Source organism: Mustelus asterias, chromosome 18 (assembly GCF_964213995.1).
Source record: "Mustelus asterias chromosome 18, sMusAst1.hap1.1, whole genome shotgun sequence".
NCBI classification, from domain to species: Eukaryota; Metazoa; Chordata; class Chondrichthyes; order Carcharhiniformes; family Triakidae; genus Mustelus; species Mustelus asterias.
The window spans coordinates 24,136,823-24,258,718 of NC_135818.1; the positions used below are offsets into that span (position 1 = coordinate 24,136,823).

Genomic DNA, 121,896 nt, shown 5'->3' on the forward strand with positions numbered 1-121,896 from the left:
TTGAAGTAGACACACTTCAAACCCCCTTCCTGCCTGCCGGTACACTCCTGCGACCTTGAAACTTTATTCATGACCTCACCACTCACATCCTCCTGTATACTGGAACAACAATTCAGGTTCCCATTCCCCTGCCGAATTAGTTTAAACCCTCCCGAAGAGCATTCGCAAATTTCCCCCCCCAGAATATTGGTACCCCTCTGGTCCAGGTGAAGACCATCCCGTTTGTAGAGGTCCCACCTACCCCAGAATGAGCCCCAATTATCCAGGTATCTGAATCCTTCCCTCCTGCACCATTCTTGTAGCCACGTGTTCAACTGTTCTCTCTCCCTATTCCTCTCCTCGCTTGCATGTAGCACGGGTAACAAACCAGAGATAACTCTATTTGTTCTAGCTCTAAGCTTCCACCCTAACTCCCTGAATTTCTGCCTTACATCTCCATCTCTTTTCCTACCTATGTCATTGGTGCCTATGTGGACCACGACTTGGGGCTGGTCCCCTCCCCCTTTAAGGATCTCAAAAACGTGATCCGAGACATCACGGACCCTGGCACCTGGGAGGCAACACACCAACCGCGAGTCCCTCTCGTTCCCACAGAATCTCCTATCTGTCCCCCTAACTATGGAGTCCCCAATTACTAATGCTCTACTCCTCCCCCCCTTTCCCTTCTGAGCAGCAGGGACAGACTCTGTGCCAGAGACCTGTACCCTATGGCTTTCCCCTGGTAAGTCATCCTCCCCAACAGTATACTTGTTATACAGAGGAACGGCCACAGGGGATCACTGCACTGACTGCTTCTTATCTCTTCTAACAGTCACCCAAGTATCCTCATTCCTAGGAGTATGAACTCTATAGATCAAGACTGCCAAAGGAGGTCAAAGACTGAAATCATGAAAAGTGATGATAGCTGTTCAGTAAACTTGGAGATGTGTGAAGAAATTTTCTCTTTAAAGAAGTACTAAAACAAGAAAAATATTTTCATTGCTTCATGGAAAGAACATCCAAGTTGTCCGCACAATCTGAAAGAAGTTAAACATAAGAATAGAATGATCATCAGAAGAATAGACAGGGTTGGATGATAGATATGCCATGAAGTTCGTTGATGGTGAAAAAACCCATGAGTTGATGAGCAAAATGTCAGAATGAAATATTCATTACACCACAGTGTAAAATTATTTTTATATCTCTTGTTCAGAATGAGTAAAAATTAAGAAAGACACTAATTATTTTCTAACTTCTAAAGAATTTAATCTGAGATGCATAACAGTTGTACCATAAATAAATAGCATCTTTTCATACAACCTTTCCTTTCTTGCAAGTGTGACAAAGAAATGATCAAACCTTTTGTCTCGGAGAAAAAATGATGGTTTTATTCCTTGCTCTGTTGTCATCTGCGGTTCTCCTCAAAAACTTTGTATATTGAGCTGTTTAATATGTTCCCTTTATAAAGTTGCTATTCAAATATCAAATAACGCCTGAACAGTTTGCCCTGCTTCATTCTCTTTGAAATTGTCTGCATTGTTTCTTCTTGTTAACTACTTCAGATATAATATTATGGAGGCTCCTTTTTATTTTATTAGCACATAACAGCTGTGTTCTTTTCTTACAATTAGAACATTTCATTCAAAGTTAATATGTTTAGTCTTTAAAACAAGCATCCAAAATCAAATATTTTTCAACAGAATGAGTTGAAAGAAACTTGAATTCAGAAGTATAATTGGTGGATGATCCTAGTGGCTTACTTGGCCTAGACCCCTGGTAAAACATGCTAACTGGGGCATTGTGGCAGATTTATTTTTAAAATACATTAAACATTAGCATTTCTTGGTTTTAGATTCTGCAATAACAGTGCCCATCAATGCTGTCTATGCTATATTGGACTATCAGCAGCTACACAGTGAAGCAACGAGGGATGTGTTGTCACATCCTCATCCACCATTGCCTGTGGATACAAATGGTGGAGGAGATCCATGTCGTTCAAAGCGCTTCTAACTGGACATCTGGTTTCCTGTTTCAAACTGCTCACTGGCAGACTAAGATTCACGGTGTGAAAACAAAGATGTGAAAAACCAGGCTATTTTTGACAATTTCACCACTGCTGTTGCAATGCAGAAATGGCGTCTGGCCATCTATTGGCAATGGTCTAGTTAGCACTGACACTAGCTATACTAGCATAATGATACTATACTTTTCTACTTTTCTTAAACTAACCTTAATTTATTTTCTTTCAGTGCACTTCCAGCCCTTCTAGACTCAGATGAGGTAATAAGCAGATTCATTCAATTTGTTTGTGAGGGTAGTTATTCTTGTACCTGAGGGTGTTTGCTGGTGTTGGGAGGAAGGATGTGGATATGGTGTACGCTGATGTATGTGAGGTTGTTGTGTTTATGTACACGATCTTCAGCATAGACTTAATTCTCCTTCAAGATGTTTGCAAAAGCCTCAGAAATTTGAATACTGGGAAAGGATTTGATCTTAATGTTTGGTGATTTTAAGTGCGCTTGTGTTCTATATTTCCGTGGCCAGCAGCAGCATGTTTCATTACTAACTGAGGGATTTGTAGCCTTGAGTTCTTTAGTTGGCAGTACACTCATCTCTAAGCCAGGAGGTTCTGAGTTCAAGCTTTACTCCATCATTTAATCTGACTGACAGTGTAGTGTTAGAGGTGACCAATAAATGAAACTTTAAACCACTCAGGTTGATGCCTAAAGAACAAAGTGTCACGCTTTTTTCCAGGCCAATATTCTCTCAATCAAAATGACCAAAAACAGATTGGCTAACTTTAATTGCTGGTTGAAATACCATGCTTTGAACTTCCTTTGCTTGCAAAATTATAGTACTTGCACTAAAAATAAAGTGCTTTGCAATGCCTGAGAAATGTTGAGGCTTGATATAAATGCAAGCTTGTTCTAATAGTTAATTACTATAAATCTGATTAGGCAGGAATATTCACTTGAGATACAATCAAAAGTATGAGTGCAGAGGGGGAAGAGCTACTGAGCCCATGTTAGAAGGGCTAATATCAGTGGGAATGCAGTCATGTAGCACTCTAGCCTGTAGTAACTCCCTCGCATTTTGAATGCTAGCCTGAAGCTTGTCAATTTCCCTCTATGAACATTGAAATGTTTTGAGTTTGGGAACATTATAGTATCTAGAGTCCAGATTTACATGATTGTGTCTGGCCCCACTTTTGGAATCTGACTTGAAAATGTACTGAAAGTCAGTCAGCATCTGAAACAGCAAGGTTAAGTCACATTTCAATTGAAATTATATCCTGAAGTACATCTACACTTTAAATTCGTTCAGGTACCGATTGGTCAGTTGTACATTTCCATTTTTCCAATGTTTGCTGTTCTTCTGGAATCAAACTCTGAGCAGGATGATGTTAAACTCTCAGTACGACTAAATGTTCAACTACACAGAATTTAATTTGAACGATTACTGTTGACCCATCCAGACCTGGAAAGTCCCAAATTCTATTTCTGGTTTATGTTGAGTCATGTGATCTCAGCTCAAGGTTGATATTGGTCTTGGGGTGTCCTGCACCCTCCAGACCCAAGACAAAAGAAAAACAATCAGGGTTTTATCACATTTGACCACTATTCAATAATCCCTGCTGGAATTTACATATTACCTGTGGACATCATGGAGAGAATGACAACAGCTCACAAAGATCAAAAGCTTGTCAAGCTGCCAGAGGGCAAATGAGATCCATATATATCCAACAGGACTTGACACTTTAGGAAATTAAATGGGGACAAAAATAGCTCACTGACTATTAAAAAAAATAACAAACTAAAGAGTTTCAAATACATTATGGGACCCTTGCTGTTTGTCATTTTCATAAATGACTTGGATGAGGAAGTGGAGGGATGGGTTGGTAAGTTTGCTGACGACACCAAGGTAGGTGGTGTTGTGGATAGTTTGGAGGGATGTCAGAAGTTGCAGCGAGACATAGATAGAATGCAAGACTGGGCGGAGAAGTGGCAGATGGACTTCAACCCGGATAAGTGTGCAGTGATCCATTTTGGCAGATCCAATGGGATGAAGCAGCAGTATAATATGAAGGGTACCATTCTTAGCAGTGTAGAGGATCAGAAGGACCTTGGGGTCCGGGTCCATAGGACTCTTAAATCGGCCTCGCAGGTGGAGGATGCGGTCAAGAAGGCGTACGGCGTACTGGCCTTCATTAATCGAGGGATTGAGTTTAGGAGTCGGGAGATAATGCTGCAGCTTTATAGGACCCTGGTTAGACCCCACTTGGAGTACTGCGCGCAGTTCTGGTCACCTCATTACAGGAAAGATGTTGAAGCCATTGAAAGGGTGCAGAGGAGATTTACAAGGATGTTGCCTGGATTGGGGGGCATGCCTTATGAGGATAGGTTGAAGGAGCTTGGTCTCTTCTCCCTGGAGAGACGAAGGATGAGAGGTGACCTGATAGAGGTTTACAAGATGTTGAGAGGTCTGGATAGGGTAGACTCTCAGAGGCTATTTCCAAGGGCTGAAATGGTTGCTACGAGAGGACACAGGTTTAAGGTGCTGGGGGGTAGGTACAGAGGAGATGTCAGGGGTAAGTTTTTCACTCAGAGGGTGGTGGGTGAGTGGAATCGGCTGACGTCGGTGGTGGTGGAGGCAAACTCGTTGGGGTCTTTTAAGAGACTTCTGGATGAGTACATGGGATTTAATGGGATTGAGGGCTATAGATAGGCCTAGAGGTAGGGATATGATCAGCGCAACTTGTGGGCCGAAGGGCCTGTTTGTGCTGTGGCGTTCTATATTATTTCCTGAAGGTGAAAATCAAGTTGGAAAAAGCCATTAGAATTTTGAATCTTTATAGAACCATTGAAAAGTTACAGTACAGAAAGAGACCATTCAACCCACATAGAATGCAACAATGAAGAACTGATTGTGCTTATGCAGAATATTGGCTAGATCACACACAAAGGGCTTCAGTGGCTTTGGGTGCCTAATTAGAGAAAGGGCATTATAGCTATAGGGGGGAATTTTCCCGTCCCACCCGCCATGGAAATCGTAGCAGGCGGGGTCAGACCATGCAAAGGTCGTTAACTTCAGGCGGGATTTTCTGGTTTTGGGGCGAGTGCAGCCGGAAAATCCCGCCCATAGTGTGTAAAAATGTAATTTCACCAGGATAATGCTGGAGATGAGAAACAGTAGTTATGAGAAAAAACTTGTTGCTTACTCCATGGCTATGTTTCAGCTATTTGGTCAACTTGCCAACCTAATCAGCACCCTTTTCTTACATGCATAAATTGTGATCATTTCAAAGTTGGCATTCTTGCATTTGTCCTGATGAGTGCAAGATGAAAAACTTTGGCAACATGTCTCTTCAGCAATATTCAAGTTCTGTACTAATAATTTCCTTATTTTGCAGGAAATTATGACAACAAAATTTGAGATTTCAAAAATGGAGTGAAAATGAAATGATTGGAAAGCATCGCTCTTGTTTTTGAAGTAACAACTGTCCAGGACAAAGTGACTTCAGTCTGCACAATGCACCAAAACTGTATAGTCTCACATGGCTTCACTGGGTTTGGGTGGGCAGGAGTGTTTTATACTTTGCTCAAGTACAATTATGTTTTTTTAAACAGATAAGTTATTTTGCTAGTGCTTGCCATAGATGTCTTGTTTGGGTTAAATTATGCTCTTTGTTCCTGTAAAATAAATGGCTGGTCTGCTGCTATTCCTAAGCAGTGTTACACAAAACAGGCCGCAAGTTAACACGATCCTGCTGGTGTTCTTTCCTCCTTTCCAACCCCACCTTGGCAAATGAAGTGAAAAGCAAGGTTGCCTTTGTATTCCAGCGCCAGGTTTTTCACTGCCTAAAACAAGGGTGCAATATACTGGAGACATAGTTCTGCCACTGGCTAACTGCAATCCCAGAGAATTGTTTCCTCTATCTCCAATATACTTAGTTCAGTTAGTTCCTCCCAAGTTTTATTTGTGTATAATTCCAGAAAAAGGGGTTGTTTTGCAGATTCGAGCCTGTACAGCTGGACTTGAGTTACTGACTGCCAGCAGTGCTGGCACCTGGAGTGGCCATTTGGCTAGAAAATGGAGCCTTGTAAACCTGGTGTTAGAGTTTAATAAAAACTATCAGGGCAGCCTTATTGTGATTATCTTGTTTTCAAATCAAATAAAATTATATGGATGAAATTATACATCTGTTGTGTCATGTTATAATTTTCGATTAATTAGTTAAAGTGAAAATCCTCATACTTTCACTTATTAGTCATTTCTGCTAAATTGAGAACAATAATCTATTGGAATTATTTTCTTTTAATTGTCATAGTTTTTTCGATGTATGTCTTTTCAACTTTTCATATAGTCAGAAGAGACGTATGGTAAAGTGGAAGACATCAACAAAATAATCAGAATAGGAGAGCAAGGATCGAAGTAGTAAGTTTACTTGTCAGGATGTTTTCCTTTGTGTAAAGGCCATGAACTTAGGAACATTTTGTTTCTATTCAGCTGATTTAAACTCTGAGCATTCAGTCCATAGACATCACTGTATCAATTTTCCCTCCCACAAACTCATCATTCAGAAGTTTAGCTCTCAATCTTGGTGATTATTAACAGACCAAGCTATCACATTTGATTGTTTAAACTTATTTCCTAATTATCTCAAAGTCTGGGTTTTTTCTCTCATTTTTTTCCATCCCTTCGAGCCTGACTAGTGTAATTCATTTACAAGCACATTCACAAGAACTTAGATGGAAAATAGTAGCAGATCTTTCAAGCACAGTTTCATGGCTAAGGTTAAACCTGTTCTCAACTGCCATCAAGATTCATGAGATAACGTTAAACAGAGGAGTTCCTGGAAGTCTGCTTTCCCTCTTTGTCGTTCAATAAAAGCAGGAGCATCCAACCATCCTGTGAGCTGAAATCAGCTACTTTAGCTCAGATCAAGCATCCTCTAGTCCATGGGCCTCAGCTAATCAGTCTTAAGCATTTGGTGTAATGAGGGCTCTTTTTCTACTTGTGTCATATGGTAAATTAGTCCTCCTTGTCCATAGCATCATGTAATCTATAATCTTGTGTAAAATTCAAAGGAACCTTTGAAGCTGCACCTCTTTCAACTGTAAGCCATACACTATTTCTTGGCTACCAGTTCCTCTTGCCAGTCTTATCTGTGCCAACGTTTCAGTTCTCCTATATTTGACCTCTGATTTAAGCTCCAAAGATTGTAACTTCCATCTCCCTTTTCCCTACAAACAACTGCAGGCTAAAACTGTCATCTTCCAGTCATGGCAACACAAGCATATCTCCATGATCTAGCATGTACTCATTTAGACTATTTTTACGATTTTGACGTGAGTTTGTGTACTTATCAAAGGTTCCATTTTAGTACCAACTTTCAGAATCAAGGCGTGACAAAAGCAGATGCAGAGCTTCTCTTAGCCCTGATAATTGCCTAATTCCTAATCGCAGATGAACACAAGCATTGCATCAGGGTGGCAATTTTTCTGTTTCCCACATCAAGCAGACTGTTGCCTCAATGTGAGAGTCAAATCAGTGACAAATTAGAGGGTTTTTACTGTGGGTCCATACCCCGCTGAGAACTGGTTTGCAATTCCTCAAACTTCTTTTAGTAAGATTAGTACTCAACATATTCTCTAGTACATTCGAGAGACTTTCAGTCCATCTGTTTGATCAACTTGGAAGTTCCGAATGATACAAAAACTGAGCTTTGTTCTATTATGGTTTGTGAAATCAACTGAACCCTTCAATTACATTGTCATTAAATATGTACAAGAAACAGTATTTGTAATATTAATTGGAATTAATCCAAAAAGCAGTTGGAATGATGAGGGCAAGAGCATTTGGCAGCCAACAAAGGTTGTGGCTTGCAGTTGGAGGAGGTGCAGCTCAATGAGGATGGAAAGTTCCAAGAAGTCTAGCAACAGTATTGTTCGAATTGGACTAATTCCAGATTTGGAGAGACTGAAGACCGTGAAAAAGTCTCCCAGACTTTACAGGTTTGCCCTTTCACACACAGGCAAATGTTCACCAGAGAACAATGTCTGGATTTATCTAATTTTTTGCACTATCCCTGCAGAGTTCAAAATCACAAAGATGTATTTCTCCAAAGCAGACAATTTTGTTCCATTGTATTGTTAATCACTTCAATCACTCTGCCCAAGCATCCTTTCCTGCCCTGGTTTTCCAAATAGTGAGAGTTGGTCGTACTGGGTACAGCAACATGCTAAGATCCCTTAACATTTTTCCCTTATATCTCTGAAGCACCTTGGGACATTTTTCCTCAAACATGCTACATAAGTAAGGGACGTGGCACAGTGGTATTTTAACTCTAATCCATAGCCCTGGGCAATATTCTGGGGATCAAATCCCATCACAGCAGATGGTGAAATTTGAATTCCATAAAGATCTGGAATTAAAAGCCTAATGATGAAACCATTGTCATTAAAAAAACATCTGGTTCATTTACGCCCTTTGGGGAAGGAAATCTGTACTTAGTCTGGCCTACACATGACTCCAGATTCACAGCAATGTGGTTGACTCTTAAATGCCCTCTGAAATGGCCTAGCAAACCATTCAGTTCAAGGGCAATTAGAGATGGGCAATAAATGCTTTGACGGCCACATCCCATGAATTTTTTTTTATATAACCCACCGGTGGCATCTCTTACATTTGTGTTAGGTGGGAAACATTTGACACATGCAATCTTGCACAAAGGAAATAGTTTGTTGCTAAAATATAAAGGTTATTTCAGTGTTCAACCTGTGAATTAGTCTGTGAAGTCATAAAATAGTCCATGGGCATTTTCAATTCCTGACCTGAAGTGAGTTAGTGTCACAATGAGTGGCAGGAAAATATCAGACCGGGATCCTGTAACTGATTGCTGTCTGATAACTCCTGGCTAAGTGTGGATGTTGTTATGATCTTTGGCCAGACCCCAGGTGTGAGCAGGGGGATCTAATTCAGGACCAATAGCTTTTTGATTAAAGTAAATAAAGTTTGAGTTTCAAGACACTTAAAGAAAAATATAATTATACAAATTTAGAAAGATTTTATGATTTGCAACATCTATCTTTTGCTTACCCTGAAGGTTAGAGTATGAAGTACATTTATTAACAGGTGAACTGTGGTCGGACACAGAATAGATGACAGATGCGAACAATCCCAATTACGTGGATTTCTCAACAACCCACCTAGACATTGTGAGCCAACCAACATCACTGAAACTTCATCTTTCTGACAAGGGTATCCAATCTCCACCTTTGAAGATCTTGTGGGTCATCTTCAACCAGGACCCACCTTGCAGGGTTACGATCTCACCGTTCAAGATTCTTTTCCACTGGATCTCTTGAGTACACTCAAACTTGATCTTCTATACATAATCTTAGATCTTCAGCAGTGCCAAGCCAAACATCACTACTCCAAAGGGATACCAATGCTGCAGTGGCCCACAGCATGGAGTCACCAACCCTTGGCTACCTTCTCAAATCTTCAAGGCTACCCTCATGACCACTTCATTCAAAGTCTGCTCTCTACAGCGCATAGACTTTGAGCTTATTACTCTGCTCCTTTCTAATAACTGCTTAGCAGGATCTATTCTTTATTTCCGCTCCCCCCCCCCCCTGGTTTTGGACCTCTCCATGTCCTGCTCCTTGGGACACCTACTAGATCCTGGCACTCAATATCAGGTCCTCTAATCTGCCTTTTCACCATTCTTCTCTGTGCACAGGACCAGTTATTGACCTGAAGAATACAAAACAATTCAACTGCATCTGTACAGACATCTCCTAGCTAGCGCATGCACAATAGGCCCAAAATTCATTGGGAACCAGAGTTCCCAACCTACAAACTAAAGAAGGTAAGTATTTGAGATTCATCACAACATCAGGGACCAGATTTCCATGCCTCCATTCAATTTTGGGATTCCCATCCTATTTCTGGTATTCCTGCCTCTATTCACATTGTGTGGGATTTTTGGGGCCACATGGAGCAATCCCACCCTTACCTACTCCATGACAGGGGTGGGTATTTTACACCCCCCTCCCCACTATTTCCAAAATGCCAGGCCCATTTTAGTAGGAAATATGCTTTATGGTAGCTCAGAAAAATTGTGAACTATGGCAGGAAGCAGAGTCATGAACCTTTTGACAGGCGAGTTCAAATATGTTGACAACTTTATGTCCAGAATTTTACCATCCCGGCCGCCACAGGAATCGGAGCGGGCAAGGGGCAGACCATGGAAAAGTCCATTGATCTGAGGCAGGATTTTACTGTTTCGGGACAAGCGAGACCATAAAATCCCGTCCTGTGTGTCAGATAATGTGTATATGTTAATATGTATTTCATAGTAATGATGGGGAGTTGTTTAGATAAGGTGTGACCATTAAATTGATCAATATTGTGAAAGTGTTCAGATACATTATAGTGTGTTATCCAGTTATGCATTCAACAGTAGAGCTTCAGATTTTAATGTTAATTTCCCCATGATTTAATTTTTTTCACAATGCAGTCATTTGTTCAGCCTTTATAGCAATGCAATAGATTGCCATCTGTTGTACTGCTTCAAAGGTTTGAATGTATTCAGCTCCAGATGTTTTGTTAACACAGCTATGCAATGTGATCTAATATGAATGCTTGGCTATGCTCCAAAGCCCAGTAACGGAATTGGTCAGGGAGGGTCAGTGGTACAGCTGCCAAAGGGACTGAGCTTTGCTTTAACTAAGTTTTATGAGAAGTTAATAGGATTGAGGCTTTTGAGATGCTGTTCATTTTGACAGCCTTGTGAGGGTTTGAGTTCTATCCATCGTGGATACTGGAAGAGGGGTATGGAGGGATCATGGGGAGATTTTAGGGGACATAAGCATGCAGGCTAGGATACCTAACATTCACTTACAGAACTAGGCCAGTGCCCTACTGAACTTTCTAATAGGCTTTCTAACTTGTCCACCTCAGAGGATTACCATTAGTGTTACAATGTGCAGTCATAATATTACTGATTTTAGAAAGTTGTTTTAAAGATTACATTTTTAAACTTTGGACTGAATTAAAGACTGTTTACAAAATGAACTCTTGAGAGTCACCTCAATTCACCTGAGAGTTACCTTGATGGTTCAGTCTGGAACCCCTTAACCAGACAAAGAGGAGACATTAAGATAAAGGCAAAATACTGTGGATGCTGAAATGTGAAACAAAAACAGAAAATGCCTGAACTCAGCAGGTCTGACAGCATCTGTGGAGATAGAGCTCAGATGAAGGGTCTATTCTCCCTCCATGGGTGCTGTCAGACCTGCTGAGTTTTTCCAGCATTTTTGTTGTTGCTGTTGAAGAGGAGACATTCAAAATTCAATGAGTGTTCCAAAAGAGTAAAACAAATTAATTAACTTGATGGCTTTACTTCAAACACAAAGGCTTTAACTGATAATGGTTTTAAGGTGTGTTAAGGAAACTTTGAATTGCAAAATGGAATTACTGCTTGCCTTACTTGGAGTATGATTTGGCATTTTGATGCAGCAGCCACCTTGGCTTTCTTGTAAAAACCATTAAAAAGCAAGATAAGTGCCCTATGAAAGAAAACCATATGAAAAGTTTCATATGGAGACAGGAACAAACAAGCACAGCCAAATTGCTGTAATGAACCAGACTATTGCAGTAGCAACAAAGTCTCCATTAACAGGATGCTGCCAACAAGCCAAAATGCTGTTCTGCCTATCACACAAACAAGTAATGTAGTATATGATGAATATCAGTGCTGGTGTGATGCCAGATATATAGCCCATAAATGTTAACAACTGGCAGATCATATCAAACAGCATGTCCCTTCAGCTGTTTGCAACAGGCAAAGTACTAACTGTACCTAACCAGCCCGTGCTGTAAAACTGAAAACATAGTGTCCAACATTAGATGCAATTCCACGAATAGACAACATGTGCAAAATTATCTTGAGGGCGCAAATAATTATTCTGATAACCAATTTAAGGTTGTCAGTTGTATTCACAGCGTGGCTCACTTATGCATGCTAGAGGCCACATTTATTCACACGCAAGGTCCTATCATTTGCAAAAAGCAAGAAAATGTCCACATATTGCGCCTTTTTCAAATGAACAAAAGCTTGGGGAACAGTCATTCTCTGGTTCATTCCCCAATGCCTTGACCAAGTTCAGCATGCCCAGTTTGAATTAGAATTAAGTTTGGCAGTTAACTGTTCTGTGCTGCATTCTCCATGGTAATGTCGCCATTAAAGTTCACTTGTCAACCAATCAGCAATCTCTTCTCGTGCTGTATAAATTGTTATTCCTTATACTGGTGGTAATTTCTTGCAATTTGTCTTGATGAATACAAAACAAAAAGCTTTTTTTTAATACTTTTCCAATTCAATCAAATCAAATCCAATTCAGAGTCTCAACAAGTTGAGACATTTCCGATCCAGGCTGACAAGACAGGGCAAGCGACCAAACCACCCTGTCCTGGGCGCGATCTACATGAGCCAAGCTGATTGGAGAAGGGGGAGGTTCCTCCTCCAAGACTTGGGCTCATTTGCATCTTAGCCAAAAGGCCGAAATGCCGCTTTTAAAAATTGTTTCATATGAAACATATGAAGCTTCAATGTAACCTAATGACCTCAACCAAGTGCAGCATCCTCTCCATACTACACTTGATCTTAGCCAAAAGGCCGAGAAGCGAGGAATAGCATGTCTTTTTTTTCAGCAATTTTGAATATTGCACTCATTGTATCCCTCTTGGATACACTTGAGGTATTCTTCAACTGTCTAATGATTGAAAACTTGGAAAAGTAATCAATGACTAGACGAAAGTTGTTGCCACGGATAGTGAATAATATGTTGCAATTGAGACCAAGGGTATGATGGAATGAGGGTGTAGAGGTTTTGTATTGCTGTGGTTGATGACTCTGGCATGCTTTGCACATCCCCACTACTGTTTCAATATAATTGTTGATCCTTGGTCAATACAGTTTCCTTGTCAGAGGCGTTGTTCGCTCTACACCCATATACCCCTGGTGTAACTGCGGCTTTGTCAAAGTCAAGAGATTCAGGCATAAGCACCTGTTTTCCTTTGAAAATCAAATGTCTTCTGAAATACCTAGTTAATTTCTGTGGGGCCAAAACAAAAGTGTCTGGCACTTCTGTAACGAATCAGGTCAACCTTCTACAATAACTTTCCATAATAAACTTTCATCATGGATCATTTGCTGCTTCTTCCTAAAGTTGGTTGCTCTTGTGCTGACCAAATCTCACCAGACTGACATTGAGTACATCTTCTACTTCAATGTCTATGCTGTCTACTTGTAGGTCTAGCAGAAAATCTGCAGTCTTTTTTGGATTTGGTAACCTGCTCAGTATGTCTGAAGTAACTATTTTCCTACTCGGTTTGTAACAGATTTCAAAGTCATATCCTTGTATTTTTATCAGATGTCATTGTAGTATGTGTGATACGCTCATCAGTGGCTTGTGCCAAATAATTTCAGATGGTTTGTAATCAGTTTCCACAATGAATCATTTATCAAATAGATGTGTGGAAGCTTGTGCTATCAAATACCAGAGGAGTGTCTTGTACTCTATATTCAAATAATTGGATTGTACTTGCAACACTTTTGAAGCCAAATGCTATTGGTTTGCCATCTTGCATGATGAATGCTCCTAACCCTTTTTAAGAAGTGTTGACCTCTAAGAACGTCTTTTTTCTTGGGTTGCAGTATTGCAGAACACATCTCTCCTCTGACAATGCCTGTTTAAGGGACTCAAACACATGTTGATGTCCCTCCTGCCATACATATGAAACATACTTCCTTAAGAGTGAAGACGTTAAAAAATCCGAGGCATCTCTGAAAGTCCTCTTTGTCCTATGAAGTTCGCCTGGGTCACGATGAATCACAGAATTGGAATAAATAATGCCAACAAAGTTAATCTGAATTCACCTAGCATTTCTTGCTGTTGAAGATGATTCCCTCACAATGAACTGCTGCCATCAGGGATTGTAAATTACAGTTTTGCTCTTCTTTGGATTTGCCCATTACTATAATATCATCAGCAATGCATACACATCCGGCTTGGGTGACTGTGTGTGGAGTTTGCACGTTCTCCCCGTGTCTGCGTGGGTTTCCTCTGGGTGCTCCGGTTTCCTCCCACACTCCAAAGATGTGCAGGTTAGGTTGATAGGCCATGCTAAATTGCAGCTTAGTGTCAGAGCGATCGGCAGGGGTTACAGGAATAGGACCTGGGTGGGATTATTGTCAGTACAGACTCGATGGGACGAATTGCCTCCTTTTGGACTGTAGGGATTCAATGAAAAACTTGCATTAAAAAAAATGTCTTCCATGAAGGCAGGGCAACATAGTGCTGCTTCATAGCATCAGGGACCCGGGTTTATTCCACCCTTGGGTTTCCTATTTGTGCTCCACTTTTCTCCCACAGTCCAAAGATATGCAGGTTAGGTGGATTCGCCATGCTAAATTGCCCCTTAGTGTCCCTAGATGTGTTGGTTAGTTGGATAAGCCATGGTAAATATGTGGGGTTATGGGGATAGGACCGGGACGTGTTGGGTCTGGGTAAGATGACCTGTCAGAGAGTTGGTGCAGACTTGATGGGCCAAAAGGGCCTCCTTCTGCACTGTAGGGATTCTATGATGTCAAGATGTCTTGAAATGCTACATAGTTAATGCAGTACTTTCAAAGTATAGTTACTGTTGTGATTTCATGGTGCGCAATGCAGATTTTGCATTAGCAAGGGAGCAGGTAGAGAGTTCACTCCTCTGCCCTGACTGCTGTTGAGCTTCTTCATGGTTGCTGTGGATGCACTCATCTAGACAAACTCCTGACTTGCGCTTTGTGGATTGTGAAAATACTTTGAAGGGGTCAGAAGGTAAGTCACTTGTTACAAAGACCGCAAGAAACTACAAAAGGTCATGAATGTAGCCCAATCCAACACACAAACCAGCCTCCCATCCATTGACTCTGTCTACACTTCCCGCTGCTTCGGCAAAGCAGCCAGCATAATCAAGGACCCCACGCACCCCGGACATTCTCTCTTCCACCTTCTTGCGTTGAGAAAAAGATGCAAAAGTCTGAGAAAACTTACCAACCGACTCAAGGTCAGCTTCTTCCCTGCTGCCATCAGACTTTTGAATGGACCTACCTTGCATTAAGTTGATTTTTCTTCACATCTTAGCTATGACTGTAACACTACATTCTGCAATCGGTTCCTTCTCTATGAACGGTGTGCTTTTTCTGTATAGCGTGCAAGGAATAATACTTTTCACTGTATACTAATACATGTGGCAATAACAAATCAAATCAGATTCCAGATCTGCCCTGCTGTCCAAGGAAGGTACTGAAGCTTTCAAAGGAATACTTAGTTAAAACATTTCTGATTTTCAAAAAGATCACAATCTTATAAAAGTGATTTTATATATATATAATGTTACCTAAGAAAAATGTGAATGCTATTAAAATTTTACTTTCTTGATTCAAGACTTAATAATTCCCTCCCTTTAATTTGAAAATACTAATTTTGGATACATTGAATTTATACACAAAAGCAATGAACTAATTGTGCAATTCCCCATCTCTCTGCTGCTAAACAACTCACTTCAGCACATTAATCTTCAGACATCAGTTCAAAATCATGCAAAGTTCCTGAAATAATATGAAATTGAAGAGGCCGGTTAGCCTAACATCGGCCATAGGGGTAATGTTATAGTAGGGCACTTGGAAAAAAATCAAGGCAATTAAGCAGAGACAACCGGCCCAATTTTCCCATCCCAGTGCATGTTTTTTGGCATGTCGGGTTGCGAGATGCGCATGTCGACCATTTCGCAGGATTCACGCATGCGTTCCCGACGCATGCACACCTCCCACAGTCGGAGAGCAGGCACAGTCGGGACCGCACTGGAAACCAGCGAGAAGACAGGTAAGTGATTTAAATCTGTTTTTAATCTTATTTAAATGTCATTATCAGGCCCGGCACGGAATTCTCTGGGCCCGATGGCATCTCCCACCCCGTCAGGAGTATTTCACTCAGGCAGGGTTTAGAGTAGCTCCCCATTAGCGGGGGACCCCGCTAGAGTGGAGGGGAGGGCAATCGGGGCACCCACGTGTGCTCCCTGAGCATGGGCACCCTGGCTATGCCAGCCTGTGCCCCCTGGCACTGCCCAAGAGGCAAAGTGCCCATGCCTGGGGCCACCTTGGCACTGCCCACTGGACAGAGTGCCAAGTGGGCAAGACCAAGGTGTGGGGCCTAGGAGCAGGCCAGTTGTGGGCAATCGGTGGGGGGTTCCGTTACCACTCTGCAGATAGAATCAGTTGGGGCTGGAGGGAGGCCAGCAATCGGAGTGTCTGGGGGTGGTCTGCGCTCAGGCTGTGCGGGTATCACAAGGGCAGCAGTGCAGGGTTCCCGGGCCGGCCAGTCATAGTGCTGGCCAGCAAACTACATGCACAGAGTTCAAGAATAGTCAGACTCCGGTGTGAATAAGCCCCACCCCCTGAGCTTTTAATGTGATTCAGGATTGTGACCTCTGTATTGCACAGAGTGGGGGAGATGAGAGTCTGAACTCCCACCGAAAAAGCAATCGTGAATTGCACCAACTTCCTCGCCAATTCAGCACTTAGAATTTTTTTTGGAGAATCGGGCCCAACATGTTTTGTGAACGGAAACTTATGTTTAACCAATTTATTGGAGTTCTTTGAAGGAGTTACATATGCATTGGATAAAGGGGAACCAGTGGATGGACTGCACTTAAATTTCCAGAGGTCATTTGATAAGGTGCACATCAAAGGTTATTGTGTAAAATAAAATCTCATGGTGCAGGGCATGGATTGAAAATTAGCTAAGAAGAAACATTTGGCATAAATGGGTCTTTTTCCAGTTGGCAGGATGTGACGAATGGTGTGCCACAGGGATTAATGCTGAGGCCTCAACCGTTTACGATTTATTTAAATGATTTGGGTGAATTGACTGAAGGTATGGCTACTAAATTTGCTGATGACACAAAGGTAATTGTCAAGAGGATGTAAGGAGGAGACAAAAGGACTTAGGTTAAGTGAGTGAGTCAAAATGGAGTATAATTTGGCAAATGTGAAATTGTCCCATTTTGGCAGGAAGAATTAAAAAAGCTTATTATCTAAATGGTAAGAAATTGCAGGCTCTGTGGTGCAGAGCGATCTGGGTGTCCTAGTTAATGAATCACAAAATGGCTGGTATACAGGTACAGCAAGTAATTAGAAAAGCTAATACGATATTATTTGATTACAAAAGTAGGGGATTATGCTTCAATGAGATGAGACCACATCTGGAGTATTCTGTACATTACTGGTCTCCTTATATTAGAAGCAGTTCAGGGAAGGTTTACTAGACTAATACCAAGAATGGGCAGGTGGTCATACGAGGAAAAGTTGGAGAGGTTAGGTTTGTATCCACTGGAGTTTAGAAGAGTAAGAGGTGCTTTGATCGAAACCTTTAAGATCCGGAGCGGCATTGACAGGGTGGATGCAAGGAGGATTATTTCTCTTGTCAGAGCATCTAGAACCAGGGATCACTTTTACAAAAATAAGCAGTCGCTCATTTAAGACAGAGGTGAGGAGAAATATTTTCTCTGAGGGTCGTGAGTCTCTGGAACCCTCTTCCTCAAAAAGCAACAGAAGCAGATTCTTTGAATATTTTTAAGGCAGAGCTAGATAGATTCTTGATTAACAAGGGGGTGAAAGGTTAGTAGGGTAGGCAGCAATATAGGGTTGAAATTACAAGCAGATCAGCCATGATGTTATTTAAGAAAATAACCAATCCTGAATGACCAGTCAGGAGAACATACAATAAAAAAAATCAAATCACTTAGAAAATGTGATATTTTCTTCAATAACTAAAGTTTCTAGTATACAAAGTAGGATTTGTAACATAAATAGCTCACAATAAGATGACTGAACTTAACTGTAAAGTATTTGCATAACTTCACTAATGCTCTTACTTGAACGTTCAGCCTCTCAGTCTGCTGTTGAGTTTCTTATTTGCATTAGGACCCACATCTGTTAGATGAAGCCAGATGCCATGTTGTGAGTGAGTGGGTGTATGCCACAAGTTTCCCAGGAAGCATCAGTAGCATTTTGTCAGCCCGCATGGCTTTTGACCTCTCAGCAGTATCAATTTGATTGTTCTTTAAAGAAGCTGGACGATGATGAATTTCAAATTAATTCAGGAAGAATTATATGTTAATCAATTGTATTTCAAAGAGAAGCTGTGAATGATGTAGAACTGAAGCAGGCTGAGAGTCACTTTTAAACACAACAGACAGTAATGATAAGAGTTCTGATAAAATGTCACCAACTCACATTAACTCTCATTTCTCTCTCCACAGATACTGCCAGACCTGTTACTTTCAGCATTTTCTATCTTGCTTTCAGATTTTCAGCATACATAATATTTTTCTCTTTAGCGAGGGTAATGACCGCAGCTGCCTATCTTTATCCTTGAATTTTAAACAATCTAATATTTATTAACAGTCGATTTAAATTACAGACATTAACTTCATTTTTAAATTTAGAAAGCATACTGAGTGAGCCAATAGCAGTGGGATAATTAGGAATACCATCTTACTATAAGAAAATTACTGCTTCTCGCAGCTGGAATTGGTGAGATGATAACTCTAATTATGTATAATTGAATAGTAAATCGAGAAAACGGTTTTATTACAATAGTGAAGTTTATTTGATAATTATTTTAAGACTGGATTTTGATTTGTAAGAGTGTTACAGTTTGGGACTGTATTTTTAAATGAGAGGGATCACATGATTTGTGATGGCGTCCACCTGACTGTAAACACTTAAATTAATAAGGACCAAAGCAAAGGTTCAAATTGTATTACTGAAAGGGGGATGACTGATATATACATTTGAGGACAATCACAACTGTTGTTAACTTTCCTGAAACCTATAAAGGTGTTACCGGTATCAATGCTGACCATTCATAAAGATGGGTGGTTGCAAGCCTGCTCTACCATCCACTTTCTAAGAGATGCAGAAATTTCAAGGTAAATGCTGCTAATTGAAAATAAAAAATACATTTCAGGAACAGTTTCAGAGAAGCAAGGGCAGAAACACATAATATAATTTATATATTTATTCATGTAACTGGTTTTTCACAAAATACTGAATTCAAGAGAACTCTTGCAAACCATTTAACCCAAACCTGAGATAATCTTATATAATAATATAATCACTTTATTAGGCGAGATTAGTTTCCGACCCCAGGACTCCAGCATTAAGCAACCACTGGCAGAAGATTAGAATTGCAGCGTGACAAGTTTACAAAGACAGTTTCCAATATAAATGTAGACAAGGAATTTATACGAGGAAGTTCGTGGAGACTTTTAAAATATATTTTTAAAGGGCATTCTGACAAGACACTGGTCTATAGACCAGTGAGCCTAACATCAGTACTGGGGAAGTTGCTAGAGTCCATTATCAAGGATTTTATAGCTCAACATTGGAAAGCAATGGCATAATCAGGTTAGGTCAGCATGGATTTACAAAGGGGAAATCATGCTTGATGAATCTATTGGAATTCTTTGAGGATGTAACTTGACCAAGGAGAACCGGTGGATGTGGTCTATTTAGACTTTCAAAAAGCTTTTAACAAGGTCTCACATAGCAGACTACTGTGTAAAGTTAAAGCGCATGGGATTGCAGGTGGTGTTTTGAGAGCAATAGAAATCTCATTAGCAGACAGGAAGCAAAGAGTTGGCATAAATGGGTCTTTTTCCATTGGCAGACAGTGACTAGTGGGATACCATGGTGATCTGGGCTAGGACCCCAACTGTTCACTTCATATATTAATGATTTGGCAGAGGAAACTAAATGTATTATCTCCTAGTTTGCAGAAGACACAAAGTTGGGTGGGAGGGTGAGCAGTGAGGAGGATACAGAGATGCTTCAGCGTGATTTGCACAGGCTGAGTGAGTGAGCATATGCATGCCAGATGCAGCATAAGATGGATAAATGTGAGGTTATCCACTTCGGTAGCAATAAGAAGAAGGCAGATTATTATTTGAATGGGTATAAATTGAGAGAGGTGGATACTAGCGAGATCTTGGTGTCTATGGGCATCTGTCGCTGAAAGGAAGCGTGCTGGTACAGCAAGCAGTAAGGAAGGCAAATGGTATATTGGCCTTCATAGCTAGAGGCTTTGATGACAGGAATAGAGATGTTTTACTGCAATTGTATATGGCATTGGTGAGGCCACATCTGGAGTATTGTGTGAAGTTTCAGTATCCTTATCTGAGGAAGGATGTCCTTGCTATAAAGAGAGTACAGCAAATGTTTACCAGGCTGATTCCTGGAATGGTAGGTCTGTCATATGAGGAGAGACTAAGTTGGTTAGGATTATATTCACTGGAGTTTACAAGGGTGAGAATGGATCTCATAGAAACTTATAAAATTCTAATAGGGTTAGACTGGGTAGATTCAGAATTAATGTTCCCGATGGTAGGGGAGTCCAGAACGAGGAGTCATAGTTTGAGGATAAGAGATAAGCCTTTTAAGACTAAGGTGAGGAGAAATTTCTTCACCCAGAGAGTGGTGAATCTGTGGAATTCACTGCCACAGAAAGGAGGCGAGGCCAAAATGTTGTGTGATTTCAAGAAAAAAGAGATATAGCTCTGGGGCTAAAGGTATCAAGTGATATGTGGGCAGGGGGGGGGGGGGGATCAGGATATTGAATTTGATGATCTGCCATGATAAAAATAAATGGTGTGGCAGGCTCAAAGGGCTGAATAGCCTACTCATAGAATCCCTACAGTGCAGAAAGAGGTCATCGAATCTGCACCGATCACAATCCCTCCCATAACCCCACTTATCCCCTGACACTAAGGGGCAATTTAGCATAGCCAATCAACTTCACATGTTTGGACTATGGGAGGAAACCGGAGCACCCAGAGGAAACCCACGCAGATACGGAGAGAATGTGCAAACTCCACACAGACAGTCACCCAAGCCGGGAATTGAACCCAGGCCCCTGCCACTGAGACAGCAGTGCTAACCACTGTGCGACCGTGCTACCCTATTCCTGCTTCTAGTTTCTATGTTGGCCATTCACACCTCATCTAGACACATCAAATATTTCTTTACTCTTCCCATTATACTACTGTTGGCTTTGGTCATCGAAATATTTTGTCATTTCATCTCTCCTGTCCTCCACCCTATCACAGACCTTGCCTTTTGTTCTTCGACTCCTCACCTACCTCTCCCCCCCTCTCCCCCCTACAGATTCTGACCTGGTGAGTATTTCCAACATTTGCTGGTTTTATTTCAGATTTCCAACATCTGCAGTATTTTGCATTTGCTCAAAGCCCTGTGACAGCCCAGTTTTTTCACATCAACGTAGTTGCCCAATTGCAACCAAAATGGTGATCCATCAAAAATTATGTCAAGACCTCACAATCAACAAAAGCAGACGCGGAAATGTGAACCACAAGCGAGACAGAACGACAGGGCAGTTTGCTGGAGCCAACAACCAACTAATGGCTAACAGCAATGCTTCTTCCCTGCTGCCATCAGACCTTTGAATGGACGGACCATATATTAAGCTGATCTTTCTCTACACCCTAGACTGTAACACTACATTCTGCACCCTCCTTTCCTTCTCCCCTATGTACTTTATGAACGGTATGTTTTGTCTGTTTAGTGCAGGAAATAATACTTCAAATCAAATCAATGTGGGAAAAGCCTACTCGGAGGCGATATGAAACCACAGCCAACACTAATATCTCACTACTGCGGATGCTGGGATCTGAAACAGAAACAGAAAATGCTGGAAAATCTCAGCAAGTCTGATAGCATCTGTAGAGAGAGAGTGGAGCCAACGTTTCGAGTCTGGATAACCCTTCATCGGAGCTGAGAGCAAAGAAAATCAGAAAAGATTTATGCTATGAGGGTGGGGAGGGGGGGGGGGGGGGGTTGGAATTGGACAAAGGAAAGAAGGCGGCTGAGAAAGATGCTAAAATCATGAATTGTGATCAGAATGTGTGAATGCCAGAACAGAGGTATAGATTGTTAAGGGACTGCCTGACAAATGTGGCTGTTGCCCTGAAGTTTATTTATTAATGTCACAAGTAGGCTTACGTTAACACTGCGATGAAGTTACTGTGAAAATACAGTGAAAGGCGGGGGACCTTACTGACATCTCATTTCCAGCCAGCAAGGAAGAATCATCTTCCACAGGAGGGATTTCCCAGTAGATGAAATGTTAAACTCACAGTTTTTGTTTTCTGTCTTGTCAGCTTGGATCGGGAATGTCTCAACTTGTTGAGACTCTGAATTGGACTTGATTTGATTGAATTGGAATAAAAAATACCAAAGAAAACGGTTAGAGTGTCCCTGGAGAAGCTGATCAGGACTCACATAAACAGACTGGGCAGAACGCGCGCACCGCACGTTGGAGGATGTCACGGGACCAGGCGCACGCGCGGGCGCCGGAGCTCGAGCTGCTGTGAGGAGTTTGTCCGGCTGCTCTGAGGGGCCGTCTCCTTCGCCGGGATGCACGACGCCTACGAGCCGGTGCCAATCTTGGAGAAGCTGCCGCTGCAAATCGATTGTATGGCGGCTTGGGGTAAGCGGTTATTTTAAATATATATATTATATATGCGACGCTCCGGGCAGAGGCGAAGGCTGACAGAGGAACGGTGAGTGGGCCCCTGGTTAATGGAGTCGGAGCCTTTTCGGGTTGCCAGAATGGGGAAGGGAGGGAGACCGTTTAAAAACTGTTAAACTGGGTTTAAATCGCGAGGGGAGGGGCAGGGGTGAAACTTTTGGTCGCCTCTTGATGACCTCACAGTGGCCAGACCGAAGTTAGAGTAACACCCTCAAAACATTGATTGGGATGTTAACTCATCCTTCCTGTTTTCAGGAGTAAATACATTATTTAACCTTGGAAAAAAAAAAGTTGTTTGGTCGTTTTTTCATTTCATATCTTGCATATCTGAACACTAATGTGTACCTCCTTTCCATTTGTAAATTATCTAACTATTCATGATCTCCTGTCACGACAATGTCTGCCAATTGTGAGGAACGGTTGAAAGCATCAGCTGTACCTCTGTAGCAGTCTTGCGGTTATCTTGTATTCCAACAAAGGGACTTTTACTGATGTGGTATCTTGAGTCCTGGAAACATCCCAAAGAGCTTTGCTTGCAGTGAATTGTATTGAGAAGCATCATTGATCTAGGTAAATAAAGCAGTATCTCACAAAAGGGTGACCAATGAATGACCAGTTAATTGGTATTTTTGGGCGTGTTTAATGTTGACTTGGACACCAGAAAACTCCCAACTGCTCTTTAGAGCGGTTGCCAAACTGATTGTTCTGAACACAAGTTTACTTTTACATCTTAAAAAGATCCAAGGATAGTAAATTATTTTACAAGTTTTTTCATGTCCAATGCAGCAACCAATTTGCCCAGAGCAGGATTCCATGTAAAGCAATGAGATGAATATTACCTGTCATTATTAGGTATTGTTTGTGGGGTCATGTTGGTCTGTACCTCAGATGAACTTTTTGTTTATACAAAACTTTGTCCTAACCTGCACCAAATTTGATTCACCCATCACCCCTTTGCTTGCTGACCCATATTGGCTGCTGCTTATTATCATCCTTGTTTTCACATCCTTCCATGGCCTCTCCTTCCCTACCTCTGTAATTTTCTCCAGCTTCACAGCCTTCTTGGATATCCACTGTACTCTAATTCTGGCCTTTTGTACATGCCTGATGACTAACTTTCATAGAAATCATAGAAACCCTACAGTGCAGAAGGAGGCCATTCAGCCCATCGAGTCTGCACCGACCACAATCCCACCCAGGCCCTATCCCCACATATTTTACCCGCTAATCCCTCTAACCTACGCATCTCAGGATTCTAAGGGGCAATTTTTAACCTGGCCAATCAACCTAACCCGCACATCTTTGGACTTTTTTCTTGAAGATAAGAGTATTTTTCTTGAAGATAAGAGTATTTTCTTTGCAGTTTCACAAAGAGCACTTTTGTTTTTAAAAGTACAACTTTTCCAAATATTTGTGTAAGTTTGTGTGTTCATATCCTTTTAAGAACTGTCAAGCAAATCCAGGTGGATTTTCTTTGAGGTTATCTGCTTGATCATTAATGTTTATCAAAGCTATTATTTTAGAAATTCATCATGAGCTCGAGTGTTTTTTCCCTTCTAGGTCTGAATATTTGCTATGTTAAATTGTTACTGTACTTAGAATATACCTTCAACCTGCACAGAGCAGCTGTTTGACATTCTATGACTGTTATCTTATTTTTGCAGCTTTATAAAATCTTGGTGATTCAGAGCAGATATGGGGAGAATAATGGTTTTATTTTTGACTGACAGTTTTAAAAGGAATTTTGTTGGCGAGTCTGGTTTGAACTGTCACTATCTTACCCAAGTGATCGGTTACTTGTATCAGCCTTGGTAATGAGTAAGGCTGTTACAGCATTGCAAGTGAGCCCAAGAAAGAAAGAATAAAGAGTCATCTAACTGGGTTTAATGATGGCAGTGTTAGTTAGCACAGTAAATACTGGAGTTGGGAACAGAGATTTGCAAATAGACATTGATGGATTAAATGAACAGTTAAAACTGTGGCAGAAGGAATTCAGTGTGGGGAAGTGTGAGATTATCCACTTTGGACCCAAGTAAGTTAAGTCAGAGAATATCTCATAAATAGTAAGAAAGTAGGAACAGTGGAGCTGCTGAGAGGTTTAGTGGACTTTGTACAGAATCCAAAACTAATGTACTGATACAAAATATTAGTTGAATGGAATGTTGGCTTTTATCTCAAGGAGGCTTGATACAAAGCAACTGAAGTTATGCTAGTTATTGGTTAGATAGGAGTACTGTGTTCAGTTTTGGGCACTGCAGGCAGCAAGGATATATTGACCTTTGAAGTAGTATTATGCACATTCAATTAGAGCGATTGATACAAAAACAAGAATGGGGATACAGGGGTTAAATTATGAGAGCATGTTACATATACCTGTATTCATTTGACCTTATTGAGGTATTTAAGATGATTATAAGGATTTCATAGCTCCATCTCTAACCACTTCCTCATATCACTCTCCACCCTCGCCCTCTTCATTGCCCCAATTTAATTACCTCCTCTATCTGCCCCAGGATAATAAAACTGTCCCCCTGTTCACTTGCAAGGATATTTTCAGAAACAAAGTATTAATTTGTGAGACACGGGCGTCACTGTCTGACCAGCATTTATTGCCCATCCCTAGTTGCCCTTGAAAAGGTGATGGTGAGCTGCCTTCTTGAATCGCTGCAGTCCACATGCTGTGGGTTGACCCACAATGCTGTTAGGGAGGGAATTCCAGGATCTTGACCCAGCGACTGCGAAGGAACAGCGATATATTTCTAAGTCAGGAAGGTGAGTGGCTTGGTGGGGAACTTGGAGGTGGTGGTGTTCCCATGTATTTGCTGCCCTTGTCCTTCTAGATGGAAGTGGTCATGGGTTTGGAAGGTGCTGTCTTAAGGATCTTTAGTGAATTGCTGCAGTTCATCTTGTAGATCGTACACACTGATGCTATTGAGCGTCAGTGGTGGAGAGATTGAATGTTTGTAAATGTGGTCCCAATCGAGCGGGCTACTTTGCCCTGGATGGTATCAAGCTTCTTGAGTGTTGTTGGAGCTGCACCCATCCAGGCAAGTAGAGAATATTCCATCATACTCCTGACTTGTGTGGATAGGTTTTGGGGAGTCAGGAGGTGAGTTACTCACTGCAGTATTCCTAGCCTCTGACCTGCTCTTGTAGCCACTGTGTTTATGTGGTAAGTCCAGTTGAGTTTCTGGTCAATGGAAGAATTTCTTCAGCCAGAGGGTGATGAATCTATGGAATTTATTGCCACAGAAGGCTGTGGAGGCCAGGTCATCAAGTATATTTTAAGACGGAGATAGATAGGTTATTGATTGGTAAGGGGATCAACATTGCTCCAGCACCCATTGGCACTCTTTTTTAAAGCAATAGTAATCCAATAAAATAGACTAATTGACTAAGGAAGCAGCCCCTTTAAAAGGTCATTGTAACAAAAGACAAAATCTTAGACCATCACACATAAGAGCAGAATTTGGCCATTCGGCCCATCAAGTCTGCTTTGCCATTCAATCATGATTGATAAGTTTCTCTACCACATTCTCCTGCCTTTTTCCCCATAAGCTTTGGATCCCCTCACCAATCAATAACCTATCTATCTCTGTCTTAAATATACTTGATGACCTGGCCTCCACGGCCTTCTGTGGCAATGAATTCCATAGATTCATCACCCTCTAGCTGAAGAAATTCCTCCTCATCTCGGTTCTAATGAGTCATAGAACCTACAGTACAGAAAGAGGCCATTTGGCCCATCGAGTCTGCACCGACCACAATCCCACCCAGGCCCTACCCCCATACCCCTACAGATTTACCCACTAATCCCTCTAACCTACGCATCTCAGGACACTAAGGGCAATTTTTAGCATGGCCAATCAACCTAACCCGCATATCTTTGGACTGTGGGAGGAAACCGAAGCACCCGGAGGAAACCAACGCAAACACGAGGAGAATGTGCAAACTCCACACAGACAGTGACCCGAGCCGGGAATCGAACCCGGGACCCTGGAGCTGTGAAACAGCAGTGCTAACCACTGTGCTACCGTGCCGCCCGAAAATGTCAAAGTCACGAATTGACTGCAAACCTAGCTGCAACATACAAAGACAACTAGAAATTGACAACAAATACAGATTTTACCAGAAACTTCCACATGCTGACATGAATAATAAAAAATGTGGCCAATCAGTTCACTTTAAAAGTGGGATCTTTCACTAATGTCATCCGTTTATTTATTCTGAGGCTGTGCCCTCAGATCCTAGTCTTGAAGGAAATTTAATCAAAATGTTTTGGGGGCTGATGAAACATTCCACTTCCAGTTGAGGACCCCCCGCCCCCCACACACTCAGAGTCCCGGCTATCCCCATTTCTAGATGTACAAATACCCATTGTTTGTTTCATAATGTAAACGTCATTACACCTTAATATAATTGTCATTAAATCTTAATTTAATTAATAAAACATTGGCACTTGCCCCATTTCCAATGTGCTTGTATGAGTTGTTATATAGTGGGAAGACTGAAGTCATTGTTTTCAGATTCCGCCCCCCCCCAACAATATTCAATGGCATTACCATCGCTGAATCTCCTACAATTTCTATTCTGGGAGTTCTGATTGATCAGAAACTTAATTAAACAAGCCACATAAATACTGTGTCTACAAGAGTAGATTAGAGGTTGATATTCTGTGAGTTTTCTGCCTTCCCAAAGTCTTTTGACTATCTAGAAGACACAGCTCTGAAGTGTGGTTATGTGCTCAAATCTCTAGTGTAGGGGGCTTAAACCTGGGGCATTCTGACCAAACAAGAAGTGATAAAACTGAGCCATGAATGACACTAGTGAAAGATCCCACTTCTAAAGTGAACTGAGTGGCCATATTTTTTTATCATTCATGTCAGCATGTGGAAGTTTCTGGTAAAATCTGTATTTGTTGTCAACCTCTAGTTGTCTTTGTATGTTGCAAAATGTTGCAGCTAGGTTTGCAGTCAATTCGTGACTTTGAAATTTTCACACCAATTTTCACTTGCACTTTGAAATAACCAGTAATAAAATTATGGACTCTGTCTTAAACTCTGGACAAAAACCACAAACTCTATTTGCAGTAAAGCACTGGACTGAAGTACTGGGAGCGGCATGGTGGCACAGTGGTTAGCATTGCTGCCTCACAGTGCCAGGGGCCCAATTCCCGGCTTGGATCACTGTCTGTGTGGAGTCTGCACGTTCTCCCCATGTCTGTGTGGGTTTCCTCCAGGTGCTCCGGTTTCCTCCCACAGTCTGAAAGACGTGCTGGTTAGGTGCATTGGCCATGATAAATTCTCCCTCGGTGTACCCGAATAGGCGCCAGAGTGTGTCAACAAGGGGATTTTCATAGTAACTTCATTGTAGTATTAAATGTAAGCCTACTTGTGACACTAATAAATAAATTTTAAAAACACAGGGAGAACATGCATGGGAACCTCTGGGTTGTTGCACACTGTGCAGCTCAGAGGGAGCATTGCTCATTCACTAAAAATGCATGATTATAGCACTGAACCCAAGCAACAGCAGAGCTGTAAGTGAGCACTTCAGGCCTGGACTTCTTTGTAGACTTTTTTTTTCAAATATTTTCTAACTTTGAACACAACAGATAACTCAACCTTGTTATCTTTTATTTTTTTCCCCCTCAGAGGATTGGCTTCTTGTTGGCACCAAACCAGGACACCTGCTTCTCTACAGGATCAAGAAGGAATTAGGCAAGTAGACCATATCAGTCCCAAGTTTGTGTCATTTGAATAATATTTTCATTTAACTGTTTGTGTAGGATTTCCTACTGATTTGTTTCTGAATGAGGAACAATGAATTGCAGGTGTGGGAAAACCTATTGCATCACCTCATTCTTCCACCCAGATCATTCCTTTGCACAATGCTTTTGTGTGTACTTGATTTGAAATCTACGAATACAAAAAAGGCATCAATTAAAATGAATTGTCATTAAAGGATGCACTGGAATAAGACAGTCTGCTCTGGAAAGTGCTGCAAATCACGATCACCGCAACAAGTCCACAGCAGACACCATCCCCCGGCCCTAAACCCAACCCTGGAACACCTAGATAACAAAGACACTTATGTCAGACTAATATTTATTGACTACACCTCAGCCTTCAACACCATTATTCCTACTAAACTCATCTTCAAACTCCGTGGCCTAGAGCTCGGCTCCTCCCTCTGCGACTGGATTCTAGACCTCCTAACCCACAGATCGCAATCAGTAAGGATAGGTAACAATACTTCCTCCATGATTATCCTCAACACTAGTGCCCCACAAGGCTGTGTCCTCAGCCCCTTACTATACTCTTTATACACCTGTGATTGTGTGGCCAAATTCCCCTCCAACTCGATTTTCAAGTTTGCCGATGACACCTCTGTAATGGGTCGAATCTCAAACAATGGCGAGACAGAGTACAGGAAAGAGATAGAGTACCTGGTGAATTGGTGCGACGACAATAATAAGAACAAAGAACAATACAGCACAGGAACAGGCCCTTCGGCCCTCCAAGCCCGCGCCGCTCCCTGGTCCAAACTAGACCATTCTTTTGTATCCCTCCATTCCCACTCCGTTCATATGGCTGTCTAGATAAGTCTTAAACGTTCCCAATGTGTCCGCCTCCACCACCTTGCCTGGCAGCGCATTCCAGGCCCCCACCACCCTCTGTGTAAAATATGTCCGTCTGATATCTGTGTTAAACCTCCCCCCCCTTCACCTTGAACCTATGACCCCTCGTGAACGTCACCACCGACCTGGGGAAAAGTTTCCCACCGTTCACCCTATCTATGCCTTTCATAATTTTATACACCTCTATTAAGTCTCCCCTCATCCTCCGTCTTTCCAGGGAGAACAACCCCAGTTTACCCAATCTCTCCTCATAACTAAGCCCCTCCATACCAGGCAACATCCTGGTAAACCTCCTCTGTACTCTCTCCAAAGCCTCCACGTCCTTCTGGTAGTGCGGCGACCAGAACTGGACGCAGTATTCCAGATGCGGCCGAACCAACGTTCTATACATCTGCAACATCAGACCCCAACTTTTATACTCTATGCCCCATCCTATAAAGGCAAGCATGCCATATGCCTTCTTCACCACCTTCTCCACCTGTGACGTCACTTTCAAGGATCTGTGGACTTGCACACCCAGGTCCCTCTGCGTATCTACACCCTTTATGGTTCTGCCATTTATCGTATCTCTCCCTCACTGTCAGTAAAATGAAGGAGATAGTCATTGACTTCAGGAAGCATAGTGGAGGACATGCCCCTGTCTACATCAACAGGGATGGAATGGAAATGGTCGAGAGCTTCATGTTTCTCGGTGTCCAGACCACCAACAACCTGTCCTGGTCCCTCCATGCCGACGCTATATTTAAGAAAGCCCACCAACGCCTCTACTTTCTCAGGAGGCGAAGGAAATTTGGCATGTCTGCTGTGACTCTTACCAACTTTTATAGATACACCATAGAAAGTATCCTTTCTGGTTGTATCACAGCTTAGTATATCTCCTGCTCTATCCAAGACCACAAGAAACTGTTGTAGGGAAAAATCCCTTGTACCAGTGCATTCAAAGAAGTCGAGTCGCAAGGCAACGTTCAAAGTGTTTTTCTTTATTGTACAATTACTGGGAACCCAGGGAGAACCAACGTAACCAGCTCCGAAACAGTGGCTTGGCCACGTTGATCTCAATCCTTTCACATCAGCTCTGGATCTTTATAGGGATCCAAATTCGAGCGGGAACATTTGATTATGCATTTTTACAATATGTATAAAGTGGTCTGTCGGGTCAGGAAGTTCTCTGGGAGGCTTGTCAATTTGCATTTGTATGGTGTGTGTTTGTGTTAATGGGACTACCTGTTTTTGCCCCGGTGTTTTAATGTGTTTCCCATTATCTGAATTGACCTCATTGTTTTGTGTCTGTGTTCCCTGCTTGCGAGATTAGGTGTTAATGTCATTTTGTCCTGTGTGTAGGGAGATTTAATCTAATCTTTTATTCCTTTTACCCTAGTTTGTTAAGTTTCTTTGCCTGCCTTGGCCATTTTATTCCTGTAATATTTTATTGATAGTCTGGTTATGCCATATAGCCCACTCTCGGTCTTGACTCGCAGATATCCCGATCTTCCTTGGCCAAAGGCCGGTTTAAAATGCAGCTTCGCGCTGTTGCTGGGCAGAATAAGGATCTTTCGTTGGCTTTGAAATTTAAAGGTCTCTCAGCTGTGCAGAGGGGGTTTGAACAAATATCCATCCGAGTGTTCCCCTCTGCATTGTAGGCACGTTATGAATGGTGCCAATATGGCTTTTGGAAAATTGCCTACTTCAAAACTTCAAAAGGTCGTGAATGAAGCCCAGTCCATTATGTAAAACAGCCTCCCATCCATTGACTCTGCCTAAACTTCCCGCTGCCTCGGAAAATCAGTCAGCAAAATCAAGGACCCCACGTACCCAGGACATACCCTCTTCCACCTCCTTCCAGCGGGAAAAAGATACCGAAGTCTGAGGTCACATACCAACAGACACAAGAACAGCTTCTTCGAAATATAGAAACATAGAACCTAGAAGCAGGAGTAGGCCATTCAGCCCTTCAAACCTGCTCCGTTATTCATTTTGATCACGGCTGATCATCGAATTCAATATCCTGATCCCCCCTTCCCTCCATATCACTTGGTCCCTTTAGCCCAAGAGCTATATCTAATTTCTTCTTGAAATCAGACAATGTTTTGGCATCAGTTAGATTCCACACATTCACCACCCTTTGGGTGAAGAAATTTCTCCTCCCCTCAATTCTAAATGGTTTACGCCTTTTCCTCAAACTATGACCCCTAGTTCTGGACTTCCCCACCATTAGGAACATTCTTTCTGAATCTACCCTGTCCAACCCTGTTAGAATTTTATAAGTTTCTGTGAGATCCCTTCTCACTCTTCTAAACTCCAACGAATATAATCCTACCCGACTTGGTCTCTCCTTATATGACAGACCTGCCATCCCAGGAATCAGCCGAGTAAACCTTTGCTGTACTCCCTCTATAGCAAGGAAATCCTTCCTCAGATAAGGACACCAAAACTGCACACAATGCTCCAGGTGTGGCCTCACCATTGCAGCAAAACATCCCTATCCCTTAACTCAAATCCTCTTGCTATGAAGGCCAACATACCATTTGCCTTCTTTACTGCCTGCTGTACCTGTGTGCTTACTTTCAGCGACTGATGCACGAGGACTCCAAGGTCTTGTTGAGTATCCACCTCTCTCGATTTACACACGTTCAAGTAATAATCTGTCTTCCTATTATTGCTACCAAAGTGGATAACCTCTCATTTATCCACATTATACAGCATCTGCCATGCAGATGCCCACACACTCAGTCTGTCCAAATCACGCTGAAGCATCTCTGCATTCTCCTCGCAGCTCACCCTCCCACCCAACTTTGTATCATCTGCAAATTTGGACATAAAACATTTAGTTCCCTTTTCCCTTATATAATGTGAACAGTTGGGGTTCTAGCACAGATCCCTGTGGAACCCCACTAGTCACTGACTGTCGCTCAGAAAAAGACCCATTTATGCCAACTCTTTGCTTCCTATCTGCTAACCAGCTTTCTATCAATCTCAAGGCATTACCTGCAATCCCATGTGCTTTAGTCTGTTATGAGACCTTCTCAAAAGCCTTCTGAAAGTCTAAATGAACCACATCTATCAGTTCTCCTCGATTAACTCTACTAGTTATATCCTCAAAAAATTCCAATAGATTCGTCAAGCATGATTTCCCTTTTGTAAATCCATGTTGACTTTGGTTATACCACTCCTTCCAAATGCCAAGTTATGAAATCCTTGATAATAGACTCTAACAACTTCCCCAGTACCAACGTTAGGCTCACTGGTCTATAGTTACCTGTTTTCTCTCTACCCCCCTTTTTGAATAGTGAGCTTACATTTGCTACCCTCCATTATGTAGGAACTATTCCAGAGTCCAAAGAAGTTTGGAAAATAACCACCAATGGATCTACTATTTCCAGGGCCACTTCCTTAAGTACTCTGGGATGAAGGTTATGAGGACCTGGGGATTTATCCACCTTCAATCCCATACATTTCCCCAAAACCATTTCTCTACTCATACTGATTTCCTTCAGCTCCTCACTAAAACATGTTTCTCTCAGCACTCCTGGTACATTGTTTCAGTCTTCACAAAGGAAGGCATGAATAAAGTACAAATTTAATTCCTCAACCATTTCTTTATTCCCCGGTTTGAATTCTCCCGTTTCTGTCTGTAAGGGGCCTACATTTGTTTTTGTCAATCTTGTTCTCTTTACATATCTGTAGAACCTTTTAAAGTCAATTTTTATGTTCCCTGCTGGCTTACTTTCATCTCTCTTTTTCCCTTCTTCGTCAGGCCTATTGCTATTTCTTGCCAATGTGTATGCTGCTTCCTTGAATCTGATACTATCTCAAATTTCCCTTGTAAGCCATGGTTTCGCCACAATTCCCTTACCACTCTTGCACCAAACAGGAATAGACCAATTCTGGAGTTCACCTATTCGTTCTTTAATTGCCTGCCATTGCCTGTCCCACTCCATCATGGCCAATTCATGCCTCATACCATCATAGTTACCTTTATTCCGATTCAGGACCCTGGTCTCAGAATCAACTACATCATTATCCACCTTGACAAAGAATTCTACCATATTAAGGTCAGTCATCCCCAGTGGTTCTCTCATAACTAGATTGCCAACTAATCCCTTCTCATTGCACGACACCCAGTCCAAGATGGCTTGCTCCCTTGTTGGTTCCTCAACATATTGCTCCAGGAAACCATCCCGTATGCACTCCAGAAATTCCTCCTCTATTGTACTGTGATTAATTTGACTCTCCTCATCTTGTATGCAGATTAAAGTTGCCCATAATCACAAATGTTCCTTTAACACATGCATCTCTGATTTCCTAATACTTTTCCCGACATTACCACTGCAGTTTGGTGGTCTGTATCCCACCCCCACCACCCCACCAATATTTTTGCTCCTTGTTTCTTAACTCAACCCATACAGATTCCACAGCTTCTATGCTAATATCTTTCCTCAATATCATATCAATATCATCTTTAATCAACAATGCAACTCCACCACCTTTTTCTTTCCGTCTATCTTTCCTAAACATTGAATAGCCCTCAATGTTTAGTTACCATCCTTGCTCACCTTGGAGCCAACTATATCATACCCCTTTACATCTATCTATGCAACTAATTCATCCATTTTGTTTCAAATGCTCTGAGCATTCGGGTACAAACCTTAACATGGGCACTTTTAACATTTCTTTTCCATTTCCTACTATTTTGTATTCGCTCCTTATCTGACTCTGGTCCTTGGTTTCTCTGCCTATCACTTCTTCCCTGCTGCCATCAGACTTTTGAATGGACCTACCTTATATTAAGTTGATCTTTCGCTACACCCTAGCTATGACTGTAATACTACATTCTGCACCCTCTCCTTCACTTTGTCTGTATAGCGTGCAAGAAATTGTACTTTTCATTGTATAGAAATACATGGGACAATAATAAATCAAATCATGTTCGTGGCTATTGATTGTTTCCAAAGTATTGTTATGATCTTTGACCAGACCCCTTGTTTTTGGTAAGATTCAGTTAGGGACCAATAGTGTTTTGTTTTAAAGTAGACAAAGTTTGAAATTTAAGACACTTGCTCAGAGAATAAAGCCAAAAGATTCCACAGGTTTTGAACAAACAAAAATAAACGTTGCTACACAAAGTCAGAAAGATAAAACAATTTACAATATCTGGCATTCAGGGTTCATATGAGGTACAAGTGAATCAACAGACAAACTGTGCACAATAAACCACAGAATGGACCAGGGCAGAGACTATGGATTTCTCAACAACCCACCTACACATCAGTAAACATGGAGTCAACCAATCTCACTGAAACTTTGTCTCTCACACAAGGAATTCCAGTCTTTGCACGGTGGCACAGTGGTTAGCACTGCTGCGTCTCTGCGCCAGGGACCCGAGTTTGATTCCTGGCTTAGGTCACTGTGCGGAGTCCACATGTTCTCCCTGTGTCTGTGTGGGTTTCCTCCGGGTGCTCTGGTTTCCTCCCACAGTCTGAAAGGCATGCTGGTTAGGTGCATTAGTCATACTAAATTCTCCCTCAGTGTACCCGAACAGGTGCTGGAGTGTGGCGACTAGGGGATTTTCACAGTAACTTCATTGCAGTGTTAATATAAGCTTACTTGTGACACTAAAAAATAAATAAAGATCTAACCTGGGAATTCTCTTTAAATGTCATTCCAACTCAAACAACATCAACAAAAGTCCTCCTCACAGGGTTTCAGTCTTGTCTTGAGTCTGCTCTCTGCAACTTTCTTCTTGTTTCTCTGCTTTTTTAAAAAACTGAACTGGGACCTTTTCCTGTTCCCGTCCCCTCTCTGTGACTCTTTTGGGATCTCTTCCTGTCCCCATGACATTCCACTCCTAGTCATCTGACTTGGTTTTCGCGCCATTTTCACTTTCTTTATGCATAGGCATGCTGGGCCTGTCCTGGATCTGAAGAACTTTGCAGAACTGCGCATGCACGAAAACCCCAAATTCTGTTGGAGCTGAAGTTCCTGATTTCCCTCTTTCCTACGCCCCCCTCCCCCCCTCTTTCCAATGAGGTAAGTGTAGTTTTCATAACAGTATTAATACCAGTAGAGCAGGAGATTGAAATGTTACGATGGGAGGTTGAATTGAACTTCACTGCCATCTCCTGCCACTGAGTAAAGCTGATCAAGTCATGCCTAATCCCAGAAAGAAAAACATGTTGCCCAAAAAGTATGGAGTAAATTTGTGATCATCTATTCCATTCCAAAGTTGGAATCTACCAATTGAAATGAATGGAGATTCTCCAGGGCACAGAGGGTTTCTGATCCGTGGTATCACTGGAGGGGTAGAGGTCCAAATGGAATGTCACCCATGTAATTTTTACTTTAAACAAAAGAGTTTTTTATAATTGTACCTGTATTTCTCTCATTTACTCTTAATTCTTCATCTTAAATTGTGTCCATTCCCACCACTATGATCTATAGTTACCTATACTTCACACAGATTTTGCATAATTGAAAATATTCTGTCCAAACACACAGTTTACAAAGATAAATCTATAATAACAATGCAATTTAAATAACATAATAAATAATGAGGATCCCATATCCTACTATTTACCAAAATCCTAGTAGCAGTGCTAATTCCGTATTTAAAGGAAAAACACCAGGTGGGATAGAGTTGCTCACTTGGGCACAGTTTGTGCATTTTTGAAAAGTGAAGTTCAGTTGCACTGCACACAATTTGCATTCAGAATTCTGAAATCTTTTGCACTCGGTTATCCCAATATTGGGCAAATTGCACCGATTGAAACCAGGATAAAACAGTGGAAATTCTGGATCTTGCTCATAGATCAGAATCTAATCATTAAGGCAGGGACGTAATTCCAGCAAGGCCTCAAATACTTTAGATACAGCTAGGAAGTTCAGAAATTATTGTTAGTATGTTTGAAATCTGACTTTTGTAAGTCATTTTTTTCCTTTGTTTAACAGGTAGCAACAGGTTTGAAGTCTTACTAGAAAAGTCCAACAAAAACTTTTCAAAGAAAATTCAACAGGTATGTGGAGCATTCCTCATTAGAGCATTTTTGGGGAGCTGGCGGTGATGCCTGTAGTGAATGTTTTCCAATGCATCACTTTAACTCGCTCACGTTTCCTCTTTAATTCTTTACTCTTTCCTCTGAAAACAATAACTGACAGTGGTGTATTTATCTATTGTCAACATGTCATAATTGACATTCCAATACACTGCACACTACCATGATTAAAATGTGCTCTGTACTTGTGATTTCTCTTACTGCATGTCCTATACCTTTCTAAAAGCTGTGTTCTCACAAGAAGAATCTGCCCACAGTCAGGATTCAGAGGTGGACGCTTACCTTGCCTGATTAGCTGAGAAATCCTGCAAGAGGAATGTCGGACAAGAATCATTTTTGAGTTTGTGGTCTGGAACTTACAGACAATTCCTTCTGCCAGTCTGTTAATACTTAAATTTAAAAATTCTTATCCCGTTCAACTTTCTCCAGGGCCTAGCCATCCCTTTCCAAGTATCCTTCTGCAGCCCTTCAAGTGTTTTGTGATCCTGCAATTTTAGCCTGATATGTATGCCCCACTTCCTTTGCCCCACCATTGGTGGCCATTCCCTTAGCTGTCTAGGTATCAAGCTCTGGAATTCCCTCCCCCTTTTTCCTTTAAGATGCTTCTTAAGATCTACCTCTTTGACCAAACATTTAGACACCTGTCCTAATAGCTGCTTTGGGTTGGTGTGTGATTACTCTCCTGTGAAGTGCCTTGGGATATTTTGCTACATTAAAGACGTTAAATAAATGCAGGCTGTTACTCTTGTCGCCCATGTTAAAACAAATTTCATTTCTCAATGCATTTTTAATACTGTATCTCTCTCGGGAAGAAAGAAGTTGTATTTTTTCCCTCTGGTGTGACTTTGGAGCTGAAGGCTATGTAGATCCATCTGCAAAATGGGCTCTGTATTGAGATACTGTGAGAGAATTAAGTCCTGTGTCTCAGTAAGCCAGATGATCGAACTAACACTGAACAGAGCCTTATTCTTCCAGTCTGCTCAGCTAATTTCGCACAAAGCTTCCCTGTTTCTGAAATCAATTCCCACAATACGAAAATTGTATCAATCACTATGGTTTAGAACCGAGGTTCCCGAGCTGGCTTCCAGCCTCCAAGGGGGTCTGCAGCAGACCAGGCTGATCGCTACAATTTGAGTTTTATGCTATTTCCAGCTCATCCAGTCAGTGGCTGGAGTATCAATCAGGGGGAGAGCAGGGCCTCGGGAAACAAGGTGGGGAGTGGCGGGAGGGAGGTGGGTCTGAGAGTAAATTATAGTAAACATATAAGTAATAGAAAAGACTCCTATAAAATACATTTTTGCTCATTGTTTTAGCGTAGCGCAGTAGATGCAATCATTGTTTTTGTGTTTTGACTCTTCAGCACAATAAAAATGTTTCTCAGGGGTTCCTTCAGTACTACAGACAGACTAGATGTGGGAAGAATGTTCCCGAAGTTGGGGAAGTCCAAAACTCGGGGTTGCAGTCTAAGAATAAGGGGTAAGCCATTCAGGACTGAGATGAGGAAGAACTTCTTCACTCAGAGTTGTGAATCTGTGGAATTCTCTACCACAGAAAGCTGTTGGGATCAGTTTGTTAGATATGTTCAAGAGGGAGCTGGACTTGGCCCTTGCGGCTAAAGGGATCAAGGGGTATGGAGAGAAAGCGGGAGTGGGATACTGAAAGTGCATGATCATACCAAATGGTGGTGCAGGCTCGAAGGGCCGAATGCCTTCTCGTGCATCTATTTTCTATGTTTTGAGGTCAAGAGGGTTTTGTGGCGGGAAAAGTTTGAGAAATCCTGGTTAATTACATTTTCTTGGTTTGCCCTCACAAAATGTGATGCTGTTGTTAAAACATTTCCTGCCCTCAATCACTGCCACTGTAATACCAAGATTAATTATCTCATTAACAATGTAATTACACACACAAAATGTTCCCCTGTCTCATTTTAGAAGAGCATTGTTAGTGCATTAGTTGTGTGAGGACTTGCCGTCATCCGCACGCACATTTCTTCTTTTGACATTTTATGAAGGGATTTGCAGCTTTGTCCCACATTGCTTGTTGACTGCATCAAAACATCATCAGAGAGTCCTTTCAGTTAATTTGCTTTGCCTCTTTCCTCAATTATTTCCTTTTCCTCATGTTACAATGCGCATGTATAATTAAACTAGAATTTTTAATGTCAGTAGCTAAGCATAGTGTTGTATTTAAGCATGACAGATATCAGTTAGTTGAATAGTTCCATCCTGAAATGTGTTCATGTCTTTTTTTTGTCTTCCAGCTGTATGTTGTATCCCAGTTTAAAATACTGATCTCTCTCTTGGGTAAGTGAAAGTGAATTATCAACGTTTAACCAGTATGAACACAGCCATAAATTTTCTACAGCAGTACAGTAATTTTAGAAAATTTAGTTTATCGCAATTTAATTATTAGTACTTTTAAAAAAAAGTTGAGCATATGGTTGCTATTAAACCTGAGCCCCTATAAAAATAGGGAGGCTAAAACTATGGTTGTTGAGTTGAGAGGTGTAATGCATAACTCTGTAAGTAAAGGGAAAGTATATAAATATGGGCTGCAGGTCGATCCTTAATCAACTAGCTTTCTGGAATAAAACAGTCCCCTCATATATAACAGTCCGTGCATCATTCCCTGATGAACTTTAATGGCCAAATTTATTTTGTCAAGATTTTCGTTGCAAAAAAACAAGTAGTGATGTCCTTGGTGCTTTGTTTCAAATTGTCAGAATCGAAAGATCCAAAAAAACCAAATATTTGTACTGTTTGCTTCTTTTGGCTTCATTTCTCTCCCTGCCACTCTCCATCTGCCAAAAGTTGCCATCTTCAGAATCGTACTCCGCTACCGTTGATGAGTAGGACTAAGAAATTAGATAAGCAGAATTTGGAAACAGGACTGCTGCAAGGGATGTCCAAGGGAAAAGCTGTGGTGTCTTTTATTGAGATGAAAGGCATAAAAAAATGAGTATAGTTTGGAGTCCTCAAGCAGAATTTTCCCATCGTAGCCGGCAGGACACGGACCATGCAAAAGTCCATTGACCTTGGGTGGGATTTTCTGATCTTGGGGTGTGTGTGTGTCCAGAAAATCCCTGCCCTTCTTGTCTCATGCAAGCTCGATGACATGGTGAGATGTGAAAACATAGCATTTTCATTATTGTATTGTGTTATGGAGATAAATTGTGTCGAGCCAAGTGAATTTATCATAATTAAAACTTGGTATGCTGACTTAAGTCTAACAATTTAAACATCTTAAGTGATCGCATCCTCTGTCAACCTGGGCTACCTTCAAAGATAAGGGACAGTTTGAAACAAAATCCATGCAAGTATGATACTCAGACCACTGATAGGAACAACTGATGCTACCCGAGAATGTATCCGTGGCAGACCTGCATTCATAACAGGAATCTAGCAAGAGAAGGACAAGGAGCCTTGTGCATCAAGCATTGGATTCATTGCAAAGTGCTTATGGTATCCAAAGAGATTAGAATGGTGGTACGTGCACATAACTATTTAAATGCGTGTATGTTTTTGGTATAATAGACTATTTGTGCTGTGCATTCTGGCATAATGCATAGTTGTGCTTGAGAGAGTTTGTTATTTCAAGCAGCTGATCAGTTATTTTGGCCATGGGAATAGATGCAATAATTGATTTTTGCCTCTAACTTAATACATCCCAAAGTGCTTCACAGAAACATTACAAAACAAAATATGGTTCTGGGCCACACTAGGAGATGTTGGATCAGATGATCAAAAGCTTGGTCAAAGAAATAGGTTTTAAGGAATGTTTGTGATGATGCTGTGCCTTTAAGAAATGTATTTGGGTCATGTTTCTTGTGCATGATCTGTTTTAGCAGTTTGTTTCATTATCAGTGCCATTTTGTCTGTACACGACAATCCCTATTACTGAAACAGCATAATTGATCTTAATGGCTGGGACAGTGAGGTCACGGGTTGTTTTTTGTTTGCGAAAAACGTGATGACTGCATATTTAAAGGAGATTTAAATGTTTAAATGTTCATTTTAGACATTGTACTAAAGGAATAACCTATACTTGCTGGGTGGAGTGATAGAGTAAGTTATTAGGGAAGATTCAGAGATCGTGTATCTGCTCTGAGTACAATTTATAAAGTAGTTATTAAGGAGCATATAAAGATGGAATATCTTCTCTGGGTATGACAAAGAGCAGGTTTCTAAGGAGGGTGCAGTGATGGAATATGCATTTTGAATGTTGAAGCATCTGAATGCGCTGAATGGGCTCGTAACTGATACTTGCTCCATTAGTATGATTAAAATGGGATTTGTGTATTCATTGGATATAGCATTGAAATATTTATGTGCATCTATTGTAATTGTGTACATGCTGATTAAGAGTTAAAATCATTTTGATTCTGTTCCACCTAGTTGCTTTAAGTTCCCCTGTGGATTAAACACCACTTTTGCCAACTGAGAAATCACCAGCCTTTTAAAAATATTTTTGCGAAGTTACGGAGTACTGATTTTGCGGTAATATTCCAGAATATTTTATGCACCAGGCAAGTGATATCTCGTGGCTTTGTGTATTTTGTATTGTCAGTGGCTTGAAGCCTTATTGTATGCCATTCATGGAATATTAATTTTTATGTTCCATTCCAGTATCACAGCTGTTCCATGTCATGCACATTGTATAAAATTGCATGTAGTCAGGCATGTTGACTTCACAGTTCTTTCTGTGTTGCTTCGCATCAATAGTTTTTTTGGGAACTGTACCATACATTATCCCCATTAATTTGTGTGTAGTGTGGTCTGATCTTAAGTATTCCTTAAAACTGTATATCCCCCAAATGAACAAGTTAGAACCATACCACACAGAAGGAGGCCATTCTTTCCATCCTGCCTGTGTCGGTTCTTTGAAAGAACTATCCAATTGGTCCTATTCTCTTTTTTCCAAGCCCTGCAAATGTTTCTTTTTTAAGTAGAGGTCCAATTCGGGCAGCGTAATTTGCTGCATTAAAAAAACACAATCTTCCCCAACTGGTAATTTTGTCTTTTGTTTGTGTTTTCTGGTTACTAATTGTCCTGGGAATGTAAGAGTTTCTCCTTATTTACTGCATTAAAACTCAAAGTTGAACACCTCTATTAAAGCTCCCCTAAACCTTTACTCTTAGGAGAACAATTGCAGCTGATCTACTTTCCCCATATAACTGAAGGCCCTTTATCCCTGGTAGTATTCTAGTGAATCTCCTCTGCTTTCTGCTCAAGGCTTTCTAAAGTATGGTGTCCAAAATTGAGCATAAACTCCATCCAAGGCCAAACCAATAATTTATAAAAATTTAGGATATAACTTCCTTTCTTTATTAACTTGTCCTGCCATCTTCAAAACTTTGTGTTTGTAAATCCCCAGATCTCTTGCTTCCTTAGTTTATATTGCATCACTTCATTTTTACTAAAATTAGTAATTTTTACAATTCTCTGCAATAAATGTGCCCTTATGTTTCTCTGCAGATGACATGGAATTCTGAAATATAGTAACCAAATTGTGAAATTATACCCTGCATAGGTATAAAGTTTAAAGTGCATTCTAATAGCGCTTTTTCGCTTTAGTGGGGTCTTTAAATTAGGGATGTGCTCCAAATAGTGCTGCCTCCATTTTCATTTAATAGTGGTTACTGAGCATGCCCAAAGTGCTGCTTTATAGCTTCCCTCTGCCGACACCGTTCTACTCGCCATTTTTCCTGTATGTCCCATTCTTCTCCCAGCCCTCCTCACCACTTCTCCTGCTCTCCAACCTTCCCTCCCTTGTACTCAGCTCCTCTCACCCACATCACCCACGCCTCTCTCTAGCACTCACTCACAGCGAGGGAGTGTAGGAGGGAAAGAGTGAATGAGAAGGTCAGGCATGGGAAGGAGTGAGTGGAAGAGGCAGCAAACATTTGGCAAATGTTGCGCCTTTGTTTCAAAAGGGCTGCAGGGAAACTACAGGCCGGTGAGCCTCACATCTGTGGTGTGTAAGTTGTTGGAAGGTATTTTGAGAGACAGGATCTACAGGCATTTAGTCGCAAGGACTAATTAGGAACAGGCAGCATGGCTTTGTGAGTGGAAAATCATGTCTCACAAATTTGATTGAGTTTTTTGAAGGGGTAACCAAGAAGGCAGATGAGGGTAGTGCAGTTGATGTTGTCTACATGGACTTTAGCAAGGCCTTTGACAGGGTACCGCATGGTATGTTGTTGCATAAGGTTAAATCTCACGGAATCCAGGGTGAGGTAGCTAGATGAATACAAAATTGGTTTGCTTGATGATAGAAGCCAGAGGGTGGTTGTAGAGGGTTGTTTTTCAAATTGGAGGCCTGTGACCAGCGGTGTGCCTCGGAGATCGGTGCTGGGTCCACTGTTATTTTTCATTTATATTAATGATTTGGATGAGAATATAGGAGGCAGTTTGCAGATTACACCAAAGTGGACAGTGAAGAAGGTTATCTCGGATTGCAACGGGGTCTTGATCAATTGGGCCAGTGGGCTGACGAATGGCAGATGGAGTTCAATTTAGATAAATGCAAGGTGATGCATTTTGGTAGATTGAACCAGGGCAGGACTTATTCAGTCAGTGGTAGGGCATTGGGGAGAGTTACAGAACAAAGAGATCTAGGGGTACAGGCTCATCGCTCCTTGAAAGTGGAGTCACAAATGGACAGAGTAGTGAAGAAGACATTCAGCATGCTTGGATTCATTGGTCAGAACATTGAATACAGGAGTTGGGACGTCTTGTTGGAGTTGTACAAGACATTGGTAAGGCCACACTTGGAATACAGTTCTGATCACCCTATTTATAGAAAGGATATTATTAAACTAGAAAGAGTGCAGAAGAGATTTACTAGAATGCTACCGGGACTTGATGGATTGAGTTATAAGGAGAGGTTGGATAGACTGGGACTTTTTTCTCTGGAGCGTAGGAGGCTGAGGGGCGCTTTTACAGAGGTCTGTAAAATAATGAGGGGCATAGATCAGCTGGATAGTCAATATCTTTTCCCAAAGGTCAGGGAGTCCAAAACTAGAGGGCATAGGTTTAAGGTGAGAGAGGAGAGATACAAAAGGGTCCAGAGGGGTAATTGTTTCACAGAGGGTGGTGAGTGTCTGGAACAAGCTGCTGGAGATAGTAATAGAGGAGGGTACAATTTGTATTTTAAGAAGCGTTTAGACAGTTACATGGGTAAGATGGGTATAGAGGGATATGAGCCAAATGCGGGCAATTGGGACTAGCTTAGGTGTTCTAAAAAAAAGCATGGACAAGTTGGGCCGAAGGGTCTATTTCCATGCTGTAAATTTCTATGTCTCTGACTGGGAGGGTTGGTGAATGGGAAAGGCAGCAAAAGGGAGGGTCGGCAAGTGGGAGAGTTGGATGAGGGAAGCAGCAAAAGAGGTGACATGCAGGAGATGTCAGGGGAGGGAAGAAGAAAGCAGAGGACTAGTGAGCAGAAGTATCAGTTCAGGAAGCTGGAGAGGAGGCAGTCAGGAAAGAAGGCAGCGAGTGGAAAGCGGCAAGCTGGAGGTTGGAATCAGTGAGTAGTAGGTAAGAAGAAAGAGTTTGTTAAGTTTTTTAAAGAGTTCTTAAGTTACTAAGAATTAGTAAGTTAGAGTTAGTAAGGATTTTTGGGTAATTAGATTCAAGGCAGCCAATAGGTTTTTAGTGTAAAAATTATAGGTCAGGAAAGTAACCCCTCACCCTTGTATGTTTTCTTACAGGAAAGTGATTTTTGTTTAGCACATCGATTTTTAGAAACGCATTCGCTGTATTAAACGAGGGATAGGTATATACCCATGTTCTAGTAATTAATGCATATAAACATTTCAGTAACTAAATATTTTGAAATAAGATCACAAATTTCAATAACTTTTTAATGGGCATACCAGGTTTACCAGTTTAGTATACTACAAAGTATGAAGTTATTCTCTACAACATATAATGAAGTAGATGAGCATTGATTCCAGCCAATCCAATTATCATTTTGTTTTTCTTTAAGAATGCTAAACTTAACTTACTTTCCATTCATGCACTCAGCTGTTTCTGAACGAAGCTGTTATCGTGTTCTGGCCTCAACCACTTGTCCTTGGCAATGTGGTTCAGCTTTTAACTGTTATTCTTTGTCCTTCATAAGAAATTGTGGTCATAATACCTGTGACAGTTCTTGGTTTACAGGGCACTATGAAATAAGTGTTTAAACTTATGAAAAGTTGGGACTGAGTAGAATGTTCCAAGTAGTCAAAATGAGTCAGAAATAAGGGACCATAGATAGAAAATTAAACATACTGGGTACTGAAGACAGGAACCTCTTCACAAGGAAGGGTGTTTGGCTGTAGGGGTCACTCCCAGGATTATTGGTTGAGGTCGAACCTAAGGCAACATTTTCAATTGAATAGAGCAGTGAAAGTTATGGGGATAGGACAGGCAAATGTGATTAGGACTATTTGCTCCTGATGCGGATAAACAACAGTTGGGACTGTTTGGGCAGAATAGCCTGTTTCTGTGTTGTAGCTTCTGTGCATATGACTTTAATCTAGTAAGGATTGTTTCTACTTCTAAAAGGTCCTCTGAGGTCTTCTTTCATAACTAAAGCGTCCTATCTTACACACCCTCGTATTTCATCCCTTTAATATTGGAAAGCAACCCAGTTACTGTCTAACACAACGTGTATGTTAAATGAAATTTTGGAATATTAAAACTGATGAAATCTTTAAAGTTGCATGTTATTGAAATTAAGAAGCCCGGGACTCTGATGGAAGGCAATCTTACATTTGATTTTTTTCTCTCTTCTCCAAAAAACATTGACTGCTATTGGGCTCTGATAAAATTGCATGGGCCCTAGTCAGTCTTAAAAACTAGATGCGTAGGTAAATTATATGATGAGTGAGATTTGTTACGCATAACACCTAACCTCAGTCCTGTCCTCAAGTGTCCACATGTGCATTTCCTACCAAAGTCATTAGATTGCAATTAGAAATAGACAGTCAACTTAGGTGAAGTTAATTGTAGCTCCTTAATTGCCACTTCAGCCAGCACAAACTAAAAATTGAGCTCAAGGCCTTCTGATGCAGACTGCTTTGACTAGCTAATTCATGTGATGCCTTAAGTCTGACCATATTGTTCTCAGCCTTCTGACTAAGATCAAGTATAGTTTTGCTGTCCTGCACTTGGTTGAAGTCATGACGTTACATTGAAACTTCATTTGAAGCAATCTTTTTAAAGCGGCATCTAGGCCTTTTGGCTAAGATGCAAATGAGATCAAGCCTTGGAGGAGGTGCAATGCCTGCTCCAATTAGCTTGGATCATGTAGACCAAGCCTAAGACAGGAAGTGGTGAGCCTGTCTTGTCAACTTGGATCTGGAATGTCTCACTTGTTGAGACTTTGAATTGGATATAAACAAAATAAAATCTTGTTATGTATTTCAGACATCTGTTTTATGTAACAAAAGTAATCATGATTCTGCACAAAATCCAGCTTTTTTCCATGCACAAACATGTAACAAACATGACTTCAATTTCTGTGACTTCCTATGATCATGTGACAATGGTTTGAGGAATTGCTACAAACAGACCACATTGTGAGTAATTCAAATCTGGTGACTGGAAATGTGCCTGCCTGTTCTCTGATCCTGTATGAGTGAGATATTCCATTACTTGGCTTAAAACAATGAACTGGTACCCATCTTTGACCAGTACAGTTTCCCCTTTCCCCTCCTCAAAATGTAGGATAAGTGAAGTTTCCTAAAAAAAAATTTTTTAAACAGTCCTCATTGTAAATGTGCACATGAGTATATGCTAAAGCACAGCTATAGAATCATGGTTTTATTTTGTTCTGTTGAACATTTCATGGATTAACAGTTCTGACCTATTTGCAAGCTAATGTGTTGCACAGGATGAATATAATAATACAATTTTCTTGTTAATAAGAGTTTAATTCTATTGCTGTGGGAGACCATTACGGTATCTTCCAGCATGTGTGAAATCAAACATTATACAACAAATGTAGCATTGAGAAGCCAATATAAAGTGGCAAAATCATAGTGGTGGACATCAGGAAGTAGAAAAATTGCTTTAATTGTTCTCTTGTAGGAGCAGGGAAAACTGAGGTGGTGAGGATATTTGAGATTCTGGAAACTGAGTAGGAGATGCTGCAGTCAGTTTGATGTGTATGCACTTGTGTAGGTTTAATTTGGATTTTTGGTTGATATAATTGTCAGTTTTATTCTGCGTTTGTCTTATGCTATGAAAAACATCCAGTAGTATAATTATGCGTTCTTGATAATTGAAATAGGAGTGAGTGCTTGAGCATTAACACTTGGCAAAATAGTTAAGATTATCACACAACATTAATACACACTGGATGAAGTGAGGTTTTCTTACAAAATATAGGCAGCTAGCAAGTACCACTGTTGACACTGGTATTAGTGGAGAAAGGTGGTTTTTAATTACATTTAAATATTTTCTCTCCCTGCAGAAAGTAATATTTATGTTCATGACTTGCTGACATTCCAACAAATTACAATGGTTACAAAGGCCAAAGGTGCCAGTCTGTTCTCCTGTGACTTGAAGGTAAGTGACAAGGTGTGCAAAACTGTGGTGTTGCTAATGCTTTTCATGAGTACAGCAAGTCTCTCTTTTTAAAAAAAAAATTCTAAAGGTAATTTTGATGCTGGGGCAACTTGCATTCTTCCTCTTAGGTGTCAACAATAATTTAAAGAGAGAGAGGATATGAGAAAATGAGAATGCATGTTTTACTCTTGGTAATGGTCTTTCTTTTGCTCCCATAAGTAGTTGAACAGAACCCTGGCCCCTTTTTAAAGATGTTCCGCTTTCCTCTTCTGCAGCTGGTACTTGTTACTAGGGTATACTTGCACAAATGCTGGCAGTCCTCCAAGTGGCCATCCATATGAGTCTGGACAGTGTCAAGGGGGATTTGGAGGGGTTGTGCATGGTAAGGGAGAGTATTTGTGCCTGCTTACATCCACATACACACACTTTTCAGCAGAGGTCTCTGAATGCTTTTCTATTCCTTTCACTCCTTTTTCAATCTGGTGCACTGAGAGTATTTGTAGTTCTCAGCTAAGGGGAGCTGTCTCATTGAGACCATGAATCAAACCTGGTACATGGATTAGTGTTACACTGTGCAATCCCTTTATTTAAGAACTAGGAGCAGGAGTAGCCCATCTGGCCCCTGGAGCCTGCTCCGCCATTCAATAAGATCATGGCTGATCTTTTTGTGGACTCACCTCCACTTACCCGCCTGCTCACCATGATTCTTAATTCCTTTACTGTTCAAAAATGTATCTATCCTTGCCTTAAAAACATTCAATGAGGTAGCCTCAACTGCTTCACTGGGCAGGGAATTCCACAGATTCACAACCCTTTGTGTGAAGAAGTTCCTCCTCCACTCAGTCCTAAATCTGCTTCCCCTTATTTTGAGGCTATGCCCCCTAGTTCTAGTTTCACCCGCCAGTGGAAACAACTTCCCTGCTTCTATCTTTTCTATTCCCTTCATAATCTTGTATGTTTCTATAAGATCTCCCCACATTCTTTTAAATTCCAATGAGTATAGCCTCAGTCTCTCCTCATAAGCCAACCCTCTCAACTCCGGAATCAACCTAGTGAATCTCCTCTGCACCCCCTCCAGTGCCAGTATATCCTTTCTCAAGTAAGGAGACCAAAACTGTACACAATACTCCAGGTGTGGCCTCATCAGCACCTTATACAGCTGCAACATAACCTCGCTGTTTTTAAACTCCATCCCTCTAGCAATGAAGGACAAATTCCATTTGCCTTCTTAATTACCTGCTGCACCTGCAAATCAACTCCTTGAGATTCCTGCACAAGGACACCCAGGTCCCTCTGCACAACAGCATGCTGCAATTTTTTACCATTTAAATAATAGTCCATTTTGCTCTTATTCCTACCAAAATGGATGATCTCACATTTACCAACATTGTACTCCATCTGCCAGACCCTTGCCCACTCACTTAGACTATCTATATCCCTTTGTAGACTTTCAGCGTCCTCTGCACACTTTGCTCTACCACCTATCTTAGTGTCATCTGTGAATTTTGACACACTACACTTGGTCTCCAACTCCAAGTTTGCAGTCAATTCGTGACTTTGAAATTTTCGGGCGGCACAGTAGCACAGTGGTTAGCACTGCTGCTTCACAGCTCCAGGGTCCCAGGTTCGATTCCTGGCTCGGGTCACTGTCTGTGTGGAGTTTGCACATTCTCCTCGTGTCTGCGTGGGTTTCCTCCGGGTGCTCCGGTTTCCTCCCACAGTCCAAAGATGTGCGGGTTAGATTGATTGGCCAGGTTAAAAATTGCCCCTTAGAGTCCTGAGATGCGTAGGTTAGAGGGATTAGCAAGTAAATATGTGGGGGTAGGGCCTGGGTGAGATTGTGGTCGGTGCAGACTCGATGGGCCGAATGGCCTCCTTCCGCACTGTAGGGTTTCTATGATTATGAATCAGGTTCATAGGGAATCTAGTAAACCGAACTGCAGCTGCTTCTTTCTTAACACTTTCTCATTCATCTCTTACTTTGATAGCCTTTTAAAAGCCAAGAGCTATATCCTCCATCCACAAAACTGACAGGCAGATTTCTCCGCTTTTTATATTCAATCATGGGTTATGAGCATTGTTGGCAAGGCCAGCATTTGTTGCTCATTCCTAATTGCGTTAAAGCTGCTCCTGGCATGTTCTCCTGCACTCCTCCGTTGCTTTTAGGGGGCTCAGTATATCATTCGCATGGAAATTCATAATTGACAATATTCTGAAGACGAAGGAAAGAAGTACTTTAATTTTAGTGTTTACAGTTTAACTGACTGGCCCCTCCTCTTCTAGAGGCATTGATTCCTAGGTGGGTTATGTTTTTGTGGTTGCCAGTCACTTCTGGCAATTCAACCAATGAACTATTTTTGCACGAGCCTAGAAACTACCAAATTAATCATCCATGGTACACAACATCTGTGAACATGCTCGTGTATTTACCTGCACATTAGCCAATAAATGTTCACATGTTCATGTATCAAAAGTAGGGGTCATTTTCCATTTTTCCCCTTTTCTAACTCAGGTACAGATGCTAATCAAATCACCTATCACCATCATACCTGAGATCAGCAAATCCCAATACAAACCTGTTTCTTTAAATTTGGTTGTGTGGCCCAGCCACTTGTTACCTTAAAGTTGACCTAAAGTTTGGCCTTTGGAGTTGAAAATTCATTTGCTATGTTGCTTCTGATTGTAGGTAAAGAAGATCTGGCTACAGTGGTCGTTATGCAATCACTGTTACAATAGTGAAAAGTAAATTTGGTGTAGATTCAATGTAAATAATGCCGTTTTTGAACTCGACTTTAACTCCTGAATTTATATTACATGGTACACCGTATTACATATGAATAAGTGTGTAAAATATATATATTCTACATATATTTTTGACCAGAGTAGGAAATCGGACTAACTATGTGTTTCTTTGGATCAATTGGTAACATATATTCTGTTTTCAGCGATCTGATGATGATGAGCTGATTCTCAATATGTGTGTAGCTATGAAGAAAAAACTTCAGCTTTACTACTGGCGGGACCGGGAGTTTCATGAAACGCAGGTGAGGTGTCCTGAATTGAGGGAAGCTCCAAGAAGATTGCATAAAAGACAGATGATGCATTTATGGAAACTCTGGGTTCCTGAGCGATAAGTAGAAGCGTAGTCATATTTTAAATTAGTCTTTTGGGCCATCTTCAAACTTATAAAATGGCCAGTCATTGAATGCTTTGTGATTTCATTAATGTCATTGAGTTAGATCAAACAAGTGAATGCTTTCCCCTTGACCAGATTGTCAGTTTTTGTGATGTTGAATGAGGAAAAAAATATTGTCTGTGACACTGTGGATAATTCCCCAGCTCCTCTTCAGAACCATGCCAAGAGATCTTTTTGTTACAATCCTTAGCCACAACCCACATCCGATGGAGAAAGATCTGGTTAGGACTAATAACGTTTTGACTAAAGTAGACAAGACTCTTGCTAAATAAATGAAGCCACAAGATTCTATGGGTTTTGGAACAAACAAAAATAAATTTCAGAAATTTAAAACTTTTTCCAATATCTATCTTGTATTCTAACATTCAAGGGTAATTATGAGGTACATTGAACAGACGAACTACGGTCGAACACCTACACTATACAATAAATGACATATATGCCCAAAAATGGATTTCAGGGATTCTCAACAACCCACCTAGGTGTAAGTCATATTGCAGCCAACTGATCTCACTGAAACTTGTCTTTCACATGAGGATTTCCAATTGCCAGTTTCAAGACCTTATCTTGGACTTCTCTCCAACAGTTGCTTCAATGATGGCCCACCTCATAGGATTTCACTCATGCCTTGTGAGATTCCATTCCCCTAGATTTCCGAGTATACTTGAGCATCAACTTACAAGCATAGTTTCAGATCTTTGGCTGTGGCAAGCAGAACACCACAGCTCCAAAGGGGTACCTTTGTCTCAATGGCCCACAACATAGTCACCAACCTTCAGCTCCCTACTTGGATTTTAAAGACTTCTTCTTGATTCTGACCAACAGATATGAGGTTCTTGCTGCCTGTGTGGATAAGAAGGATTGCAGAGTGGATGAGTAAACTGACCATGGCACCATGATGTGGAGATGCCGGTGTTGGACTAGGGTGGGCACAGTAAGAAGTCTCACAACACCAGGTTAAAGTCCAACAGGTTTATTTGAAATCATCACCTAATGAAGGAGCAGTGCTCCGAAAGTTTGTGATTCCAAGTAAACCTGTTGGACTTTAACCTGGTGTTATGAAATTTCTTACATGGCACCATGGTGCAGGATGCCATTCAAATAGAGGGATAGATGCTGCTCTCTGCAGTCGTGACCGGGAGCTTCAAAGGTTGTGCTGCTTGCCTAGTGCCAGTGTTAAGGACATCTCTCGTGGCTGGAGACAAACTTAAAGTGGGAGGAGGCAATCCCACTGTTGTTGTCCACATTGGAACCAACGACATAGGTTGATGGTCTGCTGAGGAACTTTGAGGAGTTAGGGTCCAAATCAAGACACAACTTCAGAGGTAATGATCTCTGGGTTGGTATTTGAGCCACCTGCTAATTGGCGTAGGGTCAAAGAGATTAGAGAATTAAGAGGGATAACACTGAAAGTAAGGACATTACTGAGAAGGTCCACTTTGTCTTAGAAGACCAGGAAGTAGAATCAGTATAGGTGGAAATTAGTAACAGCAAGAGTCAGAAAAGACTGGTGGTGAGTTTCTAGGCCTCTGACAGAAGTTTTACAATTAGACAGTTAAGCAAAAAATTATTGAAGTTTGTAACAAAGACCGTCTAATCATTTGAGCATTTTAATCTTCATATCGACTGGGCAAGTCAAATTGACAAAAGTGGTCTGGAAATGAGTTTCTAGAATGCCTTTGTGACAGTTTCCTAGAGAAGTACATTGTGGAACCACCTAGGTATTATAGCTATTTTAGATTTAGTATTGTGTACTGAAACAGGATTAATTAATGATATCAAAGTAAAAGATCAGGTGGGAAATGGAATCATAATGTAACTGAATTCTGTATTAAGTTTGAAAAAGACATGTAGAACTACAGTAATGTTTTAAAATGCAAAATCAGTCTTTTACTCCACCTTCAAATTCTTCTCTCAGCTACAAGTTGCCAGACTCTGGGTGCTTTATGGTTTCCTTTATATTATTGCATTGGATGGAACAGCTGAGCCTGAATGAGATAATCTGCTCTTGTGATCTTGAATGAGTTAAAAATATTGCTCGGGGATAACTTCCCTGTTCTTCAAAACAGTCATGATGTGGAGATGCCGGCGTTGGACTGGGGTAAACACAGTAAGAGTTTTAACAACACCAGGTTAAAGTCCAACAGGTTTATTTGGTAGCAAATGCCATTAGCTTTCGGAGTGCTGCTCCTTCGTCAGATGGAGTTGAAATCTGTTGATTTCCACTCCATCTGACGAAGGAGCAGCGCTCCGAAAGCTAATGGCATTTGCTACCAAATAAACCTGTTGGACTTTAACCTGGTGTTCTTCAAAACAGTGGCATGGGATCTTTTACAACCACTCGAGCAGGCAGTTTGGACTCTGTTTAATGCCTCTTCTAAAAGACGATAATGCAGTAGTCCATCAGTGCTGCACTTGGAGTTTCAGCCTTAATTTTTGTGATCAAGCCCTGGAGTGGGACTTGAACCTGAACCTTGTGACTCGAAGGGAAAAGTGATACTAGTTGAGCCGCAGATGACTTTTGTCACGAACTCCAATCACGAGCATGAATTTAAACTTAAAGACAATTGCAGAGGTATGAGAGAGCACTAAGGTTTATTGCGTAAACAGATTGCAATTAATGGCAATAAATATTTTCTTAAAAATTAAAATGTTGAACAACAATAAATTCCATTTTATAAAGAAACACAAAAAATTGAGAAGAAAGATCCATCTGTGGCTTACTAATAAGGAGGTTAAGGGCAGCATCATGTTGCATGGAATAGTAGTAAGTCCAAGGATTGAGAATGCTTTTAAGACCAGCAAAAAGTTGAGAAGGGAAAAAAATAGAACATTAGAATAAACTAGTCGGGAATACAAAAACTGATTGAAAGAGCTAAAATAAACTTAAGTCTCTTGGAGGCATAGACAGGAAAAATCATGATGGGGAATGAGGAAATGGCAGACTCGTTAAACAAATATTTTGTCTGTCTTCACAGTAGGACACACAAGTTACATACTAGAGATGGCAGTTAACCTAAGCGCTAATAAGAGTGAGGAAATTATGGTAATTAATAGCAAAAGAAAAACCTTAAGGGACAAAAATCTGGCAAATTCCCAGATCTTGATGGCATATGCCCCAGGGTTCAAAAACTGTTTGCTGCAGAGATGCTGGTTATGTTGTTTCAAAATTCCCAAGATTCTAATGTGGTCTCGGCTGATTGGAAATAAGCAAGTGTAGCACTGCTATGCGCTAAAGGAGGGAGAGAGAAAACAGGAAACCACAGATCCATTAACCTGACATCGGCTGTCAAGAAATTAATCTCATAAAGAAGTCTCAACAATACACTTGGAAATTGCAATCATATAAAGATTTAAAAATGGGAGCATAAGTCGGCCATTGTACAGAAGCATTGTACCATGGTACAAGCACAGAAGTCAGCCTGCTCTGTCATTTGATAAGATCATGTCTGATCTGTTTGAAGTCTATGTTCCCTTCAACCCTGATAACCTTAGATTCTTGTTTCGCAAGGGAATCAATCTACCTCCACCTGAAAAACATTCAGTGACCCCCATCTCTACCACCTTTCCAAGGATGCCCAACCCTCAGAGAAACATTCTCCCAACCCTCAGAGAAACATTCTCCTCATCTCTATCTTAAAAGGGCGACCCACTAATTTTAAAACAGTGCCCCTAATTCTGGACTCACCCACAAGAATAAACATTCTTTCCACATCCACCTTGTCAAGACCATTCAGGATCTTGTATATTTTAATCAAATCACCCTTCACTCTTTTAAACTCCAATGAAAAAGAGCCCAGTTTATCTAACCTTTTTTCATAGGTAAACCCACTCATTCCAGGTATCAATCTAGTATACCACCTCTGAATCGTCTCCAATGCATCTACATTCTTCCTTAAATAAGGAGACCATATCTGCACACACTATTTGAGATCTGGTCTCACCAATGGCATGCATACCTAGAGCATAACATCCTTACTTTTATATTCAATTCTTCAAAATCAGTATGATCAGACAAAATCAGCATTTCCCTTTACGAAAGGGAAATCGTGTTTTAAAAATCTATTGCAGTTTTTGTGAAGATATAACTAGTAGGGTAGATAAAGGGAAGCCAGTAGATATACACTATTTGGATCTCCAAAAGGCATTCCATAAGGTGCCACACAAAAAGTTAATGTGTAAGATGGGCTATTAAAATTTTGGGTAATATATTATTATGGATAGAGGATTGGCGAATGGGGAAGAAGCAAAGAATAAGGAAAAAGGGCATTTTCAAGTTGACATTCAACTGGCAGATGAGAATCCTTCATGAGCCCTTCTGCAAGTGCATGAGTTTTTGTCTCTACTGAGAGACAGGTGCAAGGCCTCTTCTGCAATGCCTGGCTCCCATGATTCCCACCACAATGGGCTGCATTAATTCCAGCCCTATACAACTAAAATGTATCCAAAATGGAGCAAAACTGTCCATTGTTTATAGGATGGTCTACTTTTTTGCATGTGTTGTTCACATAGGTGTACAAACCAGACCGCTCAACAAGGCAGCAAAGACAGATAGTGCTGATAAATTTGATTATTATTATAAATTAAAGAAATGATTTAAATGCATAAGGAAAAAGAATGTATGAAGGAAGTGTTTTTTATTACATTTCAGAGCCAACCTGCTGAACTACAATTGGCTGCTGGTTCTGCACATTTCTATATTAGCTTAAGTACATTCAAAGCTCGAGGAAGCAATCTACGCCAATTATAACCAGTCTTTGTTACAGGCGGATTTCAGTGTTCCTGATGTTCCCAAATCCATGGCTTGGTGTGAGAACTCCATTTGCGTGGGCTTTAAGAGAGATTACTATCTCATTCGGGTATGTAGGTTGAAGCTTCAGCAGCACTGACGTTTGCAAAATAAAATAGTTTTGATGGACTGCTAGCATGCCTGTAAATTGAATGTGAATTTTTTGGAGTGTATAATACAAAGCCCAATGGAATGGCAGAAACATGTGGCAAAGAGGCAATGAAGTTAATTCATGTTTTCCATTGTGTATTTGTGACCTATCAAATTTAGGTTGTCCTCTGACAGTTAAACATAAATGAATGAGTTACAAAGATAGTACCAACATTACAGAAAATGGGAAAACTTGCCACTATTTACTTGTCTACTAATCTTTGTCAATTCAAAACATACAAGCATTTAAAGTTCAGTTTGAAAGTGAAGCAGTGTTACAACTGTGAAGCAAAATGTGATTAAGGCCATTATCTCCAAGTCATTAAAGTCAACTGCTTCACTGAATGGTTGACCAATCTGTTGCTTCTGATCACTATACAAGTTTCTTGATCAGTTAGACTCGGGCTATTCCCCGATCTAGGAAGTTATTTTGACTTCTTTGCTAATATATTTTAGTTGAGTACTATTCATGAGTTAAAAACCTTTCTCACTGGGTGAACAAAACAGAATAAATACATGCACCAAATATTGGTAAATGTAACAGCATTCCTGTAAACTTAAAATTATTCCCATATTAATATTAATTGTTCTCTCTTCCCCATTCCATAATTGTATTACTACCTACAAAATGATGCAACAATTCTCAGAAGGCACCACCACCATCCCATAGTTGTTGGATCTCCATTTCTAGGATGATTTAAAATGGTGACATGGACTTCTTCAGCTATTTGTGCTACTGAGTGTCAGCACTAAAATTATCTGTCATGGTCACTAGAGAGGCAGTTTACCATACTCGGATTAAACAAAATACCCTTGATTTAAGTCTTCTGAATGGTTGTGCTGTGATGGAGGTTGCCTGCAGCAAGTAACTCACCAGCTGACTTTCCAAAGCCTGTCCACCACGATGCACAAAAACAGCAGTGTGTACAATCTAGAAGATACACTGTAACAACTTGCCAAGGCTCCTTTGACAGCACCTTCCAAACCCATGATCTATACTACCAAGAGGGACATGGGCAGCAGATGCATGGAACACCCCATCTGAAAGTCCCCATCCAAGGCACACACCATTCTGACTTGGAACTATATCATCGTTCCTTCACTGCCTCTGGGTTAAATTCCTGGAACTCCCTTCCTAACAGCACCATGGATGTACCTGCACCACATGAGCTGCAGTAGTTCAAAGTAGCTTGCCAGCACCTTCTCAAGGTCAGGTATGGATGGGCAATGAATGCTGGCCTGGCTGGTGATGCCCACGTCCTGTGAAATATTTATAAAACCCAGTAGCCATTTTCCAAAACACAATGTAATCTCACTGTTTGATTGCACAGGCAGCTATTGGGAATGTGACACATGGAAGAATGTGGTTGCAGAAGTGTATCCTTGCAGTTTCCACAGTAAATTACTATGGATTCAGAGTTTATTAAATAAACTATTTATTAAATAATAAATGCAGAAAGTGCATAAAAGCTATCTTCTTAAAGGCTAAGGTTATATTGTTACATTGTTGTAGGTTAAATGATTTTAAATCAATGATGTCCACTCACATAACCTTTTCTTCTCCTTGCTAAACAGTTGGATGGAAAGGGTTCAATAAAAGAGCTTTTCCCAACTGGGAAGCAACTGGAACCCCTTGTAACTCCCTTGGAGGACCAGAAGGTGGCAGTCGGGCAAGACGATTTAACGGTGGTTCTGAATAAGGATGGAGTCTGCACTCAGAAATGTGCCCTGAACTGGACAGATATTCCTCTTGCCATGGGTATGGAAAATTCAAATCAAATTCTTGCTTCTTTATAATTGATTTTTCTTCTGTAGAATTCCTGTAAATAATTTGCAGGATACTTGTATGTTTCTCTTTCATACTTTTGAGGGCTCGAATGATTGTTAACTGATGGTAGAGCCCAGTCAGTGCAAACTGTAAAACTATTTATATGAACTAACATACGAAATAGGAGCAGAGGGAAACAAAAACATGCTGGAAAGAGTCAGCAGGTCTGACAGCACCTATGGAGAGAGGATAGAGTCAACATTTCAGATTTTTTAGATTCTAGCATCTGCAGTATTTTACTTGTAGCAGAAGCAGGGCACTTAGCCCTTCCAGCCTGCTCTCTATGATATCATGGCTGGTCTGTTTGTGTTGCGAGTTCCACATTTCCATCCACCCCGATAACCATGGATTCTTATTAGGCAAAGGAATCAACCTATCGCCATCTTAAAAACATTCAATGACCCCACATCTACCATCTTCTGAGGCAGAGTTCCAAAGTCTCTCAACCGTCAGAGAAAAAAATTCTTCACATGTCTGAGTTAAAAGGGTAGCCCCCTAATTTTAAAACAGTACCCCTGAGTTCTGGGCTCACTCATATGAGGAAACATACTTTCCTCATCAAACTTGTCAAGACCATTTCAGGATCTCATATTCTTCCATCAAGTCAACCTTCACTCTTCTAAACTCTAGTGGAAACCAGCCCAGTTTGTCTAATCTTTCCTCATAAGACAACCTGCTCTTTCCAGGTAGCAATCTAGTAAATCTCCTCTGAACCACCTCCAATGCATTTACATCCTCCTTTAAATAAGGAGACCAAATCTGCACACACACTTCAAGATGTGCTCTCACCAATGCTCGACATAACTGAAGCATAACATCCTTACTTTTAAGTTCAATTCCCCTCATGATGAAGGATAGCGTTCCATTAACTTTATTGGTTACTTGCTGCACCTCCACACTAGCTTTTTGTAACTCATGCACTAGAATACCGAGAACCCTCCATACCTGAAAATTCTGCAGTCTTTCTTCATTTAAGTAATACTCTGCTTTTTTATTCTTTTTGCCGAAGTGGATAACTTCTTAGATTATACTGTCAGATTTTTGCCCATTCACTCAACCTATCTATATCTGTCTGCAAATTCCTTATGTCTTCACAGCATACTTTCCTACCAATCCTTGTATCATCTGCAAATTTAGCTATCATGCCTTCGCTCCCCTCATCTAAGTCATTGATGTAATTAGAACATAGAACAGCACAGAACAGGCCCTTCGGCCCACGATGTTGTGCCGAGCTTTATCTGAAACCAAGATCAAGCTATCCCACTCCCTATCATCCTGGTGTGCTCCATGTGCCTATCCAATAACCGCTTAAATGTTCCTAAAGTGTCTGACTCCACTATCACTGCAGGCAGTCCATTCCACACCCCAGCCACTCTCTGCGTAAAGAACCTACCTCTGATATCCTTCCTATATCTCCCACCACGAACCCTATAGTTATGCTCCCTTGTAATAGCTCCATCCACCCGAGGAAATAGTCTTTGAACGTTCACTCTATCTATCCCCTTCATCATTTTATAAACCTCTATTAAGTCTTCCCTCAGCCTCCTCCGCCCCAGAGAGAGCAGCCCTAGCTCCCGCAACCTTTCCTCATAAGACCTACCCTCCAAACCAGGCAGCATCCTGGTAAATCTCTGCACTCTTTCCAGCGCTTCCACATCCTTCCTATAGTGAGGTGACCAGAACTGCACACAATACTCCAAATGTGGTCTCACCAAGGTCCTGTACAGTTGCAGCATAACCCCACGGCTCTTAAACTCCAACCCCCTGTTAATAAAAGCTAACACACTATAGGCCTTCTTCACAGCTCTATCCACTTGAGTGGCAACCTTCAGAGATCTGTGGATATGGACCCCAAGATCTCTCTGTTCCTCCACAGTCTTCAGAACCCTACCTTTGACCCTGTAATCCACATTTAAATTAGTCCTACCAAAATGAATCACCTCACATTTATCAGGGTTAAACTCCATTTGCCATTTTTCAGCCCAGCTTTGCATCCTATCTATGTCTCTTTGCAGCCTACAACAGCCCTCCACCTCATCCACTACTCCACCAATCTTGGTGTCATCAGCAAATTTACTGATCCACCCTTCAGCCCCCTCCTCTAAGTCATTAATAAAAATCACAAAGAGCAGAGGACCAAGCACTGATCCCTGCGGCACTCCGCTAGCAACCTGCCTCCAATCCGAAAATTTTCCATCGACCACCACCCTCTGTCTTCGATCAGACAGCCAGTTACCTATCCAATCGGCCAACTTTCCCTCTATCCCATACCTCCTCACTTTCATCATAAGCCGACCATGGGGGACCTTATCAAACGCCTTACTAAAATCCATGTATATGACATCAACTGCCCTACCTTCATCAACACACTTAGTTACCTCCTCAAAAAATTCTATCAAATTTGTGAGGCACGACTTGCCCTTCACGAATCCGTGCTGACTATCCCGGAATTATCCGCATCTTTCTAAATGGTTGTAAATCCCATCCCTAAGGACCTTTTCCATCAATTTACCAACCACCGAAGTAAGACTAACCGGTCTATAATTACCAGGGTCATTTCTATTCCCTTTCTTAAACAGAGGAACAACATTCGCCACTCTCCAGTCCTCTGGCACCATCCCTGTGGACAGTGAGGACCCAAAGATCAAAGCCAAAGGCTCTGCAATCTCACCCCTTGCCTCCCAAAGAATCCTAGGATATATTTCATCAGGCCCAGGGGACTTATCGACCTTCAGTTTATTCAAAACTGCCAGGACATCCTCCCTCCGAACATCTATTTCCTCCAGCCTATTAGCCTGTAACACCTTCTCTTCCTCAAAAACATGGCCCCTCTCCTTGGTGAACACTGAAGAAAAGTATTCATTCATCACCTCGCCTATCTCTACTGACTCCATTCACAAGTTCCCACTACTGTTCTTGACCGGCCCTAACCTCACCCTGGTCATTCTTTTATTCCTCACATAAGTGTAAAAAGCCTTGGGGTTTTCCTTGATCCGACCCGCCAAGGACTTCTCATGTCCCCTCCTAGCTCTCCTAAGCCCCTTTTCAGCTCATTCCTTGCTAACTTGTAACCCTCAATCAAGCCATCTGAACCTTGTTTCCTCATCCCTACATAAGCTTCCCTCTTCCTTTTCACAAGACATTCCACCTCTTTCGTGAACCATGGTTCCCTCACTCGGCCATTTCCTACCTGCCTGACAGGGACATACCTATCAAGGACATCCAGTATTTGTTCCTTGAAAAAGTTCCACTTTTCATTAGTGCCTTTCCCTGACAGTTTCTGTTCCCAATTTATGCCCCCTAATTCTTGCCTAATCGCATCATAATTACCTCTCCCCCAATTGTAAACCTTGCCCTGCCGTACGGCCCTATCCCTCTCCATTGCAATAACAAAAGACACCGAATTGTGGTCACTATCTCCAAAGTGCTCTCCCACAACCAAATCTAACACTTGGCCCGGTTCATTACCCAGTACCAAATCCAATGTGGCCTCACCTCTTGTCGGCCTATCCACATATTGTGTCAGGAAACCCTCCTGCACACACTGCATAAAAACTGCCCCATCCGAACTATTTGACCTACAAAGTTTCCAATCAATATTTGGAAAGTTAAAGTCCCCCATGACAACTACCCTGTGACCCCCACACATATCCATAATCTGCTTAGCAATTTCTTCCTCCACATCTCTATTACTATTTGGGGGCCTATAGTAAATTCCTAACAACGTGACCGCTCCTTTCCTATTTCTAACCTCAGCCCATATTACCTCAGTGTGCAGATCCTCCTCGAAGTGCCTTTCCGCAGCCGTTAAACTATCCTTGATTAACAATGCTACTCCTCCACCTCTTTTACCAGCTTCCCTACACTTAGTGAAACATCTATACCCCGGAACGTCCAACAACCATTCCTGTCCTTGTTCTACCCACGTCTCCGTAATGGCCACAACATCGTAGTCCCAAGTACCAATCCACGCCCCAAATTCATCTACCTTGTTCCGGATGCTCCTTGCATTGAAGTAGACACACTTCAACTCACCTTCCTGTCTACTGGTACCCACCCTTGACCCTGATACCTTCCCCAATACCTCACCACCCTCACTGACTTCTGGACTACAACTTGTAATTGTAACAAGTTGAGGCTCCAGCATAGTCCCCTGTAGGAATCCATTCATCACTTCCTGCCAATCAGACAAAGACCGTTTATGCAGACTCTGTTTTCTGCCTGCCAGCCAGCCAATCTTCAATCCATGCTAATATGTTACCCCCTACACCATGAGGGAATGTACCTATTCTGAGAATTTTGAAATATCTGTCACTCATCTATTAATCAATCCCCTAGCCTAGTACCCCAGTTAACTTCAGCTCGCTCAGCTTTCATGTGCTCATGGTTGCCTTTTTTAAGTTTAAAATATTAGCCTTAGACCCACTCTTTTCCCTTTTAAACCAGGTGTATTCATATTATGGCTGCTGCTACCTAAGGGTGCCTTTACTCTGAGGTCATTCACTAATCCTGTCGCATTATCAAGTCCAATATAACCAGTTTTTGGGTTGGTTCCAGAACATGCTGCTCTAAACAACTATCTCAAAAACATTCTATGAACTCCTCATGCAGGTTATGACTGCCAGTCTGGTTTTTCCCAACAAATTAACCTATGATTATAAGACCATAAGACATAGGAGCGGAAGTAAGGCCATTCGGCCCATCGAGTCCACTCCACCATTCAATCATGGTTGATTTCAACTCCATTTACCCGCTCTCTCCCCATAGCCCTTTATTCCTCGAGAAATCAAGAATTTATCAATTTCTGTCTTGAAGACGCTCAACGTCTCGGCCTCCACAGCCCTCTGTGGCAATGAATTCCACAGACCCACCATGATTATTGCCATCCCATTATCACAGGCACCCAATATTTCATCTTGTATACTTTGTCTTACATTGTCACTTGAGAAACTTTACAGTGACAAAACTGTGTTCATAAATTGTATTGCTCTTCTTTAGATTATACAGAAATATGGCCAAACAAGTTCCTAACACCACACATCTTCTGCCACACTCAACTTTACATTTTCTGATTTTCTCCCACCTACTGTGTAAATACACAATGGAGACTTTGGGGTGAATTTCGCATTCCACCCGCTGCCACGGGAATTGGAGCAGGCAAGGGGCAGACCATGGAAAGATCCATTGACCTCGGGCAGGCTTTTTCAGTTTCGGGGCCAGGAGAGGGAAAATGGAACCAGACATACACTGGCAGTGGCACTGAATGCGCATTCTGCCAAAACAAATTGCACTTTCATCCAAGGATTTTTGTTTAGTTCTGTGGGGAACAATGCTAAGGTTTTAATCAAATAAATCAAACGGAGTGATGGCAAATTCCTCTCCAATTCGATTTTCAAGTTTGCTGACGACACCACTCGGATCGCAAACAATGACAAGATAGAGTACAGGAATGAGATAGAGAATCTGGTGAACTGATGCGGCAACAATAATCTCTCCCTCAATGTCAACAAAACGAAGGAGATTTCATCAACCTCAGGAAGCGTAAAGGAGAGCATGCCCCTATCTACATCAACAGAGACGAAGTAGAAAGGGTCAAGAGCTTCAAGTTTTTAGGTGTCCAGATCACCACCAACCTGTCCTGGTCCCCCCATGCCAACACTATAGTTAAGAAAGCCCACCAACGCTTCTACTTTCTCAGAAGACTAAAGAAATTTGGCATGTCAGCTATGACTCTCACCAACTTTTACAGATGCACCATAGAAAGCATTCTTTCTGGTTGTATCACAGCTTGGTGTGGCTCCTGCTCTGCCCAAGCCCACAAGGAACTACAAAAGGTCGTGAATGTAGCCCAATCCATCACGCAAACCAGCCTCCCATCCATTGACTCTGTCTACACTTCCCTTTGCCTCGGCAAAGCAGCCAGCATAATTAAGGACCCCATGCTCCCAGACATTTTCTCTTCCACCTTCTTCCTTCGGGAAAAAGATACAAAAGTCTGAGGTCACGTACCAACCGATTCAAGAACAGCTTCTTCCCTGCCACTGTCAGACTTTTGAATGGACTTACCTTGCATTAAGTTGATCTTTTTCTACACCCTAGCTATGACTGTAACACTACATTTTGCACTCTCTCGTTTCCTTCTCTATGATCGGTATGTTTTGTCTGTATAGCGCGCAAGAAACAATACTTTTCACTGTATGTTAATACATGTGACAATAATATATCAAATCAAAGTTAACCATCGGTTATCTCACCTTTTGGTAAAGAATTTGTTAACTGCCCATGTTTGAATTATGCTGGAAGTGGGATGGAACAATATCTTGGAATTGTAGCTCAATGTACAAATATATCAAGTACAGGCCTGTGTGCAAAGTGAATGTCTCTTGTGCAAAACAGGCTGAATTCCTAATTTTAGCAGCTTTATCAGGGAAAAATGCAGAAAGTAAGGCAGACATTTCCAATAGGGAGAGGAGCAAAGTCAGTTTGGAGTGTGGAATTAGGAGTAGGCTGTTCAGCCCTTCAGGTGTGTTCCTTGGTCCTATAATTTCTACCTAACAATGTTACATCTTAAATTAGATCACACCTTAATAGGAACAGGAGTAGGCCATTCAGCCCATCAGCATTGTTCTGTCATTCAATAAGCTCATGGCTGATCTGTGGCCTAACTCCGTATACCTGCCTTTGGTCCATATCCTTCAATAACTTTACTTAACAAAAATTTATGTATCACAGATTTAAAATAGCAAATGGTCTAGCATTTGCGGAAGAGAGTTCCAACTTTCTATCACATTTGTATGTAGAAGTGCTTATCTTTATATTCCATGTCTTTTCCTGTTCGTATCTTGAAGACTTCAATCAGATCACTCCTTAACTTTCTAAATTCCAGAGAAAACAGGTTTATTTTGTATCAGCTCTCCTCATAAGTAAATTCTTGAAGTCCGGCTATCATTCTTGTAAACCCAAATGCTGCACCCCCTCCAAGGCTATTATATCCTTCCTAAGGTGTGCTCCATACTCCCAAGTGAGGTCTAACCAGGGTTTTGTATAGCTGCAGCATAATTTCTGTCCTTATAGTCCAGTCCTCTGGATAGAAAAGTCAGCATTCCATTAGCGTTCTTAATAATTTTCTGCTCCTGTTCATGGCATTTTAAAGAACTGTGTGCCTGAACCCCCAAGTCTCTTTGGACGTCTTCTGTAGTTAACTTCATACCATCTAGAAAATACTCTGATCTATCCTTTTTGGTCCAAAATGAATAATCTCATCCTTGCTTAGATTGAAATCCATCTGCCAGAGTTTTGCCTATACACCTAGTCTATCTATGATAGCATAATTTTATGCTATCATCTACATAATCCGTAATGCCACCTAACTTTGTGTCATCAGCAAATTTAGATACATGCCTTTCTATGCCATTATCTAAGTCGTTAATGATAATGTGAACAATTGAGACCCCCAACACACATCCTTGTGGGACACCACTATTTACATCCTGCCAATTTGAGTACCCAACCATTATCCCTACATTCTGTCTTCTGCCACTCAACCAATTTCCCAGCCATGCTAGAAATTTGCCCTCAATTCCGTGTTAATTCCGTCTTTGTTAACAGTCTCTTATGTGAGACTTTTTCAAAGGTCTTCTGGAAGTCCACGTAAACAACATCCATAGGCATTGCTCTTTGGGCATCTCTTCAAAAAATGAATGAGGTTTGTCAAGCATGACCTACCTGTCATGAATCCATGTTGGCTCTCTCAACTGAAAATTTTAAAGATGTTTAGTTACCTTATTCTTGCTTATAGACTCCAGCAATTTCCCCACCACAGATGTTCAGCTAACTGGTCTGTAACGCCCTGGGCATCCTCTTTAGTCCTTCTTAAAAAGCAGAGTGACATAAGCCATTTTCCAATCCATGAGTACTATTTCCAAACCTTGTGGAAAAAACACCAGAACTAGAGGACACAGTTTAAAAATAAGGGGCCTTTCATTTAAAAATAAAGGGTCTCCTATGTAAGACGGTGATGCAAACTTTTTTTCTCTGATGGTTGAGAATCTTTGGAACACTCATCCCCAGAAAATGGTGAAGGCAGAGGTAGATGGATTCTTGACTAACAAGGGAGTCAAAGGTTATCGGGGGTAGGCAAGAATATGGAATTAAGGCCACAATCAGATGATTCATGAATGGTAGAACAGACTAAAGGGGCCAAATGGCCTGCTCCTCCTAATTTGTATGTTTATATGTTTAGTGATTTATGTACTTGGACCCCTAAATTTGTTTTCAGAGTTCCTAACTTAATATATAGAAGATACACTGGTCTATTTAAAATTTAAAGTGAATGAACGGATGTCGAGCTCCATCTGCCATAATGTTATCCATTCACATAATCTAGCAATGTACCATTGCAACTCCTTGCTTCCATCTACACTATTTATTGTGCCACCTTAGTGTGGTCAGCACACTTGGATACATAGTTCTAAATTCCTTTATCTTAAGTTATAGATATAATGAAAGACTGAAGCCCTGGTGCAGATCCCGGGGGTACATCACTATGCACATTCTGCCAATATGAGTATATAGTCAATCCCTACTCTGTCTTCTATCTCACCTATTTGATTTCTTGGTGACTATCTTATATTCATCTCTTAATGTGGTTCTCAAAGCCATGACGCTAGAGTTAAGCATTCCATCATTACACGTAAAGAATGTTCCTGTCTACTCTATCAAACCTTTCATAATTTTAGAGACCGCTGTTCAGTCACTCATTCTTTTCTTTTGAAGAAAAGTGACCCAACCTGTTCATTCTGTCCTGATCAGCATAAACTTGCAGTTTTGGTATCTCCTTAAATTCTTTTTGTATATTCTCATAATATGCTGACCAGAACTGTGCACAGTACTCCAAATGCTGCCATACCAAGATCTGAAACTTGCCTACTTTGAAGTTGACGTGCGCCAGAATTTTACTGCCCCGTCTGCCATGGGAATTGGAATGGGTGAGGGGCGGAGCATGGGAAGGTCTGTTGACCTCAGGTGGGGTTTTACAGTTTTGGGATGAGCGAGGCCGTAAAATTCTGCCCATAATGTTCATTCACTTGGTCTATCAATCTCCCATTGCAACTTTCTGCTCCTATCTACATTATTGTTTTCTCTACTTTACTTTACAAATCTATCCCTCCAGAAATACAACCTGGTGCTTGGTTTGCTTTTTATGCGGCCCTATTAGTCTATGGTCACTACTTTTTACTGATTTTTTTGTATTTGTACTCCCAGCTCCCTTGATCACTCTACACCATTTAGATTCTACATTTTTATTAATGTCATCTTGTAATTTGTCGCAGTGCTTCTTATTAAAAAAATTCCATTGTCTAAAATTAAATTTTATTTATTAGCCACAAGTAAGGCTTGCATTAACACTGCAATGAAGTGACTGTGAAATTCCCCTCATCGCCACACTTTCTCCTGTTCGGGTCAATACACCTAACCTGCACCTCTTTCAGACTGTGGGAGGAAACCGGAGCACCCGGAGGAAACCCACGCAGACACGTGGAGAATGTGCAAACTCCACACACAGTCACCCAAGCCGGGAATCGAACCCGGGTCCCTGACGCTGTGAGGCAGCAGTGCTAACCACTATGCCACATTGCCCCGTCTACCAACTGAGCTAGCCATGCCATGCTCACCAATTTTGTGTCATCGGAAATTTAGAAATTGTGTTTTTGATTCCAAAGTTTAGATCATCAGTGTAAATTATAAACAGCAATGGCCCCAGCATTGATCCTTATGGGACACGGCTTGCTACATTCTGCCTTTCTGAATCGCTCATTTACTCTCTACTCTGCTTGCAACAAGCTGTCTATTCATTCTGTCACTTATTCCCCAGATTCCACATGCTCAAACTTGTTAGTCTATTAAGTGGTGCCTTACCAAAGTCTTTCTGGACATTACTTCTATTACATTATCCTTGTTTATTCTCTCCATTACCTCTTTTTTTTAAAAAATCAGTGAAATTGGTTGCACATATTTCAGTGTGAGGAAATCGGCTTCTATCACTAATCCTACTCTTTTCTCTTTTCCTGCCTTCTTTGCTTAGATACTTCCCACAGGCATTGCTTACCATGCTCACTGTTCGAACATGTTGGCAGCTAATTGTAGCATCAGAAATTCTTTGGCTGAGATTAGGAAAATGGCTATGTCCTGGGAATTGATTTTGAACCTACTGTCAGGTCAATGAGAGTACTTTCTGGGGGGAAACTGGAAATAAAAATGTACTGAACAGATCTTTCCACTGGAACTGAAAAAGAGTGACCATAATTGCTCAGAGAAAGTTAATGTTTCTCAACAACTATATCCATTTTATTTGATTGTCTCCAATAGAACATCAGTCCCCTTATATCATCGCAGTGCTGCCACGATATGTAGAGATTCGTACTTTTGAGCCACGCCTGCTGGTACAGAGTGTGGAGCTGCAAAGGCCACGGTTTATCACTTCAGGAGGGTAAGTGAGCATACCTTCTTACCATTCCTTTGCCTTGCAAAAACTTGCCCATATTACACCAAAAAAGCCATCAGGGAGTGAATCTTTCCACAATGCTATTTCACTTACCTGGGAACTAAAACACTTTGAAGCTGGAAGATTGAAGTAAACCATGTGGCATTGCGATTTGAGTGCATGGCCACAAAATACTGAAAAAAATGTTCTACCTATTATTCACTTTAAGGTTTTGTTTTGTCTGTGGCTAATTTATTCAATATGTGGTACCTTTACAGCTACATTATTTAATATGACAGATTTACGTGCATCTTCCAAGCTCCTCTGCAGCCATGCACGTGCTCAACTTAGTGGAAATATTGGTTGTACGTGATGTTACCATTGCATGCAGGCTGCATGTTTATGCAGCTGAAATAGTTAAATATGCACAACAGATGGCACTCTTTATATGAACTCGATATCTTTCCTTTAGTGTGGAGTGCAATTCTGTGTGCAGCACTGAACTGAAAACTTATTCAGGTATTGTAAGGGCTCCGTATTATCCCTTGTTTTTATATTCTATATCTTTTGTGATTATAATCTAGAATTCCATTACCTTTTTTAATTTATTGAGCCCAGAATCTGCTTTCAGTGCCCTGTGAACATATACCAAATCTTTGTGTGCTTCTGCAAAATTTAAGCTTATTTCTATTACTGTTTTTTAACTAAAGTATATCACTTGACTTTTGATACCTGTATACACCTATCACTTTTCTTCCTGGTTCAATGCTGATAACACCCCTCTGTTTCACAATACCTGTGGTAATCTCTGAGCCCCCTTCACTTCAGCACCTTCACTTTGTGAATATTTTCTGCCATCCTTTCCCCTCAGTCCTAAGACCTGCATTGTCTTACCAATAAAAGAGAAACACTGGTGTGAATGTCCGTTTCTACTTATAGTGACTTCATTGTGATTAAAGGACATGCAATAATGACGGTAATGAGCTGATGTGCATTAGAAGCATGCAAGTAGCAAGCTACTTCCATCTGATCTGCTCCATTCTTTTCAAGAAGATAGTTGATTTTCTTACAGAAATATTTTAATTTAATGATCAAACAAAGTTTCACCTCCTGCCATTTGTGATTAAACCAGCTAATTGGGCAGTTATAATGAATGATAAAATGTAAGTTGATCTTTTTCCTTCTCTTTCTCTCTCACTGGGCTCCAACTTCACTTCCCAGACCTAACGTTGTTTATGTGGCCAGCAATCACTTTGTATGGCGACTGGTACCTGTTTCAATTGCAACTCAGATTCGACAACTTCTTCAAGACAAGCAGTTTGAATTGGCATTACAGCTTGCTGTAAGTACTTATAATAATGAAAGCTATCTCTTGTATGTTTTTTAAAATGACTTCAAAAAGCTCTATCTATATGCAAGATTTTTACTCCACTCGCCTTCCTGAGATGGGAAAGTGAGATGATCCTGACTGTGGTATGACCTTTGACTGCAGTTTTAAACATATCACATCGAATGATGGGACAGTATCATTGGGTTAAAAAGTACTTTGTTCCTTATGTTGAGAGATGTAAAATATGCTAAACTATTCTACACAATTTTCACTGGCACATGAAGAAAATGGTGTGTTAAATTGTCTTTGGCTGCAATTGTTTTAATTTTGTTTTTAAAAATTGAAATAATGCATATTCCAGGAGGACATGGCCAAGCAATATGCAAGGCAGATAGGTGGCAAATGCAATCCAATGCAGAGAAATGTGAAGCGGTACAATCTGGTGAAAGGAAAGTGAGAAGATTTTGTTTTAATAGAATGGAAGAACAAAAGTCTAAGGACGCAAATAAGAGAGATCTTTAAAGAGTGCAATTGGGAAAGACCATCAGTAGGCAAATGTGATTGTTGGTTTTATACCAAGTGTTTAATGTCGTTATGATCCCTGTAGAACCAGATAACTTTAAAGAAAATTCAAATTCAAACTTCCAGTTAATAGTATGGATAACATGATGATCCATAGCTTGCTTGGAGTAGCAATCAGCGGTTGACTGGATGTCGTAGAATCATGGAATCCCTACAGTTCAGAAGGAAGATAATTTGGCGAATTGAACCTGCACCGACAACAATCCTACCCAGGACCTATGCCCATAACCCTATGTATTTACCCTACTAATCCCCCTGACACTAAAGGGCAATTTAGCATGGCCAATCAATCTCACCTGCACATCTTTGGACTGGGGAGGAAACTGGAGCACCTGGAGGAAACCCACACGGACACGGAGAATGTGCAAACTCTACACAGACTGTGACTCGAGGTCAGAATTGAACCCAGATCCCTGGCGTTGTGAGGCAGCAGTGCTAACCACTGTGCCATTGTGCCACCCGTTTCGGTCCAGGAGGAGTGTTATTTGGGGCAGGAGGTGTCGTTTGGGTCTGGGAGTAGGAGGGGTGTTGTGTGGGTCGGGGATGTCGTTTGGGGTGGGATTGTGGTTCTGGTCAGGGGAGTGTCATATGGACCAGGGAAGGTGTCAGATAGGTGTCATTCAGGTCAGGAGGGTTTGTGGTCAGGCCCAGTCAGGTCATGGTGGGTTGTGGGTGGGGAATCCCTTGCAGGTTAGGGTTGATGAATACAGTATTGTTTGCATAGTCGAGGGGTTGTGGTGGCTCCCCTGGGGAGGGGAGGGGTCTCCCGTGTGGGCTGCATCTGGATGTTCAAAACAATTACTCTAAAGTTAGATGTGTCTTTTTCCTTCCAAATCTCAAAGTAACGGAGTGTAAAATTGGCAGAACTATTTGAAGTTTTGAAGTTAGCAATTTAGATCTCTTTGTTTTCCTGCCCAGCACAATTGTCCAGGGGAAGTTAGGCCTTCTGGACAATTGGTGGGTAAACCATTACATAGAAACTCTTTGGGGTACCTCACAAATGCAACCCTGGAGAGCAAGGAAGTTATAGCCCAATGAGATTTCACATTTAAGCCTTTTAGAACAAAAAAAAATACAGCACAGGAACATGCCCTTTGGCCCTTCAAGCCCGTGCCAATCATGATGCCCTAACTAAACAAAAACCTTCTGCCCTTATTCAGTTATATCCTTCTATTCCCTCTCTATTCATGTATCCATCCAGATGCCTCTTAAATGTTGCTCATGTACCTGCTTCCACCAGTTCCCCTGGCAGCTCATTCTAGGCACCCACCACTCTGCATGAAACATTTCCCCTGCACATCTGCCTTAAACTTTCTCCCTCACACCTTGAACTTGTGCCCCCTTGTAACTGACTCTTCCACCATGAGAAAAAGCCTCTGGCTATCCACCCCGTCTGTGCCTCATATAATTTGTAGACCTCAATCAGATCTCCCCTCAGTCTCCATCTTTCCTAGTTTATTCAACCTCTCCTCACAGCCAACATCCCCAAGACCAGACAGCATGCTGCTGAAACTTCTTAGCATTCTCTCCAAAGCTTCCACATCCTTCTGGTAGTGTGGCAACCAGAACTCCACGCAATACTCCAAATGCAGCCTAACCAGGAAACAGCGCGAGGCTGATTACAATATTACGATCAGCATTTAAAGCTCATTAGCGAGTCTGGGATGGTATCATTCAGGCTCACTAATGTTTCTGACCCCACCAGGGGAGGTTCTCACCAGCGGAAATTCAAGCTGGTTCCCAGCAACTGAAGCCATTTGTGATGGCCCTCCCAAAAGGTCAGGGGGTGGTGCCCCTTGGACAGTGCCAGCCTGACCCTGGCACTGTCCACTGGGCCTGAGGGGAAGGGGTGGGGGGGGGAGGGCCAGCAATCGGGGTGGGGGGCGGGGGGGACGGTTGGGGAAGCTATCAGGAGGCTAATGATGGGGGTGGGGTGCAGTGCGCATGCACCAATCTCCCTTGGAGAGAAAGAGTCATGGCAGCGAGCAGGAGTAAGATTGGAACAAGGAGTGTTCAACATAATCCAAAAAAGACAGGCATAACTGAGCCCTATGCAGTGGCCGCACCTTATGTTAAAGGAGACAAGTTAAAGGAGAAATTGTTGAGTGACAGAACCAGTTCAGGCAGATGGAGGATAGTGGTGGTGAACAGAGATTATTCGGGCCTCTGCTCAAGGAAGAAGTGGATAGCCCTCAGATCCTCTTGGTGGGGAATGGAGGTGTAGAGAGATTGGACATCCATAGTAAAGATGAGGTGGTTAGAGCGAGAGAAATGGAAACTAATATGACATAAGGCATCAGAGGATTCACAATGTAGATGTGAAGAGACTAAACTAAGGGGAGAGAAGAAAGCACCATTGACTATTTGCTTTTGTCGTCAATTTGCAGTATAACCACAGAACAGAACTTTTCATTTTTATTCTTTTAACAAAACTGAAGAAAATACGTTTAACAGATGTACTTTACAATTTTTTTGAGGAAGCAGTGATTTTTAGCACCTGAAAATTTAATTCTGTTCTTGGTAACTGGTAATCTCAGAACTGTACTTCACGGTGAGGCTTTTTCCTTTGGTGCAAGCTGGATGAATCTTCCAGCCTCATCACAAACCCTCACAAATTTGGTCTTTCAATCCTAGGGTAAACTCCCACTCACATTCCTGCACAGTGAACCATAGATTTCAGCCTTGAACTGTTGTCTCTCCCAGACTCTGGCAGACCACTAACCTGTCCAGGATATCCCATAACATTTTAGGAAAGCCTGTAACCTAATAACACAATAGCTTTCTTTCAACAGGGAAACAGCCCATCAGCATGGTGACATGAATTACATGGCCCTTGTACCCAGGTAGAAATACTGATCAGCTATTGTTTAGACCTCAAATTTATTCTATTTTGGAATCAAATGGACTGTTTAAAGCACAACTGTTTACTATCAAATACTTTGGACTTTGGATCCTCGCAGCCTGACACTGAAAGCAGATGCTGTTGCCATTATATCATTATCTTTACTTCTTCCCAGTAAAACAATCTGGGCCTTCCTTTAATCTTTAGAACCCTAGAATTCCTACATTGCAGAAGGAGGCCATTCCGTCCATCAAGTCTGCACCGATTCTTTGAAAGCACCTTACGCAGGCCCATCTCCCTGCCCTATCCCCCCCATAACCCCACATATTTACCATGGCCAATCCACCTAACCTGCATGTCTTGGGACTGTGGAAGGAAACCCACGCAGACACGGGGAGAACATGCAAACTCCACACAGTCACCCAAAGTTAAAATCGAACCCTGCTCTCTGGCAATGCGAGGCTGGTGCTAGCCACTGTGTTGCCCAATTTTGCAAATGTCAATTGATGCTCGAACAAAATCAATACTAGATCAATTGTTGAATTTCAATCCGAGATGCAGTAAAAAGGGTAGTGACCTCACCACACAAGATGTATTCAGGATGATGGCTTTTGTGTGTGTCATAGCATATGTCAGTTATTTTGAAAGAAATCTTTGGTTGCTAGCTTTTTGATGTGAATTAAGTCTAGCTTTTGCCTATTGTTTTCTTGTGTCAATTTAAATACTCGGGTGTCTAGGAAATTAATGCTTTGTCTGTTGTGGCTTTAAGTTTAATGAAGGGGTGATGATTTTTGAGGATACTGATGCATTCTTCTAATTCTGCTTCTGTAGGAGTCCAAATACTCCATATATCAACACTATTGGGGATTTCTCTGTCGGTGGCCTGATTTTCTTAAAATCTTAAGAATTAAACTTGCAAGGCAAGAAGCCTCAGTTCAAGACGTAACTAAAAATTTATTTAAATATAAAAGATATACAAGACAAAATAAACATGAACCTCGGCCGTGGGAGGCCTTCGGATGGTCAAGTAGCTCTGAGTCTTCAAGAAAATTTAGTTAGGCGGTTTGTTGGGCCTAGGAAAAAGATAGGACTTAGGAGCAGGAGTAGACCATTTACCCTTGGAGCCTGCTGTGCCATTCAATAAAGCCATGGCTGATCTGGTTGTAGTCTCAACTTCTTTGCTGTCTGCCCTCCATAACCCTTAACTCCCTTGTCTATGAAAAATCTGTCTAATCTGCCTTGAATAAATTCAATGTCCCAGCTTTCTAGGGAAGACATTTGCACACATTAATGACCCTTTGACAGAAAAACTGTCTCCTTATCTCAGTCTTAAATGGTCGATCTCCAATTCTAAAACTGTTCTAGTTCCTTTCACAAGTGGAAGCATCCTCCTCGTATCTACCCTATCAAATGCCCTCAGGATCTTGTGTGTTTCAATAAAATCAGTTCTTCTTCTTCTAAACTCCCAGGCATTTCGGCCCAACCTGTTCATCCTTTATCAGATAAACCAGAAATGAGTCAAGTGAACCTTCTCTGAACTACTTCTAAAGTGATTATCTCTTTTTTTTCCAATAAGTAAACCAAAACTGTACACAATATTCCTGATGTGATCTCACCATGACCCTGTAAAAATGCAGTAAAATGTCACTATTCCAACTTTCTATTTGCTTTCCTAAGATAGACCTGACCTATCCTTTGTAAATCCACATTTACTTGCTCCAATCAACTGAAAGTTTTCACGGTGCACAGTCAACTTGTCTTTAATTATAGAGTAGCAATTTTGCAACATGCATATTTGGCTAATCGGTCAATAATTCTGCATTTTCCCCCTCAGTCTTTTTTCTTAAGTAGCAGAGAGACATGAACATGTTTTTTCAATCTAAAGGAGCAGTTTCTGAATTGAGAAAACTTTTGAAGATAATTAAAACAATTGCAGCATTCTCACCTCATTCCTTTCTAGCCTGGGATCGAAACCATTGACTCCTGGGAATTTGTCACTGTTTAGTGCTATTATTTTCTTCATTATTATTATTTCATTTGCGGTAATTTTGGTGAGTCTTTTTCTCTGAGTCAAAATTAGTTCCATTGTGATATCTGGCACACTGTCCTCTTCCTGTTACATCAACCTGCTGCATCTGGGCACGGACTGCTTCATTATCTGCGGAATTGCAAATGGAACTGAACACTGATCATTAGCAAACAAACCTACTTCTGACCTTACAATTAAGAAAAGGTAATTGAAGCAGTCAAAGATAATTGGACCCTGGATATTGCTTTAGGAGCCCATTTGTGATGGCCTGGATTAACCTCCAACAGCAGCCGTCTTCATTATGACTCCAGCTACTATTTCAGTTTTACACAGATTCTTTGGTGCCACACTGAGTCAAATGCTGTCATTAAGGCAGTCACTCTTCCCCTTCGCCTCTGAAATTTAGCACTTTCATCCTTATTTGGACTGAGGCTGTAATGGGCTCTTCAGACAAGTGATCCTGGTGGAACCCAACATGGACGTTTGTCAGCAGGTTATTGATGAGCAATTGACACATGATAGCATTGTTAGTGACACTTTGTCACTGATTGAGAGTGGGCTGGTAGGGTGATAATTGGCCGATTCGTCCTTTTTGTGGACAAATTGTACATAGCAAATTTTCCATCTTATTGAGTAGTTGCTGATATTGTAGCTTCACTGGAACAGCTTGACTGGAGGTACGGTTAATTCTGGAACATCATCTTCAATAGTACCAATGGTATCTGAATTGATGACGACTTCAGGAAGAGGCGAAAATTGATCAACTTTGCACTTCTGCTGAAGATAATTGTGAATGCTTCAGCTTTTGTCTTTTGACCTCAAGTGCTGAACTCCACCATTACTGAGGATGGTGTTTCTCAAGAAGACTTCTCCTTTTGTCACTGGCTTAATTGTCCGTCATTTTACTGATGTGGTAAAACTAGCCAAATCCATTGTTTGTGGGATTGCTTAGCTCTGTCTGTAACCGGCTGCTTCCACTGTTCAGCATGCTTGTAGTTCTGTGTTGTAATTTCATCTGGTTGCCAATTTATTTTCAGGTATGCCTGATGTTGCTGCTGTATTGCTCTTCAACACTGTTCATTGAACCAGGGTTGGCCATTGGCTTGATGGTGATGAGAAGAGAGGGATATTCCTGGCCATGATGTTACAGTCTGGTTGTATACAATTCTGCTGCAGATGACTGATGACCTGCAGCATCTCATAGGTGCCCAGTTTTGAGCTATAACTCTGTTCTTAATCTATTCCACTTCACATTGCAGTGGTGCTACACAACAGTATGAAGGGTTTCCTCCTTGTGAAGATAAAAATTAGTCTCCATAAGGACTGTGCATTGGTTACTTCTACCAGTGGACAGATGAAAACATGGCAGGTAGGCTGGCGGGACAAAGTGAAGTAGATTATTCCCTTGTTCGTTGTCTCACTGCCAGCTGCAAGCCCAGTCTGACAGCTATGTCAGGACTCGCTCAGTGGTGATACTACTGAGCCACTCAGACTGATGGAGTATATTCTGTGCCCTTGGTATGTTCACTGCTTCCACTATTATGCTCAACATGGAGGAATCCTGAATCATCAACTGAAGGCGATGATAATCAGTGGAATGTTTTCTTGCCTGTGACCTGAAGCTGTGATATTTCATGGGGTGCATAGTCACTGCTGAGAACTCCTTTGGCTAGTCCCACATGGTTGTACAGCATTTGCGCTGATTCTGATGGCTCTGCCCTTTTGGAGATAGTGACATTGCCTGATAGGAATGGTGTTCTTTGAGTATGACTGTCAGGCAGGTTTTGTTCTGTTCTGTTCTGTTCTTGGTTTGATAGAATTAAATGACTTTCAAGCCACTTCAGAAGGCAGTTTGAAATCAACAATTTCAGTGTGAGGCTGGAGTTCTGTAAAGGCCAGACCAGTTAAAGGATATTAGTGAACCAATTTGTTTTTATGCGGCAATCCTACATTTAAACTTTTCGTTGTTTAAAAACTCAATTCAAAATCTCAAACTGTCATGATGGGGTTTGAACTCTTGTTCTCTGGTTTATTAGTTGAGTATCTTAAGAATTATGCCATAACTTAGCAACTAGTTGCCAACTTGAATATTCACCTTCCTGCCTGAGGAAAATATCAGATTGTGAATAATATCTGATTATGCTCGGAATGATTTAAGCTGGTGGCATCATCTGTTCCCCAAGGGGCTACAGGCTTTCATTTTATCCCTTGTACACTTGCTTGATAAACTAAACTTTACTTTCTGCAAAACAAGTTGGTTTCAGAGCTCACCCAATTGGGTACGTAATATTTGAAGCTTTTACATCTCTTATTACCCATGTAAATGAACAACAACAACTTATGTTAAAGGTGCTAGATAAATTTAATAAAACTTTCCAGGGCACTTACTTTTCAGATTGGACTCTGCCTTCCTTTGTTCATGCCTCACAAACACCTACTTTCCTAAAACGTGTTGTCTGTATCCTACCCTGCATGACACACCTACCATCTAGCATAATTAGTTCGCTAAAACACTCCAAGGAGCTTCACAGGACATCATATTTTTAAAAGTATTACACCAAGCCACATAGGAAATATTAGGTCAGATGGCCAAAAGCTTGGTCAGATGTGTAGGCTTTGAGGAATACCGTAAAGGAGGAATCGGAGGTAGAGAGGCAGAGATGCATAGTTTGGTGCCTTGCCAACTGAAAGTATGGCTGCCAGTGATGGAGTGATAAAATCAATTGTGCAAGTGTGGAGTGCACGACGATCAAGAATTTGTTTGCAGTGAGGTGGATAATTAGGAAAATGGAAATGGTGCAGATGCTGTTCTCTGCTGCTACAGAATTGTGAAGCACTCGGTGGCCATGGGTATATACTCTACAGAGTGCACCAATACTCTTTGTATCCCGCTGTGTGAGGTTTGGTAGGAAACTAATTGTTAGATGTCTCTGGTGGACATATCATGCAGGGTAGGGCTTATTATGAAGTCGGATGCAGACAGCACTTGGGGCAAGTTGGAGTTCGTGACATGTAAACAAAGGAAGGCTGAGTCCTGCATTTACTGTTTCCAATCCAAAATCTTCGTAATTAAATTGCTTTTTCTTTGGGTACTGGATGTCCTAAAATACTTTGCTAATGAAAAAAAAGGTGACAGCCTACCCATCCTTGAATATTTGTCTAAAGAGTTGCTGTTTGTGTTTCAGAAAATGAAGGATGACTCAGACAGTGATAAGTGGCAGCAGATTCACCATATTCAGAACCTGTTTGCTTTCAATTTGTTCTGCCAAAAGCGCTTTGATGACTCCATGCAGGTTTTCGCTAAACTTGGCACAGGTGAGAACATGGTTATCTAATGGTTGATGATCTATGGTCCACAGTGTGAGGTACAACATTGAAATTCAAAAGAAAATATAATGGGTCGATGCCCATATTAAACTAATATTTATAATTCTTACTTCCCTTTCTATAATCATGCATTAGTGATTGGTGATGCCAAACTTGAGTTTTGATGAAGGAGAGAGACGAAATAAGTAAGACAGTGTTGTGGTTTGGAGGTCCTGAGAAGAAATATGGAGTTTAATGGTTTTGGTTCCAATTTTAAATTATTTGATCTCTGCTGAGGTTAATGGACAGTCTTTGTTTCCACTTGCAATTGATATAAATTCAGTGTGTGGTTTATATTAACTTGTACTGCATTTGATTTTTTAGATCCCACTCATGTAATTGGGCTGTACCCAGACCTGTTGCCAGCTGACTACAGGAAACAACTTCAGTACCCAAATCCTCTTCCCACACTGTCTACTGCAGAACTGGAGAAAGCACATTTAGCGCTCATAGACTACTTGACACAGGTAAACATACCTGGGATCGTGACCTACCTGATTTAAATGCACCCAAGAAGGTGCTTCAGGACTTGCACACAACTTATTGTCAACTAAGGTGCCTGGGTCTAAATGCACCAATGATTTAAAGATAGGTGGAAGTGGAAGGATTAGTATGTGTTGGTAAATTTAATTGAACTTGAGGGGCTTTGTAACCACCTGTGAGAAGACTTGTAAACCATAATGTGGATGAGTGTGTACTGGGACCTGTGGAATGAAGCATGTAGTGATATGATAGTAGGGTTCACAGTGGATTTAAAGCCAAATTTCTGGTGATCGAATAAGCCTCCATTCACTTGTTATTTTTAATTCTTGCCATTCCTTCAAGAAACGAACCCATTTGGTAAAACAACTGCATGATTCAGAACCGTCTACAACATCACCCCTTGTGGAAGGAACTCCAATCATCAAGTCAAAGAAAAAATTGCTCCAGATCATCGACACAACATTATTGAAGTGTTACCTTCACGTGAGTAGGACAATGCTTTAGTTTACTGGGACAGTACGGACAACTTTAAAGACAAGAACGAATGTTACATTTTCTTCATTCTTCTTAAGTTCTGAACTTGGAATGAGTGTGGTTTGTGTGAGGCAGCCTTCCTTCTGACGCTTGCCCTGCTAACTACTCTTCTTGGTTAAATCTAAACAACTGGTATTAGCAAGACTGAGATCAGCTAATTCAGTAAAGACTGGGAGTTGAACCTACAGCCTATTGGTCAGTGTAACCTGGTGCCATATCAGATGGTGTAAGTGGTTGAGGCCAAAACATTGTATATTTTCAAGAAGCAGTTAGATATAGTACTTGAGACGAAGAGGATCAAAGAATATGGGGAGAAGGCGGGATTAGTCGATTGAGTTGGATGATCAGCCATGATCATGAATGGCGAAGCAGGCTCCTATTTTCTATGTTTTTATGTATGGTGCATTTACCCATAAAGGTGTTACTGAATATTCAAGTCCTTAATATATATCATAAAGAACATAGGTCCTAATACCGACCCCTGGAGAATACTGCTGTACCTTCATCCAGCCTGTAAAACAACCATTCACTACTGATTTCTCCTTTCTATATATTAAACCCAATTTTATACCCATGCTGCCACTATCCCTTAATCCCATGGGCTCTAATTTTGTTAATGTCTATGATGTGGTACTTATGTGGTCTGTATACACATCAAGCATAATATCCTCATTAACGGAGTGGATTACTTTATCATAGAACTCTTATCAGTTAGTCAGACATGATCAACCATTATTTAGTCTATACTGACTCATTCATTAACTTATACTTTCCAAATGCCAATTAACTTTGTCCTGGATTATTATCTCTGAAAGTTTCCCCATTTCCGATATTAAATTGACTAGCTGTTGGATTTATCCCTCTCCCACTTTATTGAAAAGAAGTGAAACATTTGGAGTATCTAGTCCTGTGACACCACCCAATATCCAAGGAGAAAGATTGTGGCAAGCGACTCCACAATTTCCATCCTTCCCTCAGTAATCTAGGATGCATTCCATCCTGACCAGGTGACTTCTTTTGAGTACGTCTTTAGCAATCTTTATCCTATTCAATATTGCAACTGCCTCCTCCTCCTTTACTTCTACATTTGCAACATCCTCTTGTGAAGTGAAATGCTCAGTCCTCATTTAGTATCTCACTCGTGCCCTCTGCCTGTGCTTCCTTCTGCCTCCCTCTTGCACATTTTCCCCAGCAACACATTGACCTGTCTTATCCTACTATACCTATACTGACCAGTATGACATTGAGAGTAAAATAGGACAATAATATAGTGCCTTTAATGACCACAGTGCCCCAATGTGCTTTACAGTCAATGCAGTACTTCTAAGGTGTAAACACAGCAGCAAATTTGCACACAGTAAACTCCCATAAACAACGTGATAATGACCAGATCATCTTTTTTTGTGATGTTGATTGAAAGATAAATATCAGCCAGGCTACTGGGATAACTGTTCCATTTTTCAAAATAGTGCCACGAGATTTTTAATGCATATCTGAGTGAGCAGACAGCCGCGATTTAATGTCACGTCAGAAAGACAGTACTTCCAAAAGTGAAGCATTCCCTGAGCATTGTACTGAGTCTTGGGTTTTTGGGCGCTTTGAGTGCAGAATCTCCTGCTGTTCCTGTGTATTTTGAACCCAGAACATACCACTTATGAAGTAAAACATCTGCAAGTAGTTACTGTTATCAAACAAAATTTTACACAGAGCAATTTCAAGAAATATTAGGGCAGGTTGGTCGCAGAGATTTTAAGAAGGAGAGAAAGAGGAAAAGTTGTTAGGAAGGTAATTCCAGAGCTTGAAAGCAAGACAGTTCTGGAGGCATTGCTGCCACTGGTAAGGCATTGATATAGAAGGGGCCACATCTGCTGAAGTGCAGAGACATTTGATTTATTATTGTCACATATATTAACATACAGTGAAAAGTATTGTTTCTTGCGCGGTATACAGACAAAACATACCGTTCATAGACAAGGAAACGAGAGACTGCATATTGTAGTGTTACAGCCATAGCTAGGGTGTAGAGAAAGATCAACTTAATGCAAGGTAAGTCCATTCAAAAGTCTGACAGCAGCAGGGAAGAAGCTGTTCTTGAGTCAGTTGGTACATGACCTCAGACTTTTGTATCTTTTTCCCGACGGAAGGTGGTGGAAGAGAGAATATCCAGAGTGCATGGGGTCTTTGATTATGCTAGCTGTTTTGCCGAGGCAGCGGAAAGTGTAGACAGAGTCAATGGATGGTTTGCGTGATGGATTGGGCTACGTTCACGACCTTTTGTAGTTCCTTGCGGTCTCCGGCAGAGCAGGAGCCATACCAAGCTGTGGTACAACCAGAAAGAATGCTTTCTATGGTGCATCTGTAAAAGTTGATGAGAGTTGTAGCTGACATGTCAAATTTCTTTAGTCTTCTGAGAAAGTAGAGGCGTTGGTGGGCTTTCTTAACTATAGTATTGGCATGGAGGTACCAGGACAGGTTGTTGGTCATCTGGACACCTAAAAACTTGAAAATCGCAACCCTTTCTACTACGTGCCCGTTGATGAAGACGGGCATGTTCTCCTTTACGCTTCCTGAAGTCAATGACAATCTCCTTTGTTTTGTTGACATTGAGGGAGAGATTATTGTTGCCGCAATAGTTCACCAGATTCTTGATCTCATTCCTGTACTCTGTCACGTCATTGTTTGAGATCCGACCTGCTACGGTGGTGTCGTCTGCAAACTTGAAAATCGAATTGGAGGGGAACTTGGCCACGCAGTCATAGGTGTATAAGGAGTATAGTAGAGGGCTGTGAACACAGTCTTATGGGGCACAGGTGTTGAGGATGATCGTGGAGATGTTGTTGCCTATCCTTACTGATTGTGGTCTGTGAATTAGGAAGTTCAGAATCCAGTCGCAGAGGGAGGTGCCAAGGCCCAGGCCACGGAGTTTGGAGATGAGTTTTGTGGGAATAATAGTGTTGAAGGCTGAGCTGTAGTCAATAAATAGGAGTCTGACATAGGTGTCCTTGTTATCTAGGTGTTCCAGGGTTGAGTGCAGGGCCAGGGAAGTGGCGTCCGCTGTGGACCTGTTGCAGCGGTAGATAAACTAGTGGATCCAGGTAGTCCGGGAGGCTGGAATTGATTTGTGCCATGACTAACCTTTCGAAGCACTTCAGAATGATGGATGTCAGAACCACCGGCCGATAGTCATTAAGGTACGCTGCTTAGTTTTTCTTAGGTACCAGGTTGATGCTCATCTTCTTGAAGCAGATAGGGACCTCAAATTGTTGTAAAGAGAGGTTGAAGATGTCTGTGAATACCCCCGCCAGCTGATCCACGCAGGACCCGAGTGCTCGTCTGGGTACCCCATTCAGGCCAGTCGCTTTCCCTGGGTTGAACTTCAAGAAAACTGCTCTGACATCTGCAATGGTGACCCCAGATACAGGTTCTTCCAGGGTGGAGGGCATGCTCTCGCTCAAAACAAGTGTAGAATGCATTGAGCTTATCAGGGTGGGGTGCATTGGAGCCGGCGATTTTACATGCCTCCATCTTGTAGCCTGTTATGTCTTGCAGACCGTGCCGTAGTCGGCGAGGATCGGTGTGGCTAGCCTGGACTCTAGCTTGGTCCAGTACACTCTTTTGGCATCTTTGATGGATCTCCTTGGGTCATATCTGGCTTTCTTGTATAGGTCAGTGACGCCTGACTTGAACGCGTCAGACCTGGACTTCAGCAAGCAGTGGATATCCCTGTTCATCCATGGTTTCCGGTTGGGGAACACATGGATTTGTTTCTTTGGCACACTGTCTTTTACACTTACTAATGAAGTCAGTTACTGTAGGGAGCTATAAAGCCCAAGGAAGTTACAAAGATAAGAAGAAACAAGACTGCAGGAATTTGAGAGCAAAGATGAGCATTTTAAGATCTAGGCTTTTTGGACTGGGAACCAATGCAGATCAGCAAGCACAGGGGTTAGGGATGAACTGAACTTGGTGCAAGTAATGATACAGGCAGAGTTTTAGATGAGCTCAAGTTTATGAAGGGTGGAAGGTAGACAGCTTACCAGGAGAGAATTAACAAAGGCGTGGATGAGGGTTTCAACAGAGATGAACTGAGGCAGCGTCAGAGATATTGGTATGGAATTGGATGGTTTTGATAATGAAACCAATATTGGGGTCATTGGCCTCTGTGTAAAATAGGACACCAAGGTGTAAACTTGGCATAGTTCAGCCTCAAATCATTGTCAGGAAAAAGGATGAACTTACTGGTTGGGGATCAAAGGCAATAGTTTCAGTTTTCCCAGTACGTTAGTTGAAGAAAATATACGCTGAATCTGTCCTGAATGTCATATAAATAGCAAGCCAAATCAGACACTGTGGAGGAGTCAAAGAGAGCTATGTAAGGTATCATTGGCGAATGTGGAACCTGACCTTTGTTTTCAGATGATGTTGAAGAAGAATAGCATGTCGATGAGAAATAGAGGGGGCAATCAGACAATGTTCTCTCCACCTAGAATTCTCTTGATAATTCATGTTCTTTGCTGGTTGCTGTGTGTGTTTCAGACAAATGTGGCACTCGTGGCCCCCTTGTTACGACTGGAGAACAATCACTGTCACATTGAAGAGAGCGAACACGTACTGAAAAAAGCACACAAGTATAGCGAGCTGATCATTCTGTATGAAAAGAAGGGCCTGCATGAGAAAGGTGAAAGGGTTTGTTCATGATTTTATTTTCCTTACTAGGCACATAGAAACAGGACGATGTTATTCAACCCCTTAATTCTACTCCATTATTCTGGTAGATCAAGGTTGACCTGTATCTTGAATCTTTTGAGTCCTGTCGATTTCTAACCATTAATACCCTCTCTGAATACAAATGTATTAATCTTAGCTTTGCAATTTTCAATTGACTCTCAATTTCAACATTTTTTTGGGGGGGGAGTGGGATTTGTACAGGAAAGAGTTCCAGCTTTCCACTATTATTCATGTAAAGTAATAATTGTCATCCCTGTTTTCTATTGTAGCCCTGCAGGTTCTACTAGATCAGGCAAAAAAAGCCAATTCACCACTGAAAGGCCATGAGCGAACTGTGCAGTACCTCCAAAGACTGGGTTAGTAATAGTTACTATGATCATATAATATGCACAATGACTAACTGTCCCCTGTAATATACAGCCCTGGAAACTGCATTAGTACAGACATTGGGCAAACATTCGTGAGAAGCTTGATCACTGCACAATGTTGAATTAACCAATCTGAGCCAAAGCAAAGTGTTAATGTTGCAATTGACCACTTACTGACTATGAAGAAGAAAACTGTGGCTTATCATGAGCCTTTGATTTTTGCATTGTATATTTATAGGTGATAGATCAGGGTTGGTTTTGATGCATTGTCACAAGCATTTGCAGCTCAGATTCTGATATTAAGCTGTATTTGTGAGGGACATACATTCTGTCAGCGCTGGCACTTTACACATGCTCCTGATTAAAACTGAAATATGCTAAATGGGAAAACTGATGTGGAAAGCCTTTCAAAGCATCAGAATTTAGGCAGTCCTTCGAGGTCTTCCAGAAAATCTGAAGTTTTGCTATTTGGGGTTTGATCGGTTAATACTCTTACAAGTATTGTTGTACATGAGTCTTTTGTTTATCTGTACTCCCTGACCTGTTTCTGTTTTTTATCAGGGAAAGAGAACTTGAATATTATTTTTGAATTTTCTCTTTGGGTCCTGAAAGCATGTCCGGAGGATGGGTTAAAGGTAGGCATTCAGAACTTTCTTTAAAGTTTTATTTTTTAATTAAGATTCATAACTACATTGTGATAATCAATTCCAATTGATCAGGCACAATTCTGCAAGCACCTTTGTATATACTTGTACTTCATCAAAGTGATGTTTAATGCTGGCTTGAACAGTATTTTTGGATGAAAGGGACTGTTTAGCAGAGTGATGAAGGAAGTGCTCTGGACGGAGCAGTGTGTGATATAAGACCATAAGAAATAGGAGCGGAAGTAAGGCCATTCGGCCCATCGAGTCCACTCCACCATTCAATCATGGTTGATTTCAACTCCATTTACCCGCTCTCTCCCCATAGCCCTTAATTCCTCGAGAAATCAAGAATTTATCAATTTCTGTCTTGAAGACGCTCAACGTCTCGGCCTCCACAGCCCTCTGTGGCAATGAATTCCACAGACCTACCACCCTCTGGCTGAAGAAATTTCTCCTCATCTCTGTTCTAAAGTGACTCCCTTTTATTCTAAGGCTGTGCCCCCGCGTCCTAGTCTCCCCTGCTAATGGAAACAACTTCCCTACGTCCATCCTATCATGAAAAGAAGAAGCATGCTCCATCTAAATCTCCTTCAATTAACTGTTTAGAGCAGATTCACTTGAATTTTGAGTGCTCCAAATAGTGTAACATATTGATTTGAATGTGATTTTTGTTTCCTTTTGTGTTTAGATATTTACAGAGGATCTGCCTGAGGTGGAAAATCTACCAAGAAACAAAGTGTTGGACTTCCTAAAGGAAAGCTGTAAGGAGCTTGCTATTCCATATCTGGTAAGAACCATGATTGTTTGTAAGCTGTACTAATATTACACACCAGCGATGTTGCCCTCTATATTACACTCTTCTGAAAACATTTCATCCACTGGGTATTTAGTTGAGGAGGAGGGTGAAGAGTGATCAGGTGATTTGGGTTTAAAACTTCAAAACTGCTTGCTATGTTACCTTTTGATTATTCTGATGGTACAATGGAAAATATGCATCCTGCATTGCCACCAGCAATGATCATTCCTCCTTTGCTGCCCCATCTAAATTTCTTCTTCAATTAACTGCACAGTCCTCTAGTACTTTGCCCAAATATCGCACAACTTCTGACTCAAACTCTTGACTCCCTCCTATAGTTTTCATTCCATTTCCTATTTTTTAATCGGGCTTATCTATCTTAATCTTGCTATGTACCCATGCCTGTGTAACTTGGAATTTCCTTGTGTCCATTCAGTCTGTCATTGCTGTTTCTCCTTTTTAACCTTTTTTTTTCCTTTTCTCTAACCCTGTCAGGCCTCCTGTCGTCATATCTCATTTCATTTTCTCTCCTCGAGAAGCTCTGCTCTCACAAATCCCTATCCCAAACCTTCCACACTTCTCGACCATCCTACTCTCTGGCTACCTTCCCAGGTTGACTCCCACTTAAATAAGTCTACAGCTTCCTTCTGTGCCCTTTTGGCATCCTCTGAAGGGCCCATTGAAGCACTCTTCACTGCCTCCTTATGTACAACAGCCCCAACTGCCCCATCCTAATCTCATTGTGACATTCCTATCCAGCGTGCCTATGGGGGTGGGGGGGCTGTCCCTGCAGGATGTTTGTTCATTTATGAACCAGGTTGTTGCAATCCTGAGCTTATTGTGGATTATTGCAGAATCCTTCCCCTTTAGTGAAGCCCTTCCTCCTGACTACGTCCTTTACCACTTGCCCTGCCAAAGTACCAACTGACTCTTCACAACAGGTCATTTCCTTGTGCTGTCCCTCTACTTCTGTGGAATCTCCTCCTTTGAGCACCTCGCCTTGTTCCATCCCTATAACCTCTTGTTTAACAACTCATATAAATCAGATTGGTAAAGAATAAAACTAAATGAAAACCAAGAAACAAACCTGGAGGTGCTACTGCAGTTTAAATCATAGAAATCATAGAAACCCTACAGTGCAGAAGGAGGCCATTCGGCCCATCGAGTCTGCACCGACCACAATCCCACCCAGGCTCTACCCCCACATATTTACCCGCTAATCCCTCTAACCTACGCATCCCAGGAATCTAAGGGGCAATTTTTAACCTGGCCAATCAACCTAACCCGCACATCTTTGGACTGTAGGAGGAAACCGGAGCACCCGGAGGAAACCCACGCAGACACGAGGAGAATGTGCAAACTCTACACAGACAGTGACCCGAGCCGGGAATCGAACCCGGGACCCTGGAGCTGTGAAGCAGCAGTGCTAACCACTGTGCTACCGTGCCGCCCTTAAGAGGGAGTTCCACTGTTTGTCTGCTCTCCTCAACTCTTCTGAGGGTGGACTGGGCATTGATTCACTGATTCCAGCTTCACTCCATTCTTGTAAAGTGACAGCAAGTGTTGACGGGGCATTTTATCATGGGGTCCATGGACCTGAGATATTCCTCAACAATACATCTTTACTTAGTCAGCTATCATGAGAGATCTTTATTAATCACATAATGATAACTGCGTTTGTCCTCCTCCCTCCTAGGAACACATTATTTATATCTGGGATGAAACGGGGCCAGTCTTCCACAACTGCCTGATCCAGCTGTACCGTGAGAAGGTGCAAGGCCTCATGAAGGAATATCTCAACTCTCTGCCTGAGGGTAAGACCTATGCCTGCAGAGAATCTACATTGCAGACCAGTGTATTTTCGTCTGAGTTGTGAAAGATATGTTTTGGTTTATCTGACCAGTATTTTCTGATATTTTATTCTCCCCATCTCCCCTCAAAACCTCTGCCTGGAGTATTTCACTGAGCTTGCTTCATAGGGCCATTGCACTGGCCTTCTTTGCTCCCATTGCATGTTATTGAAGGCAGGAGTATATAACCTATCCTGCCATTTTACATTGAACCAGTAGCACTGAACAATCAGGCTGTAAGGAGCAAAACAAAAAAGCCCACTCTCCATCACAGCAGCAGCAACGTGAGTTGTCACATTGTCTTTTCTGCTTCCTTGTCCTAGAAATCTCTCAGGTTATTTCAATAATATTGTTACTATGTGACAGCATTAAATCCCATACCATTTGGACGAAGTTTGTTAATGATTTTGATTTCTCCGATGGCTTGTCTTTCTCCCCTTTTTAATCTTTTTTCCTCCATTATCCTCCATCTTTACACTCCATGATCAATTTTGGTCCTATTTGTCTCAACAGATAATATGATTGAATAGAACCAGATACAGTGCACGCAACTTGGACAGTTAGTCTCAGCTTGGATAAAAAATAAATGGTTAAGGACAGAAAGGAGCAAGTCATGGTAAATGGTTGTTTTTCAGACAGATGGATGGTATTGAGTGGTGTTCCCCAAGTGAACACTACTTTTTTGGTATATACAAATGATTTGAATATTGGATAACGCAAGTAAAATTTCAAACTTTGCCAGTGATGCCAAATTTGGAGGTGTGGCCATCAGTATGAAGGCAACATATACTACAGTTCTAAAGAGTATATAGGGACTGGGGTTTCAAGGTGGCATGTTGTACTGAGAGAGTAGTTTGCAAAGCAAATTACATCTTGGGCTTCATGAATTGAGGTATTAACTACAAATGCAGGGAAGCTATGCTGAACCCATATATAGTTCTGGTTAGGAACACAGCTAGAATATTGTGTCTAGTTCTGGTCACTTTAGGAAGAATTTGAGGGGATTCAGAAGAGATATGCCAGAATCTTTCCAAGGATGAGGGATTTTAGCTACAAGGTTATGTTGGAGAATTTGGGGTTGTTCTCCTTGGAGCAGAGGAGAATGAGGGTGCAATGGTGGCACAGTGGTTAACACTGCCGCCTCACAGCACCAGGGATCCGGGTGCAATTCCAACCTCAGATCATTGTCTCTGTGGAGTTTGCACATTCTCCCCGTGTCTGCATGGGTTTCATCCGGGTGCTCCAGTTTCCCCCCTCACTCCAAAGATGTGTGGGTTAGGTTGTTTGGCCATGCTAAATTGCCACTTAGTGGGATTAGCAGGGTAAATACGTGGGGTTAAGGGGATAGGGATTGTTGTTCGATGCAGGTTCAATGGGTGAATGGCCTCCTTCTGCACTGTAAGGGATTCTATGATCTATGAGATTAGATAGAGGTGCACACGATTGTGGCAGGTTTAGTTAGGGTAGACGAAGTAATGCTGTTCCCAATTGCTGATGGCATGAGGGCTAGGTTTTGGAAAGAGATGCGGGGGGGGGTGTGAGGAAGAAATGTTATCTGCAGCAAGTGTTGTTGAGCTGGAAAGCAAAGATGATGAATGATTTCAAAGCGCATTTGGGGGAAATACACTTCCAGAGCTGGGGAATAAAGCTGATTGGATTGCTCTACACTCAACCAGCATGGATTTGATAGATCGAATAGCCTCTTTCTGTGCCACTATAGCTGGCAGCATCCCCATTTATTCCACTCTATTTGGCAAATGACGTTAGCTATTTGCATTACCAAAGATGTTCATCACATAGGCGTTGCTTAGGCAGTTCAGTATGCACCACTCTTTAGGCTCATTCACAGTATCCTGTAATGGGACACATTCCAGTTCCATTTTAAAATGAACACGTAAGAATTAGGAGCAATTCATAAGACCATAAGACATAGGAGCGGAAGTAAGGCCATTCGGCCCATCGAGTCCACTCCACCATTCAATCATGGTTGATTTCAACTCCATTTACCCGCTCTCTCCCCATAGCCCTTAATTCCTCGAGAAATCATATCCCCTCGAGTGTGTTCCGTCCTTCAATATGATCTCATCTCTGCCTCAACTCCACTTTCCTGCCCGTTCTCCATAACCCTTACGCCAGCTTACCATCAGCTCTGGCATGCATATGGACACCCTCGTTTGAGTTGCTGAAAGCGTACAATAGTAGCATGTTCAAAGATATGCCAAGGACAGTTGGTGCCAAGATACATTGCTGCTTTACCCTGCTGCTAACCTTGAAAGTGTCTAATGTTGTTCCACTGTAACTAATGGAAGTGAGCATGTTCCCATGGAAAGAAGAAATGACGTCCAAGAGGGTAGCTTATTTACCGTAGTAATTTTAAAGAGTCCTTCTCTGCTGATGAGATCAAAGGGCTTATGGAGGTCTATGATGACAATGTGGAGTGGTCTGTGCTGTTTGTGCCACTTCTCCTGTGACTGCCAAACTGAGAAAATCTTATTGATCTGCCAATTCTGAAGCCACACTGAGACTCAGTGGATGAGTGACGCCATGGTCTGCAATCTGTTCAGAGCAATGCAATCAAAGACTTCCCCATAATACTTAGCGAGGAGATTGCTTTCTTAATTGTTGCAATCACTGCAATCCCCTTTGTTTTTGCATCACAACAGTCTTGAGGCACAAATCTTTCCGTCCAACAGAGACACAAAAACTCATGGAGATGCTGCAGCAGTGTTTCCACTTTTGATGATTTTAGGTGGAATGCCGACATTTCCTAGAACTTTACCATTGGCAAGACAGCCAGTGATCTTATTGAGCGCTACTATGATGGGCTCACTGTCCAGTTCCTTCATGACAGGAAGCTACTTTACTGACAACGTTCTCTGTTGTGTAGAGTTTGAGGTATTGCTCCACCAACCTTTTCATCTGATTGCCAAGTTCAGTGATAATCATACCTTTCTTATCTTCAAGTGGGCTGATTTGGTTGCTCTTGGATCCACTACTTTCTTTCTTCCATCATGCATCCCCAGATTCAGCAGTAGATTGTACATCGTTGTAAAGTTTCAATCAGTATTGAATGGCATAGTGCTAAGTGTTCTGCTGAAACTTGAGTTTGGCAACTCTGAGACCTGGAGACTTCTCATTCATGAGGGCACTCCTTTTGGTTGCAGTAACTGACTCCATTTCAGTCCGATAAACCTTGAACTAGTCAACATTCTTCTGATTTCTTTTCCCAAACACTGAGTGCAGTTATTCATGACAGGAGGATTCATGGCATGTAACTATATCACAAATAGGAACTCACCAACGGACAGCATGAGGCACTACTTGCCACTGATTTATCTCTGCATCTCAACCTGAAATTATGGTGCCCATCTAATTAAGTCACACTGCCCACCACACTTCCTGCTCTTACAAGCCCATAAAATACCATCCCTTATGGAATCCCTTTTGAATTGCAGATTTCTTTTGTGGTCATACAGTATGGTTCCACAAAACAGATGAGATGCATATAAATTACAACATGGAATCTGGCCCAATCAATCTGCGTCAAAGTTTATCCTCAGCCAATACTTCTCATCACATTAACCCGCTCTGTTCCTAGACATAATTAATCTCTTTCCCTTTGTACATCCATCCAATTTAATCTTGATTTGTCAGTCTGTACTTCAACCACCAACTGTGGAAGTGAATTCCACAGCCTCGTCACCCCCCAAGAAGTTTTCCCACTCTGTTTTAAAACTCTTACATTAAACCATCTGTGGGCCTTTGTTTTTGACCCTATAACTACTCAAAATGATCATTTTGCTTTCTATCCTGTTCCATATTTCATAATTTTAAACATTTCTATCATAATACCTCCAGAATCTTCTTTTTAATAAAAAAGAGACTCAACTTTTGAAGTTTTTTTTTGGTATTTCCTTATTCCAGGCAGCACCTGATGAATCTGTATTGTATAATTTCTAAAGCCTCTACTTTCTAAATCCTTACTATAAAGTGGAGTCCAGTCCTACCCATCTATTCAGAGTTGTTTATGGGCTTATTCTTACTACTTGGTTTTATGTTCTATACCTTGTGATAAAACCTAGAATTCCACTAGTTATTTTTGACAATCTTATGATCCTTAGATGTTGCCTTAACATTCAGTTCTTTAAGGAATACCGTACTGTAATACAGGAAGATTGCCAGCAACCTAAACATAACCAACCAATACTGAACCAGAAAATGGCCAAAAATGCTGGCCTTGAAAAGGCAATGATCACATTTAATCAAAGATCCACGACTTGTAACACAATTTTAAACATTTTTGGCCAATTAGATTCCATCTTGTGTCATAACCATAATTTTTCAGATTTCTATCAATTTGTCGTCAGATTTTTATATTTGTTGACTTCCCAGCAAATTATTGCTATTATATGCAAATTAAAAGCATTTTGTACAGCTGTCGCAATTATTTTTGGACAGTTACGACTGAATCATTGGCAATATGTTCAGAGCCGTGCTGTGAAACTTCAATTTATGGCACTTGGAGACTCATCCCAATCACTGTAGGTTTGTGCTTTTGAATGAAATGCACATTGAAGTTCATTCTTGAAGCAGTCCCTTTATGGCTCATTTTCAAGTACTGGCATGTCATATTGCAGTAGATGGACGACAGAGCCGTTCACAGCTAACCCTGACGATGAAGAAACTGCTGAACAAAAAAAGCTTGGGGCCTTGTGTGGGGAGCCTGGGCCCCATCATAAGGACCTGAAGATTTTGGCTCATAGCACTGTTCAGTAGTAGCAGTTTATGTTTAGGAGTGATTGTTTATCATTAGTGGCTTATCATCTAAGAAGGGCTGCACTGTCTACAGTCAGGCTACAGAAGACAAAACATGTATGAACCTTGAAATAAACCTAAATTGCATAATTCGGTGATTCGGTGCTGAATCCCAGGCCATGCGGATAGCGAAGAGCATTGTCGGGCAATACAGCAGGATATAGATAGGCTGGAAAATTGGGCGGAGAGGTGGCAGATGGAATTTAATCCGGATAAATGCGAAGTGATGCATTTTGGAAGAAATAATGTCGGGAGGAGTTATACAATAAATGGCAGAGTCATCAGGAGTATAGAAACACAGAGGGACCTAGGTGTGCAAGTCCACAAATCCTTGAAGGTGGCAACACAGGTGGAGAAGGTGGTGAAGAAGGCATATGGTATGCTTGCCTTTATAGGACGGGGTATAGAGTATAAAAGCTGGAGTCTGATGATGCAGCTGTATAGAACGCTGGTTAGGCCACATTTGGAGTACTGCGTCCAGTTCTGGTCACCGCACTACCAGAAGGACGTGAAGGCATTGGAGAGAGTGCAGAGAAGGTTTACCAGGATGTTGCCTGGTATGGAGGGTCTTAGCTATGAGGAGAGATTGGGTAGACTGGGGTTGTTCTCCTTGGAAAGACGGAGAATGAGGGGAGATCTAATAGAGGTATACAAGATTATGAAGGGTATAGATAGGGTGAACAGTGGGAAGCTTTTTCCCAGGTCGGAGGTGACGATCACGAGGGGTCACGGGCTCAAGCTGAGAGGGGCGAAGTATAACTCAGACATCAGAGGGACGTTTTTTACACAGAGGGTGGTGGGGGCCTGGAATGCACTGCCAAGTAGGGTGGTGGAGGCAGGCACGCTGACATCGTTTAAGACTTCCCTGGATAGTCACATGAGCAGCCTGGGAATGGAGGGATACAAACGATTGGTCTAGTTGGACCAAGGAGCGGCACAGGCTTGGAGGGCCGAAGGGCCTGTTTCCTGTGCTGTACTGTTCTTTGTTTTTGTTTGTATGAACTATTGTTACTATTATCAAGAGACCCGATGGCCTGTGCGGTCACAAGAAATTGCAGATTCTCTGTCATGCTGTCCTCAAGGAGATCAATAATCCAGCTCCAGTCAGTTCTCTAGTAATTACTGTCATTGTTTGAGATCAGGAACACCTATAGAATAGATTGGATCTCACTCAAGAGTTTACAAAAAGGCCAGGTATTCTCAACGCTGCAAAAGGAGTGGGAACAAGGGGGGTGGATTTTGATGATGATAATGAAAACTGGCTGAAGTATTAAGCCAAGACTGGTAAATCCGTTTTCTAGATATTGCTGGAGGAATAAAAATTGATGAGAATCCTTGGCAAAACTCCCTTCTTTGGAAAAGTGTCACATGATCTTTTCCATCTGCCTAAACAGGCACTTCACTTTTGCTTGAAGATCCCATCAGTGATGCAGAACTCCTTTAGTACTGCATTGGAATGTCAGGCTAAACTTTGTGCTGCATTGTTGGAGTGATGCTTAAACCCACAACAAGTGATATTAAACGAAGCTGACACTTTTGGATCCAGTTTACAAAATAATTACAGGTGTTCTTGGGTTTAAAAACTTCCATCCAAAAAGAGGCTATAGTCCCTTCTTTGCAGCATCGAACTGTTTTCTAAGTGACTCCAAGGTTTTTGCTTCCATTGTTCCATTCAGAACTCCTTCCATGTATTGCCCTTCCTTTTTTTGCAGAAGCGTCTCCTGAAATTAGTTTGAAATTTGTAATCTACTGTTCCAACCTGTGTTCACCTTTTCATGCACCCTCTCCAGTAAGACTAGTAGTTTACTTTTGACTTCCTTAGCTTTTTCAACACCATTCATTAGATATATGTTCCCTTTTTTTTTAAATGCAGTGATTTGTTGGTTTGGCTAGGCACTTGCTGTCATTGTCCAGAAAATAAAATTTAATACAGACAAGTGTAAAGTACTGCAGGAAAACTAAGGACAAAATATTGCTCCATGAATGCTCAGGATGAAATTGAAAGAGACCGAGGAGTCTTGTATACTTGATGCTGAATATGTGCAACCAGAATAGAACAGCTGTCAACTAGTGCAAGGGTTAGTTCTGTATGGTCAAAACAATAAAGTTCTAACTATTATGTGCTCAAACTGTATAATGATCCGATCAGATCACACCTTGAGAACAGTGTTCAATTCTGTCCACCTACATATTTTGTCTAATTCATTTTATTATTTCTGAGCAGCCTATTTGGTAGGGTTCTTGGCCAGAACTCGCTCCAAAAAATTCTGTGTCAAATTTGCGTAAAAACTGGAGTAATTCACACTGGTTTTTTCAGTGAGAGTTCAGAGAAGAATCTCCCACATTCTGTGCACTTCAGAGGCCACCAGCATGATTATCATTAAATTTCAGACGGTAGTGCCTATTCCCACTGGAGAGGCTGAAATCGGCGTGCTGAACAGGCCACTGCACATGTGCCGAGACCGGTATATGCACACTGGCCCTGCAATGATGGCCTCCCGACTGCTGGCCAGCTTGATTGCTGGCCATCCCCGGCCGCCCCCCCCCCCCCCCCCCCCCCCCCCAACCGAACCCTTCCTTCAGCAGTCCACAACCCCACCCCCCCCCCCCCAAGTTGGCTGATCGCTGTCCCGATTGCTGGCCTCCTTACTTCCCCCACCGATCCCTAGGCAGAGTGGCAGCGGGGCCCCCCCCCACCCCCACTAATCGCCCCCATCAGGACCCCGCACCTCCCATATGTCCAGTCCCCTTGGCACTGCCCCATGCCTGATGGGCAGTGCCAAGGTGCCCCTGGCTACCTTGCCGCTTGGGCAATACCAGGGGGCCCAGGCCCCCCCATCACCCAACCCTCTGGGGGGCCTCGATTGCCCCCCCCTTATAACCAACGGGGACAGGCCACTGATTCCCTGAAAGTGGGGAGCTACTTAAACCCTGTTGGAATGAAATACTCTGGTGGGTGAAGGAAATGCTAGCGGGCCCAGAGACTTCAGTTCCGGGCCCGCTAATGGCATTTAAATGAGATTAAAATGCAGATTTAAATCCTTTTCCGCCGATTACTGGCACAGAGCAGACGCCGCCAAAAATCCGGCGCTGGGAGACACTATTGCGGTGGGATCGCATGCGCGAACATTGCGCGTCACAAGATTCTCCCGGCCCACTGCACTAATTTCTTTAGCGCAGTGAGATGGGAAAATCCACCTTCCCCTCTCCCCCATCTTCTCCCCTCTCCCCCATCTTCTCCCCTATCTCGGCCTTTTAAACATATTGCAAAAAGCTGCTTCAGTGAATTGCTTTTTTAAAAAAGAAACCTTTTAAAAAAGATGCCTTGATGTGGTTTGTAAAAATTAGATTATAATCACAATGGTTGCTTTTCTAGATGAAATTCCTGTTCCTGCTGGAATGGAGGAAGGGGAGTTGGGAGAGCATAGGAACAAGCTGCTGTGTTTCTTGGAAATTTCAACGCATTATCAACCCAGCAAACTCATCAGTGACTTTCCATTTGATGGTGAGTGGTGAATTCTCTGGACAAAATGTTAATAATATTGTTTGGATATTTCATTGCTTTGATAAAGCATGCGTAGTAAGTATCTGAGGTAGCTGGTCATGCCCACTATGAAGTTTTGTTAAATTTCTGAATATAATTTGCAACATAATGAATTGTTAATCCTAATGCGAGCACATGTCACTATATAATTTTTTAAAGAATTAAGCTTGGAGAAAACTGATGAAAGTTCTGTAGCAGGTACTGATGATCTCTTACTCATTCCAACCCGTGTTTCCTTCAGGTACATTAACTATTTATTTAGAAATAATACTGGCACATTCATCAATAACAGATGTGTTGTTCCCTGCACTGTCCAGCCTTTCAAATTACTAGCTTCAAGTCAACCTTCCCAATTTTTCTTGATCTCTTTTACATCTTTGAACTTTCCAAGGCTCTTACACTGTGCATAAATTTAGGTTTTTATCAACAGTACTCTAGACATCACTCATCTAGATTTTGATAGATACTGGCACTGTTGGGTTCCATGATGTGGAGATGCCGGCGTTGGACTGGGGTAAGCACAGTAAGAAGTCTCACAACACCAGGTTAAAGTCCAACAGGTTTATTTGGTAGCAAATACCATAAGCTTTCGGAGCGCTGCCCCTTCGTCAGATGGAGTGAAAATCTGTTCTCCAACAGTGCACAGAGACGCAACATTAAGTTACAGAATACTAATTAGAATGCAAATCTCTACAGCCAGCCAGGTCTTAAAGGTACAGATAATGTGGGTGGAGGGAACATTAAACACAGGTTAAAGAGATGTGTATTGTCTCCAGGCAGAACAGCTAGTAAGATTCTGCAAGATCAGGAGGCAAGCTGTGGGGGTTACTGACAATGTGACATAAATCCAACATCCCGGTTTAGGCCGTCCTCATGTGTGCGGAACTTGGCTGTTGGGTTCCATGCAGCACAACTGGATTATACAGGCTCAGGCCAGCTGAGGCCTGTAGTGCATTAACGTGTTTGTATAAGTCCAAACCTGTGTAGGGTACAGTCTTTAACATTAATTATGGTTTTGGTCAAAATAAGGGAATTGGGAGGTGAAGACTTCTAAGTGTTTTAGTCTCTTACTGTCTCTATTAACTTATTGTCATAACTTTTTTAAATCAAGTTTTCCATCATAAGTTCCTATTTCCATAGTTATTACAGAAGCTACTTATGCAAACCCTTCATGCTATAACTGCATCCTGTGACACTTGTGGAGCATCAGTTTTGAGCCTCCCAGATCCTCCTATAAGGATATATTATGTTGATTTTTAAAAATTCTTTCGCAGGATGTGGATATCTCTGGCTGGACCAAAATTTGTTGCCTCTCCCTAGTTGCTCATGAGAAGGTGGTGGTATGCCACCTTCTTAAACTGATGCAGTCCATGTGGTATAGGTACAACCACAACCATCAGGAAAGGATTTCTCAGATTTCAACTCAGTGCCAATGACAGAATGGTGGAGTGTGTGTGGCTTGGAGGGGAACTTTTAGATGGTTGTGATTCCATGCACCTGCTGTCCTTGTCCGTGATAGTAGAGGTCACAGATTTGGAAGGTGCATCTTGTAGATGATGCACACTGCTGCCATTGTGCATCAGTGATGGAGGGAGTGAATGCTTAAGGTGATGGGTGAGGTGCCAATCAAGCAGCCTACTTTGTCCTAGGTGGTGTCGAGCTTCTTGAGTGCTGTTGCAGCTGCACCCTTCCAGGCAAGTGAAGAGTATTCCAGCACACTTCTGACTCCTGCCTTGTAGATGGTAGACAGGCTTTGGGGAGTCGGGAGGCAAGTTGTTTGCTGTGGAATTCCCAGCCTTTGACCTGCTCTTGTCGCCATAATATTTACATAGCTGGTCCAGTTCAGTTTCCAGTCTATGGTAGTCCCTACGATGTTGATGGTGGGGAAATTCAGCAATGGTACTGCCATTGAATGTCAAGGGGAGATGGTTAGATTCTCTCTTTTTGGAGGTGATCATTGCTTGGCACTTGCTTGCCACTTATCAACGTAAGCCTGAATATTGTCCAAGTCTTGATGCATGTGGATATGGCCTGCTTTGGTATCTCTGGAGTCACGACTGGTACAGTACATTGTGCAATTATCAGCGAACATCTCCATGCCTTACCCTAGGGTGGAAGAAAAGTCATTGACGTGAATTAACTGATGACTCCCTTGAAGAACTCCAGTATTGATGTCCTGAGACTGAATGATTGACAACAACCACAACTATCTTACTTTGTGTGGGTTATTACTCTAGCCAGTGGAGATTTTTCCCCAATTCCCATTGACTCCAGTTTTGCTATGGCTCCTTGATGCCACTCCTGGGTAAATACTGCCTTGATGTCAAGACTAAAACTCTAATCAGGCCAGGCCCTGAGAACCCAAACCCAGAGTGTCAAAGAGCAGGTTGTTGCTGTATAAGTGCGGCTTGATTACACTGTCAACAACACGTTCCATGACTTTGCTCTTGATTGAGACCAGACTGATAGGGTGATAACTGGCCGGATTGGATTTGTCCTGCGATTTGTGGGCAAGACATGCCAAGGAAATTTACAACATTGCTGGACAGTGTTGTAGCTGTAATGGGATAGCTTGGCTGGGGGCACGGCATGTTCTGGAGCACATGTCTTTAGTACCACTGCTGGAACGTTATCAGGACTCATCGCCTTTGCAATACTTAATGCCTTCAACCATTTCTTGAGATCATGTGGAGTAAATACAGTTGGCTGAAGACTGGCATCTGTTGGGGACCTCGAGAGAAGGCCGAGATTGATCATCCACTCGACACTTCTGGCAAAAGTTGATTGCAAATGCTTCAGCCTTGACTTTTGCGCTGATGTGCTGTGCATCCCTGTCGTTGAGCATGGGGATATTTGTCGAACCTTCCCTTCTAGTTAGTTTAGTTATCCACCACCATTAATGAGTGAATGTGGCAGGACTGCAGAGCTTTGAGCTGATCTGTTGGTTGTGGAATCACTCAACTGTGTCTGTCACATGTTGCTTCCACTGTTTGGCATGCAAGTAGTCCTGTGTAGTAATAAGAACAGACAATGCTGGGAAAGCTCAGCAAGTCTGGCAGCATCTGTGAAGAGAGGAACAGCGTTAATGTTTCAAGTCCAATGAGTTTTCTTCGGAACTACTGTTATAGCTTCACCAGGCTGATGCCTTATTTTTAGGTATGATGTTCCTGGCATGCCCTCCTCCGTTCTTCATTGAACCAAAGTTGATCTATTGATGTTAATAGTAGAGTGAGAGATTTGCCGGGCCATGAGGTTACAGTTTGTGGTAGAATATAGTTCTGCTGCTGATGGCTCACAGTGCCTCCTGTTAGTCCACTTTTGAGTTGCTGGAGCTGTTCTAAATCTATCCCATTTCAAATGGCAGTAATGTCACACAACACAATAGAGCGTATCCTCAGTGTGAAGATAGGACACCGTCCCCACAAGGACTGCACAGTGGTCGTTCCTCCCTATACTATCACGGAGGAATGGAAATGCAAAAGGCAGATTGTGAGGATTAGGTCAAATAGGTTTTTCCCTTTTGTTGGTTCCCTCACAACTAGCCACAGGCTCAGTCTAGCAGTCACGTAATTTAGGACAAAAACAAAAGGACTTGGACAGCTTAGTTGGTAATGATGCTACTGAGTTGTTCTTGGTGAAGTCCGCAACCAGAGTACATTTTCTGCCCTTTCTATGCTCAGTGCTTCTTAAACGAATGTTCAGTATGGAGGAGTACTGATTCATTGGCTAAGGGAGGATGGTAGGGGCTAATCCGCAGGAGGTTTCCTCACCCATGTTTGACCTGATGCTGTGAAACTTCATGGGTCTGGAGTTAATGTTGAGGACTCTCAGGGTCATTCACTCTTCACTGTATATCACTGTGCCGCCACCTTTAGTGGGTCTGTCCTGACAGTGTTGCAACCAATTCTACTTCTTAAAATGTGTTACATTAAGACAAAATATATAATGTTAAAGTAGAAACTTAATTGTGCATGCATACTCTGGGCTATTATCCCCTGCTTTCAGATCCACCTCACCTGAAAACTGGATTTATTCAACTTTCTTTCTGGAACTCAGCTAATTAGGAAAGAGGTATAAATGTTGCTCCCATATCTTTTAGCCTTGTTTCAGCATACCTGTACTTGTACATTAGCAAGCCGCTGGCCTGATTCACAATTCCTGTCTAATCTCCAAATTTTTTCTGCCCTAATTTATTGTTTTAACAATGCCATATTTATTGCTCTTCTGAAAAATCATTGTCAATTTCTTCTGTGTCCTACGAGATCCTCCTGCTTCCTACTGTGTCACAAAATACTCTGTACCATTTCCTGTTCTAGTTTATTCTTTTTCATAGATCTTCAATTCCTGAAATCAAAACTTGGCATTGATTTATATTGCTTTCTAATTTATCCCATCTTTTCTCTTCAATCCTGGTAACTTCATACACTCTGCACCTTGGTCTTCGTTTTGGACTGCTCAATGGGAAAGGGAGGGTGAAAGTGAATGCTCTGAATGACCTTTCTGGTTATGTTTCAGGGTTGCTGGAGGAACGAGCGTTGCTGATGGGTCAGATGGGCCTACACGAACAAGCCCTTTTTATTTATGTTCACATACTGAAGAATATTAAAATGGCAGAAGAGTAAGTAAATCACAATCCATTTCAGGAGTTTAAATTACTGGGTTTAATACGTTTTTATTTTCAGGGTTTCTGGATGTTTTTAAATATGTAAGTGTTGGGCCTGCAATGCTAGGTTCCATGGGTTCAAATCCAGCATCGACTAATTAATGAGCCTAGCTGCTCCACCAAGTGAGAGCAGAATGAGTTTGATGTACCTCTTGAACATTTGTTTGCGAGTTGATATCTGTTTGCATCTACATCTGGAAGTCAAATCTGTTGAGTCTTGGTGAGGGTGAGCAGTTTACACCTGTTCTGTCCCAAATCCAGCGTTTTAAACATAGTTGTGTTATACCAAAAAGTGTTTTCTGCAGTTATTTTTTACTGGCTCAATATTCGTTTTGCATGAATCCTGTCCCACCCACAAAATTGGTCACGCTCCAGGGTGAAATTGAGAGTACACTAATTCAGGAATACTCTTTGAATTGTGTTCATTTTCCTAGGTGTGAGTCAGGTAGTGAGCACATTTGAAAAGTATTTCCAAATCGGATATATTTAAATTACTAAGCAACTAATTAGTGTTGGGAAGATGACAGTCTGTAGAATTCAATAGGCAAATGGTAGATACAAAATCGAATTAGCCACAGGAAACAAAGGCTGTTGGTGATGGGTGTTTTAAGAATAGGAGATGATTTGAAGTGGTGTTCCCCAAGAATAAGTTGTGGGTACAGGCACCTGTGCAGGAAGGAAAAACTGAAACTGAAGTGGGCTATATCAGGTTACCGCCAATGTTTCCTTTAGGAATTGACTGTGCACTGCCTATTTTTATTTCTTTGGTGCTCGGCCCCTTTATACCTTTTTGTCCACCACGTGTGCTATTTATCACAGAACAAGACCTGCACCATACCTTTCAGGCTGTTGTGTGGCCATGCATCTGTGTAGTTCACCATGAACATTGGTGACCGCTTTCCAATGCATAAAAGAAGCAATTAAGTTTTATTACGATTTCTGAATGCGCAGATTTGAAGTTTGCGATTATCCAAATGAATCTTGGTGGAAATGTGAAGTGTAATGTCATCAACACATCTCTATTACATTTTGGTTGCAATTTTGTGGTTTTGCTTGAGGTAAAATCTCTTGCTGTCTCGGCTTGCACATGAAAACTGGCTGCTTAAGACTACTACCTAGTTTTGCTAGAGTGTTTCGGCAGGATTTAAACTAGTGTGGCAGGGGGGTGGGGAACAAAACAGTAGGTCAGTAAATACTGAGGCTGGGGTTGAGCTGGGGGCCAGGGCAAGGCTAGCTAAGAAGAGGAGCACTCTGGAGGAGGATGACCTGAGTGGGCCTGGAGGTCTGGAGTGCATCTGCTTCAATGCGAGGAGCGTAACGGGTAAAACAGACGAACTTAGGGCCTTAATGCTTATGCGGAATTTGGATGTGGTTGCGGTGACGGAAACTTAGTTAAAAGAAGGACAGGACTGGCAGCTGAATATTCCGGGGTATAAGTGTTTTAGGTGAGACAGAGGAAGGGCTAAAAAAGGTGGGGGAGTAGCGATATTAGTTAAGGAGCATATTACCGCGGTGCAGAGGGTAGACAACTTAGAGGGGTCATGTACTGAGTCGCTGTGGATGGAACTCAGAAACAGGAAGGGTGCAGTCACTATGCTGGGGGTGTACTACAGGCCACCCAACAGCCCACGGGAAGTGGAGGAAAGGATATGTCAGGAGATTCTGGATAGGTGCAGAAAAAAAAAAATAGGGTTGTTGTAGTGGGGGACTTTAATTTCCCTGGCACAGACTGGAAAGTGCTTAGAGCTGGGGGTCCGGACGGGGAGGAATTTGTAAAATGCGACTGGAAGGTTCTTTGGAACAGTATGTAGATAGCCCGACTAGAGAGGGGGCTATACTGGACCTAGTTCTGGGAAATGAGCCCGGTCAGGTCGTCAAAGTTTCGGTAGGGGAACATGTGGCAAATAGTGACCACAACTCTGTTAACTTTAGGATAGTAATGGACAAGGCTGAGTGCTGTCCTACGGGCAGGGTGCTAAATTGGGGGAAGGCTAACTATAGCCGGATTAGGCAGGAATTGGTGGATGTTGATTGGGAGAGGATGTTCGAGGGGAAGTCCGCATCTGGCATGTGGGAGTCTTTTAAGGAACTATTGATAAGGCTGCAGGATAGGCATGTGCCTGTAAAAAGGAAAGATAGGAAAGGTAGGATTCGAGAGCCGTGGATAACCAGGGAAATTGAGGATCTGATTAAAATGAAAAGGGAGGCGTACGTTAAGTCCAGGCAACAGAAAACAGATGGAGCTCTAGAGGAATACAGAGAGAGTAGGAAAGAACTCAAACGGGGAGTTAGAAGGGCGAAAAGAGGTCACGAGATGTTCTTGGCAGGCAGGATTAAGGAGAATCCTAAGGCATTCTATTCATACGTTAGGAACGAAAGAGTTGTCAGGGAGAAAATCGGACCTCTCGGGGACAAAGGAGGGGAATTATGCTTAGAACCCAAGGGAATAGGGGAGATCCTAAATGAATACTTTGCATCGGTATTCACGAAGGAGAGGGGCGTGTTAACCGGGAGTGTCTCGGAGGGAGGTGTTCACCCGTTAGAGAAAATTTCCATTACAAGAAAGGAAGTGTTAGGTTTTTTAGGGAACATTAAAACTGACAAAGCCCCAGGGCCTGATGGCATCTATCCTCGACTGCTCAGGGAGACGAGAGATGAAATTGCTGGGCCTCTGACGGAAATCTTTGTCGCTTCTTTGGACACGGGTGAGGTCCCTGAGGATTGGAGGATAGCGAATGTGGTCCCGTTGTTTAAGAAGGGTAGCAGGGATAACCCAGGAAATTATAGGCCGGTGAGCTTGACGTCCGTGGTAGGGAAGTTGTTGGAGAAGATTCTTAGAGACAGGATGTATGTGCATTTAGAACGAAACAATCTCATTAGTGACAGACAACATGGTTTTGTAAGAGGGAGGTCGTGCCTTACAAATTTGGTGGAGTTTTTTGAGGAAGTGACAAAAACAGTTGATGAAGGAAGGGCCGTGGATGTCGTCTTTATGGATTTCAGTAAGGCATTTGACAAAGTCCCACATGGCAGGTTGGTTAAGAAGGTTAAGGCTCATGGGATACAAGGAGAAGTGGCTAGATGGGTGGAGAACTGGCTTGGCCATAGGAGACAGAGGGTAGAGGTCGAAGGGTCTTTTTCCGGCTGGAGGTCTGTGACCAGTGGTGTTCCGCAGGGCTCTGTACTGGGACCTCTGCTATTTGTGATATATATAAATGATTTGGAAGAAGGTGTAACTGGTGTAATCAGCAAGTTTGCGGATGACACGAAGATGGTTGGACTTGCGGATAGCGAAGAGCATTGTCGGGCAATACAGCAGGATATAGATAGGCTGGAAAATTGGGCGGAGAGGTGGCAGATGGAGTTTAACCCGGATAAATGCGAAGTGATGCATTTTGGAAGAAATAATGTAGGGAGGAGTTATACAATAAATGGCAGAGTCATCAGGAGTATAGAAACACAGAGGGACCTAGGTGTGCAAGTCCACAAATCCTTGAAGGTGGCAACACAGGTGGAGAAGGTGGTGAAGAAGGCATATGCTTTTATAGGACGGGGTATAGAGTATAAAAGCTGGAGTCTGATGATGCAGCTGTATAGAACGCTGGTTAGGCCACATTTGGAGTACTGCGTCCAGTTCTGGTCGCCGCACTACCAGAAGGACGTGGAGGCGTTAGAGAGAGTGCAGAGAAGGTTTACCAGGATGTTGCCTGGTATGGAGGGCCTTAGCTATGAGGAGAGATTGGGTAAACTGGGGTTGTTCTCCCTGGAAAGACGGAGAATGAGGGGAGATCTAATAGAGGTATACAAGATTATGAAGGGGATAGATAGGGTGAACGGTGGGAAGCTTTTTCCCAGATCAGAAGTGACGTTCACGAGGGGTCACGGGCTCAAGGTGAGAGGGGCGAAGTATAACTCAGACATTAGAGGGATGTTTTTTACACAGTGGGTGGTGGGGGCCTGGAATGCGCTGCCAAGTAGGGTGGTGGAGGCAGGCACGCTGACATCGTTTAAGACTTCCCTGGATAGTCACATGAGCAGCCTGGGAATGGAGGGATACAAACGATTGGTCTAGTTGGACCAAGGAGCGGCACAGGCTTGGAGGGCCGAAGGGCCTGTTTCCTGTGCTGTACTGTTCTTTGTACCACCTGTTGAATTGTACCTCACCAACAGTTAGTGTTCAGGAGAGGAGAGAATTGGGGCCAGAGGGAAAATGGATGTATTTCCTCAGGTTTTTACTTGGATCTCCACATGATCAGTGTAAGGTACCAGCGATTGATATATTGGAACACTGCCTGTTGGATCGATTTCTAACTAATTTCAGCAAGTTCTGTTCACTTTATAAAATAGTTTTTTTGGACTGAGTTCACTTACTCACATCCTTACCAAATTAAGTCAAACTGGACTTTGTTTACACCTATTGATTTTAATGAGTGCCTGTTCTGTTCGATTTCAGATACTGTCACAAACATTACGATTGGAACAGGGATGGCAACAAAGACGTGAGTACACACAGTACTAATCCTCCCTGCAGAGTTCCATGGTTTTATCTCATGTGGTGCATAAATAGCAGAGATTACTGTTTCAAATTGTAAAGAACAGCCCTGTAACTCTTGCTCAACAATACTTGCCACATAGAAGCTGAGCAGAATCATACCCCGTCCCTCAGTTGAGAGCTTAGTGAGATGAAGATGAACAGTTTAGCTATTGCCTGCTGTACTTTAAGTTAAGTGGAAGAGAAGGGGTGGGGGGTGCTCCTTCATGATTGGCACACATCATTAAACAGTGGTCAGTCTTGTTGTATTCAGCAGTTGGTTACCATGCTATTTAGTGAATTTGTTGACAGAGAGCAGCAGGGTTTTGTGTACTTGCTTGTTACATATAGTTGGTTAAGTCAATCAGAGATATATTAAAATATTTTAAAGTTTGCTGTTTAATCTAGCTCATATTCATAGAAGGTTGAAAGGTGAATGATTCACAAACAATGTCATTGTTTCATTTAGGTGTACCTTTCTCTACTACGTATGTACCTGTCACCACCTGACATTCACTGTGTAGGACCAATCAGGATGGAGATACCCGAGCCACAAGCAAACCTGCAGGCTGCGCTGCAAGTACTGGAGCTGCACCACAGTAAACTGGACACCACAAAGGTACTGTCAAAGTTATATCTACACAGGCAAAACCATACATGTCAGAAAATCCAAATCTGGAACCAGCAGCACCAATTTTTTGTGTTTGTCGACAAAGTGCATAATAGAATTATTGCACTGAACCTTGGCTGACATTGAATTTTATATATGAGGCAAGTTACCTATTTTTGGAGTGTGCTACTCCACAATAAAGAAGCAACATTTCTATTACATTACCTCAATTTAGTAAGGACAAATATATATTTGAGTGTATGTGTATGTATGTGAGCTCAGTTGGCTAAATGGGTAATGTGTTGAATAGGATTCTGTAACTCCAATGTTTTCAGAGCTGAGCAGCACATGATTAAATTATGTAGCCAATATTCAGTTGTGGAACTATGTAGTTTTTTGCCTCCTCACAGACCATTCTCTGCCCAATGCAAGTTTATAATTAATTCGCCCTTTGGACAAATAGAATGTCATCATACATAGTGAAACAAAAACAGATATTGACATTGGAAAATTTATTTCTATAAAATACTAATGGTTTCTCCTGTCGCTTCAACAGATGAGTGTTTGGCAAGTAAAAAAAGAAATGGTTTGCTGTCTGGGTTGTCTCGTGTGACATTCAGCCAAGTCTCAATTTGAATAACTGATTGAAAATACTGCATATGAAATCATTGTTGGTGGGATGGATGGAGGTGTTGACTTTGGCTCGCTTGTTCTGAAGGCTATTCTCCTCAAATGTCAAAATTGCTTGATGATGGACTTCTCCACTTGGATCTATCCAAGGTTGTTTCTTTCCCTGCATTGGGATCCAGCTTGCAATCCCTGAGGCTGATTTTCAGATTGTCTTTATATCTAAGTTTGGGACATCCTGTGGTGTGGGTTACCGCGCTACGCTGGTTGTAGAGTACTCTCTTTGATATGCAGGAATCCTCCATGTGAACCACATGACAGACCATACTCTTAATGCCAGGTATGCAGCACTTTGCAAGGAATTTTACTGCCTTGCTTGTCCGAGGCTCGTAAGATCCCACCCGAGGCCAACGGAGAATGCCATTCTGCAAGCCTGACCCGCCCCAATTCTAGGGTGAGCGAGGCAGTAAAATTCCAGCCTATATCTCCTCACTGTTGGAGATTTTGTCCTGCCATCTGATTTTACAAATAGACCTCAAGACAACAAAGAATGCTTCCAGTTGTTTTATGTGATGCTGATAGATTGTTCAAGTTTCACCTATAAAGAAGCAATGTAAGGGCCTGGAAGACTTTGATTTCTGCTCTGAGACAAACTCCATGCTGTTTCCAAAGTCTGTAAGTGAGCCTGCTGATTGCTAAGCCTGCTTTTGGCAGGCAATGGTTGATTTTGTCAGGGATATAGAGTTATTGGAGAGGATACTCCCAAGAGAGCCACATTTCTGTACTGAACGGAAGGATGTGTCATTGGTAGTGACTGTGAGGTCTCCGAATACGTGGCCAGGGGCACCAATACAAGATTACTGTTTTCTTCAGACTTATTGGGTTGTAATTTCAGATCTCCCAGCATTGTTTTGGGAGGTACCCCAAAGATCTGCTGAAGAATCCCCTTTGAAATTTCCCACACAAGGTTTGCATGGCAATTGTCCAAAAATGCACACTTCCCTTGGGCAATTGGCCTGCTTTGGGAACCATTCGAAAATGTAATATAAATTGCAAACTTCGGATGATCCCAACTGCATTACACCAATAGCTACCCAGCAAAAGTCAGAAGAATTAAAATCACTTTTGGTAACTATTGTTCACACTCATTGAGCCGCAATTTCCTCTGAGTGACAATCAGCAACAGATTTGCAACTGGTAATCAGTGACTTGACTGCACTAAAATTCTTAAGTGCCTGTCTCACCCTGACCTTTCTGACTCAGGATGGTGAGATTGAAGCAGTAAAGCAGGTGAGTTTAAATGTCCAATTATAGACAATAGGCCATGGAAAAGATAAGTGTCTAAGTTCAGTGAATGGTGGGTGGGTGAAAGAGTCGGACATTGGAGGTGGGCTGGGGGGGAGAGTCAGACAACGGGGTGGGGGCGGAGAGTCGGGACATTGGTGAGGGGATGCGGTCTGGGTCGATGATTGGGGAGAAAAGGGTGAGTGCCATTTAGATGGGGGTTGGGGTGTTTTGTTGGTGGGATGTGGGGTAGTCCCCTGGGGGTGTTTGGGTTGTCCTGTGCGGGGCTCGGTCTGGGTCTTTAAAGTAGTTATGTTAAAGTTAGAAGTGCTTTTATTCTTTCTATTCTTTTGGATTAGTGTATTACTAGCAGCAGCATCCAAAGTTAGAGCTTTAAATTACTTTGTCAGATAGTTCCCAGTACAATTGTTCAGGACAATTGCCAGGTAAACCCTTACCTGGGAACCTTAGAGAAGTATTCCTCAGAGCATTTTTGGGGTGTCCCCCGTCCCCCCTCCAAATCCAACACTAAGGAGCCAGAAGGGTAAAGGCCAATGTTTCGTTCCACTGCTTTGACGGAACAATGTTCTGAATATTTATCACTCTTGGGCACCCAATATGAAAAAGTGGAATGATGAATGTACATGGTTCTCTGGAACTTTAGTGTCATTTTTGTAACTATATCCTGATTTTTGCTGAGATGCACTAGCATCCCATGAGTTGCTTGGCTGCATTTCTAGATGTTGAAATTGATCAATCTGCCAAACAGCTTTTTGTAGTTCCTTGTAAGTCTATTTATGTTCACAAGAATGAATATGTTGATAAAATTAAATATTAAGTTGGTTTAAATGCCTTTAATTTTTGTTTAGAAAAATGGTACACGGTTTGTGTACAGTTTAATGAATGGTACTTGTCTAAGAGTGCACCCAGTACTGTTATGCAATGCTGAGAATTGTTGCTTTGGGGGAACAAATTGAGATTATTTGATAGTTCCTGGAGTTCATCTGGGTCTGATAAAGAAATATCAAGAAAAATTGGAATGCTCGTCTTGGAAGATTGGGTCATTACTCTTTGAATGCTGATCCAAACTTTAAAGTTCAGATAATTTACAGATTGATGTACAATAAAAGTTACCTAGAATGCACAAACACCATACGATCGCTACAAATTAACCCTCAAACCATTGCCTGCTCAGGAAAATCCCAGTCTACTAACTGGCTGTGATTCCTGTGAGCCCGGCCAGTTTATCAACCAGTTCAGCTATCAAAGGCCTCCGAGCTGAGCCTATTCCTTTTCTTATCCAAGCATGTATCAGTCAAGGCCAACATTCACAAAGCATCAAATGTGTGCATTTAAGATCTTTCAATGATCTCGATGACCATGTAGATGACTCTTATTACATACTGGGAAGAGTGTTACACTATTGTAAATATTGTGTTAGGTTATATTTGCAAAGCTGTACTTCATGGTTTATATGCAGGGATGTTTTTCCTTTCTGTAATTTTAAAATAATGTTTCTGTAGACTTTGAATCTGCTTCCTGCCAACACCCAAATCCGGGAGATCCAAGTATTTCTGGAGAATGTTCTTGAAGGAAATGCACAGAGACGCCGCTGCAATCAAGTTATGAAAAGCCTCCTTCATGCAGAGTTCCTTCGTGTAAGTACTAGAACCTAAAGATTAAATGTATTCTTAATCCAAGCATAATAGCATCCCAACAAACAGAAGTACCTCCCATTACCTATTTCTGTGTCAAATTCCAGTGACAAGAAAACTAGTTCCATTACTGCTGTTGTATCAATTTCCAGCAGGCTAAGCTATACCTTGAACTTGTGCATTTAATAGAACTCTAGTGAGTAAAATCACTTCCCATTGAGTCTACTCTAGTGCATTTTTGAGCACCTTTGATTAACTAGGCCAGTAGTCTTCATTTCAACTTGTCATGTTATAAAATCTCTAGCGGGAACAGATTGGAACAATAGATTAATCACTAGCCATTCAGCTCTGAGACTAGTTCAAAATCATAACAGACTGATAAGAACACCGTCTCCTCCAGCTGCAAGAATTTTAAGAGAAATGATTTCTGGCATAGTTGCACAAGTGCCCCTAATTTGGCAATCTTTCGGACAAGCTAAAGGATGGCTTGTGTGGGAAAAATGTCACATTTAAATGGTGAAATTCTCTTATCTTTTAACCGTGGGGTCAAGCAGGGGAAACTGTACATTCATCCTTGCTATCCCTGACCTTGAATTGCTTAGTGCTAATCTGGTTGCCCAAAATGAAATTACTCTCTTTTTCACTAACATCTCTGACGTTGATAAGTGAAAACTTTCAAGAAAAATAATTAAATGGGATTGGGAAACAGGACCATGGGCTTCTTGGCCTTGGAAAAGTTTTAAAAGTCTGTGTTAGTTTATAACCATTTTGTCTGCTTTATTTGATGTAAGGCTTAGCTCAGTACTAGCAATCTCAGCTGCAGTTAAGAAGTTCGTAGACAAGGACATAATTTAATCAGGTACTTCAGTGCACAATGCAGTACTGAATGAGTGCTACACTGTTTGAGATGCCATCTTTCAGATGAGATGTTAAATCAGATAGTTCCCTCAAGTGTATGAGGACGATCCCATGACACTATTTAAAGAAGAGCAGGGAAGTCTCCTGGTGTATTGGCCAATGCTGTGCAGAAAACAGGCATTGTATTTGACTGCATTGCACCAATGACTACATTTCAAAAGTATTTTATTGGCTGCAAATCACTTTGGAACATCCAAAGTTATGATTGTTGCAAATGCAAATGTTCTTTTTATCTGATAGATTCAGGAGCAGAGAATTTATCATCAGGAGGTGAAATGCATCATAACAGAGGAGAAAATCTGCCGAGTCTGCAAGAAGAAAATTGGAAACAGGTTCAGTCTTCAAATACTTTCCCCAGTTGTAACAATTACCTATTAAAATCTAACCTTAACCTAATTCCTAGATAACAATCGGTGTTTGGAGTCACCAAGTCTTCACCAAAAATAAAAATTTTGTTAAATATCCATTTGTCCTGCAAATACATCAGCATTAGGAGTATAAGTTTACACTGTCCAAATGTGACTTGTGCCCGTAGAGGACCGTTTTAGCTATCTAACAGTAGGGGGTCTTTGGGAGAAATAATCAGCAATGATGAATTAAGAACATTACACAAGAAACTTACTCGACAGGATTTTAAGGTCCAAATGCACTGTTTCACATGCTCGTTTCTATGTTCCACTTGTTTGACATCTAGATTCATTATACAATCATCTGTTCTTGTGCATTATTTCCTGAAGCTCCTGCTGTCATGCAGTCATCAAGTTTTTAAATACCTGTATTGGCATGAATACTTTTAAGTTTCCTAATAATGTTTCCACTTTCTGTAATCGTCAGATGTTGCCCTGTACTATGGATTATGCTTCTTCACTTGAGTTTATCAATGTATAAATAAGATAGCCTGAGTCCAGCAACTATTCTAGGCCTCAGGTGGGTGTCATACTGGCAGCAGCCACCACCACCTCCCCAGTGGCGCTGCCATTCAGTAGAGCTGCTGGCTTCTGGGTGAGCAGCATTATCAACTTTATTGTTATGCAAAGGCTAAGGGTCAGCCCTGCCAGAGACAGTTCATTTTAAGCTACTGACACATACCAATTACATGGGGAAAACATTGATAGAGATCTGGTAGCATAGCTGTTGCCTGGTGCTGCAGCACCAGCAAAGACAGGAATGCAGAAATGATACAGGGACAGGGAAAAGTAAATTAATCCAAAATGTATGTGTATTATAGACCCACCAACCAAAAAAAAAGCAAGTATAAGTTGAACCAGCACATCCGATCAATTGAACACTTCATAGAAATCATAGAAACCCTACAGTGCAGAAGGAGGCCGTTCGGCCCATCGAGTCTGCACCGACCACAATCCCACCCAGGCCCAACCCCCACATATTTACCCACTAATCCCTCTAACCTACGCATCTCAGGACTCTAAGGGGCAATTTTTAACCTGGCCAATCAACCTAACCCGCACATCTTTGGACTGTGGGAGGAAACCGGAGCACCTGGAGGAAACCCACGCAGACACGAGGAGAATGTGCAAACTCCACAGACAGTGACCCGAGCTGGGAATCGAACCTGGGACCCTGGAGCTGTGAAGCAGCAGTGCTAACCACTGTGCTACCATGCCGCCCGTAAAAAAACTCGTGAAAACTCCTTGACTTCAAAATTTTAATATAAAGAATAATTCAGAGAATTAGTGTATCCGACATTCCACACAAACATCCTTTACGTACTTGTGATATTTTTAAACTGTTTATTCACCTGGTTATTTATGTTCTTCTCCTGCAGTGCTTTTGCGCGTTACCCCAATGGAGTTGTGGTCCATTATTTCTGCTGCAAAGACCGCAGTGTTTGTCCCACAGAGACGTGAGTGTGTCAGTTCAATCAGGATGCAAGATCTTTATTGTTCTCATGGACATTTGAATAAGATGAACTTTCAGTTCGTGGCCTGACTCACCGTTGGAGGATGAGTGGCCATGTGATATGCACTGTGTGATATATTGTTAACCTCATTAATAATTGTGTACAGATACTCTTACTGGCATGTCTGCTTTCTGCTTGCATTGGGGAGTTGCTGAAAAACTGGAAGGTATTTCCTGTGTATAAGTTGTATATTTGAATTTTGTCATTTCATGGAACACAGTTGCACTACATAAGAGCACATCGCCAGAGTCTGAAAGCACACTTGTGGTTTTTAGACTTCACCAGAGATTAAAGGGCAAATTTTACCATACCACCCGCCACAGGAATTGGAGCGGGCGAGGGGTGGACCATGGAAAGGTCCATTGACCTTGGACAGGATTTTCCAATTTAGGGGCGAGTGCAGCTGGAAAATTCCGCCCTAAATTTCTTATGAAGAGGTGTGACATTTTGAGGGTTTATTCTCCTTTTACCTAAGCCCTCTGTTCGTAACATTCTTTTAATTTGTAGCTTCTGACTTTTACTTACACATCTCGATGGCTGTGTGTGTTGTGTGCCTTGATCTACATGCAAAAAATACTCAGTGATGCATTATATAGAAGTGGCATGTTCACTACTGGTAGGGGACACCTTTCCACACTACACCCTCTGGCTTATGATAGTATAAAGATTATGAAGCTTATTTGATGGTTCAATTTTGGATCTTGAATCCTTAAATGTGAACAATATTGGGTGTATCTTGTCACTTTTTGTCTCTGAAGTCCAGTTTAAATTGAAAAAAAATAATTGTATGCCATGCCACTTAATATTTCTTTCACTTTTAAATCCCCACATACCCATGCAACTTTTGTACAAGTGCAGAACCATTTCCCATCTGTTTTGTGCTAAGCAACAATTGTGTGGTTGTAGTTGATTTACTTCTCCTCACCTCTGTTGCACCCAAGTTTGAAGAAGAGAACAATTAGCCACAGTTTTTGCTGCTGATTGCTATCCAGTATCTGGGTAGAAGTTGCAATGTGTGAAAGTTGGGTAAGCATCAGGTGTGATGCTGCTGCCCATGCAACTGTGGGGTAAAATTCTTGTCTTGGCCATGTAAGATACTGGAAGGCTGTGGTACCACTGGAATCTTACTCCATTCATTGTATTTTCAGAAGAGCAGAGAGCCAAAAATAATGGTACAGAAATGTTCTTTTGGCTACAGAGAGAACCAAAAAGGTGAATGCTAAAAAGTGCTCCAAATGAATGGGGATATATTTTGTATGTGTAGCTGAATGCAATGGAACAAGTCTAGTTATGGGATTGAATTTGTTCCAACATAATTTTTAACCGGTTTTTAGGTTTTGGCAATTGTTTTTTTTTGCTAAATTTTCCTTTTTCTCGAGTGGAAGAATTTAAAATAGTCATTCGGCATCCCCTCACCTCCATCCTCTGCAGGGCATCTATTCAAAGGTAAGGAGTGCAATAACATGAAGTGTGAAGGGTTGATTCTGAAGTGTGTGTGTGGTGAGCTGGGATTCTGTAAGCTCACATGCATATGAATTTAATCTATGCCTTTCAACAGCATTTCAAGGAGCACAATGGGGAAACAATAGTTGAAGACCAAAAAAATGGAGATTGAAAAGTATACACAACAATTTGCCATTGATTATTGTAAGGATCAGACTAGCAGAACTTAGAGGGTACAGAACATCCCCAGGATTTTGCATGTCAATCTCAGTGCTCAGATCTGCATTGCTACGTTGCTACTAGGCTTAGAATTAAGACCTGATGTTCTTAAGACAATTCATAAGATCGTCAGCTGGAGAAAGGGAAAGCAAACAGGTTTGAGGAGAGTGAATATATCATTCTGCTCAATTTTGTTTTCTGGTGAGTGAACCAGACCCCAAGACTGCCCGTAAATCTCAGTTTATAAACCATGAATCATTGTCTGCAAGTTGGAGTGCACAACCACTTGAAATAAGATAAAAACGGGAAAGAAAGGAACAAAAGAGTTGGAGGACACAAATTAAGGAAGCAATCATGAATACGTTATTTTTAAAAAACCGCTTTATTGAATGGTACAACAGTATTACACTATTATATTAAGCACTAAGCAGAGAAGGAAGAAGGTTGGTTTAACGATGACAGTTCGGCACCAAGCAACTTTTAGTTTTACAGTAACCTGGTGAATGTGGCAGCTCAGTGTTACTTTCTGTATAGATTGAATTTAGATCTCCCAGTGATCATGTTTAAATGTGATAAATGTTTCTTTACTGCATATTTTGTACTTAAGGCTGTCACATGTTAGCTTATGAATGGAATTTTTAATTAACCATCCAGAAGGAAGAGTCAACAGCCCTATGGATTTCAATTCTAACTGACTGACTGGATATCAACTTCCATTTCCTGTTGTCTGTAGGATTTTGAATTGAATTCAAAATTATCTCAATTTGTTCCATATATCTGCAGATCCACAAAAGAAAGTTGTCCATAATGTAGTACAAATTGACATTTGCGTATTTAAAGTCCAATAGAACATTTATGCCAAACCAAATAAATTAGGATTTGTGGATATAGAGTGCAGATCTTTTGCCGGGGTGTTTGTAAGTTACTGTGACCGTTACTATCCCTAAATCTGTTATGTATGTGTTTTACAACAGTTGAAATTGGTTGGCACTATTGCCTGATCTGATAATTGTAGCTTCTAAAATTTGGTGCTCCTTCCTATCCCAAATCTGTCTGAACACTGTGATAAAGTTTAAAAACTTCCATCTTCCTGAGGAATTTTATGAAATCAAAAATTGGCACTTAAGGCCACATTTTCTTTGTTCAAGTCTAGTACCAGGCTGTTTCATCTTCACCTCCCCTCCCCATTAAAAATGAGAATGTTAAGTTCCCAGGAACCCTATTGGTAGAAATTGTTTAATGTGTTCTAAAGTCAAGGTTTTATTCTTATACTTACCAAACCTTAAGATTCCACAATAGATTTGTGGGTAAATATGCCACTTGACAGATGAAGAGAGCCTGTGCCCGGTGAGCTTATCGCAACCAAAACAACTTTGAGACATGGTAAAATCAGACCATAGCCTAGGTACAGAAACATTGGTTATTCCCATAGACAAATAATTGATAATTGTAGTTTAGGTTCACAAATGCCTCCATTATTTAAGTACTGTAGAATAGCTGGTATCTGTGCAGCTAGTGTCTTCAAGAGAAGAGGGCAGAATACTAGAAGGTGATAAAGTAATTGCAAGCCACAAGTTACAGTTTATTCTTCGTATTGCAAAAGTTGCAAACATTGCCAGAAGTGGGCTTTTCTCACAGTACCTCAATTGAGCAGCTGTTGATTAGTCAAGTTCTTCTAACAGCAACTCTCAATGAATGTAGCATTGAAGCTGAAGTGTAAAGAGTGAGACTCCAAGATCACTGCCTTCAGGAAGTTTACTTTGCTTCTCAGCTTCCAAATAAATCAGTGCAGCTCTGGCTATTAACAGGCACAAGTAATGTTGAGTGACTTGAACCTGGAATCTTCTGATTCAAATGGGAGTTTGCAATACTTACTGATTGCAATGTACCAGTAACACAATTCACACAGCAGTAGTTTTTAAATGGATTGAAGTGCCTAAATGGGGCAAGGTGAAGTTGGCATCAACTGCCATCATGTTTTTAGTTAGTCCCAACTACTACAAGCCCTTCTGATCCCCTCTCTCATTGCAAGGGATTGATATGGTGACCTAGTGAACAGGACTGGAAGGGAAAATACTATAAATAGTAATATCAAATGCTTTGCAGTTTTTTTTTTGAAAAATAGACACTTGTACCATTTGCACTTCTCTCCACATTCTGAAATTTAAGTTCTAAATTTTGATAGTACTGTGCTACACCTAACTCCTGAAGATTGAAACGCTTGTGCACTTTCTAGTCTTTTTAGAAATAAAGCTTGAGAAAATTTGACTGCTATATTATGATGTTCATCTTGAATGCTTCTGTATAATTTAAGCTATGTTTGTATGTTTGTATAAATGTAAATATCTTTTTCTGTTCTACTTTCCTTGACTCATGCTGCTTTATTGAAAAGTAACAGAAAATGAATTGGCAAAGAATGTGTATGACTACAATTTGGTTTGTTTATAAAAGTGCATTTTTGGAGCGTTGTGGAGTATGCACTTTAGGAAATTCACAGATAAAAATGCTTGGGTTCCTACTGTAGGCTGTTAGGTCCTTTTATTCAAAGCAGGATTTATAATACAAGAATAGCTGATGTCCCTGACCTTAGGAGCAAAAAGTCATTCTAATCACTACCAGTTGAAAGTGTCCATATGTATAGATGTCAGCTGGCAATGTATTGAAGCTCAGCTGAAATACCTTCTGAAGTCAAATAGTTTGTAAATACTTATTATCTATGTCCTTGAGTGAAGTATAAAGAGGACAGTATTTGTGGACCTGTTCACCCAGAGACAGTCGACACGTTCAGGAGAGGAGGTCCGGAAAAATTGCGTATCGGAATTCATGCAATACATGGTGAAAGTCATTGTTTTCACTCTGTATTTCTATTATTGAGACAAGTATTAATGTGGAACATTTTCAGCTTTGTAAGAAATGGACCTGGATTAACTTTTACTATAATTTCACCTGCAATTAATATGATTCATTTTTGATGCATTACACAGCTTTGTATTGCAGAATTCCCATAACTCCAACTAGCCTGCCTGTTGAGAGGTTACTTGCCAACCATGTTATTGTTCTTTAATAAAGATAAAATGGTGGTGGACAGCATGTTGCAGTGGTGCACAGCCCATTTTTCTTGGATCGATTTGCAACATGGTTTTGAAGCAGTTGCAGAGGGTGGCAATGCTGATAAAATGTATTTGTGTAATGCAACACCAACGATGTGGGCTCTTCCCAATAGATTTTGTAGATGGTGAGCTCCTGATCTCTTATGGGGGAGGGAGTAAATGTGTCTCACAAGCAGAGATGGGTGGACGAAGCTAAAGATATCCAATCTTTTACTCCTTACGCTCTCATGGCCACTCAGCACAGCCTAGGCATAAGTCTAGAAAAAATTTGCTCCTATGCTGTATTGGTCAGTAACAAGGGCCATGAACATTTAAAATAAGATGAGACTAATTAGCAACGTACAGGGGAAAGGGAAGTAGAGATGCAAGCCAACTTTTAACTGATGTAAACAAGAGTTTGAGAATATCCTAGAAAAGCTATTTAAGAGAGGGGTCACAGCAGGTAATTCATATAATTGGCCGGCTTTGTCTGTTAAGTCCATTCTTAGCTCAGTTGGGCTATTCTCAAAGCCTCTAGATCAGGGAAGAGAATATAGGTCAGGATTTTCAATCGTGACCATATCTCTGCGAGAAAACACAATCATGTCTCAGCACCACATTAGTTATTTTGAGCTGTTCTTCAATTAACTAACCTGGTGACACTTATGTTTATGTTCACAGGTTAGGGAATACACACTTGTATAGGACATAGAACATTACAGCGCAGTACAGGCCCTTCGGCCCTCGATGTTGCGCCGACCAGTGAAACCAATCTAAAACCCATCTAACCTACACTATTCCAATATCATCCATATGTTTATCCAATGACCATTTAAATGCCCTTAATGTTGGCGAGTCCACTACTGCTGCAGGCAGGGCATTCCACACCCTTACCACTCTGAGTGAAAAACCAACCACTGACATCTGTCCTATATCTATCACCCCTCAATTTAAAGCTATGTCCCCTCGTGCTAGCTATCACCATCCGAGGAAAAAGGCTCTCACTATCCACTCTATCTAATCCTCTGATCATCTTGTATGCCTCTATTAAGTCACCTCTTAACCTTCTCTCTAACGAAAACAGCCTCAAGCCCCTCAGCCTTTCCTCATAAGACTGTCCCACCATACCAGGCAACATCCTAGTAAATCTCCTCTGCACCCTTTCCAATGCATCCACATCCTTCCTATAATGCGGTGACCAGAAATTACGCAATACTCCAAGTGCGGCCGCACCAGAGTTTTGTACAGCTGCAACATGACATCATGGCTCCGAAACTCAATCCCTCTAACAATAAAAGCTAACACTCCGTACGCCTTCTTAACAACCCTATCAACCTGGGTGCCAACTTTCAGGGATCTATGCACATGGACACCGAGCTCTCTCTGTTCATCCACACTACCAAGTATCTTACCATTAGCCCAGTACTCTGTAATCCTGTTACTCCTTCCAAAGTGAATCACCTCACATTTTTCCGCATTGAACTCCATTTGCCACCTCTCAGCCTAGCACTGCAGCTCATCTATGTCTCTCTGTAACCTGCAACAACCTTCCGCACTGTCCACAACCTTCCGCACTGTCCACAACTCCACCGACTTTAGTGTCATCCGCAAATTTACTAACTCATCCTTCTACGCCCTCATCCAGGTCATTTAGCAGTGGCCCCAAAACAAATCCTTGCGGTACACCACTAGTAACTGAACTCCAGGATGAACATTTCCCATCAACCACCACCCTCTGTCTTCTTACAGCTAGCAATTCCTGATCCAAACCGCTAAATCACCCTCAATCCCATGCCTCCGTATCTTCTGCAATAGCTTACCATGGGGAACCTTATCAAACGCTTTACTGAAATCCGTATACACCACATCAACTGCTTTACCCTCATCCACCTCTTTGGTCATCTTCTCAAAGAATTCAATAAGGTTTGTGAGGCACGACCTATCCTTCACAAAACCGTGTTGACTGATTACACAATGGCACTGGTTCCCATGCAGCTGTATCCCAGCAAAAGTCAACATCCTCAGTAGAAAAGGCTGAGATGAGGAAACCTCTTACCTGTGATCCTGCATCACAATTAACCAGAATTCGCTTCTAGATTGTTGGTTACTAAAAGAACGCCCAAGAACTTGTCCCTCTGCCTTTGCCACTTTAGCTCTCCATGGTTATATACATAATTCATGAGTACTCTGGCACAATTGGTTATGTTACTGGACTAGTAATGCAGAGAATTGGACTAATGATTTGGGGACATGAGTTCAAAATCCCACAGTAACAGCTGGGGAGTTTAAACTCAACTAAACAAATAAATGGTGACCGTGCATTAAAACCTATCTGGTTCCACATGTGTTCTTCAGGGGAGTAATTCTACTGCCCTCACCTGGTCTGGTCTGTGATTTCAGATCCACAATCATAGAATCCCTACAGTGAAAAAGGAGGCTATTCGGCCCATCTAGCCTGCACCAATAACAATCCCACACAGGCCCTATCTCCATAACCCCACATATTTAACCTGCTAACTCTCCCTGACACTAAGGGGCAATTTAGCACATCTTTGAACTGTGGTAGGAAACTGGAACACCTGGAGGAAACCCACGCAGATACAGAGAATGTACATACTCCACACACAAACACTGATGTGGTCGACTTTGAACTGCCCTCTGAAATAGTCAAGCAGTCCATTCGGTTGTACCAAATCATAATGAAAATGTCTAGTAAGCCTTACCTCACAATCTGCATCAATAGAAGGCGCTTGCCGCAACCTTTACAAGAGCAGATAGGGAAGGGTGATAAATACTAGCTTTGACAGTGACATTGACATTCCATAAATAAATTTTAAAAACTTCGGTTGGAGCTCAATAGTATATTTGCCTTGATCACTATTGTGCCATAGATTACATTAGAATGTCAAAATGTTGGCCAAAATTTCACAATTCAATCCATTTTAAATGTGTACATTATTGTTGCAACTGATCTAGCTTCTTTATGAAAATTGCCCTCCTATATTCCTCCATCCTAATTTTATAATGCATAACATTCACCTATCTTTATCAAGTCTAGTCTCTACTGGCCCCGGTCCATACTGTCTGTCACTTTGATGAGATTAGGTTGTCTTGTCTTCACAGAAGTCAAATTCCCACTGTCATATAGCACTTCAATTCTTACTCCAGTTCCTATCTACCACCATTGTCCTTTTGGATTATTACGTTTTTATAGCACACAGCTTCATTTTTAATTGTCTTTTTCCAGACAAAAGAACTACCATTGGTCCCAGTTCCACTATTTTTCATTGCTTATTTGGAAGACTTCCTGTCACAATTACAGTAATTCTAGCATCTTTTACGCTAATTTGGTATTTCTTCTCCGGTTCTCACTCTGATTTAGGACATTTTGTTTATCTATGGAGAATTTTTTTACTGCTCCCCATAATCACTATGTTTTGTATTTGTGTAGTCCATATCTGATTTGTCTCTGTCCTTACTGGACTTGTTGACCACCATCCCTACCATATATGTTCCACAGGCAATTGCTACATTGCATCATTTAGTGTTTCTACGCACCACACCCAAGAGTGTTCCAATGTTTTAAGGTATCATTAGCACGAAGATGCGCATGTTGGGGACCTGTTAGACTCTGAACCACCTCAGGCTGCATGTGAGGATAGATAGAGAGTTGTGAAAGAGCAATTTCTCCTCTCAATGGATCAAATACCAGAACTGAAGGGCATTTTGTTTACTTGCCTAATTGCGGAAAGATAATGCCTGTTAGGAGGGTTGAGTCCTTTTGATATCTGGGACATAAATCAATTAGAAAGTGCTTGTGTAATGGTACTCTTGAAAGTGTTGACCGCCCTAGCTTATGTAATACTTTATCAGCCTTTCTTTAACAGTAGTTTAACCCAGTTCTGTTTGAGATGGATCCTTCTGCTGGGCTTCACACAAAATATGAAGACACCAAATAGATGGCACCCACATGACTATCAAAACTTCATCGCAGCATCAACAGGAAGGGCTTATACTCAGTACGCATTCAACTGGTATATGGCCATCAGAAATGCATCCAGCAAGTGTCTGATCATTTTTGGGAAGCATTCATGATACATATATGCTCTGGCACCCTTAGCTGCCAGTTTTATGAATCCTTTGCACACCCCCATGGATGGATCCTCAATGACAGGAGTATCCTCTCAAGGCATGGCTACTGATGGCATTGAGGAACTCTCGCACTGAAGCTGAGGATTGGTACAATGCCTAAATGGATTGATTGATCCACGATCGAACTGACAAATAGGCTTGCTCAAGATCAGATTCCATTGTTTGGATCATCTCTGAATGAATAATCAACTGGATCCTTCAAATCCCTGATGGGTACTCCCAGATGTCTCAAAACTCCTAGGACTTGGAGGACACTGACACTTGAGGCAAATGCCTGTCACCCACATGCAGCCATTCCTCCTGTGATAACTGCTACTGGGATGTACTGTTCTTTCACATGTGTGGCCAATCGCTCCCCATCCACCACCCCCAACAGTCACTCTCTCCACCACTGAGTACAGTAGCACACAAGAGTGTACCGTCTAAAAGATGCAAGAACTCACCAAGGCTGCTTTGTCAGCACCTTTCAAACCCACAACCTCTATCGCCTAGAAGGACTCGGATAGCAAATACATAGGAACATTCATCAACTCCGAGCCACACCACCATCCTGACATGGGTATATCGCTGTTCCTTTGCTGGGTCAAAATCCTGAAACTCCCTAACAGCACTGTGGGTGTACCTATGCCATAGGGACTGCAGCGGTTCAGCTGCCTTCCCATGATTGAATTGAGTGACAGAGCAGGCACAATGGAATGAATGGCCTACTGCTTCAATATTCCTATGTTCCCACGGGCAAATTAGGGTTTGGCAATAATTGCTGGTCAAGCCAGCCACGCCCAGGTCCCTTGAAAGAATAAAATTAAAAAAGGATCATTGAGCATTTCCAACATTGGGCCTAGTTGTGCTGCTTGACCCAGAACTGCTAACTTTCGTTGCTACCTCTGTCCAGGCTTCCTTGATCAGGAAGGAGGTTCTCCTCTTTCCAGCAGTTGAAAAACACCTCCACCTTGTGCCTTGTTTGTAATCAGAACTCCCACCCACCTGACGAAGGGGTAGCCTGTTCCGAAAGCTCGTGGCTTTTGCTACCAAATAAACCTGTTGGACTTTAAACTGGTGTTGTTAGACTTCTTACTGTGTTTATCCCAGTCCTACGCCGGCATCTCCACATCATGAAAAATACAGGCCAGGTCTGTTATCTCTGCCAAGGACATATCTCTAGGACAAACATTCCTGGAGGTCATGAGATTCAACCTATTTGTAAACCACCATCAGAGAAATCATTAAAAGCAGGCTAGCTAGAAGGGAAAAAAACATTTTGAAAAGGAAAGAGTTTTTCAAAGTGATCCATGTTGGCTCCAACCTTCTTCAGATGTAACAAGGAGTGGGAAAGAGCCTCCTTATGCTTCAATACTCGTTCACCACTCGTGCACTATCTGTCATCCAGGAGTGGTAAACCATTCTGACCTGTCAGAGGAGCATGTGTTTGTCCTGTTAATTTAGCTTGTACTTCATTTTTAAACTGTTGCTTCTTAACACAAACAAAGGAGATTGATGGTAGATTTGATAGAGGTATACAAGAATATGACCGTTCTG

General features: G+C 41.6%; 2 protein-coding genes and 1 non-coding gene across 10 annotated transcripts in view; 2 read left to right on the plus strand and 1 right to left on the minus strand.

Annotated features, from left to right (window-relative positions):
* LOC144507013 (transmembrane protein 87A-like) overlaps positions 1-6,176 on the plus strand; it is a 77,761-nt gene extending 71,585 nt beyond the window's left edge. For all 4 annotated transcript variants that reach the window (XM_078233548.1, XM_078233550.1, XM_078233552.1 and 1 more), the window contains exons 19-20: positions 2,229-2,259; positions 5,390-6,176. In XM_078233548.1, coding sequence (XP_078089674.1) covers positions 2,229-2,259; positions 5,390-5,431 — 73 coding nt within the window. In that variant the 3' untranslated portion in view covers positions 5,432-6,176. The remainder of the gene's footprint in view (positions 1-2,228; positions 2,260-5,389) is intronic.
* A 6,305-nt stretch (positions 6,177-12,481) lies between these two features.
* Positions 12,482-12,676, minus strand: LOC144507434 (U2 spliceosomal RNA). The gene has a single exon (XR_013500108.1). It is a non-coding gene; the product is annotated as a U2 spliceosomal RNA (small nuclear RNA).
* A 9,756-nt stretch (positions 12,677-22,432) lies between these two features.
* vps39 (VPS39 subunit of HOPS complex) lies at positions 22,433-121,410 on the plus strand. Of its 5 annotated transcripts, none has more exons than XM_078233542.1 (26): positions 22,452-22,601; positions 28,298-28,363; positions 36,229-36,293; positions 38,593-38,635; positions 46,797-46,891; positions 49,837-49,935; positions 54,854-54,946; positions 56,602-56,785; positions 67,223-67,343; positions 68,559-68,679; positions 77,306-77,435; positions 77,811-77,953; positions 78,312-78,452; positions 83,040-83,181; positions 83,501-83,587; positions 84,161-84,234; positions 84,932-85,030; positions 86,736-86,853; positions 95,081-95,209; positions 99,764-99,866; positions 104,365-104,410; positions 104,912-105,061; positions 108,487-108,621; positions 109,777-109,868; positions 111,323-111,400; positions 120,096-121,410. In XM_078233542.1, exons 1-26 carry the CDS (start codon positions 22,529-22,531, stop codon positions 120,301-120,303), a joined length of 2,835 nt encoding a protein of 944 aa, XP_078089668.1. In that variant the 5' UTR covers positions 22,452-22,528; the 3' UTR covers positions 120,304-121,410. The 5 variants fall into 5 exon arrangements, with proteins under 5 accessions (XP_078089671.1, XP_078089668.1, XP_078089667.1 ...); XM_078233541.1 differs by having other exon boundaries at positions 22,464-22,601; positions 28,298-28,367; positions 36,233-36,293; XM_078233545.1 differs by lacking the exon at positions 120,096-121,410 and having other exon boundaries at positions 22,433-22,601; positions 111,323-115,479.
* The last annotated feature ends 486 nt before the right edge of the window (positions 121,411-121,896 follow it).

Excerpts from the sequence above, each read along its gene's own strand:
- vps39 (XM_078233542.1), top strand. The coding sequence starts at position 22,529 with ATGCACGACGCCTACGAGCCGGTGCCAATCTTGGAGAAGCTGCCGCTG. Across the intron at positions 49,936-54,853 it reads GGGAGTTTCATGAAACGCAG|GCGGATTTCAGTGTTCCTGA; the intron begins GTGAGGTGTCCT and ends TCTTTGTTACAG. Across the intron at positions 95,210-99,763 it reads CAGTGACTTTCCATTTGATG|GGTTGCTGGAGGAACGAGCG; the intron begins GTGAGTGGTGAA and ends GTTATGTTTCAG.